Source organism: Solea solea, chromosome 12 (assembly GCF_958295425.1).
Source record: "Solea solea chromosome 12, fSolSol10.1, whole genome shotgun sequence".
Taxonomy (NCBI): Eukaryota; Metazoa; Chordata; class Actinopteri; order Pleuronectiformes; family Soleidae; genus Solea; species Solea solea.
In genome coordinates, this window is record NC_081145.1 from 9,948,829 (window position 1) to 10,086,411 (window position 137,583).

Genomic DNA, 137,583 nt, shown 5'->3' on the forward strand with positions numbered 1-137,583 from the left:
TTCATTCATTCATTCACACTCATACAGAGCATCTATATGCAATGCCTTTTCTATCATACAAGGAGCCAGAGGTCAAACCCCAACCTTCCATTTAAAAGACGACCTGCCCCACCACTGAACCACAGTTGTCCCAAACAAGCAGGGGTGTAAAGCAGAAGGGAAACATTTTTCTTTTTTGCATGAATTTCATTTTAGAAAATAGTTCATCATCGTTAGAAAAACTAAGGACAATTTATTCAAATATTAAATCATTTGCATTGTGTTTTAAGTGTTAGTTGTGGACAGAAAGAATAATTTAGCCTTTTACAGAAATAGTGACAAAACCTTAAATTTTAGTTTTCAAGAAAATAATCTGTGCTGATTTGTCTCCCAGTAAACTCTGCATACTCACGGCCTGTATTTTGCCCTATGTCAGCCGGGATTGGCACCAGCCACAATGGATGGATGACTCTTCTGCATCAGTTACCTTGTAAGAACAAGCTGCACATACACACAAGTAAACACGCTGTTGTAACAAGGTGAGCAGTCCTTTATTGGGCTTTTCAAGAGACATTAACAAGAAAAAAAGATGAGCATGTGTGTCTACATGAGACCTACATGAGATTACTGGGGACAACTGAACATTGACAGTCAATTTCCTGATTCATGACACAAGAGTTCATTATGATGCTAATTTTACACACAGTAAAGCTTTTAGTGTATTCAGAAGACAATGGGGAAAGTTTTATTTGTAATTAAAAAGAGAGTGAATCCTGAAGGAGTCCTCAAGTCTAAATCCCTTCTTCTTAATCAGAGTATTTTTCTTGGCAGGCTGTTAATGACACTAGAAGAACGTCCTGCGGGAGAAGAGAAAGGAAATAATCAATGCAAAGTAAATCCGTCAAATCCACTTGTTGAAACAACATCAATAGAGATGAAGTTAAGTGAGTGGAGCTGTGATTTATTAATTTGACTTTTATATAATGTATGCACTTTGTAATTTGCTTGAGCCACTGCACATGAAACACACATGCAAAAGAGAAACAGACAGAAATGAGATATGAACATGGTTTTAAATGAAGTTAAGTGTACAAAACCTGGGAATATATAAATATTTTAACGTAGCAAACTAGTGTCGCTTTGTAAGTCAGAACATGTCACAGTCCCATGGAACAACATCAATCAGAACAACTGCTGAAGGCTGGCAAGAGTCCGAGGCTGCTTTTTCTGAACGGCCGTGACCTGAGCCGGTGGGCAATACCACACAAGCCAAACACGTTTATGTGTGTGTTTATATATGGCTGAGTGGGTCAGGATTTGGCAGATATATAGTGGCATGGGTCACCGATCACATTACCTGTAAATATCTTGGCTTTAAATAGCCCGGCTCTTTCATTGTTTAAACACATGGCGCAGCAATAAAGAAACATTACCTTGAGGCAATTATCAACTGTGCACTGTATATATATATTCACTGTCACGCTAGCTCTTCAAGGAAACAGTCAAGTTTTGACAGTCGTACATAAACGTGTCAGTTTGACTTAAGGCTGAGGAGGAAACAAACACCAAAGTACTCTGCGGTTTTGCTTTCTTCTGATTGACAGGGAGACTGTCACATGTGCTCAAGAACAAAAACAAAATGTCACACCAACAATCCTCTCCAAGACGTGCAGGGAAAAACAGGAGGTTTGTAGACTCTGTCGATTACCAGGGTGAGGTAGGAGAAGAGGGAGGGGCTACTGCTGAAGCAGGTAGCCATGTCTGTACAGTGTCGCACTGCCTTCAAACACCTTTCTGTTCACAGTGGGACTGACTGATGCTGACTTAGGGCTGCATACACGTGCACATACAGAATTGTATTTTAAATGAGGAGCAAGGACGATAGAGATTATACACGTTTAGACAAAAACAAAACAAAAACTAAGGGGAACTTACACTTCATCTTCATAATCTTTCGGAGGGGAAACAGCGATCACCACATCGATCCAGTCCTGATGGTAAAAGCAATAAAGTAAAAAAAGCAAACAAACTAAGGCTTTGAGTGAAAAAAATGTGACAACAACAAACAAACAATAAATCTGGGTTGGGTTTAAAGGCATAGTTTCTAAAACCTAGTGCATTTATTGGTGAGGTTGCTCATTGCAGCTGGAAATCCCTTCCCCTCCTAGTGCATAGAACCTATGTAGCCTTCTTTTCATCATCAAAACTCAAAATATACTTAGTTTGTTCACTGATGGCTATTGTAAAAACATGGTGGTCCAAAATGGTGACCCTGATACAAATATAAAAAACCTAATTCTGGAGTGATGAAGAAATAACAATTCATACAAATCAGGTGATTGTACTCAATTGAGTAGTTATTTTAATTTCAGTTTCAGCCAAATAAAAACAAAAAAATTTCACTTACATTTACACTCTGGACCTTTAATTAAACTCAATACAACTCCATTTGCCACAGCAGCTAAAGTTAATGAGGGCTTTTTTAATTGTACTAATGTGAGTCTCACCCCTCCACTGTTCCAGGCTCGAGCCAGAGAGTTTTGTCCTTCAGTCAAAGTGGCACCGATGAGGATTTTCCCATTCACAGCCATAAGTTCATCCCCGGGGACAATACCACCTACACGTACAGATATCAAAGATACTCAGCTGCTGCCAAACACACACAAACACGAACACACAAACAACCAGCTGGAGAGATAAATGCAGCTTTGCATGAAGAGGCACTCATTAAGAGGCTTGGCTCTCTCAACTGAAACAAGCAAACATGTCGTCCCCAGCAGTGAGACAGAGAGAGAGAGAGAGAGAGCTGTATTGGAGCAACATGTGTGAACTGTATACACACATAGATGAGTCAATAAGCAGCTGTCATTCACTGGTACATCCTCATACTGTGCTCATGGTCTTCTCTACAGTTCACCATGGAGACAGTGCAATAATTCAGTAGAGATGCAAAAAATGATTGGATTTCTGTTTGTTTTGCACAAACAAAACTTTCTGTTATCGATATTACATGTTTTTTTCTGTGGCTGAGTTCTACAACTGGTTTATCAGTGCATTTATCAGGCATTGTGTACTTTGGTTCACTAATATAATATAATAAAATAGGCCTGCAATAAATCCTACACTCAGCGCTATGATGCTTTGGTTTTCGTTGAAATGTTTAAAGAGGTGGCCGTTCAGTTTTAAAGCTGCAGTGTGTAACTTCTGTTGTTGATGATGTTATTATTTTGCCTCTGTTTGGTCTTTGTGAATAGAAATAATACAATATTATATTTAAGCTTCATACCTCATCTGAAAACAGGCTCTTTAAAGCAATATTATCAGACCTGACTGAGGGAGCATTTAAGTGTATACATCAGCAGCACAGGGACGGGCAGGAACAAGACATTTATCCCATCACACTCCTGAACTTAGGTGTATATTTTAGCTGTCCACTTTTACTAGTGCATATGTTTAAAACTTAAAACATCTTTTTACTCTAGCCTTCAAACAAGCTTATTCCACCCTGTGTTGTGTTTTATTTACATTAATAGTTTAAGTTAAAACAAGGTTTTAACCTCTTGACTCGAGCCTTTTCCTATTTTATTCCACCCTGTATTGTTGTTTATTGTTGTATTTGCTGCAGTTTTAAAGGTCATCTTTCAAGCCATAGTGTTGCTTTATTGCATTAGACTGAGTGTTTTTTTTTCTTCTACTAAAGAAATAAACACCAGTTTAAATAAAGTTTAAATAAACACCAAACAGTTTATAATATACTGGCATTAACACATAGAGATAAACACACAGGCCTAAAAAACAACACTCTGGTTACTCTGGCAGTGTGGGTGGTTAATGTTAGAATTAAATTTGAATGGAGGCTGAAATCTCTCCTCAAGGAACTAACAAATCTAACAACAAAAATGCATTGACATGAACTTAAATGGACATAAGTTTAAAGCATGAATGTTGCAGGCCACACTGACCGTGCCTATCTGCAGCACCGCCCTCATACACGGACGACACCACCAACTTCGCCAACGGAGAGTCTGCTCCTCCCTCTAGAGCAAGGTCAAGCTGTCCAGTCTGAAGGACAATAAGACAAAACATCAACAACATCAATCACGCTTGAGAAAATCTGAAGAATGAGAACCTTCTTCCGTCAATAAAATGAGAAACGTTGGTGATCACCTTTTTGATTCTCAGCAGTCTCACATCTCGGTCGTCGATCTGGTCCGCGGAGAACTATTAACAAAGAGGAATAGGATGAAGCAGGGTAATAGTAGAATGTGAAATATCCCATAGAGATGCCAGCATGAAGAACTCTCTTAACACCTGAATGGTCATCAACAAAGCAACAATAAGGCATGATGCTTCTAGTAAACAATGCACTGGCAATTTAAAATGAATGAGAGATTCTATGAGTAGATTACTATTGCTGCTCTCAAGGGGAAAAAAAAACAGAGAACAAAACAATTATAGTTGAAATATTTTAACACATTTAATTGCTGTGATGATCGTATGGCTGCTATATTAATAAGTCAAAAACATATCATGTCACCTTGAAAACAAACAGATGCTGTTTGGCATTTAATGCTGCATATTTATCACATTTTCAACACTGTAGTGGTGGAAACAAGATCAAGTATACAATACCAAAGAGTAGGGATCAAAACCGTCCTCGTATTTCTGAAATCCCTGAAAGAGAATCCACGCAGACTTCATTAAAATTCAATACATCAAAATCTAATTTAAAAAAACATGGCACAAAAACAAATCCCTGCATCAACTGCTGGCTATATTTCCTTTGCCAACCACTTGTGTGTTTAAGTTGTAGTGCAATAAATGAGAACTGTGGAACTGTGGATTTGCAGTCTTTAACTAAAGATAGGAAAGTGGCTTTTAAATCCTGACACATTAACTGACTAACAGGGGAACAGACACACTGTTTAATCTTGGAAGGTAAAAGAAAAGAAAAAGCTCTCAGAGAGAGAAAACATGACTGAAATGACTTGCTCATTTGGAATCTAATGAGACCCTCCAGGCACACTCACCCCTCGAAATTGTCATCTTAAAACCTTCCTACCTCCCATAGAGATCCCCCACAAATGTAACAACTGCCAGACCAGTAGTTCAGCGGTCAACTTCTCCCACCTTAACAACAGTATGACCTACATACAAATGCTGCTCATTAACCTCATTTTAGGATTCAATACCATCATCAAACAGTCTCTACTGCTTTTTCAACTCAAGTCAATCTCAAGCCAAACAAAAAGACATATTCCAAAAGCTTCCACATCACTTTATCAGTACCAAACATCATTTGCCAATGAAGATCAAACTAATCACTGCAGTAAGAACAAAATGACCCACTTCAAGTTCACAGTACTGCTACACCGTGTGCTTCCAATCAATGAAAATGAGATCCTGGATACAGTCATTTTAGACCAAACTATGAAGCTGTTAACATCACATTTGTGCCATTTCAAGCTGTTTCAAAGAATTGTCCAACTCTGTAACATATTTTCTTCTCCCATAAAGAAGAAATAAACAGCACACACAATAACTCAGCTAAACTGCTGTTATTGATTTTTATTCACATTTTTACAGTCTGTGCATAGTGACGCATGCGATATATAGGATTTTTGGGATAACGAGGCTGTGTACCGTCTCAGCTCATCCCTAATGAAAATGCACATGTGTTTTACACCTGGACCTCAAGGCAGTGATGTAGCCAACAAAGATAGGACATAATGAATAATGCAATCACTGAGCCTGCAGTCATCCATAAGGAGACGTGATGTGAGAAAGATGGAAAGAGGTAGAACAGAGCCAAAGCACTCAAATGATAATACAGGGATGGTTATAGGTATGGATTACTTGTCGTTTGGTCTTTGATTTAAAAGACGAGTTGAAGGCCACCATCCGTTTCAGCATCTCTGGAGGCTAAAACACAAAACCAGGTAAAAAAAAAAAAAAACATAAAACAATGAATAAACCTCACTCCCAACATGTGTCTTCATTTTAAGACAATACACTGACAATATGGCGTTCCTGAGATCAGTTAATTGTCACTTTACGGGCTGATAAGGTGTTGGCCACATCCTGTCTAAATAAGACCCAATTATAGTCTTTGGGGAAAAAAAGTGACACAAAACAAAACTGCATTCAGGAACGATTTTCTCTGATCAATATTTTAACTTCAACTAATTAAATAAAGGCTCAACAATTGTTTCTCAAAATGTCAATAATGGTATAAAGGAGCCTTGAGCAGCAGCAATTTGTTATAAGTTTGTTTGCCAGCACATTCTCAACCTGGGTAAAAATAAGTTTTAGTGCACTCTCCTACACCTAAAATAGTCAAGGTGCCCTTCAGGAAATCATTTCACCTCCAGTGGCCTGTGGTGGAGGTCTGTGGTAGCACATGTTTGCTCTGATGTGTGATTGTGTGACTGTATCAGTTATCATGGTGAAGTGTGGCAGTTTCTAGAGAAGAGATTTAAATAATTAGCCAAGTTTCATTAGTGCTTTTCGACAGGAAACTCCCTGCGTGATCTAATAACCACAGACCGGGTCTCTGTGAAACAGCTGGAGAGTCTGTCACACTCACCAGGATTTGAAAAAGACACAGATTAAAACTTGAGCTAGATGAAGACATACTGCGGCAGGTGTCTGATTTTTTTTCTGGAACTATCAAACTGAATTAAGGTTTTGTATGATGAGCAGAACATTGAAGTGTGAGGTTTCATACCAGACCATCCGAACGGTGAGCAGCCTTGTGTGGCTCTGGTCGATGGGCCTGCGACTGTGGCAGCATGACAGGCTTAGACATGACGGGGGTCGTCTGACGCCTCTGGTTTGGTGGGCTGGGAGCTAGTTGCTATTAAGAAAAGACCATTTTTCCAAGCAACAGCTCAGTAAAGGTTTGTATTTAAATGGAGAGTTTAGGTTTTTAGAAGTGTGACATTTGACATGTCATGACACAACAAAGGCCTCTAGGCTCAAGACTCAAGCAAATACAAGCAAATATGACACTTTTCCATGAAGAGACTTACCAAACTCGATGTGGACACATGACTGGCATGTGATGTATTTCTCATTACCTGAACCACAGTGAAATAAAGAGAATCGTTTAGCCCCTGGCACAGGCAGCACAGGCAGCACACTGCAGGAATACTGAAATATATGCCGCTTTCATCACAACTACACAGCACACAAAAGGCTACACCCCACTGACACTAGCACATCACACAGCTACAAGAGAACATCAGCGCAAAAACATTAAATTGAATGAATTAATTTCCCGGAGCCAAAAGAAAATTGTATATCAATGGCCCAGTTCACTAATGCTAACACAATGTATTGCGCTCTTCATGCATTAAACATCCAAATATATAAACTCTTTAATCCATAAACCTGTGCAATGAAAAGAATTCAAATCCTGCAGCACTGTCGATGCATTAACTCAGAGATAATTCTTTGGAAATACTGATGCAACTTCCTTTCATAGACTCTAGGAAATACAAAAACAATCACCTTTCATCTAATTGTACCATACGCTCCAGAGCTGAATAAGTAATACATCACAAAATCACCAGACGCACACGTCACCCCCTCTCAAATAAGAAACTCTAACCTTTGGACTAGAGGGGTGGGACATTTCACTGGCGTTAGCCGAGTAAAGCCCTCCTCTGGGGAGATAGCCGCCTGTCTCCCACTCACTCCTGTGCTCTGGTGGACTGGGAGGGTGTTGGAGGTGATGGTGGTGATGATGGTGGTACATGCTGAGGGAGCCTTTTCTGTCTCCAGAGTGTTGTGGAGGTGGGGGCGGAGGAGGAGGTGGGGGCGGCGGAGGAGGTGGAGGTGGCGGCGGGGGAGGAGGTCGAGGAGCGGGTTGAGGGGAGGATGGAGGCCACGATGTTTGAGATGAGGGAGGAGTGAGATGGGGTTGAGTAGGGTGAGGCTGTGGGTGAGGTCTGCGGCCCTTGTTGGTCAAGGTAGAGGAGGCCGAGGGCAGTTTCCTTTTACTGGCTGGAGATGGAGGTCTGTGCTGAGGGAAAGCACGGGAGGGAGCAGGAGGGTAGTTGGGGACAGTGGGGTTGAGCCTCGGCGAAGGTGGAGGGAGGGGCAGAGGAGGAGGAGGCTGGCTATTGCTTGGCTGGGTGGGGGCCAGTCTCTTCAGAGGGCCTCTAAGGCTCTGATCAACGTTATCCAGGTTGATGTCGTCCAGATCAGTCGTGGCCAGATGGAGACCACCAGGGAAGCGCTTCACCTTGTGCTCGGAGGCGGGAGAGAGCGGCGGCGAGAGCTTTAAGTCACAGAGACATGAAAAACTTCTCATCTTGTGTTCATTCTTTTCACATACCTATTTCCATTTTTTTTTTGACTGACTGACATCACCACCTATCTTTTGTTGACGTAAGACTGGAGACACATGTGAAAGTGCTCTCACTACGAAAACTGAGCAACTTTCTCATTTCATGTGACTCATGTGACAGAACATGTGACAGTAGCCTAAAAATGGAAGCTACAGTGTGTGCACTTAACTTAACCCCTGACTCATGTGGTGCCGGACCTGATAATGACAGTTGCTAGGGAAAATCCACCATCACTCGATGTCCTGTATCAACATGTATCTCCATGCATGTGTATTTAAAATTCACCCTGCCGGAAGCTACTACATTGTGTGTATTATTCTATGTAGGGTATATGAAGGGTATGAAGGGTAGATTTGCTTAATAACAGGATAATGATAACATAATATATTGTTTGCACAAGTAACTATACACCACTTCCCAAGATATTAGAAGACAGGGTTTGAGTTCGTATTTGTACCTCAGGGGATTCATTCTCCACACAGGAGATCTGCTCCAACCGAGTCTGACAAAGCCGCTCCACCCAGTGCTGTACTTTCTCAGACTCTTCAAGGTCTTCTCTCTCCGTCTCTGACACCTGGTACCAGGGGAATGGTCCGAGCAGCATCAGACAACAACATCCATCAGTGCTACATGCAAATTCACTCCCATGCTCAGCTGTCAAATGTCCAAGAGATACGACTAGGCGGAACATGAGTTTAAGCAGTGGAAACGAATATAGTGTAACTTTGCTGTAAATTGCATCACAAATATGAATCAAATAACTTGGGTTTAATCCACGCTGCAATTCAGTTACCTCCTGAACCAGCCTATTGATCTTCAGCTGCTTCTCCCGTTCATGCATCTCTTCTTTCTCCTTGGCCAGTTTCAGCTCAAACTCCATCTCCTTCTTGTTTTTCCTCTGCTCCTGAAGCGTGTCCGTGTTTGACCCTTTCTTCTTTTTCTTCTTCTTTTCTCCCTTCTGAGGTGCCATCAGTGAGTCAAAATAAATTACACAGACAAATCTGCCACTGCAAACCACATGCCAAGACATGCAAAAACAGGCTCTGACCGCCACACAGTAAATGACTCCTCAAACCGTACAGCTTGACGTTTGAGAAACATTTCCTTTTGAAAAGCAAAGCTCTGGTCTGAAATCTATAAATGATGTGATCACTCTGACACCACACTAACAATCACACAACTGACAGTACCTTACGGATCGACGGCAGTTTCCCTTCATATCGATAAAACCAGCCAAAAGCTAAGGATGGAGATGAACACAGGTCATTCTCACAAGGATCAAGTTCACAAATATTCTCAGCAAACGAGCATCAATGTGTAAGCACGACACAGCACGGCAGTCAAAGAGAAAAAAAAACTCTTCTAATCTTAAATGAACCAAAAATCATCTTTCAGTTGGAATTTGGTTGCACATTTTTGGCAGTATTCAGCAACAGCAAAATACCACTACATTATTTAAACACAATGAAATGTTATTGCCAATGCTTACACTCTGGTTGGCAAAGGAAATATAGCTCTAGCCTGTGTGTTTGCTGGTTTGCACAAACACCCTCCGGAAAACACCTGTGACATGCAGTGGAGGCTCAGGACTTACTTGTCTGAGCAGCTCTTCCTCCTTGTCTTCCTCTGTGAAGTAGCTACCTTCATCCTCTGAGAGGGGAGGCCATAAAATGCAGCACATCACACAGCAGTGACAGAACAAGAGCATGCAAAGGGAGAGGGGGGAAAATGAGATACAGGACAGAGATACTTTCAGTTTCAGGAGAAGAGTAAATAAATCTATTCAGAAGTGGGTAAAAGATCCATGCATATGAAGGAAAAAAGTCAGTCAGGTGGCCTTACGAGAGCTCTTAGCCTTAGGAGTGGGGGTTGTTTTTCTTTCAGGTGGAGCTGGTGATGGGGATTTTGGAGGGCGTGGGCTCTTAGGCCTGTCTTTGGTGCCCCAGTCCTCCTCCCAGTCTCTGTTGTGCTTCTTCTCTATAGCTTCAATCCTACACAAAAAAACACAAGAGCAACTCATGTTTGATATCTTATTTTTACAAAACTGAATTGACACTTAAAGGCAAATATGTTTCATACTTATCCATCTCCTTTTTATAGCGATCCTCCTCCTCGGCAGCTTTCTGAGAAATCTCCATCTTTCTCCTGTTTAACACAACATCGAGACACAGGTTTAACAAATGAAACTGCACATCCATATATTTACAAAAAAAAAAACTTAAAACCTATATATTGATACTTATTCCAAATTATGAACAAAGAGAGATGTTAGAACATGGCACATATCCTACTATCAAAATAAATAGTATCCTAAAAATATACTACAAAATACCAGAGGAAAAAAATCTATTCTGTAAGGAAGAGACTCTTATGAACTTATGAATATATATACAGTATATGTATATGGTATTGTTTTCTTAATGTTTTACCACAGTTTGATTCTTGTAATTGACATATTTCTTTATTGGAGTCATTACATTATGGAGTTTCTGTTCTGATACAGTCTTCTTACATATGAATAGGTATATAAACTGTAAAATGTATGTACATATATGTCATTGTATATGCTGTGTATGTACTGTATACATCCATCCATCACAGCTTACATAGAATGCTTCATTGTGAATTATGGAGAACTTATTTGGCATTTGAAGAATTAGAATTCAGGATGACAGAGGAGGTTTCATCCACAGTGGAAAAGCAAAAAAAGCCCAAGAACTGGTCACAGACACAGAGATTATATTTGAGACTGAACACAAAAGAGGTCTGAAAAGGCAAACAACGCTGTCTCCTGTTCACTCACTGCCTCTCCTTCTCCTGCTGCTCTTTGATGATTTTGTTGGTCTCCAGTGCCACCCGTTTCTGGTGCATCAGCTCCTGCCGGTCCAACTCCCTGCGAGACTCCACAGCCAGGCGCTCCTCATCTGTCATAAACAGCTCGCTGCCCTGAGAGGGTAACAACAGCCATAGTGAATAATCAGGGAGAGACATCAGGCACAATGTCTTTGCTCTGGAGACCTGAGGCAGGTCCAAACCAGCCACTTAAGACAGAAGAGACAGGAGAAGTAGTATTTTGTCATGTCATATATTTGAAGCTTTGCTTACAGCCTCAGAATCACCGATCCATAGCAACAAAAACATATAAAGCACTATTACAAATAAAAAAAATTCTTTTTGTTGCACGTATGAAAAATACATAAACAAGGGCGATCATATCTCAAAAGGTACCCCATAATTTCAGTGAATGTATTGAATAAATCAAAAGGAGGACAGGCTAACACAATTAAATCCCAGCAGAGTGAAAACACAGTCAACAAGGCTGTAGGCAAACAATCTGCCGAGTGACATGAATGACGATAAATGTTATTCTTGCAGATGGCAGGCTCTGGATAGTAATGTGTCTTCAAAATTGATATCTGTGAAGTTCAGAAATTTCCCTTGCCATATTTCTTATACTTCCTGGGAGAATAACATGTGAATTCAAAGGCAAAGAAGTAAAGATTATTGTCAATACATCAGGTTTCTCATCATCAATCAGTATGTCTTTGTCATTTATAACATTTAATTGATTTAATTAAAGGTTCACTGTGTATAATTTATAATGTGTTTCTGCAGAAATTAAATGATATTATGGCTTTGATTCACATTTAGAAGTTGAATATTTCTGCTATACAAATGAAGAACGACATTCTTTCTGGTATGTAAAGGCCACCGTCCCCAACACATTTGGAGAAGGGAGCGGTGAGCAGAGGGGTACACTCTTTGTCTGCAGTCTCACCAGTAGATGTCACTAATTCTTACACAGTGGACCGTAAATTAAACACATTATTAATATCATATAACTTTAGAAGACACTCAACATGTGAGGAAAACAGATTCCATGTGCAGATAAGGTCATGTGATGCTGATGATTATGATTATTATTGGGTAAAAATGCACAGGTGTACTTACAGCTCCTGTCAGGACAGTGATCGTCAGACTCCTGCTGCTCTTCAAGACTCGCACAGCCTGGAAATATAATAACAGAATTAAATAAAAAGATTACAAATATTGTTATTCATTTCTAAAATGATATCTAATGAATAAGAATATAAGGAATATATTAACATGATATGTGGGTTGTGTTAAATGCATGCTTCATCGGAGGGATTGTGAAGCCATCACTTGCTTTAAGCAACCACCACTAAACATTAAAAAACACTTTGGAAAGTTGCGCACTGATTTCCCTGAAGCATCTGTGGATCAGCGACCAAAGAACAGAACAAAAAACTGCCAGTGATGCAGGATATCTCTTAAAACTGAAACACCATCGTGGAGCTTTGTATAAAAGAACAAAGCAAACAAGACTTTAAATATATGAAGCATAAAAGGGAAGAATAATAAGGAAAACCGCTACTAATAAGCCACTAGTTACTATTAATGCAAGTGCATAATTAATCTACCTCTGAGTGGTCCACGCTGGTAAAATCCACACCATTCACCTCCACAATCTGGTCGCCAACCTACATTTTGATTTAAGACATGGCTATGGTTAAAAGGTGGGAAAATGTGTGTTATTTGTTTTATAGAGGTGTTTGTTTTTTTGGCAATCACCTCAAGTCCAACTTCTGCAGAGAGAGAACCTGGCTTGACGTTACTAATGTAGATGCCAGGTTTCTGGGTGGGACCGCTGGTGATGCTGATACCCATTCCCTTTGAGCCCACGAGGCTGAGGAAAACCTTCTTCTCTTTTATCTCCTTCCCTCCGATGGACGCCAAGCCAGCAACACTGTTCTTTCTCTCCTGGAAATATGGTGACGTAAAATGAGTGTTTTGATGTGATACAATTTTAAAAACCTGCAGACTGTGTGAACAAAGTCTCTTACCCCAGACTCAGACACAAACTGGTCAACAAACTGCCATTTGAGGGGCTCGTCTGAGGAGCTGAAGAGACAAGAAAGGGAAATGAAAACACAGAAAAACAGATTTTAATAAAACTAAAACAAAATGAAACAAATGAATGATATATAACACTTTACCTTTTGGCTGGGATCAACCCTACATCTGCAAATATGGAGGGAAAAAACGTGAAAGGTTCAATTAATGTCAAACAGCTTTTATTATTAATTGATGAGGATGTAAAATGAGTCTGTGACGTACGTCTGACTTTGAGTGACACGGTCTTCTTTGTCTTGATGAGCGAGATGACTTCCTCATGGATGCAGGAGGAAATGGAGTATCCATTGATTCGCACAATCTCATCACCAACCTATAAATCAAGGCAGGGTGCGATGTGAAGAACGCAATCCATCACGTCACATCAGAGTTATTGCTTCTCTTGTAATGAACTGCACATCTCTGCTCGTATGTATAAACAGCTACTTTATAATCTATTTGTTTGTTTGATGTATTTACACTTGACAAGTGACATACAATCATTTGTTTTACTTTTTGTCATGTAATGTGTCACAGCATTTGTAGCTACTGCTAATTTCTAATGCCTGTCCACAATAACAGTTATACAAACAGTGTTTAACAAATGTATTAGACCTAAATTAACAGTATTGGTAATTATCAAAAAAAATGTATGTTTTTGTAACGGTTAAAACACAACTATGTAGAAGCTCTAATGCTAAAATATAATTAATAAAATGTAGAGTTTTACAAATGAACAGAAAAATAGTAAACACACTATTATTTCTTGATTAAGATGTCAAATTATAGTTATTTACTTACATTCCTGAACAGAAAAAAAAATGTTTTACTGGTTAAATGCTTTGTTTGATTAATTTCTGACTTCTCGGAGAAGCCCAGTGAGCCCACATTTGGGTATAAAAAGATGAATTCTCTTTTAGTTTTAAACTTTTTAAAAGGATTTCTAAAATATTTATGTTTTCTCGTGTTTATGACATAAATTTGTTAAGCGTGAAATATTCTTGAAATTTGGATTCATGTTTGGTTTTTATCAAAGAAACTGCTGCTACCGGATGCTGAAATGGATGTTTTCTTTGTCAAAATGTCATAAAAAAAAAAAAAAAAAGGAAATGAAATGTATGATGATAATGGGGGCGGGACTAGTTAAGCTTTGCTTCTCCCGCTTTCCCTTTCGGTTATGTATATTGTGTGAACTGCAATGTTATGTGATGAGTGATCTAAATGTCATGACCGAAATAAATAAATAAATAAATAAACAGGGTTTTCACCATTTCTTGAACAGTATATGTGTTACTGTGAGCAGTTGATTAAATATTACTAATAACTAATGTAATACCTTTTATAAAAACAAAAAAAACATTGCTTTAACTGTGAAAAAAAGGTACATACGGTTTTATTGTAGCTCTTAGTCAAGACACCATCCTCAAGATGATTTATAGAGCTTCCTGTAAGAGGATATTAACTTTTTCTTGCATAAAATGGGCTGTTTGTTTTGCTTAAGATCCACCTTTGTGAGACAGACACCTAAGCTCTGCTAACTTTAACAAACATGGTGCTTTGCTCCACCTAGTGGATCCTGGTATTATGACAGCCAATAACACAGTCACAGACAATTTGATAGACTTGATGGACAAAACATTATTATCTAATTCCACTGTACATACAGTGTCAGTCAAAAGAGTGGTACTGTAAATCTAAACTACGCAAACATGTTTTAGAAGAATTAAAAAGTAGCATTTAGTGTCAAAACAAAACCAAATCACAGTGAGTTCATACACAGTTACATAGAGCACCTGTAGGCCCACGTTTGCAGCCTGACCATCTTTGACAATCTGAGAGATATAGAGACCGCAGCCAAACTCCAACCCTCCTCGCACACTGAGGCCTAGTCCGTCACGATGAGTCCGATCCAAACGCACCTCTTTGAGTTTCCTGCATAAAGACATAAGAAGAAGAAGTTAACAAAGGACAGAAAGAGAATGTGGATGGTTGCAAAATGCAAACAAACGTCAGTACAAACGCCCTGCTGTACTCACCGTGACCTCTTGGGGGTAAGAAGGTCGTACTCCACCTGATGTTTGAGTGGGATGAGAGGCCTGATTGCGTCAAACAGCGGCAATCGCTTTGGTTCATTGATTACCAGCTTCAGGTCTCCCACCAGCACTGGCAAATCCATCGACCTGAGGAAATGAGAGGAGGAAAAGAAGTGCTGATTTCTATCAAGCAATTTATTTTCTAATTAAAGTGCAAGCATGTATTTCCACCTCCTCCAAGGACATCATGTTTTTGCAAGCATTTGTGTCAGTTTGTGTTTATTGTTTCTTGTCTTTTAAGAAAATGATTTGCCTATTTGCAGAAGAGCAATTTAATACAGTCTACTTTAGTCTAAAGTACAAAACAATGATTGACACCCTCCCTAATCATCTGTTTCTAATTTAAATGTATAGTATAACACATACAGTGTGTTCAAAGAAAGACTAAAGAAAACTACAAGAGCAATTAAAGCAGCACAGTCAAACCTACTGTATAAAACTTGTCCACCTGGCCTCCTCGCTGCATTATTAATAGGTGAAATTCAGCTCTGTTTGCAGGATGAACATAAAAAGAGCTTTTGTGAATAACTGGCCAGGCTTGTCAGAGCAGAGTGGAAACTGATCAGAGGCTTAACCTATGGAGCCACAGGCCTCTGCCTCTGTACAGGGATTAATTGAAACCCAGACCTGTACCCCCCACCGGCCTTGTTGTCAGAATCCACAACATATATACAGTATATAGTTTAAACTGAAGGTGTGTGTGCATTTAAACTGAGCGTTTTAAATAATTAAACATGAAAACGTTAGAGAGGAGTCAACAGATGTTAGAGAAGTCAACCAAGCATCATTTCACCCGCAGCTAAGACACAGTACTGGTAATGAAGGCACACATGAGCCAAATTGAAGTTTTTATTTAAATTCTATTGTATTAAAAGGTGGGTAGCGTGTAGCGAGTACTCACTGGTGATACATGCGGAGGACGTCGTACAGGTAATCCTTCTCTGCTTCATTCTCAATCAGCAACTCCACCTGCAAGAGAAGACAAACATCTGGTGTCATCCCTCTCCTCACTGCTGAATCACAGAATATGTCAATCCACTGCACTGACACACACACACAAACACTGTATCGCTTTCCTGTTGTCCTGTCAACACTCAGGGGGGTACACTGTGTGTGTGTGTGTGTGTGTGTGTGTGTAAGAGTCATACAAACCCGATGACGGCTCAGTTGCAGCAGGAGAATTTTGAGGAAACGCTTCGGCCAATCACTGATGTAACACATCTCCTTTTTTCCTTTTTAACTAAATCTAAGTCTCGAACAAACTTCTTAAATGAAATAAAAAAATCAGACTGAGAGATGAAGTTGAAGCTAAGCTGTGGGATGATGAAGCAGCTTAGAGTGAAGCAGGTGTAATGGGCTGCCCTTCCCTAACTATCAAACCACAGGCGGGGAATAATGGCACGGTGGCAGAACAGCTGAGGAGAGGCTACAGCGGGAAGGTCAGCAGTGTCATCTTACATTAGACACAAACAGAGGTCAACATTCACACCAAGCATTCACACACACATCGCACGCACGCACACACGCACACACACACGCACACACACGCACATACACACCTCATTTAGACTATCCAAACTTTAACAACATGGCTTACACACCCAGTCCACACACATTCACAAACTTCAGTATCACTGTATGAAGGTCCAGTGTGTAACATTTAGTACACATCCACAATATCTACTGTATGATTATGTTTGTATAAGTGTATTTAAGACAAAATTAAAAATTATTTCGAAATACAAACACTTTTTTGTTTTTGTTGCCTTAGAGGCAGGGAAAGAAATCTAATCGCAATATATCATGAAATTGATTGCAAATTGATTTGTGGGTTATTATGTTATGAAATCGAAAACTTCGATCCAAGAACAAAAAGAAAATTATTATGCTATTTATTGCAACACTACAGTAGAATTACAATTAATCAGAATCGCAATACAAAACAAACAAGTATTGTAATACAATGAATCATGACAAATGCATATCGTCCCAGCCCTACATAGGGCTGAACAATTAATCAATGTTATCAAAATTTTGGCTCGTTTTTAAGAACAAAAAGAAAAGAAAAATTGTCTATTTTGTGACTTCTGCACACTACTATACTATATTATACTAAAATATCACTTCCTTAAAATGCAATATAAAATGAATGAATTTGACTCGACAACACATAAGACAAAAAAAACTAATTTTTTAAAGCCTGAATATGTGAAAATGAGAATAGGCAGACTGGCAGGCTGTGTGAAGCAGAAGCCTACTACTCAGTTGACAAAGAACAAAACTTTTTCTGGAATGCCAAAGTCACTTTAGGTCTCTGATGTGCTTGGGGAAGTGAGGGGTGAAGACGAGACATTCATTGCATTGTTGCAGTCTGCCGTCTCACCATTAGATGTCACTACCTCTTACACCCTGGACCATTAAAGCAGACAAACTGGGTTTGATTAATGAGAAACTCCACTTCATGGGAGCAGCTGTGAGGTCATTGCGAGAGTACGTGTAACATGGGGTTTATGGCTGCCATTAAATTCTCTTGCTCAGTGAGACACAGTCAGTTAACACTGCAGTGGACTTTAGCACCACCACCCTATAAAACAGGAGACATTTAAAGTGTGCTTTTGAAAAGCGTGGTGTGGTTTGGAGATTTGGACTGTTTTCATACAACACAATCCTGTGTCACTTAGCTCTATTATAATGTACACAGACTGTGAATTATACATTAAACTCCTAATAAAAAAGAGTCAGCCTTTAAATGTGTTCATGTTTTCATTTAAGACGATTCTTCATTGTGAGGAACAGGAACACATTTTTATTTTTGTCTTTAAAGGGGGGACATTTCAAGACAGAAATATTAATTTTTAATTTGATAAACAGATACACATAACTGGTAGAGGCTAAAACACCATCCATGACAGTGCAAGACATTAAAGAATTTCAAAGAATTATATTTAAGTTGAGAAATACAGAAGAACTGGAACTGAAGAAACAGGGGGAAAGGAAGTGGAGTTATTGGAGTACAGGAAATGATGAAGTGATGAATGTGTAATGTGTAACATCAATGTGTAATGATGAAATGGTAAAATTAGGACTAGTGCTGGAATTTCTCCAATCTCTATTGTTTTATTATTAAAGATCATATATAAAAGTATAGCAGCAAAAATGAAACAACTGACAGTCACTTGTAATTACCCAGCGTTTAAGTATTTGAAGACAATTCATCAGTTTGGATAAGAATTGTTAAATTGACACACACTCAACCAAACATTTAGATTTTTTTTTATCATTCAAACAGAGATTTAGTGTTTGATAAACAAAGCTTGATTGTGCCGTACATGTTCTCCCCTCAGCCTCTAATTAAACACATAAATTGTCCCATTTCTTCCGCTCAGCCGATCATCTCTGGCACGGCCTGCATTATCTAATGCTGCGATGCCCTTTGTGAAGAGTCTACAGAACGGGACACTGCAGCCTGTTTATGCAGGACAGACAGATGGCTGAGTGAGTGGTGATCCTACCTGTTCAGGGGCTGAAAAACACTCTGAACATTCAGTATCATGTTTCCTTCTAATATCTTTTTACCTATTCCTCACATGTACTAACACCAACCAGAAAATATAATATAACCTCCACATAACATTCACTGTCATGTAATTGTTGCAGACCATACTGACATCAGTGATGTGTTATGTAAGGATAAAAATGTGCCAGTCTGCTAGTAAATACAGAAAACATTATACCAGGGTATACTTGTTGTTCTATGTTGTTGCATCTTCTGTTTCCTTGACCTCTCCATCCTTAATTAAACTACTTTGATTAGATTACCTATATATTTTTTTTTTTTATCTTTACAGGGGCTAAAGCCATAAAAGTTCTATTATTATAATATTTAGACCTGTCAGCCATGATACTGAAACCAGTTTTCAGTTTTAATATTGTGGTTAAACATTCAATACATACACAAAAATACTTTATACACATGACATGACAATAGTTACAGTACAGTATTGTACTAAACTGGTAACTTCTACCTAATCTCATTAGTTTTAGTTAGTTGGACTATGTATATGATTGTAATCTACTACAAATATAGAAAATGAATTAAGTAAAATTACCAAGAAACTGAAAATGTAGGGTAGACAGAATTCATTTGAATCCGTAATGTATGAAGACAAAGTAAATACACATTCACATCAGCCACAACATTAAAATAGATGACTGGTTTAATGTATGAATTAGTTATTAATGTGATTTTAATTTGTTTTTTATTTGGAAATAAATAATGAATCCTAAATAATTATTTGAGATGCTGCTTGTTTTTAAAGGCCTGTGTCTGCTGCGTAACATCCCGCCGGCTCTCGAGACACCTGAGACAGTGAAGTGACAACCAGGTAAATAAACAAACACACCGCTTTAAAAGAGAAAAAGGAAAAGGGAAAAAAGTCCTCAGTTTCCCTGAAGGAAATGATAGTTTCTTACCTTGTGCCTAAATTCCCGAGCAACTTTCCGCTCCATTGTTGCGAGACAAAGAGAAACGGGCCGACGAACAGTCTGTGTCGGTGAGTTTGACAGACGGGGCTGGACCGGGGTCACTGTCAAGCTGAGTGAACGTTACATTAAAGCTTCCTGCTTGAATTTTCAAACTAAAATAAGACTTCAGGAAGAGGGAAATTGTTTTGTGATATAAAATACGAACATGACTTTCAAACACAGATTCCACACACTGTAAGAATGTTATGTGTTCGTATTATGGAAATTAATGACATACCTGAATAAATTTGGACAAAAAGTCAAGTGTGTACTTCTTCAGAAAGAGTTTTTCAATTGTGTGTTTTAAATAATTGAAGAAATTCCCTGCTGATGTTCAAATATAAGGATATACTTCGGTCGTGTTGCAACATTTGGGGGATTATTTTAAACATGTGAGGTTTGGGAAGGTCTGGCATGAACTGTATGTTTAATGGTTGCCACTAGATGGCATAGTTCTGTTTTTTTACGCGTGTCCCACAAAGAAGACAACTTCCGCGTAAACTTCCGGGTTTCAAAAAGCTTGGTAGCAACGAACGACTCTCTCACACACACACACACACACACACACATACAAAGGCTGCAAGTTTGATGAAGTGTAACAGGTTAGTATTAAATTACTGTTTTTACTCATGTGTCTTGTACATGTTCGCTCACGGCAGATAGCATTTGCACTATCCTTTTAGGCACAGGTGAGATTCCAAAACCAGTAATTGGTGAAAGATTTATCTCCATGAACGCGAACAGGAGGATTTCTTCACCTCCTCATCCTCTTAATATCATAAATAACTCCAAGATAAATGCAAGCGTTGAACGTATGTTAAACACAGTTAAAAAATATTAATGAGTTCGTGTGAACAGTTATGTGATTTTAAACGTCCCGCTCCCCCTGGCGCCCAAATGATGTCAGCAAGAGAAACTACTCCATAAACCAACTGCCAACAACTTAATTAAACTCTCCCTTGTGGTCATTTTATGATACGCGCACTTGATTTATTGCGTCTTCAAAACAAGCAGCTTGTGCAATCATTTTTGCAGCGATGAGTTATACCTCTATATGATTTATTCCTGTTATATCCACTGGGGATCGCTACATGAATTATTGTTATGAATTGTAGCCTTACCCTGTACAAGCAGGTGTAAATATACAACAAATAATTCAATTAAATTGGCACCGTTCCAGATGGGCTGCAATGATTAATTGATTATGAATCTAATACTACATTAATCTCTATTTTGATAATTAATTAGTTGTTTGTTTATTTTTATGAAAACATTTCTCAGATTTTCTACTGCTTGAATGTGAATATTTTCTGGTTTCTTGGCTCCTCTATAACAAAGACACAAGAACAACTGAATGTTGTGAGTTTGGGAAGGTTCTCAGTCGTCATTCAGGTCATAGTCATCTTCAGAATTTATCTCAAGTTCAGTTGCTTACAACTAACCCCTGAATTTGAAGAAGTTGTCATTTTAAATTTTGGCATGGATAGTAATTTTACATTATTGTGGACATTTTAATGGCCAAACAACTAATGAACTAATCCAGATAATCAACAAATTAATCTTTTGTGAAAATAACCATTAGTTGCAGCCCTAATTTCCAGTATCAACATGTAAAGTCAAGTAAATAATGTGTCTCCTGTTTTCAGTGTTTTGTGGTGGAATGGGATCTCCAACAAAAAATGCAACACCACGCAGGTGAGATTGCTCACTCAACACACAGGAAGACAGTTATTTTGGGGGCTTTTTTGCAAGAGAGGAATGTTGCTACAGATGGATTTAATGCTTTTCCAACTGTGATTTTTATTTAATTTCTACAGAACCCCTGGAAGGGAGCCTGACTCTCCACTTCCCCCCATCCATGAGCGCCTGGCGTACCTCCGACCATCCAGGGAGCTACTCGAGTTCTACAGACAGAAGATCGCCCAGTTTGATGAGGAGCATGAGGAACTGCTGCAGATGCTGGAGAAGTATAGAGGCATCACGGAGGACCAGGTGTGGCACAGCAAGGAGCCACTGCCTCTGCTTTTGTGTTTCAACCTTGTCAGATTTCATTTGCCCATATTAACTGATCCTGTCTATCTTTGATATCATCTTAGCATAAGCTGCAGTGGGAGATACGACAGCGTGAGGGAGAGATTGCTGAGTTGCAAAATGCTCTTAGTGACATGCAGGTCTATCTTTTTCAAGAGAGGGAACAGTCTCTCCGGCTTTATGCAGAAAATGATCGACTAAAGATCAGGTGGGTGAAAAGAAGCCTTAAACACTCTCATGACGGTTATTGTTATTCCTGTGCTTTCACAACAATTCCCCTTTTGTAAAAAAGGCCTATTGGATGTTGATGTACTTATTTTTTTGAAGTCCCTACAAAATCATGATTAACCACAGAATTGTTTAGACTTGCATGACTAAACCGATGATAAATTATCTTCATTTAGTGTGGGTATTCAAAATCCGGTTTTGTTTCAGTATCACTATCATTATTATTCTTTGTTGACACATCTGCAGATACAATTGCTTCTTATCTATTCACTTTTATACAGAGAGCTAGAGGACAGGAAGAAAATCCAACACCTTCTTGCCCTGGTGGGTCCTGATGCAGGAGAGATCACATATTTCTACAGAGAACCTCCTCACAAGGTACACACTTCCTAACCAGCTTCTCTCACAGAGGAGGTTTTGATTTGTCAATGTCTAATACGTCACCTTCATGAACAACAAATAACAAAAATTTGACGCACTATAGATCAAGCCTGCTGGATATCTGAAAAAAATTTCAAGAACCATTATATATGTATATGTTTCAGGTTGCTATCACTCAGAAGAATATTGAGTCCAGATGTGAAGAAACTCTCAGTCTCAGGCCAACAAAGTTAAGACATTCTGTGAACAGAAAAGGTTTGAAAGATGGTTCTTTTACATATAATGTTTCACACGTGTCTAATTTCAGAAATACGCGTATGTAGTTGTTGCCAGTTGTCGTGTCTTGTAAAAGTCATCCGCTATCTTGCTGTGCATAGTCATAATGATAATAAAAATGTGGTCTTCTTTTTAATTTCCCTTCACTCAAGCACAGATAATTAGACTTTGCTGAGTGGGGAAAAAAAGAATAAAAATCCTACTGTGTCATGTAGATTTTCTTTCTGTTTATGAATGTAGAGAGTAACAGGAGAACAAAAACAGCAGATGGGATAAATGAAGACAGTCTGGAGCAATACAAGAATGACAACCAGACTCTGTTACTTCAGGTATAAGCCCACAAAAATAATTTTTACAGTTTAAAGGTGCTATAACTGCTTTTATTAAAATTATATTGTGGCTCATTTTTCTCAGGTGGAGGCGCTGCAGGCTCAGATGGGGGAACAGACACGTCTGGCCAAAGAACAAGTAGAATCTTTGCAGGAGGATAGACGGATTAAAACGGAGGAGGCACAGGCACAAATGCAGAGAGACCAGGAGCGAATCACAGCACTGACTAACAAGTGGGTCTATATGATGTCTGTCTTAATAATAATTGTTTAACATTCCTATTTTAGAATCATCATTTTTAGAATGATTCATATTCCATGCTCACCAAAAATTCTTATTAAAGCGATACTCTCAGTGATATTAAATCTTCCAAGTGACTTTAGTAACTGCGACTTTCTCACATTTGACACTTCAGGCTTCAGCAAACCCAGAAACTGTTGCATGAAAGCACCAGGGATTTCTTACAGCTGAAGTTTGAGACCCGGGATCATGAGAAGAGCTGGATGGTGGAGAAGGACCGGCTGCTAAGGGAACTGGACTCTCGCCACAACCGTTTGAGGAAGTCAGGCTCTGTAGGTACCGAGCCGGGCCGAACATGGCAGCCCGGCGGCAGCACGGCCATGCTCCTCCAGCGGACTCAACCAGAGACACAGCAGATGCACAAAGAGGAGATAAAGGTAACGTTACTTATCCGTATGTGGTATGAAGAGACTCCTGCTATCTATTTTATACAGAGATTACAGGACTAATAGTTTTAGTCCTTGATAAAGAATGTAAGTAACTTGCTTTTTGGATTTTGATGAAGTCCTTTCTCTCTAACTTGTGTTATTTAATCAGGCACTGCAGGAAGATCTGAAGCAAGCCCACCGTCTGGCTGACATGTTCAGGGAACAGTGTATCACTCTAGAGACAGAACTTGCCCAAATCCGAGAGGAGGGAGATGTTGGCAGGGAAATATTTAAGGTATTCTTGTTGGACTGATGCTGGCATCACAAAAATATCATGCACGTCTTTGATTAAATGGTCAGATTTGATCATTAAGTCTTTTCTGTTATTTTACACTTCCTATATTTATCTGTGCAGGACCGTTCAGGCAAAATGGCCAAACGTCTTCAGCTAATGACTCAGCGCTATGAGGCTCTGGAGAAGAGGAGGGTGATGGAGGCAGAGGGCTTCAAGACTGACCTGAAGCACCTTAGACAGAAATTGAAAGACGTTGAAAAGCAGCTCCTCAAGGTGAGCAGCAGTTTATCTCTTTCCCCTGGAGTTTTACAATGTTGAATTTCTTTCTCATTTGTCAACTAATTAAGTGCAAATAATAAAACTTCAACCCTCATGTGGAGGATAAAGTGATATACGATTATTGAATGAATGAATAATAAAAATGTAACTCCCCTTTACCCTACATACTGCTGAGATCAAAAACTTAACATTTAACTGCTAAACCATTAGTGTTCACTATGAAGATATTCTTCTTTTGTACTTCAGGTTACTCTGAATGTTGGACCCAACCAGGATTTAGCTATTCTGCATGAAGTACGGCAGACCAACCACAGGACAAAAAAGGCTCAGGATGAGCTGAAGACACTGAAGGCTAAAATATTTGGGCTGGAAAATGAGCTGCGATACGGTTGAAGTATGGACAGTGTGACAGAATGTCTTGTGTTTGCTTGTAGGGGAGAATTTCTATGAAGTTTTATTGTTTGTGTTTATTACTGAGACTAGGGCTGATTGTTTTTCTACATTGTATTGTGGACCAATAAAGATATTTAATTTTAATGACAAAAAACTCAGTTTTTATGTTGCAGAGGTTAATTTTACTGATAATAAGGAAACATCAAATGATTCATTAGTTGTGTAGTTTGCAGTGGATTTACATGAGTCAATTTATCACTAATTCATTTTCTAGAACATGAACATTATTGAAACAATGCTACTGTGCAAACATGTATCTAGTAATTCCAAGAAACTGGAATGAATGGTTACAACATGAATCGGAGTTGTGGATTATCCAGGCAAATAAACAAAAACAAATGTATAAAAATAAATTAGAAATATAAATTTACATTGTTGTATCAATGTGCAAGTTATCATTCAAAACGTATTCCTACACAATAAAACCAATGTTGTGGTCTCAAAGTAGGAGAGTAGAGAACATTCTAACATTCTTTGCATATTAACATTAATTTGACACAAAATATAATTTTCCAATCAAGCCCACACATTCATTGACAATATACAATGGTAAAAATATGTGTAGTGTTTTAATCCTTTTTACTAAAATTCATTAACATGTACAATGTTAAAGAAAGTACAGTTTTATAATAGTTTTATCTTGGAACTCTATCAAAAAACAATGACTTCAGGGGACATTTGTCATATAGAATCAAAATATTAACAAAAAAGTTCATTTCATTCATGCTTAAAGTATAAAATATGTACTGTTGTTAAATCGTTAGTGTTTCCGGTGGGATGTTTTTAACGCGACGTCATGTCCTGCCAGGAAGTTTTACGTCCCTGCTCTTCTGCGCATGCGCGGTCATGGTTCGTTGAAGCTTAAATAGTTGTAACCTAACAAACACCATAGAGGGGGAGCAAAATGAGGGACTGACCCTCACCCTGTGAGATATGAACTATTTCTGAGTGGACACACACTCACACACACACTGTCGGCTCAGCTCTGCTGTGTCTTTTTACTCACCGGTTCCTGGAGAAATGCAGAGACTGTGGTGTCTGAGAAGCGGCTTGCAGCTGCTGAAGTCCAGCTGTGAGGGAACATCAAAACAAACCAACAAATGGCTTTCGACCTCCAGACGTTACAGCCATGTGAGTGAAAGATACAATCAAACGTTAGTGACATTTTGGTGCATCTTCGAAGTAAGCGCATTTCTCCAAACAACACCACTCTGTGAAAGTGTGTCACTTTTGTCACAATCTCTCAAAGGCAAATAGTCCAAAATACAGTGCGTCATCAACGTTACTATAGAAGTACTGACTGAGATTTTATTAATCTAATCTGACTATTAATCCAAAAAATGTACACGGTTTGACTTTGTTGACAGACTGTCTGTCATTGGACAGAAAAATGATATTAGGACGTTAAACAGGTAGTTCTGACAAATTAATTTCTGATTTCACTAATTTACTAAATGTACTGAGTAAAACTGTAGAAGAAAGTTAAATGCAGACAAAGAGAAATGAATAACATGCATGGTTTGTGTTTTGGTGGCTACAGTGTGGAACCTCTGTCGCCCTTTATTACCTAGTTTCTCTCCATCACCAATATGTGCAGCCTATTTGTGTTGTATAGCATATCTAGTGTTATTTGTTCGGGATGCATCCAGAAAATTCAGTTGGAGTTGCATGGTGAAGGAAAGAGCAGCAGCTGTCATTGGCACATGCAGCTCTTCAGGGAGTGCTTGATTAGAAATCAGAAAATCAGAAATCAGAAACCTTTAATTGTCATTGCACATGGACAACGAAATTATAGCAGCAACCAAGTGTCAAGTACGTAAAAAAGTACAGGTAATAAAAAAAGGACCAATGTTCAGTGCAAAGGATATAAAATAGATAAATAGGTAGTATGTACAGTGTACAATGTCCTTGGGTGGTGTGTGTGCGTGTCAGTCAGTGTGTGTGTGTGTGTGTGTCAGTGTTTGTTTGTGTTCAGTGCAGTGATGGCTTGTGGGTAAAAGCTGTTTCTGATTCTGTTTGTTCTGGTTTTGATGGACCTGTAGCGTCTGCCAGAGGGTAACAGGTCGAAGAGGTGATGTGCGGGGTGGGAACTGTCTTCTGTGATTGCCTCAGCTCTGCTGAGGCAGCGGGAAGAGTCCATACTATCATGTTAGTGGGAAGCCATAATCACGATTGTGAGTAAAAGATGATTGTCCTGTCCTCTTAAACTTCTTCCACCCTACTCATCAGTAACCTATTCCAGCATACCTTTATAGACCCATGGAACAAATCTACTTGGTCCCCTGTGTCTGAGGTGATGAGATCATGAAAACAAATGCTCAGTCTGTAGTCACAACTCACTGCTCTTTGGCCCATCTCCATCCTCAGGCCTCCAGCTCCTTCGGGCTCCTCTTTGACATTGACGGGGTGCTGGTGCGAGGCAGGACGCCAATCCCTGCTGCCAAAGAGTGCTTCAAGAATCTGGTGGACCGCAATGGGCAATACAAGGTGCCTGTGGTGTTTGTCACTAATGCCGGGAACTGCATGAGGCAGACGAAAGCTGAACACCTGTCACAGCTCCTTGAGGTGGAGGTAATCTAAATCACCTTTTCGTTGGTGTCCTCAGCTTGCTTTGTTTTAATTTTATAAATTGCCTAACATTACTGTTCTTATCTCTCTTCTCTTTATCTCAGGTGTCTCCAGACCAGGTGATGCTCTCCCACAGTCCTTTGCGAATGTTCACCCAGTTCCACAAAAAGTGTGTGCTGGTGTCGGGCCAGGGTCCCGTGGAGGAAGTTGCTCACAAGTATCCTGTCTTAAATCAAGGACTCCTGACCCCTGCAATCTATCCGCTTGGTGACCCTAACAAAAGTTCTGTTTACTCAGTGCAGTTGCGTTCATGTTCAGCGTTGTGTTATCTGTGTGTTATTTATTCTTTGGTGCCCTTTGTTCCCTTTGACTGACGCAGTTGAGGTTTTCTCCATTTGAGATTAGGACCAATGACTGTCAGGTATTTGTCCATGTATTTGTCAGGTTTGTATTGTAGTAAGTGTCATCCTTTCATGTGCATTGTAGTCGTAAACTGTATACAAAATGGACACAATAGTCTGGTTGCTAAACAAACTCCTGTTTGGAGGCCTCATGATTTGCCCGGAGATTTTGCAAATGGAAGTTCTAGCTGTCAATCACAGTGATTTCTACTCACGTACACTGGTCTATTGTCTATATTCCTCTAAATGGGCTTTTGTGGATGTGACTTCATCTTCTGTGACAGGAGACCTGAAACTAGTCATTTAGACCATTTAATCCTCTGGAAAATGTGAGAAGTGAGAAGTAGGCTCATTTTCCTGAAGACTTCCATTCAAACAATTATTTTTGTCTCCACTTTTTATTTACGGTCTATAGCTGTAGCTTGTAACTCCTCCCCATCTTTGTATGTTTGACTTTAACCCACCAATATTCAGTCTGGGCTTTCAGGACATTGTGACTATAGAAATGCTGAGAGACGCATATCCTCTTCTAGATGTCGTGGATCACAACAGAAGGCCCAGAGGCAGTGTAAGCATGACCAGTGAAGACAACTCATGTTTAGTCCCAGATGAGTGTCTCACCAACTGCTTATTTTGTCTTATAGATTCCACCCACAAAAGGCTTAGGGCCAATCGACGGTATGTTTCCACAGACAGGCAACGCTGTAGCTACAAGTGAAGCAATTTCAAATGATAGCATTTATGACTGTATTTTGGTTGATCTTACAGCTGTTGTCTTATTTGGTGAGCCAATCAGATGGGAGACCAACCTCCAGCTTCTTACTGACGTGCTCCTGACAAATGGGAACCCAGGCAGTGACTGGAGTTCGGCACGGTACCCTCACATCCCGGTCCTGGCCTGTAACATGGACCTGCTGTGGATGGCAGAGGCGAAGAATCCGAGGTACATCAGATGAAATCCTGAAACATGATTAAATTATTTTTAAAAACTGCAGTGTATGGTCGAACTTAAAAGTCGAGCTTCAGTTCAATATTGAAACTGCATAACTTTAAAATACAATCTAACTGAAAGTCCATTACTTTAACCCATTGCCATTCAGTGCTGATCCACATTACTCTGTATCTAATTATGGCAGATTTGTTTTGTCAAAACATACGAAGGAAAGAGCAATATTGCACTATTAAAGTCGACTGCAAAGAGGTTGGAGTATGACTGAAAACACAAAATCATTTTAAGAAAAGTGGGGAAAAGAAGCGTTTTCCTGTCAAACTGCTGAACGACTGATTTTTCTGAGGAGTAGAAAGTTGCTGGTTTATACACACACAGTCGTGTCTTATAGTTTTGTTCTACAGTGCTCATTTTCAGATTGTGACAGAAAATTTTGTTTAATTACTCATATATTCTTATAAGCAGACCTGGTATACAATATTAACAGCCATAACATACAATATGATACAAACTATCCGCCTTTCAAGGTTCCCTCCCTAGAAACCAAGGCGCCAGGCATCTGGACCAGATACATTATTTCAAGTCTTATTAACTATATGTGTCAGAAATGGCACACTGCTCACCAGAATCTGCGATGATGCCTCACTGTTTAGCTGTCAGGCATTGTCTTCAACTTAACTCATCACTGACTCCAGGTTCCATCTTTTGTCACCTCACCTGATAATCAAAAAATCTCAGTAACACAGATAAAGCAGCATGTTACAACATGTTACATTGCTTTTGTTCATGAAGACCAAACAGAGGCAGAATAGTAACATCAACAACCAAAAAAAATCACCAAAGTTACTCACTGCAGCTTTAACTGGAATAGATTTTAAAAAAAAGGAATGCTTCTTACCACATGAGATACCATCAAAAACATTAACTACTATACTCTTATGGCAAGGATCAGAAACTAACGGTATTTATGTATTTCAATTTTAAATAAAACACAATCAAAAATAGAATAGTAAATTGCAGCGTTTGCGATTTGCTAATTGTGTTTCAAATTGCATTGTTGAGTTGTCTGTCTGCAATGCCATTATCCTGAATTTGTTATTATCACTGTATCACAGGTTTGGTCATGGTATGTTCCTGGTCTGCTTAGAAAGTCTTTACAAGAAGATCACGGGGTATGAGCTCAAGTACGAGGCTCTGATCGGTAAACCCAGTGTGGTGACGTACAATTATGCTGAGCTGCTGATCAGACAGCAGGCTGAGAAACTTGGCTGGACCACACCTGTGAAGAGGCTGTATGCTATAGGGTGAGACACACTGAATTTTTCATAAACACTTTGAATTCAAGTAAAGCTCCTATGATGTTGCTCACTCACAAAAGTGCTATATAAATAAAGCTTTACTTACTTACTTGTCTCTGTTTGTAGTGATAATCCCATGGCTGATATATACGGCGCCAACCTCTATGACCACTACCTCAATGCTTCTCGGTCTACCAAGGCCCAGAAACAGGCCCAGAGTGGTGGAGGAAGAGTAGATCCCCTCACAGAAGCTGATGCCCCTAAAATGCCTTCAGCAGAGCAAGGAGAGTTTGGAATTAACCCAGAAGAGGAAGAACTGCCTGACAGCTGCAGCTCCATCCTGGTGTGCACAGGAGTGTACAGCAGAGATCAGCAGGAGCTGCCCTCAGACACGACCCAGACCGTCACCAAGCAGCACATCTTCCATGGTCACCGGGACTTCGGCTTTGACCCCAGCCTCACGCAGCCGTCCTTCACGGTGCAGGATGTGAAGGAGGCGGTGGAGCTGGTGTTCCAGCAGGAGGGTTGGCCCCTGGAGTAACACACGCACTCCAGCCTTGTAGTAACCAGCTCACCCCATAGAAGCAAGTGTGTCACAGGGAAGATGTACTGTAGCTGTTACTGTGGCTAGGTCTTAAAGATTTTTTTAAATAAGTGCCATAGAATCAGCTGTAATAAGTAACAAATGCAGTTTTAACACCAACTACAGGAACGTTGCAGGCATAAAAGTCGGTTTTACAGGGTAGTGGGTCACAAACAGTCTTGTTTTATGCATATACACAGAAGTTTACAGATTTTCTAGCTGTTAACATTTATTTTAACTAAAGTCTGTAAGTTCACTTTACTTTAATGTTGAGACTGATCCAGGAAGACCCTTCATACATCTGCTGATAATATATATAAATATATATATATATATAACACACATTGTCCTGACAAAGATGGATTTTATTCTCTGCACAACAGTTTGCCTAACTCCACCATCTTGTCTTTCCAAAATATGCATCCATTAGCAGGTAACCCAGTTCTGCTTGTATTACTGTCATGTGCTTTAGCTTGATTTGTTTCATAAGCTATGAATAACATGTAACCACTAAGGCCGATGAGATTAAGTAGCCAGGTCTCAGTTTAGTACCTCATTAGATTTAATTTAATCAATTTTCAGTAGGATGGTAGATTTTATTTGACTTCTTTAAAGTTGTTACAGTTGTGAAAATCCTATGAATGGATCATGTGAACGTCTATTGTCCAATGTAAGACTTTTGAGAGAGAATATGGAATTACAGCACAAATGGTTCTAAACTAAAGCTGGAGTGCCTTTGTTTTATTTGAAACGGACACTATAAAAATGTACAGTTTAAACTGGTGGCGAGAAGAAGCCGTACTTTATGACCGAGCAATTCAAAATGCACCAAGTTGCACGTCAACTGTCTTGTGTGTACTCTGTCCTCTGGCTAAGGTGTGGTTCTTCATGCCGGAGTCATCATCTCATTCAGCAGCAGATATCCTCAGGTGAATATTGCAAAAAAAAAATACATGTAAAAAGCAGTTTGCATTAAATACTACTACTAAATCCTTGAACTGTATAAATATTAAAATTCAAAACAAAAAATATCTTCACACACGTAAAAGCAACTCATTACGTTTGTCTGATGAAAGTAACATATTCTGTTTTGGAGAAACTTTATGTGTCTTCGAGTCTGCTCAGCACCCGCACTTCTTATCTGAAGACATAATACCATGGACTGGGTGAGAACTGTTGCGCAGCATGAATTGAGATGGTTCTTGAGAAGACTCGTCCATGATGGTCATGCCATTGCGTGCCAGCAGCTCCCGGGCCATGAGGTTAAAGGCTGCCTCCACGTTCTGGGCCTCCTTAGCCGAGGTTTCTAGAGCAGCGAGGACACTTTTGTTTTCTGCCAGAGTGCACGCGTCCTCAAACAACACCTGCCTCTGATCATGGAGGTCTGACTTGTTCCCTGCAGCAAAGGACAGAACAGAAAAAACAGTGGATTCTGAAATATTATTGTTTTTTAGTTTTGGAGGGGCTAAGTGTTGGAATGAAAACAAAAAAACTTCAAGTCAATAACACAAACACACATTAACTTAAAAATGCAAAATAAACATTAAAAAAGAGATAACAGTACAAGTTTGAATGTAATATTACAGATATCATCAAATCAATTCCTCACATTTGAGAAAGTGGAACCAGACTGTGTGCAATGCTTAAAAATAAGCCAACTGAAATTCTATATTTTTTTATTGATGTTACTGTTAAAGGCTTGATTGCTTGTTTTTGAGGAAATGCAGGGAATTCCAACGACAAGATTGTAAAATATTTTAGCAAAAATATACACTTTTCAATTTGGCTACAAAGTATTTTCATGATTTCAATGTGAACTGTCAACATTAATGAATCAAAACTATTACTTTCTTGATTATTTGATCTATTTACATAGAAAACCTTGGAAAACAGCTAGATTTTATTCCTTAAATAAGATATTCTGTTTATAATGATATGGCAATAAAAGTATAGGAGTATAGGGAATTGGTCATTAAGTCTCAAAACAATTAATCATTTATCAAACATAGTCACAAACTGAATCAACATATTTGTTTCTGGGATAAAATTAAATGTACAAAATAATTCTAAGTTGGTGTAAGGCTAATCTTTCATCAGTGAGCTGTATTGCTGAAACAGCACCACCTGCTGGTGCTAAGACCTCTTAATTGACAGTGCAGCAGAGCTGAAGAAGAAGTATGAGGTATAGAAGTGAGGTTGAATGAGACTCCCAGCTTCAAATGTGTATCAATAGTACAAATGCAAACTATACAAAGAGAAACGGCCTTGATCATCATCATCATTTTGACGTACAAACTAAGTGATACTCTAGCTAAACATCTTCAACTAACTACACACTGTACCAGAGTTGTATTGATTGAACTTTTAGTTTTTTTTGGAGCCAAAGTAAATAAAAAATTATATTTTGGACAATACAGTTTAATCTAATCTAACATAGTAAATGTGTTGTGGGGGTTTGCTGACCACCCAACTTAACTTCTTCTTACCTATGAGTATCACAACAACACTGGCAGCTCCATACTGCTCCACCTCCTGTATCCAGTGGGTAACAGATTCAAATGTGGGGCGACGTGTGATGTCATAGGTGACCATCGCCCCATGAGCGCTGCGGTAGTAGCTCTGAGTTATGGTGCGGAAACGCTCCTGTCCAGCCGTGTCCCACACCTGCATCTGGAATATAACACGATATACACATCTTTATTATAATAAAGACTCAAATATAACAAAGGAATAACAACATACTTCAACATGAACTCTGTTCTTAAATGCTTATGTCCACAGGGCCCTGAATTATTTAGCCTAACAAGACATGTCAACACACCCAGAAAGCTAACACACACACGTTATCATTTCAAAGTAGCAGTCGGCCACTCCTCTTTAATGTGACAGGAAAAAAAAACTGATTACCTGAGCCGTCATTTACCCAAATGTTGTCATGTTTGTTTTCTGCATGATTTTTCAACATTTGACCAACATTTTAGTTCTAATAGTTATATAATAATAATATATAATAATAATAGTTATATAATAATAATATACATAATAGTTCTAACTAAAATGAGTATGTAAATGTAGAACATGGTAAGAATTACCTTCACTTTCTTGCCATCAATGTCTAGGGTACGAACAGTAAAGTCAACCCCGATGGTGTTTTGCTGCTTTTCAATGAAAATGCCAGATTTGAATCTCTGGACCACACACGTCTTCCCCACATCAGAGTCTCCGATCAGGATGATTTTAAAAAGAAAGTCAAAAGAGTCCTCAATCTCTGGTCCTGCAGACTGCATGGTGAAGGAAGGAATACACACACAAACACAAACTGAGGATGAAACCCTAGATCCAAGATCTGTAAGCCTGGACGCAAAGAACCGGTTTCTTCCAAGTTGTGTCAATATGAGCTGGGACTATTTACAGTCTCAGGAGTCATATTCTTATTAGTAACTCCTAGCAGCTGTAGCATAACATTCAATGTGGTTTTAAATTAATCTGCAATCCATCGGTGAATTTGCCCCAGTCAAACATAAAAAAACAAAAAATACTATGACAATTTAAACTACTGCTGTTAAAGTCAGTTCTACACAGCAAAAAACAGAAACGTCCTCCAAAAGCAACTGAGTTATTCCACGTAAGAGTACATCAAGGACAGCAAGTACAGATGAGCATCCAAAAGCTTTGTCTTGAGTCTCTTCTTGTCCATATTTACACTGTTAGCCACATTTTCAAAGCCTAATAAACAAGTGTAGTCTGTACTGCCCTTTAGACTGTCACTTGTTCTGCCCTCACACATTCATTCTGGGAGTATTTAAGTCACGCCTCCTACCTGTCTTGGTAGGTGTGATCTCCAACCGCCGGCCCACCTGCACCACTGCATCTTGGGATATGGATTTTCTATTAAGGCTCTGTCTGTAATGGGTCAAAATACCTGGAGGAGGCAGAAATAGAAAACAGTGATATCGACAGCACGGTACATTAGAGATGGATGCAGAACACAGACGTACAGTTACAATTAACTGGTTATTCTTGCAAATGATTGCACACTGAAGGCCAAAGTGCTGGAGGCTCACTTACTTTACGCACAGTTTTGCTTACAAGGCTCAATGTGTAAATACCCCAAAGCAAACAGCCTAAACCACTCCTTTACGATTTAAGTACTCCTCTGGATAAACACCTTTGTCTTTAACAGCTGTCCTTTCGACCCCGGGACGTTTTGGTGTGTTAAAAAGCAACAAACATAATCACTCGGCTCATTATTACCCCACACTCACGGAGTACTGTCAACACATTCCACAGCTGTCAACAGGACATGGTCAAACAGACATTAAAACACACAAACAATACAGTGATACGAAATAAAAGTCATTCAGAAATACGTTGAGATAGGAACCACTTTACCTCAGGCTTCATTTATTGACATCAGAGATGCTAAAACACGGAGTGAGCATGCTGTTCTCAATCTGATTCTCTCTCTCTCTCTCCCTCCCTCTCTCTCTCTCTCCACCCCCTCACTTGTTTCTGTCGTCATGTCAGCCCACAAAAGAACAAGGCACAGCTGGATGCAGAACAATGTGTGAGTGTGAGAAGCACTTGAACGAGCCGGGTCTATCTTAGGCTCCGACCACAAGCAGCCTTCTTTGTGCTGTGTGGTTTGTGCCTTCTTGAATACGGTGAAATGCCATTCTGCTGACCACGTAGTGACGGAACAAATAAAGACAAGAGGAAACATTTGATAAATATTATGAAAAAAATGTACATAATCAATTTACATAATACAAAAAATATCTGTGCTTGTAAATGAGCTAGACAAACTTATGGAAGGTAACTCAAGTATAAGGACAAATTACTAAAATCAAAAACTGGAAACGTTCATTACAAATCTCTCCAATGTATGAATGAAATCCACATGTACAGTGGGAGCATGTCTTTAGAAAAACAGAAATAACAGTAGGAATATAATAAATCTAGTTATTATAAGCCTTTTAAAAACAAGCAGATTTTTGCACAGTTTCAGGAAAAAGACCAAGAATGGAGGCATTTCAGTTCTCAGAATAAAACCTGACTGGAAGCCAATGATGATGAATGTCTGTGGGGGGTGATGTGATGAGCTGTGACTCTGAGTGTCTGTCAAAAAGCCACAGTGAATGAGTTGCGATGAGTCATTTTAAAACCTTGCAGGCTTTTTTCTTTGTTTCTGAGGTTTCTTGCCAGACGATTTCTTCTGTGATATTTCTGGAGGAGGGACATGAATGGGTTTCCATGGGACTGGATTGTAGTAGCTGGGTGCTGGGTAGGATTTGTCATATGGACCTAAAGAAATCAAACCAACACAACACTCAGTAAAATACACAAGAAATACAGTATCAACAAGGCCTAAATAGGGCCAAAGAAACTGATGAGCTGGGATCAGATTTAACGCAGCCTAAAAACCAACAAAACTAATTAAACAGACTTTTACAGATGTAAAACTTCAGATGATTGACATGAACTTACTTTTTGGGGAGCAAGGTGATTGTGAACCTGATCCGCCTTTTTCATTCGCTTTTGCCAGCCATTCCTTAAACGTTGCCTCTGCCACCTTGCGACGCTGCTTCTCCTGCTCTTCCTTCAGGGCAGCTTCCTCCTGTAATTCATATGTTATAATGTGTCTATTTTGTCCATAAAATCACATCATTTATTCAAAATAGGAAAATTAAAAAAATGGCTAAATCAAAGCTCCTCATTACCATGTACTTCTTTTCTTTTTCTATTTTTTCTTGATTCTTCCTCTGCAGCCAGACTTTGTACTTTTGTTGAGCTTTCTGTTCAATCTCCCTCTGTTTCTCCAGCCGCCTCCGTGTCTCCTCCTCCTCTTTTTCCTGCTTTACAAGCTGCTCACGCTTCTCCTGGCATTGTAAGAATCAAACAGATCAACTGAATGACACCCATGAACCAGTGTAGGATTGCTGTGTGGTTGTGCAACACTGTGAGAAAGTGGACATTTAAAGAAGTGAATTTTAACCTGTTCTCTTTTCATCTGCAGCCATTCCTGAATCTTCTCTTCCACGACAGTCTTTTTCTTTTCTTTCTCCATTTCTTGTTGTTGTTGTTTTTCTTTGAGTAATTGTTCCTATAAGTGTATACATTTTTGTCAGACACTGTGTGCAATACTAAAACACAGGAAGGGAAGAAAAGTTCATACCGCCGAGGCATTACAATATCAGTAACCAAATAAAACTGCTTGCCTCCTCTGCTGTCTTTTCGAGTTTGAGTCGTTGCTCTTTGGCTTTGTTCACCAGCCACTCTTCCCATGCACTCAGAGTGGGTGAGGCTGCAGGCGGCACGGCTGCACTGAACATCTGCTTTACAGGTGTTTTTGGTAGCTCACACCTATAAGCAAACCACAACCACAGTTTCACATATTATGCTCTCTGTCACAGACTGGATCATGCACTATTTTGTTCCGAGTATTTTAGGCCATATAAAGTGATCCGTACCTGACAGGTGAAATGCTGAGTTCTGAGTGGTCGCTCGGCCTGGGTGAAGTCAGCTCAGCCACACTGAGCTCCAGTTCTTCTTCATCACTGTCAAAACTGTCATGATAGATGGGAGAAAGCAGAGAAAATGTGTCTTCGTCATCAGACAGGACTCCATCTTCCAAGCCAGTGGGTGAGGGGATCTCTTTCCCCGAGCTGCTCTTGAGAGGCGTCGAGCTGAAACCTTTGGATGCAGAGGCAGGACAGTTCGGCATCCTCCCACCAGACATCATTGCTAGCTGATGTCTGCATGAAAACAATTAATCAAACATTGTACATACATACATACATACATACATACACACACATACATATATATATATATATATATATATATACATACATATATATATATTTATAACAATTTTTCACAAGGGGTACTATATATACATATTTAGTAGCCCATTGTGATACAGAATGCTTCACAAATAGTCACATACAATAACATACAAAAATGCAATATGATAAACAAACAAATGACTAAAAATAATTTAAAAAATAATAGAATGATTAAGACATTTCTCATGTAAAAAAGACTTTTTACCTTAGCTCCTCTTCATCCATTGTCAAACCATAAACATGAAATGCTGCAGTGCCAGCAAAGAACCTGAGTGACCTAGAGGGAGATTACTATACATTACAAATTTGTCCTGAGAGGTATTCATGCATCCATGTTCAACATGATTTCAGGTGCAAAAGAGTCAAGCCCTGGAGTGAGGGAGGAAATACATAAACATCTGGAAGAGAAATTGTTACACTTTGACAATGTTTCTTAGATGATAAAAGGACGTGTTGGCGAGAGAATGATTGTGCATGTTACAGTTGGAATTCTGGGTCTAAAATCACACCAGGATTTCATTTTATTCATTTAATTATTTGGCAGGAGGCCTTGCGTTTTGTGCCGGTGATCTAAGTTCACCGCACGGTGTCTCTCTGGACCTTTGCACCATGAAAACCTTTGTGTTGTGTTTATTTTGCTGTAAAGTTATGCGACATCCTCAAACCACACGTCGACACAAAACGAACAGTTACGATGACATATGAGGAACATTTGAATGACAATTACATCTAAATGAATATGTGGTGCAGAATATACAAACACAAGTGAGACATGACTGTTAAAAGCTCACGTGAACAACTTATTTTCAAAGTTAGCAAAGCGTGGCTAACGTTAGCTATTAGTTAGCTAACTAATGCTAACGTGAAACGAGATTTTAAAGCTGAGTACTGGCTAATTCCAGTGTGTATGTTAACCACAAAGTCCTCGGTTAACTTAGTGAGAACACGGAAGATTGAATAGCCTACCTTAGTGCGTCTACTTGGCGAAAAGTGTCTGAGACAGTTGTTTTTGTTTGTGCATCTACTCCCATGATACACCGCGCCCCCACGCTCCACGCGACTCTGTAACCATGGAGACGCGTAACGCTTTTTAAGCCACACACTTCACTTCCAGGCCTTTGTTTGTCTGTAGACCGACAACAATAATATATTATCATTATTATATAATATAATGAATATTTTCTTGTTCTTTTGTTCTTCAAAAAATGATGAAAAGTCACAATGACACACGTTGCAATACCCTCAGATATAAAGTGGAAAATGGTTAATATAAATGGGCTATGGGGATTATTTACATGCTTAAACATCTATTGGACTGCAAGTGCACATCTTATTAATATTAATAATGATATTAATTATAATAACAATAATTATTATTATAATAATAATAATAATAATAATGTCCAGGTTTGCTGTGTGAGGTGTATAATGCTGCCCTCCACAGTTCAAAGTTCTTTATCACAGTTCACCTTTAGGTTTCTGATTTAATTATATATGTGGTGTAGGTCATTGTGTATTTATGAAAACATATTATTATTATCATTAGTAGTAGCAATAGTAGTAGTAGAGTTACTATTATTCTTATTATTAGTGTTGTTGTTATTTAATTTCTACCAAATTATAACATTTTCACCTACATTTTACACACTCGATCTTTGAATATTGTCTCCTCCTTTTGGTAATAGATAGATATTTTGGGCACACTTAACAGTCCTGAATGAAAACTGGAAAATAAAGTGAACAATTCAAGGTGTGGTGAGCAAAGCCCCTGTTTCTCTGTTCAGTTCTGTGCCTTTCTGGTTGAGCATCAGGCTGTTTACTTCCTTCTGTATCAAACAGCAGTTGTTTTGTCTCTAGCAGCACTGGCCCAGTTGAAGTTAACCTGCCCATGCACACAGCTTCACTTAACATCACTGGTCTAATTACCAGCAGGCGAGCCAAAATGAGCTCGTACACTGAGGAGCTGCTGTCACACAGGGATGTTACATTTTGTGAGTGTCTGTAATAACCGGCAACACTAAATTATTATTGTTATTATTGTTGTGCTTTATGTTATTTATTATTTTTTTAAGGTCTACTACTAGCTATAACTATGTTCACTGTAAACTATGTTACTGTGAGATTAACTGATTCTTGAAAAATGAAATATCAAAGGAGATAATCATGTTCAGGTAATAAAACATCACGTATGTCACTGGTAATTATAGAAATATTTCTGGGCTGCTCTCTAAAAAGGTCCCATCAGTCACACCTCCTGGATTCAGCTTTGCATAATGTGTCAGATCCCTGTAAGGAGTCCACATTTCTGAGTAAGACCATGACACGGTATATCACACACCAGCACGTGCAGAATGGAGGTAGGTTGTCTCATCCTTCTGTCCTACGTGTCTCTACTCCAGCACCACAGTCACACCAAAGTGAGGGATTCCACCGTTACCCACAGCTGTTTCCATCCTCGACAAGAAAGTGTTCCCATTCAGAGCTCTACGTGGTCTAACACTGACAGCGTCCAGCCAATTCAGCAGCCCAGCAGCCAGCTTGCTGGTCAGGTGTTATGGTAGAAGGAGATCTTAGACTGCCAGAGGGCAGAGGCCAACTGCGACGAGTTTCCCAGCACGCTCTTCCTCCTCCGGGCCAGGGACAACCAAGGAAGTCCCGCAAGAAGCTCCAAGTGATCGTCTGTGTGCTACTTGTGGAGCTTTGTGAAAGATTTGCTTTCTTTGGGATTGTGTGTAACACGATTCTGTTCTGCACTGTGAAGTTGGGATATGATAACTACCTGGCAGCAACAGTCAACCTCTGCTTTGTCGGAGCCAGCACCCTGACGCCTGTTCTGGTCGGGTGGTTTGCAGAAACCTGCTTTGGAAGAACCAAAGTTCTCTACTTGTGTGCTGTCCTTCATTTCTTTGGTAAGATGAATTGGGTGTATGTTTCAGTTCAGTATCTACTTAGAAAGTGTATTTCTGTTATAATTTGAGAGAATGGTGTAAAAGTACAAGTACAATGGACAGCATTTAACTGTCTCTTTCATTTTTCTGTGTTTCTAGTTACTTTTAAACCAAGAAAGAAAGTAGTTTCAGGTTTTTTTTCAGTTTGTTCATTCTTACTGTCACATTCACTGTCACAGGAGAGCCTAAAGCTTAACAAAAAAATTATTTAAGGGATGTTCAGTTTACATTGTCATAGTTAAAGCAGAGTCAAAATGGCAGGCAAGAAGCTATGGTAAAAAAACAAAACACAACACGGCAATCAGAGATGGCAGACTTCACCCTATTCACGCAACAAGCCTGTGTCCGCCTCTGTTGGTCATATTGGCAAGTGCAAGTGCGGAAACACAGACAGACACACAGAGCCACTAAAAACAATACTTCACTCCCACTCCGCAATGCCTTATTTTCGGAGAATTGATCCAAGAGGAAGTAAATACAGGGAGAAGAAAAGAGGCCCAAGAATAGATGGACACAAAAACTTCTCTCTGTTAACTAAGACCTAAGCCACTCTAAAGCACCACCATGAAGGCCCACCCTGTTTCCCAGGTAAGACAGGAGGATCTGATGGTCCTCTGTATTGGTCCAACAGAACTAAAACAACACTGCGATCAGAGTCTGTGGCTAAAAGAACAACAGTTTTTAAAACCAGATTCTATTTCACTGATATTAGACTTGTGTATGAAATCATGCTGTAACTTCACCCGTCTTTGTACATCCAGGTACAGCCATGTTACCGGTGGTGGCATTTCCTTTCGAAGATTTCTACATTGACACTCATCACATGACACACCAGCTGGATCCTCGGGAGCAACAGATCTTGTTCTACACTGGACTCCTGGCTGCTGCGCTGGGTATAGGGGGCATCCGGGCAATCCTCTGCCCCATGGGAGCATACAGCCTGCAGGGCTACAACCAGCACCAGCTCCTCTCCTTCTCTAACTGGTGGGTGGGGTTGTCTCTTGAGTGCAGTCTGTTACCACTTTAGCCAATAATCACAATCCACTGATTTTCTTTATATTACTGTGATTATTTGTATTATCTTTAAAAAATATATATAATTCTAAGTTCAGTTCAGTCATATGGCATAGTCATACAAAATGTTTTTTTTGTAAAACGGGCCTTACTCCCTGACATTCACGAGTGGCGGAATTTGGTTTTAGCTGGTTTAGTTGGTTTAGCTTTGGATCATTAAAATCAGGTAAATAAATTAGTCTGATATTTTTATGAGATTAAGCATAGCTCTTTTCGTATTGCAATAATCCAATTGTCCATAAAGGAGTTAATCTTCTAGGCACCATGTGCAGGTCAAAGTTAATTGTATCCTGTGCTGGCATCAGATTAACAAAATCTTTGATAAAATTGATTAAATTAAATGAAAATATACCATGGTTGTGTGAAATCTTAAATTGCTAAAATTAAATCTAAATGTCAAATCTTAATTAATTTTCTACATATGTGCATAGATAATATTGATTCGACATGCTCTCAGGTGAATTCTGTCTCAAAGCACAGTGTTTGAAATTAGGATTTTATTTCAAGTTTTAATACTTTCTTATTACATTTAGGTTCTACTGGTTGGTGAACCTGAATTCCACTGTTGTGTTTCTGGGTATTGCTTACATCCAGCAGTCTGTGGCCAAAAATCTAGGTTTCCTCATCCCCTTCACCTCAGTGCTGCTGGCTCTCATTGCTATACACATGATGCGCAACAAACTCACCTACAAACCCAAGAGAGGTAATAGACATAAAATAAAAGGGCGAAAGAAACACATTATCAGACATTTAGCCAGTGCTTGTGTGCAGATGGACCAGATTTTTCCTCCATGTTTCCATCATAGGTGGCTCCTTACTGACGACACTGGGAGTCTTCTTGAACTCTCTGAAGATGTGCTGCCTCCACTATCGGCACCTGAGTGGAGATGTGGCATCCTGGTTGGACCGCGCCAAGGAGAACAATGGCGGTCGTTACAGTGAGACACACGTAGAGAACGTCAAAGTCCTGGCAAAACTCTTCCCTCTCTATGGGCTTCAGCTGCTGTACAGGGCCTGCATCACACAGGCAAGTGGCCATGTGTACATTATGATTTATATTACTGATCATTTCCATTAATGTTAAATAATATGTTCCCCACAGATTCCCTCAGGTTACTACATACAGACGATGAACTCCAACCTTCACCTGAATGACCTGCTGTTGCCCATCGGAGCGATGAATGTGATCAGCATCCTTCCTCTGCTGTTCTTAGCGCCGCTGATTGAGTTTGTCACGACCTGCTTCCTCTCTGTGGAGAAAACACCTCTGGCTCCTGCTAAAGCCATTAGTGAGTAATTTCACAGGCACAATATGTAGGAGCTATTTGTTTGTTATGGTATTTAGAAAATTGGTTTGATACTGTTATTGATTATTATAGATCATTCTTGTCTTATTACAATCAGATTTTTGATTTTCAGTTTTTGTTAGTAGTTTCTCAAGCTATATTTTTATGAATCAAATTGCTAGTTTTGTTTTTAACATGATTGGTTTCGGCATAGTGTGGGCATCATTTCTTTTGCACCTGGGTGAGCTTTTTTTTTTTTTTACCAGAGTTAAATATTCCACATAAAATGGCAATAACCTGGACTAAACATAACGCATCCTTCACTGCATAAGATTCATACCCATGGTAAATTTAAAATCCATGTGCATATTTCTTTCACACAATGTTGTCGCTCTACAGCAACAGCACAATGTCCATAGTCTTTCAAAAACTTTCCTTTTTCAGTGCCCATATTCTTATGTCTTTCCCCTAAACATCCGTATGTCTTTCTCGCTCTTTTACCTGTCTCATCCTCCCTCTTTCCTCCTGTAATCACAATCCCCCCCATTCTATAGCCCCTCTCATCCCACCCTGTCCATCCTCCCCCTCCAGCTTTGGGCCATGCGTGTGCCACTCTGTCAGTTCTGATGGCAGGCTTGTCAGAGCTGCTGAGGAAGACTTACCCTCTGGTGGAGCAGACTCTGTCAGGGAAGGTTCTGCAAGTGTCATCCATGCCGTGTTTCCAACTGGCACCGCAGTACATCCTGCTCGGGCTGGCAGAGGCACTCGTCACCCCTGCATGTGAGTGTGCCACTTTCCAGATTTTCAGGATTTCAGTATTGAAATTGGTACAAACCAATGGAGACATGGTCCACAAGAGTTGCTTACCTTTCCTCATCATCTGAAGTGTGATCAGACATGTTTACTATCACTTCCAGGTTCCCTGATATCTTTCCAGTTGACTCCGAGCCACATCAGAGGCATCTCTCTGCACTTCCTCACCCTGTCCTATGGAGGGGGCTGCTTTCTAGGCGCCTTTATCGTTCAACTAGCATACTTTTCCTCTGGAGGTAATTATTTCATTTTTCCTTACAAATAATAGAGACCCCGAAAATTAGATAGAAAAACTGTGATTTTTAGCATATGCTGTCACAAATGCTGATGTAGCGTGATCATGGGCCCAGAGGAAAAAAAACTGCCTTGTTACTGGGAGGTCGTTTGATCAAATCCCATGAAGGGCCAAAGGCAGATAAGTGCTAAAAATGACAAACTCTAATTCTTACAGGTAATTTCTATCCAAAGACACTGCATGATGGGAATCTGGAGAGATTCTTCTTCCTCCTGGCCACACTGATGGCGATAAACACCCTTGTGTTTTGGAGTGTATCTTACAGGTACAGTATTACTATAATAGCTTCAATATTAAAGCAGCAGTAAGTTTCCTGCAGGAACGTTACTTTATAAAGCAGATGTACAACAGATAACTTACCAAAGCACCAAACACAAGTGTAATGTTACTCAGAAGTCAACAGGAAGTGATAGAAGTTCCAGACTGGAGCCTTTAAAGCATCTCCGTGAGCGTGTCCTGTATGCTGCTTTATAAAAGCTGTACTTCACAGCACTGAGTGCATCTTTTTGTTTCCCTGATGTTGTGCAGATACATAGACCTGAGTGTGCAGGGCAAAGCACTGACCATCAGCCCTCTGACTGAGAAGCTGCTGCATTACAAGGCCTGTCTGCGTTTCTATGACACTGTGGATCGCTCCTTCACAAACAACTCCATTGATTCCATTTTATGACCTTTCTCTATGATGCTCTCACCACGTAGTGGCGCTGGCGCTGCATTTTACTGAGTCAAAAGCCGTAACTTGGGAAATTGTAGGCTGAACTGCATAATTGAAATACATTGATATTTCATGTACATATTTGTGTCGCTTTTGAATATGTCATAGATTTAATGAATGGCATAATTTCTTTGTTTTGGAGTTATTTTAATAGTCTGTATGAAATACAGTGAAACTTGCATTTTGCAAATTTACAAAAAACAAAGATACATTAAAGAAGATACTACTACTTACTAACAAAGTGTAGTGGTAAGGAGAGTGACCTGGGATCCAGTTTCTGACCAAGTTCTCAAGGCCATCGCTGAAGCCATCAGCACGAGTGTCAAGTGGGAGAAGAAGACCAGACCCACCAGGCAGAAGATCAACTTCATTAAGGCAGGGGAACAGCCAAAAGCTGCCAAGGCAGTAACAACAGCCACGTTCCCCATCCACATCACAGCTACCACCTTGCATCCTGACATAGTTATCTCTGAGTCCACCAAGCAGGTGGTGCTTGTTGGCAGCTGGCAGTACCATGGGAAACCGCCTAGAAGAGGCCGTTGAAAGAGCTGGTAAGCAGCTGCCAGAAGGCAGGATGTCTCCCAGTGGAGGATGTTGGGGCTTTACGGGGCAGTCTCTGACAAGAGCCTTTAGTAAGATGGGCACTGAAGGAGAAGGAGGAGAGCAATCCGCAGTTCCACCAAAGCAGCAGAGAGGGCCTCAAGATGGCTATGGTTGAAAAGAGGGGACTCACAGTCATTGTACCTAAGCTGATGACGATGATTCCAGGCACGTCACTGTATCCATAGGCATCAGCAGATGTGTCTTGTTTTTCAACATTGAAGAAAAATCTATTCAAACAACAACATTTTGTTTCTGTTGCTTGCCATTTTTACATTTACATGTACAGTATTTACTACACACATACTGTATGTATGCAAAACTGTAAATGGGCTTAGATTTTGCATATTTTCAGTGTTGCACCTAAATCAACAGAAAACCCAGGGTAGACCGGTTCAGTGAAGGTGTTCTGGATTTGGTGCAGCAGCGTCAGCCTGTCAGAGTCAGTGACACTGTAGAAAACCAGCACTCCTGCTTCACAATCAAGGTGTACACCGACTCTGCGACAATCAGCCGCAGAAATTCTGCCTTTATGGAGACTATTGTGCCAAAAGGTGCAGCCAGAAGAAGAGCAGGTTAATTTCCAGGACAGATGATTGTGGCCAAAACAGCAGTCTTTCCCTGACCCCTTTCTATTAATCCCTTTGTATGAAACAGCCACGTCAACAATGCCACCGTCCCACTCCACCTCCCAGTAGTGGTTCCCCTCGAGGCCCTTCCTACAAAGAGCCTGAGGATAGAACGTGAATCTGTTGACGTGATGAGGATGAGCTTGGTCCTTGTCACTCCACGATATCTCCCGGTTACTGTTAGACAAGCAGAGACGCGAAGCGACTGTGTCGGGATCCACCTCCACATCAGAGTCTGCGAGGAAAAGACAACATTTTAAAAGAAGTAAAATGAAACATATAACACATAAGATAAGGACATCGGAATAATGTTCAATAACTGGTTCAAATTTTCAACGTTTAATAATTTACCATGACTTATTGGCTTGACAATATGAAACCCGGTAAACTATTTTATTGTTGTGGCTAAATTGAGAATTTATTTATGTCTTATGCACAGAACCTCAACAACATGCTTACTCCTGTGTTTGGTCAAAAGATGTTTCCTTGACATCACGCTCTCTGGCAGCACGGGCTTTTTTAACACTGTGATGAAAAGAAATAAAAACACAGGTCATTCTCTTTACCCAGCAACACACTGGTGAGATGAATTATAAATTATACTTACACATTAATTCTTCAGAACGTGTGTATAATTGGTGCTTTTCATTGTTGGACATGTTTTTCAGTTTATCTTTCTGTGCTGTGACAAACTGTGTCAACGTGTTGAGACTTCCGTCTGAGTGATGAAATGTTGGCAGGTCACCCAAAGCCTGGAAATCCTTCACAGGGAAAACAAAATACGAATTGGTACACGTCCAGACACTAAATCTAGAGTGTTAAAAGCATGTAATCATCACCCGAATAAACTGGATGGGATCCTCAGTTAGAGACAGCTGGTTGAGTTTAACTTCTCGGCGCTTCAGTTCTGAAATTACACTCTGCAGTTGCCCGAACTGGCAGTCTGTCCAGTCCACTCCAGCTTTCTCTGCCTCTCCAAGTTTGTCTTTCATCTCAGAGCATTTCCTCACCACAGAGCTGACATATGAGCGGACGTGCTCCTCACACAGCCGCTCAAAGTCATCGCACGCCTCCCATGCAGCATCCTGGCGGCAAACAAGCACATTGTCACAGCTATATGATGAGTAAGGTGATTTCATACAGATTTAGTTTATGTTTTTTTTTTTTACGTTTTTTTCACTAGTCAATCAACAGGTGAAAGAGTCAAATCAAAATGTTGCATCAGAAACTTAAACATACCTGATACACAATATTAAATCAATTCTCTAAATTGATGTTATCATGTAACTGGAGGAAACAAATGTAGCTCAGTTTAGAAGTAGTCACATGCACTTTTTGTCAACATTTACAAACATGTTTTGTCGTGTGAATAGATGACGCTCACTCTGATAGAGTCTCCAGCATCTCGCAGTTGGGCCATTTTCATCTGTGAATGCAGCACTCGCTCGCCGATGTCCTGTTTCGTCTCCTCTAGTTTTATCTGTGAAAACATGAATACGGAAGCTTTGTGAGTTTCTATGGAATTAGATGTGTCAATAGTTTCAATTTTTTGTATTTTAAAATACTTATACACATACACACACATATACAAGAACAAGTGAGGAAGCGCAAATGCAATAGTGTGTTTTTTCATTTTGTAGTTCATTTTTGTTTGCTCAATTCAATTCATAAAGTGCTGTTTGCTTCTCAAAAGGTGTTGGTACCTGCATCTCACGCTGTTCTGCTTCAACTGTCACAGTGTCATGGTCTTTGTGGTCGTCCGCTGCACACGTCAGACATATGAACTGTTGATCAGTGAGGCAGTGAATCTCAAAAGGCCTGAAATGGCGCCTGCAGATGCTCTCCTGGATCCTGACTGAGGCTGGAATCAGACTGTGGTGTTTCAGGTCAGGTGCCTCATAGTGAGGTTGCACATGAGTGTCACAGTAAAAGGCAAAACACACACGACAGAACATGCATGCTTTCTGTTTCCTCCTGGTGCACACGTCACACTGCAAACTAGGTTCAACATCAACATCATCCTCAGCAGCAGCAGAACTACTGTGACCTGTTCTCCTCTTGTGCTCCTCCACCAGGTCAGACAGACGTGTGTTCTTCTCCAAAACAGGCCTCGAAAAGAAAGTCTGTCTACACTGAGGGCAGCTGTAACTACTCCCTCCATTACTGTTGCTATCCCAGATGGCATTGATGCACTTCAGACAGTAAGTGTGTCCACACTCAGTCATCACTGGATCCTCCAGCAACAGTAAACAGACGGAGCAGTCAAACAGTTCCTGTTTGTTGGCCATTTTCTCCTTGCAACACACACACATAGAGGAAGTATCAGTTTCTCAGAAGGAGGAGTGGCTCGATTGTGCTGAGTGGGAGGAACTCAAACTGACAGGACTGTGTGAGAGTGGAGGACACATTACACACATTACACACATCACCACGCATTATCCACAATAAACTGATATAAATACAATACATAGAACAGCATATATACATCTTCATCTGATCACATTTGTCTATACACCTATGTGTACTGTGTATATATATTTATGTGTCAATATGAATGTGGGTATGTGTCTACAATATACTGTATATTTACATATACATATAGAAACAATGCTTAAATGCTGCTTTGAAGTTTTTGTGAGATTAAGATCATTATTATTGTTATTGTTGTTATTTTTGTCATTAATAATGTTAATAATAATAAAAATAATAAAAAGGGAAGTTTTTTTTTTAGGGACAAAGTCTGAAACTTACATTATATTTCTATACACCCATTGGTTTGAAAATAAAACTCGTAAAACTTGAAACTGAAAAGAGATACGAAGGTCAAACTGTCAGATGTTTACAAAGCCTAATCTGTTTTACCTTACTGTTTGTATCATTACATTGTATATCTTCATAGACACCTTTCACACGGGATTTGAGCGGAACGCGAGATTTCTTTGGTCTCCATGGAGACGACGGCAGCGTTCAGAAGGCGGAGAGTGAGAAATGGGCGGCGGAGTGTGTTCTGTTGTTGTTGCAGGGAGACTTTTGGACGATGGAGCTGCCAGAAACGATCAGAAAACGCCTAGAAGGCTTCTCTCGAAATGTGCTATTTGACCCGACTCGCATGTGGAATGTAACAAACGAGAATGACGCGTTTTTGCCTCACGGTGAGACAAACGTTTAAACACAGCTAACGTTCAGGCGCAGCTAGCTTTCATGTTAACGGGGCTAACAAGCGTCACAGACGCGTATACGGGACTCGCTTCGTAAAAATACAGTGTTTTACTGCAGCCGTTAGTCAAGTGATATTGTCTGTGTGATTATCTCATCCAATGTTTTTCAGACAAGCGAGTTCTGTCCAGCCTCCCGCTCCAGATGTCTCTGTACTTTAACATGTGGTTCTTCCCCCTGTGGTGGATCAGTGAAACTGTCATGTTTCACCTCAAGGTAAAGCTCCTGGAACAATGTCACAGCTACAAATGGAGACATATTTCTTCATGTTGTCACAATGTTTTGAACTCAGTCAACTGCACACTATTTTACACATTTGATGTAAAGCTTTCAAGGCAATGATATGTGTTGTATCTCAAAGTGTATTTGCACAATGCATGAACACTTAGAGGGAATTCTATTGTGATAAATAGTTAGTTCCCAAGCCCTATACTGCATCTGAACTTCTGTTTCAACAACAAAGACAAAGTCTTTCACCATATTTAAACGTCCAGTGTGTAAATAGTAGTGTTTTTTTTTAAATAATTTTGAAGACTGAAAATGAAATAATTACACTATTTCTTCTATACTCAAAAGTGAACAATCACCTGATTGTATGAATAGTTATTTTTTAGATAGATAGATAGATAGATAGACATACCATAACAGAAAGAAGGTGTACGTTGATAATTAGAATATTAAAGCAGCAAGTGGATTAAATGATCTTACTGTATTTTGTAACAGCATTACTGTTTTTGAAGTTAGGGCGACGGTACATTCATGCCCCAAAATGAATCTTAATTGACTTAATTTACCTGTGATTGTCCTTCCTTACAGTATCCCTTCTTGCCAGACTACTACAAGTTCATCCTCGTGACTGTCCTCCTCCTGATGACTCTGTTTGAGGCCATTAGACTTTACCTTGGTTACACGGGGAACTTGCAAGAAAAGGTGATGCATAAAGTGAACGCACACCATGGTTGGTTTGGAAACGCAGCTCATACGATACAAGGGGACAGTCATTCCAGCGTGTTTTAGGCAGAGGGTGTAATTCATGTCCTGGTTGTGTTGTGTGTATGGAAGGTCCCAGAGTTGGCTGGATTCTGGCTGCTGAGCATCCTGCTGCAGTTTCCTCTCATCCTGTTTCAGCTCTTGAATGAAGCCATCCTCATACAACCCCTGGAGAGAGCCGTTCACATAGTTCTTGTTATATTCATTCTCACACAGGTATGATTATGTCTCTCTTAAAAACCCGACTATTGCACTGCCTCCATGTTCAAGATAGGCAATCCATATATATACAGTATACTGAGGTGTGATGCTAATTGCTGGTTTAATTGAAATGATATGTTCTCCATCCAGGCTGTCGCTGGGTTTGTGGCACTGCGGGACATGGTTAGACACACAGCAGACCAGTTTCATCTTAGACAGTTTGATTGAAGTCTGCACTAACCTCGGCTACATTTGGACCCACCAGGTTACTCAACTTTCTGTGTAACAGTAGTGACATCTAATGGTGAGACTGCAGATTGTAACTCACAGAAGACTCATCCACTCACCTGTTTTCCCAAGAGGGTCAAGGATCTACAGTGGCTTCCACATATCAGAAAGGATGTTCATTTTGTCTTTGTTGTAAGCTTCCACGTGCTTCCACTGGTTCGTTCATTTCAGCTGCTGTAGAAACTTTGCAGCACTAGACGACTCTGTGAAGCAAGACCATAGCCTATTATAAAAGGCTTATTCTAAGGCTGTAAAAACCAAGTGCTTTTTATTTGAAGGAGATTCTGCTTTTATACAAAGGTCCTTATGGGTTGTAGATCAGATTTCTTCCAGTAAACCTTCCTAAACGTTGCACACTGGAACTTAAACACCACCCAGACTTTTTGTATTCAGCTTTTGTATGTGTTTTATATTGTTCAAGAGGGAGGAAAAATGCTATATTTTTTACTTGTATTCACATCGTATTTGTAAAGATTGCACTGTTGGTGTAGTTGCAATAAATAAATAAATCTATCCAACACATTGTCTGCTCATCATTTGTACAGTATGTAGTGTAGTGTAGTTTTTGAGGTGCTGTAAATCCTATTGATTGTGCAAGGTCAAGTTGCAACTCTCTTCGCAGGACCCCATCTATTTTCACTGCTACTGTAGCAGCGGTAAGTTCCATCCGTGGAATGGCGGGCGATCTGAGAGGTGCCACTCTGGACTTGCCCATCAAGAATGCACAATGCATTTTGTTACTTGTATTCCGCATGAAAAGGTAACTCACTGATCCGTATGCATACTTGCTTGCATCAGCAAAGTGATGCAATTGTGCAAACTCACAATCTTCAAATCCTTCTGGCTTCAGACATCTGGGCTGTAAATCCAAGAATAAAAGTTTATGGTCACTTTATCATCAGTAAGTTAGTATTGGGTTTGTAATTAACATTCAATGCAACTTAAATGAAGTAAATATCACTTACAGTATCACAATTTAATGTAGAAAATAAATGATTGTACAATTGTCATTGCATATAACTATTTTACTTCTCCCTTCAAACAAGTGTCTTGGTAAGTGTATAAATGAGGGGAGAAACAGACCATTCTTATTACAATATACTGCATATCTGTGGAAATGGATTTGAGCCCAGATCACTGGGACTTGGCCCACGAGGAGTCAGCTCTAAGTAAGTTTTCCAGCATGTATCTGTTATTTAACACACCCATTAGATCATATCATAACGTATACTCCATAGAGTAGAGGTTCACGTCAGGCCACAAATAAGAAGAATAAGAAAATCAATCTGACATTCTCAGATTATAACGTTATAGCCCTAAAGTGGAGCAGACTGTGACGGCCTTGTGATGGCGACCACCGCCTCTTGTGGATCTGTCCTTTTTTGGCTTTGTCTTCTGTTGTCATAATGTCTGAGGCCTTCTGTCTGAAGTTTACTGAGAGTGTCACTCTGTGGATGTGGAAGTTTCATCTTCAAGAGGCCGGAAGGCTTTGACACAGGAGTCTCTTTACAGAGTCTGAAGAAGGGGAGGAAAAAAAGGAAGAGAGCACATCTCAAAAGATCTTATTATTGAATTATTGTAAAATGAATGAGGTGAGGAATAAAGTAAAATGTACCTTTTTCCTCTGAGATCTGAGGTCTTCATCACAGGCTCAAATAAACTGCTGTGTGCTTCAGTTTCTCCGCACGAGGGATCAGGTGTGATGTTTCCCTGCTTCTGCTCTCCAAATGGTAAACATCCAAACACAGACAAACCCACTGAATAAATTTAAAAAAGAGACAAGAGCCTAGTCACACATTGTTGTGTATATACTCAAAGAAACGCACAAAGTCATTCAGTACAAACTTAATCAGTGTGGTTTCTGTGTGCATCAAAAGAACAACCTTTGGGGGGATCGTCCTCCTGCTCCTCAGTCTTGGTGACATCTGTGTGTGAGGGGGAGGAATCATCAGGCACATAGTAACGTTCGGACGACCATAAAGATTTTCTGTCTCTGTAAATACAGCGGTTGTTGATCTTGTCACTGGTGAAAGTTGACAGCAGGCGCTTTGTTGTGTCCGGAGCCATCTTGACACACAGTGATGAGGGAGACCTGCCGCAGACATAACATTTCATGAAACGGATCACAGATTTTCATGTGAGAAGAATCACATTCCACTCATTCCACGCAGTTTACCTGTAGGACGTTGCCAGGGAAGGCAGCAGCCCTGCAAGACAGAAACATTTTTTTTTTTTACCTCATATGAGCTCCAAACTAAATAAAAAAAGTCTATCTGGAACGGTAGTGTACATGCAGACAAACAAACCTCTGCAGACGTTGTAGGAGACAAGCGATGGTCGAGAGCAGTGATACTGCCTCTGGCTGGGAAGCATGAGGTTTGGAGTCGGTAAAATGAGAGCACTCAGATGTAAGAGCTGAGAGGAGCATCGCCACTGTCCTGTATCCATCCGCTGGTCGTCTGTGAAAACAAGCCACATAAACGATGTTCAGTGTCACAAGACCAATGATTGAAAAATCTGTGCTTACAGAATACACTTGTATCAGATAATTAAATAATTCAACTGTTTTATGAGTCTTCACCAAAACTTCTTATAATTTAGATATGGAAAAGGCAACATTTATGAATAAGAGGCAGTATACATCCTGGACTGGTCGGCAGCATATATCACAGGGCGAATATGCAGAGAAAAAGAACTACTTACAATCACATTCACACATGTGCTCAATTCAGAGTTAGAGAGTCTGTGGACAGACGGAGGAAGCTAGAGTACTTTCATTCATTCATTCATTCATTCATTCATCATCTACCGCTTTATGTTGAGCATTGTGGTGACACTATGAAGACAAAGTTTAGAATTACAATTAAATGTTACCTGTTTGTCGTTGCAAGTATGAGGTCTTCATTTTGTCCAGGCAGTCGTCCTAAAGCACAGATTAATTGTGATCGAACACTGGTGAGGATAAGGTGATTTTATGGTTTTATTTCACCTCGATTATCCAGATCTATCCTTCTCAGAGACTGGATTGGGGTGAAGTTTTTATTTACTTATTTATTTATTTATGTTTGTCTATTAAAAAAAAAAAAGGAAGAATTTCATCTTTTGCATCTTCAACTTAAAATGTAATAAATAAGCTGTGATTCCTTCATCAACCTTATCTTGGAAATGCTTGTTTTTCGTTTTACAAAAATCAGAACCAAAGTCGTGAGGAAAAAAATAAATAACATTAGAACAAATTATATGAAACGTTTGTGAAAACACTCGTCCGTGTGACGTTTACCTTGGGCTCACATCCTTGCCACATATTCACCTGACTGACCTCAGGGTTAAGATTTGGAGGAATGATCACTGCTTTTTTGATCAAACCATTCACCTTCACAAAAGAAACAGACATTATTAGAAACAACTAAATGGTTTGTCTGCTCGGCTCCGTCTTCTGAACCCTTCCACCTTCTCCATTTCATACCTGCCATTTTGTCCTGTGCTGTCCAAAAGGTTTCTCTGGAACGATCTCTTTCACTGTGGTCTCCTGCAATGATCGTTCAAATAATTAGGCTTGTCAATAATTAGTAATACAACCCTGATTTCAGAACCAAAACATTGGAACACGGTTTAAAACATAATAAAACAGAACGCAATGATTTGCTAATCATATTAGACCCATGGATGTTTCCCACTGGTTTGGGGTTATTGTGTTACATCACACAGAAGCTTTTGAATCTTTTTTTTTTTTTCTCTACTTTTCTAAGTACATTTTTTTAAATGTGTAGCAGGCTTCAAGTTCAGAATAGACAGAATATTAAATATTCTATATTAATATTAAAACAACAATAACAAATATTTTTACTGTTCTGAATTCAATATGGGTCAAAAAGGATTTGCCAATCACTGCAATATGTATTTTTACTCATGTTCTACACAGTCTGTTGGGTTAAACATTAATCATACAATCATTAATTATCTTACAATATTTGTTGGGCTGCTTTGCGGGACTTTTTGCTCTGTGTTGATCTTCACTCTCTCTTGTCTCAGCCTGTTCCTCTCCTTATGACTCCTTAAACGCTTCTTCTTCTTCTTCTTCTTCTTCTTCTTCTTCACTGGAGTTCCCTGTGGAGGAGAGCAGAGGAGTTTGTGGTAAACTGGTACAAAGAGGAGACACAATTGAACCTGTCAAAGAGGACAAAGGTATAAATGTGTAACCTCTGGATGGACTGTCTGGTTCAGTAAATGCACTGGGAGTCCGTCTGAATCAGAACTATTTGAACCACTGGTGCTGTGAACGCAAACAAAAGAATATTCACATTTAAGATGAGTATGAGTGCCATATTAGAAGTAATAACAGGAAGAAATGACTGTTTCACCTGGTTTCCAGGTCAGACATGGAGATGTTAAAATCAGTTCTCAAATCTTTGCCCAGCCTCTCTTTGACCTGCTTTCTCAACAGCACTGCCAACTCTGCCAGGCAGTGAGTCGTCTGAAATAAAAAGCACAAAAATAATAATAATAAAAATAAACACTCTCACAAATGTCAAGCCTTACAATTCGGATGGGACTCAATGCTTTATCTCTCACCTTCGTTGCATCAGGGTCGCAGTAATCCAGCAGGGTGTCGCAAAAATAAAAGCCCATGGATTTCAGGTCTCGAGTAGAAAAGTGCGTTCCTCTCCTGTCACCTAACCGTTCAACGGATGAAACGCCTCGTAAAAAACTCCTCAACATGTTCAAGTTCACAAACACAAAGTCCCAACACCGTGTTACCCAGTGTGGAGCCTCCAAACGTGGCCTCCATGGTGTAGCTGTTTCTGATGCCAAGTCTCCACATGGCAATCCGTCCAGTTCCCTCTTTGCTCTTATGCACCCTGAATTTACAGCTCTTGAAGGAGAACTGTGGGACATGGTGTAGTTGGGTGTAATAGATTGGTAAGTGATGAATTAATATGGGAACTAACACGTCGGGAATTAAGACAAATAAAGATAACAATAATAATAATAAGAATAATAATAAATAATATATAACTGTACTTCTAACAAGCTTTTATAATGTTGATACTGAACTGTTTGTTTCAGTAACAGGGACTTCACCTTGTTGCTGGCATTCTTGCTCATCATGAGTGGAAAAACTCTTTCCTGAAGCTTCAGAGAAGCATCGCTACGGTTGCTACAACCGTACATGAAGACGTTGTTTTTGCGATTGTGGCCATGAAAGTCACAGTAGAGAACAACGTCCATCTCAGCCACCAACCTGAAGGAAATACACCAACCAGAAAAAAGGGTTTGTTTGTATTTCTCAACTTACCTAACAGACAGGAATATGAGTTTCCTGAGCTTCTCAGGACACACACAACGTCAGCTGACACTCAGGAAAGTACACATTTCCAAAATGACACACTTTGGATCTCTTCCAGTCCCTACCTTTTCACCATGTTTAGTGTGTGCAACACACAGGGGAAAGACTCCCTGAGCAGAGTCTTGTAGTTTCTGTTGAGGTCCCTTCCTGTCAGAGAGCAGCGGTAATTCCCCACCACCACACCATCGGGGTTCAGCATCGGCACAATCTGCAGCAGATTATAAAGAGACTGTGTTTAATACACACCATTACAACATACAATATAAAGCAACACCTTCATGATCATGATAGTACAAATGTAAGAACCTTAAAAACAAAAGTGTCCCTGAGTAGCTGAGCATCTTCTGAGTCTCCGAGCAGGAAGTCCAGCAACCCCTCCATCATCCAGGACCCATTGGTTTCTCCGGGATGCACTCGGGCCGTCACCACCACAGCTTTCTTCCTCCTGCTCTCCAGCTTGGCGTCCGCACGATTGGTTATTGTCATCACATACACCGTGTTCCCAGCAAGGCTGTGGCACAGCACTCGCATCGTACAGTAAGACACAACCTTTGGGTTGGAAGAAATTTGTCTAAGGTAGCGCTGCAGGCGTGAGTAGGTGTAGGGGTAGCAGTGGGACAGGTAGCAGGTATCTGAGTCATAAGGGAAGTGGAGCGTCCAGGTGAGTGAGTACAGGGGGATGGTGTCGCTGTTGTTGTCCTTCGTGTTCTAAACAGAGACGATAGAGACAATCGTTTTCAAGAGTTCTCCAAGGGTGACTTCAATTTTGTGAGGTCATGCTGCTCTGGGAGCTTTTGAAATCTGTGTTTTATTTAAACATTGCACTGCTTATCAAACAATTTTCACTTTGCGACAGAGGTCCAATAATAATAAGATTGGTAATATCCTTCAATCTTCTCACTTCATTTTCTGTTCATTTACAATGTTGCACAAAGTCAGCACAAGAAAAGTCCTACATTTCCAGGTTTGACATCCACTCGGAGTTTGATACAACAGTTTTTCATTCACTCAGATTATTTTTCTTTCACAAATTTTGTACAGCAATTTGAGGTTAAGTGTCTTAAGTGAGTAAGTGAGTAAGAGCACATTTACATGTAGACTAGCAGAGCCAGGGATTGAACTCTGATGGTATGAAAGTCACTGTATTGTATTTTCTTAAAATTCCTGGCCTTTGTCCACAATATAATCTAATTGATTTGGCCTAAAAATGTCATTTCTACTTTTCTACAGTACATTGAAACGTCGAAACGGTCTAACTAAAGATGATTAAATGATTTCTATTTAAAATACATGTATGGAAATTCTGCTCCGTTCAATATTCCTGTAGAATTCAGATAGACGTCTTGCCTTTTTCCAACTTGTGCCACAAAGTTCCCTTACCGGATTGCAGTTACGGTAATACTTGATGTTGGAGCCGGTGCGTTGCCATCCAACACCTTTCTCTTTGGCAGCTTTCTCAGAGTAGAGGAGAGGTTTCATCCCCAGAGAATACAGACTGCTGCTCTTCATCAAGTTCACAATAGTGAAGCGGTAGGTCACTCCCGCCTTCATGTTCCTGACTCTGAAGTAGAACCACTGCGTGTGCTTTCTAGTGTACATGTCTGTGCTTAAGGTCAGCTCATATTCATGGTCACCGCTGAACAGGAGACAGAGAGAGAGAGAGAGAGAGAGAGAGTGAGTGAGTGGAAAAAGAGAAGGGAACTTAACCTGGAGGGGAAATAAGTGTATCATGATGGATGTGCTGCAGCTGATTGATGAGCAGATTATGCTGTGGAGACTCACACTTGCACGGCTTTCTGAAGGTTCCCACTCTCAAAGCGTGACTCAAACTCAAGGGTGAAATCTGTCTGACTGACGTCAGGAGTGGCCCTTTTAACGGGTCCTCTGCTCCCTCCAACACGAGAGCAGGTGAAATATGGCTGTTTAGTGGCTGAACATAGAGAGGACGACAGGAAAAACAGTCAGTCAAGACATAGTTTTCAACATTTGCTAGTAGGGACTGTGATATAAATGTGAAATTCGCATTTTCAGGCATTAGTCAGGTTGGTGTGTGTGCACGAAGAGGCTAAATACTGTGCATTTATGGAGTAAAGTGTCTTTAAAGGTCCAGTGTGTGAAAATCTGTCTAGTGGTGAGACTGCAGACTGTAACCTACTAAGCAAGTGGTAATTGTGGTGTCACTCATAGGAATCTGAACGCCTTTATTGAAGCCTGCAGATTTGTAAATTGTCTGGCACCAAGTCCAGCTGTCAATCACACTGGGGTGCACTCAAATGCGCGGTATTACGTCATCTATTTTTCTCTAAATGGGAACATCATTCACAAAACTGAAATCATGCTCTGTTGAAGAGTACCTGAAACTAGTGATTGAGGAGATTAACTCCTCAGGAAAATATTTATTGATGTTATAAATCAATAAAGGCTTATTTTTTCCTCTAGACCAGCCATTACAAGAAAAAATGGCTTTTGTCTTTTCCCAAACCAAAGAGGTTTTTTTGGCGTTTCCATTCGGAATAGAAGGAAGGAAGAAATAAAGAAAGGAAGAAAGAAGACAATGCTACCAAACAACAGCCAGCCATGGTCCATACATACAAGCAGTGCTTTTCTAAACATGTCAGGGAACTACGGAGGCCTTCACACACCAGAAAAAATGTTGTTTTTCTTTTTTTATGCTATTTTGAAGCAATTATTCACTTATACAAACATACTAATGGGTATTTGGTTACCATGGTCAATGCAGAATACCACTTTCCCTCTTTCCTCTCCGAGTGGCAGTGGCGTCCTCTCGTGTCCCGTGGGCTGATAAAAAGGCTCTGGCTCTGGAGGGTCCCACTCTACAACACAACATCTCTCTGTGTCATTACTTGTTAACAGTAGCGGGAAAAACGGCACAGAATTGTTTAGCTAAAAGTGCAAATGACCTATGTGATGGACGATGTCGCTGATGACCTCGCACTCTGTGGGCCAGTGGGGGCGGGAGATCGATGGAAAGTTAACCAGGTCCCGCGGCGCCCTGAGACTAAAAACAGGTCTGCTGCCATCAAAATCTATGAGCAGCTGCCTGGTCCGCAGAGTCTGGTGTAGGTTTGCAGACACTGAGTGGGAACATGGATCACACCTTCCTCAGAAACAGTACAGATATGCATTTTTCATCAGGTCTGCCCCACCTCACCTCGACCAAACAAACTGGAGAGGGATTGAGCTGCACCCGATTACCTCACTTGTCTCATTCACAAAAGCGCTCTGGTTTAATAAATAATGATGTGGAATAAGAGATGATGAGATGCCACGTCTTCATTCATTGGTGATCAGATCTCCTTTACACCTGAGTGTTAGAGACAACCAATATGGGTTTGTCTTTGGCCGATGCTGATCTTAAGAAATGAAAATAGCCAATGGATGACAAACTGTATACTGTATACTGTACTGTGCCTTTTTTTGCTGAGATGTTTAGGCAGTTTCCTTTCTTCTTCCATCTGATAAAATATAACAGTTTAATTATGACAAATGTTACATAAATGAGCTCAAATTAATTAAACATATAACTTATAGTCTGTCTCTACAACCTGCAGTTTGTGTCTGCACTCTGCAGTGCAGTGCACAATTTATATTCTAATTTAAGAAATTAAATTGCATACATGAAAACACTTTTGCATGGTATAAAGTACCTCAAAGGGATACTTGAGTAAAAGTACCCTAAGTATCTTACCAGACAATGACTTTGATAGAAGTTGAAGTCACTTTTTCATAATATTACTTAAGTTAAAGTCTAAGAATATGTGACATTTACTGTGCTTAAGCATCAAAATAAAGTTCTGATATAAAATGTGCTTAGGTTTTAGAAGTAAAAGTATTTTAAAAAGTTACAAGTTAGGATGGCGCAATGGTAGCTCAGTGGTAGTTGTGGGAAAGTTGTGGGTTCAATTCCTGGCTCTGCTAGTCTATATGTGTCTTTGAGCAAGACACATGTTGCAGCGTGTAAATGGGTATGAAAGACAAAACTGTAGTGTAAAGCAGCTCATCAAGACTAGATAAATACAGACCATTACAAACTCTTCTGTAGAGGAAATGCAGAGGAGTAAAAGTTGCTAGAAACATAAATAACAAACTAAAGTACAGATTTGTGAATTTTGAAGTACATTAACAAAGTATTTGTACTTTGTTACATTACAACACTGCATCGTTGCTACTTGTGAGAATAGCTTACGCTGCCCTTTGTCGGATAATTTCTCCTCCTCTTCCTCTGTGCTGGAGTCGTCCGTGTCCGACTTGACCTGCAGGTAAGTATTCCACCAGTTCCTGATGGCAGAAACGGCCATAGCTGGTGTCTTCTCTACCTGGTAGAAAACACAAGCAGGTCATCATCAGTGTTGTATTCAAAGAATCAAACTGGATGACACGTGTATCAGCCCCATAACTGTGTCAGGATAAGCCAAAGAATGACACATAAACACAAGTTTACATATTTAATTGTGTTACTATCATGAACAATGATGTCTGGAACATTAATAGATGAACAGGTTTAGTAAAACTCACATGTGTGGTGCTCAGAGAGGAGTCTCTCACACAGGCATCTTTAGCTGCTGCTAACATAGAAACACCAGAGAAAGTCTAGTTTCCATCTGACATACAGCAAAGCTGTGACTGTGTGCAACTAGTATACATAATTAGTTCACGAGGAAACAATATATCCGCCAACTTACCTCGCTTACATTTGAATTACATGGCCTTGGGGGGGGGGGAAAGTGGAACAATCTTTCTCCAAGTGCTCGATGTCACAAAGCACAGGCTGTATCAACACCGCGGTTGCCATGGAAACGTAGCACTATGGAGCAGCGCCGTAAAAAAGAAAGTTACGACACTCCCATACGCGGAAAACAGATAGTTCCAAAATAAAAGTCTCTAACATTTAATAAATATTCATCCAAAGATACATGTGAGAAATTAAGAATGGACGTAAATAAAGTGAATTCTTCGTCCATTGCTACTATCCCTCCCATTCATCACAAATGTGTACTGGTGGTGCTGCTGCTGCAAGAAACCAGTCAAACCACCATATGATCTGAATAGCTTGAACTTTTCATTTTAAACTTCCTTTAAGGATTCAAATACTAAGACTTGCTGATCTCAGTGTCATAGATTCCTGCTTTGAATAGCGCAGTCAGAGGGTTAGTATTTTCTGAAATATAGTCACCACAATTCTGTCCTGCCCGAATGCAAATCAAAAAGACTGACAGCCATAGGCTTTTTGGATAACATCCAAGAATTAAATTATTTTATGTTCACAGCATGCAAAACCATAAAAACGAGTAATGACAAGACATTGCAAAAAACGTTTAATAACTTTTTACAAAATATACATGTTGAGTGACATTCATTCTTCTCCAAAAAACAGAGCATACTCATTTATACATTGTCTATGTACACAGCTGTAAAAAATGCTCAGTAAAATACACAATTCCTTACAAAGAAGACTGCCATCTACATGGAGTTGAAGAAATAAAATGAAGACACTTGGCACAACTGTGGTTACAGAAATAACATAAAAGGACATTCAAATGCCTTTCTGTGAATGGCCTGCCATGTTAGGGCCTTTAAATGTCTTTACGTGAACAAGAAACATGAGACGGAAGTGGGATATCATGACTTTATGGTAAAGGTGTGAGTGGATTTAAAAAAACAGAAAGAAAAAAAGTCCTGTTAATAGTGTATGAAAAAAGGCCAGGTGTTATGTGCTGTTCATCTTCCTTTTCTTGACTCGCTCCCGCCAGTCTTGAGGAAGTGCCTCAAAGTTGGCATTCTTTGATGCTTTTCCTCTGGAGACGATAAAAACAGAAAAACAGTTAGTGTGTGGTAAATAGAAGGAAATGGAGATTAGCTCAATAATGTGAATGTATGTCCACAACAAAATGTGTCATTTGGAAATAGCACAGAAACGTACGTCTGGAGCTGCTGTTGCTTCCAGTCTTCAATACTCTTTTTGTTGAGCTGATCTCTGTCTTCATCACTGGAGCTGCTCTTTTCTTCCTCATCCAACTCTTTTTGGATGCTCTGCCATTTCTTCACCAGAGAAGGCATTTTCGTCTTACTCTTCTTAGACTACAGAGAGGAAAAAGGAAAACATATATATTTGTAAGTGCAATTTTAGCATTAGAGTGCAAGGTTGGCTCTATTATACTATATTTTTCACATTTTGTGTCAAATATCAACTCGAAGGCTAACCTTGTCCTTTTTAACTTTTTTGGTCTTGTCTGTGGGAGGAGCTTTGGGCACCGGAGGTTCAAACGGGGGCTGGGGGGGTGGCAGAGGTGGTTGAGGAGACAGGATTGGAACAGGTGGAGCCGGAGGCTCACAAGAAACCAAGGGGGTAGAGACAGCTGGCATACTCCAGTAGGCTGCTGCTGACATAATAGCAGCTGAAGGAAAGAGAAATCACACTGTGATCAATAACACTTCTGTCACTGCCACTTCCAACTTAAGCAGTACTGCTGTACTCCGTAAATACACATATAAATGGAAGTGTAAGATCTTCAAATGTGGAACAATGATGTCCGTTTACCTGCACTGGCAGGAGCCTGGGTGTAGAGAATGGGACTGCTGCCAATAATAGCTTTATTTAGCTGACTAGCTTTACGTTTCTGACCCTTCCCCAAGGAGCCCGATGAATCCACAATCTGTGTGAGTGACAAGAAACAATTAAAGATTATAAACAGCTGTGTTTTACCACTCTAGAATTAAACATGAAACCTGAATGTGTACAGAAATACATATTCCCATTAAAATACTCAAAAAAAAACATGTGATTGCACCAATACCTTAATGTTAGCAGTGCCTGGAGGTAAAGGAGGCCTCCCACTGCCGTCTTCCTCAGTTCCAGGTGCTGGAGGTTCCCCGTCATTATCGTCATCATCATCCATCTCCATCTCCACCTCCATGATCTCGCCCTCACTGTCAGGAGGAGGAGGAGGTGGAGGAGGCGAGTCTGGTGGGAGAGGCGGCAGTGGGGGCAAGCTGGGAGGTGGGGGTGGGGGTGGGCTGTCGGGGAGAGGAGGTTGGGCTGGGGACCAGAATGTACAAGGCTGGGGGGGAACTGGCGGGGCAATGGCAGGACAAGCAAAAGATCCTGATTGTAAAAAAAGAGAACATGGAGTATTTGTGAAAGACTGTCACATTAGTGTTTAAGAAGATTAAAGTGTGAAATTTTCTTTTTTTCAAGTTATATAAGACTAAAGCCTGAGATACACTGCCGGGGTGGTACATGAGGCACTGTGTCATTGTCAGTATCCACATGAACCCTGCTGGAGCATTTACAGAAGACTGATGAGAGGCATCCATGTGACTCGATGTGTAGCACCAGCCAATCAGAAGAAATCATGACATGGTTAACTGGAGCAAGCATCTGTGTATGCACCGTCTGCTTGTTGGCTGTAAACAATAAGGTGTGTGGGAGTGCAACCTTTAACCCCAAAGCATGTCTACTGAGGCAGCATTGGCTCGTTTTTAGCCACCTGTATAAATCTTACACCCAAGCAAGGAGCAGCAGCAAGAAGCAGTGGTGTAAATCTAACCTGTGATCCCGCCAGTAGATGTGGAAGATGTTTTAGTGTCCCCTTGCATTGACGTCTGTGTCTCAGTACCCTGGGCGCCTTTTGGATCCTCCTCCTTGTCGTCCTCTGTTGGGAAATCCCACTGGGAGGCCCCGCTCCGGTCCTTCACATAGAAATACCGCCTGTGCTCTCTAAAGAGTGGGACAACAGAGATAGAAGGCAAGAGTTTTAATGACTGGTCTAGCAACTGCTTTAAGCGGCATGATACCCTGGCAGAGTGGGGTAAGGGAATGGGCATAATTGCCTCAGTAAAGGGTGGGAGTGATGTCATGGACAGCGTCTTTAGCAATCCATAAGAAGAGCCCAATTAGAGTGTTATTTTGAAAGTGGATAAGGGACCCACCTTGCTCTCTAAAACAAATTAAGCAAAACAAATCATCTCAAGGTCCTGAAAGTAGCATTCAGCAGCTGACACCATGGTTGTCATATTTGTTCCGTTTTAGATAACCATTCCCACCCAGACACAGGAAGACGCCAGGGAGGAAGAATCATCATTATCATCATCATCATCATTATATCATCAACAATCACCATAGGTCAGAAAATAACAAGCACACAATCAACTTCTTTCAAAGCAGAAAGAAAAACAAAAACAAAAACAGGAAGACATGAAATAGAGTTGGTCTGACCTGCTGGATTCCCGTCATTGCTCCATCTTCACCTTTTATTTGATGCGTGACACTGGTCGCTTCTTGGGCGTCACTCTGTCTGCATAGCATTCTGGGGGTTGCAGTCCTGTAAAGTGCAAAGCTTTCCCACGGAACCAACCTTCCTACCATACCCCCCCACCCAACCAATTTTCCACTGATTGGACACATAATCAGTCTACAACTGCCCTGACAAAGGGCTTAACAGTCTGTTATAAGGTCGGGGAGTCCTGTCTGAGGCTGGACCAGAGTGGATGCGCCTTTATCAGTGCGTGCAAGGCAGATTGCCAGGACTGTATCACAGAAACCTGGAGAGTCTGTTTCTGGTAAATATTTTAATCCACTCGAATTGGTTAAGCTTCTCCCCAAGTCATTTTACAAAGTCTGCAACTTCAGCAGTGAAGGGGGTGTAGTCACACGGTAAGACTTTTGGGAGACCAGGGAGTTTAGAGATGTGAAAGGTAAGGAGCGCGTACCTGTCCCAGTGGCAGGACCAGCCTTTAGGGGTGGCGTTAAGTTCGTAATATTTTATGTGTTCAGCAGCTTCCTGCAGCCTGCGGCGTAGATAGACTCCATTCAGAGCACCCTCCCTCCAGTCAGCGATTCGTGTCTGGAATAGATAAACAGCAAAGAGAAAGGACAAGAATACTTTTAAAACTGGAGAATAGAGGATGGGGATAAAGACAGGAGGGCAAAAAGATGAATAACACAGAGAAGTAATTACTCTGTTTCCAGAATGACACCTGTGATGGATTACTATGATGATTTTAAATATTTAGTACCACCGCACGGCTTTGTGCAAAAATGAAATTAAAATCTAAATATTTTACAAGTCACTGAGACAGCTTCAACTGAAAAGCTAATGCAATATTGCTCTGAAAATGTACAATTATTCTCTCACCTCAGTTTGCAGCAGGAGGAGCTGGAAGTTAGAGATTGCTTTTTTGTCTATTCCCAGGAACTCCATCTTGCTAGTTAAGGTGTTAGCCAGTTCTCCAATCTGAAACTATAATTTTTACAGAATTTAAATAAGGTTTGAACGGAAACTCACAATTATAATGTTTAGTAACAGCAACATTGTTACCTTCAGCTCAGGCGTTTCCACTTTGAGCTCAGCTGTTTCCCCTTCTTCTTTTACTGAAGGTTTTGAATCTGCTTTCTCCTCAGCGTTGTCTGTTTCCATGTCTTCTCCTGCTGCAACATTCTCTGGGACTTTAGGACATGCTACTGGAGAGAGAGGAATTTTATTCTTTCATTTTATAGACACTTTAACAGGGCAGATTGTGTCATGCATGCCACTCTTCAATAGCACATGCATAATAATTTGAACTCACCAGTCTCTGTACTGTCCTGTATATCTGAGCCTCTGCTGTTAGATTCAGGGCTGGCAGTAGAGGGGAAGGCGGTCTTCCACCGGTTTTTCTTCACTAAACCACCACGAGAACCGGAAGCTTCTTGGCTCGTCTCAGAACAAGGACTGGAAGCCCCCGTGCTCGCATCTCCCTCCTCCAGTGCCCGGAGCTCTGCCTAAGAGCCATATGTTCCAATCCGGTTAAAACAAGGCCATACTGACATGAGCATCATGCTGTGCACTAAAATACATCCTCCAAGTAAATCCTGCTAGCTATCAAAAACAAACACTGACATCCCAGCATTACACCCCCACCTTTTTTCTCTCCAGAGCCAGTTCCAGCTCCACCGTGTCTTCCTCCGTTTCCTCCTCAGCATCGGAGTTGTCACCTGTCTGCTTCTTTGAAATATCTTTCTGCACCGTGGGGACTGATTCTGTGTCACGCAGAGGGGTAGCTGGAGATCCAACAGGACGTCCGCCCTCTCCCTCAGAATCCTGACTGTTCTCAGTCTCGTCCAAACCCTTAATTACTCTTTTTCTCCATTTTTCTTCTGCTTCTTTCACTTCTGAGGGGATGAGAGGACCAAGAAGTGATGCAGCCACTCCGTGGCGCTCCTCCTCTTCACTTGTAAGTCCTACGACACTCTCCATTACCTCCTTTTACACAAAACAAGAGTACACCGTTAAACATAAAATAACAATTCTTTAACAACAAAGCATTTGAGCTGAACCTGAATGGAACTTGCCTTAGGTTTAGTCTCTTTCACTGATGTTGGAGCTGCAGCAGGTGCATAGTTTTCCTCTGTGTAATGACCTCCATGAGCTGTCCCATTTCCATTAACATTAGAGCTTCATATAAAGGAAACAACAAATCCTTTACTGAGGATAACCAATGCACTTCGTATTGTGCTGGTGCAGTCATTTTATGATAATCAAAGGTTTATGAGCCATTCTCAAAATGTGACACAGCACTCTGTGTCAGTCAATCCTACCTGTTTGACTTCCCCAGACTTTGCACCTGATCAGCAAGATAGTGCGGCAGCTCCCAGGACACCTCGTTAGTCACTGTGTTCCAGTAGTAATAGCAACCAGAGTTGTCATCCCACACCTCTTGCCAGTCTCCCATCTCTACATCCACTGCAAAAAAAAAGGATACACATGAATTGTTAAAAAAAAAAGGCTGACATATTTAAGGTAATATATTACGCACAATCTCTCTTGCAATAAGAAATAGAAACTTAATTTTGGCTACATCCTGACTGATATGGAAACTTCAATATAAAACATAACTCCATCCTTATGTTTATGATGGCATACTGTATATTGTTATGGACTTGCTCCACTAAAGAAGAATAACAGAGGAATCTGAAAAGAAGGCGAGACAAAGCAAATATGGAAAACTGATCTTGAGAGTGTTGAGCACTGACTGTTACCTCCAGCTAGTGAATATTGAGTATTGTACTCAAAATCTGTGGTTTGATTCTGTCCGTCACTGGCAGATGGCTGCTGATTATCCCCCTCAGGTCTGGGTGGGGTGGGAGTCGGGACTGAAGGTTGAGATGTTGTACCATCTGAACTTGGCTGAGTGGTAATAGCATCAATTTCCTGTGGTGGGAAAACATGATTTACTATAAACCAAATTGGAAACCTAGGAAAACTCCTTATAAATCAGGAAAACGAAAACGAAAACATGTGCCAACTTGTTACTCTAAATTACATGTCAACAATAATTTTGCAAAATGTGGCCATGTACAAATTAATTTAACGGGGCATGTTGAGTGTACTTTTCTTCAGTATTAACATTATAAACAGTATAAGACTGTTTCAGTATCCAGAGATCAAAACTGTTTATGAGGATATGCAGCAGGTGTATACTCACAGCCATGAAATTTGCCAGTGTACTGTCGATGTCAGCTGACTGGTTATGTTGAGAGTTTGAAGTTAAATGTTGAGACTCTCCAGCATCCTCCTCCTCACTGTCTTCATAGGCTCCAAGAAGAGACAGGCCCTCTACAAACAGAAGGGAAATTACTTTACTCAATTAAGGATGAGAATATACACAAAATATTGCAAACCACCATAAAGAATATGTTGATTGTGATGAATTCCCAATATTAAAATAATCATGAATTAAGAATCTGCTACACGTTTCCCTGTGTTTCTCACTATAGTGGAGTTAGATACTGTGTCACCCAATGAGATACCTGCATTGCCACAGGAAGTGATTTGCTTGACAGACTGGGACATCAGCAACATTGCACTAGTAAAGTGATACGTCTGCAAATAGGATGGAATGTGACTGAAAACAGAGAGCACCCAATGGCCATGTCAACGAGATATGCAGTGTGAGGACATAGAAACACTGATCACAAGGTAGTCATGGGTGGAGCTAGTCTAGCTCCTCCCGGACGTGCAATACCATTATTCTGGTAACCCAAGGGAAGTGGACTGAAAATAGAACGTTTGGAGCCAGGTCCTAATGGAAACGCAAAAAATGTGTACTGGTCCGAACGGTTCCACTCCATGGGAACGCTACTTTAGGCCTGATAGTATTGCTTGACTGTACTTTTTTTCCCCTGATTACAAGCATGGTATTATTTCTGTTCATGAAGTCTAAACAATGGCAGAGTAATAACATCAACAACAAAAATCAGCAAACGCTACACACTGCAGCTTTAATCCAAGTAACTTGGAGTGTAATAACTTCCTTTCTTTCGGCCAGGACACCCATGACAATGTTCAAATGGCAACCACTTTTGTTGTTATCAAAGCATTGAAAACAGAAAAACAGACTGTTATATATAAATTGACTTTACTTTACCTGTGGCCTTTACTGCAGGAGCCTTCATGTTTAAACGTTTCTCTCTTATGAATCGATGCCCATCACCCTCCTGCTCGTCTACAGATCAAAACGACCAAAAAATTACATTAAAAAGATGAACATATTACGACAGTGTTGAATACCTGGTACATCACGTGGCTTTACAGTCAGGTTTTGGGTCAACTGACCCAGTAATTTAGCATCAACCTTCTGGTTTCTCAGCAAGCCCGCAAATGTGCTAAGATGATAGCGCTTAGCTTGGCTAATTAGCCGATACCATGCATTGAGTGTAAACATTTGTAATTTTGAGTCTTATCGTTAATAAGTGTTAATCATGCTCGAAAGAAAAGGTTTTAATTTTCAAACGTGTCCATTCTTCACACGTAGAACGTTTAGCCTTTAGCTAGCTCGTCTATAGCTAACGTGACATGCCTCAGCGACTGACACACGTAAACGTGTTAAAATACCATCAGATCCAGACGGTGCTTCTTCCCTGTCTCCGGCATTCCCTGTGCGGAGCGGTGAAAGCTGTAATATTGTTCTACGACCGACCGCTCCTCCTGTGAGGCGAGTTTTCTTCCCCATCGTTGCTAATCAGGCCTGCTCCCTGTGCTGGCGTTGTCTCTGCTGCTCTGCTGCTCTTTCTGTGACAAAGGAGGCAACTTCCGGTCACGTGAATGAACCAGGAAGAAGAAGACGAAAGAAGGTTGTTTTTGTTGTTGTTTTTTGGTTTAGTTTTTTTTAACCATACACAAATTAAAAAAAAAAAAAAAACATTTCAACAAGACTAGTGTCTTATTCAAATGTTTTTTTTTTGTGGCTCTCAAACCTTTTATGCCAAGTACCACTTCAGAAAATATTGAGCCTTCAAAGTATCGTCAATTAAAAATCAATTAAAATACAGTGGTGTAAATAAACTGAGCAAAGTCAGCTACAGACTTCTCACAGGAGGCAGATTTATTCTTTTTCCTCACATATACTTCAGACACTGGTATAGTCAAATTAGATTAAGAGGAGTGAGAGATAAAGTGACTCTAGTTATTGTTATTTAACTTATTTATTTTATTGGTTATTTGTTTAATTTTCTATACACTCTAGTCAAAAATCCTCACCTCCACTTAGATTGCATTCTACACAAACTGCATACAGAGAGTGTTGGTGAACAATTAATCAATTAATCATTTATCAAAACAAACAAAAACACAGTTTAAAAGTTTCCTAAATTAAAATAAAAGTCCAAGGTCATTGAGTGAATTCAAAGGATGAAGGTCCAGTTTTGCCAAAGCAGTCCTTTGTTCTTCAATCAGATCATAGGTCTCTTGCAGCAACATTGATTTCCAGCTCACTGGCCCAGAGACAGAGACTAGCACTACTACACGTAGGGAATCAGATGGTTAGTGATGCTAGAAGCCCTATTGTTTTTATTCAGAATATGTTTTCTTATTATTAGTATTATTATGCATAAAGAGCCCTGTCATACCTAGCTCTACACTCAAGTCCAGTAGGTGACTGCAAACTTTGTGGGATTGTACAGAGTGGAGACGCTGGCAGCACTCTTGGTCCTGCAGTGGATAGAAGAAAAATAAGTCACAACATACAGTCTGAGATCATTCAACTCCAGCCATCAACATTTTCTGTTCAGAGTCTTTCAAGTTCATTCCACCTAGCTATGTCTTATATAAAATGAAGAGATGGACAAATGAGCAAAACAACCATTACAGAGACAACACATAGATTTGAATAATTAAAAAAAGAAAGAAAGAAAAAACAGTCAGAAATCAGCTCTATAATGTGGACAAAAGTAATAAGAAAGCGGAAAAATAAGTGGGTCAAGGAAGCAAGGGACAGATTTTCATATTGTTTAGTGAACGAAGATAACAAATCAATACAACATTTTAACAGCACACTCAGAATAATCTGAAAATATCTAACAGATCTATGTGAGCACTACAAATTTGGGTAAACTTAACACATGCAATAATTCTATGTCAGAAATATCATAGACAAATAATATGAAATGGAAGCAGAGCTGGGGACGTTTGGGGTGTGAGTATTAAGTATGAATACTGAATGAATTCATGTGCAGGCCATAATGTCTCATCCACTTTAATAAAAAGAAGTCCAATAGGTGGCGGCAATGCTCCTTTAAGCTCGTAGGCAACCGGCAATAAGCCCAGCAGAAGAAGAAGGATGACGGTCATGGCGTCTTGTTTATGTTAAGCTGTGTTCGGATGACAGCTGATTTTTTAACGACATTATAAACAGTCATCACGTTAACGAACTCATTATCCAGCGGTAAGAGGTCCGTTTTATTTATATCTATGTTTTTTGCCTCGAGTGAATAAGAGCGAGGACCAGCGCAGCGATTTAAACAGTGGGAGTCTTTAACGGGCGAGTCATGGAAGATAAACGATTAGCTACACGGAGAGGAGCGACCCACTGATGTATGAATGTGAGGAGCGTCCACAGATGCAGCAGTCTGCTGGACGCCAAGGAGGGACAAGGACCACAACCAGGAACACAGGAAGCCCAGACTCTTCCGGATCACACCAAATGAGAGCTGTGATGGGGTCCTTCCTACCCTGGCTGCACGATGTGGCAGCTGTGACTCTTCTAAAAGCCCGGCGGACTTTATTTCAGGCTGCCATCCTGTTTTGTGTCCTGGGTCTGCTGCTCTGGGTGTCCATATTTCTCTATGGAAGCTTCTACTATTCCTACATGCCCACTGTGAGCTTCTCCACCCCGGTTCACTTTTACTACACCTCAGATTGTGGTACCTCAGAGCCGGGGCTCTGTTCATTCCCCAAGGCCAACATCTCCTTCATGAAGAACGAGAGGGACCAGGTTATGGCTTATGACCAACCTTATCGTGTATCTTTGGAGTTAGAGATGCCAGAGTCACCAGTGAATGAGCATGTGGGCATGTTCATGGTCAGGATGTCTTCCTATACTAAGGGTGGGAGGATAGTCTCATCAGTGGGAAGATCTACTATGCTGCACTATCGCTCCAGCCTCCTGCAGACTGTCAGTACTTTAGTTTTCTCTCCTCTGCTCCTTACTGGGATTGCTGAGCAGAAGCAGCTCATCGAGGTCGAGCTCTACTTAGACTACAAGCAAAATGCGAATCAACCCACTATTGGCGCGGTCATCGAGATCCAGTCCAAACGAGTGCAGGTCTACTCATCCCAGCTGCGCATTCATGCATACTTCACCGGTATCCGTTACCTTCTGTACAACTTCCCCCTGACATCTGCAGTGATCGGCGTCGCCTCCAACTTTGCCTTTCTCAGTGCCATTGTGCTGTTCAGCTACTTGCAGTTCATATGGGGGGGAATCTGGCCTCCAGACCAAGTAAGAGTGAGGGTTGTGATGGGAGACAACACCCGCATACAGCAGAGGAGACAGGAGGCTCGCAAACGCATGGAGAGGGAGAACTCACAAATGGAACTTGCCTCCCCCAAAGTGATTGGTTCTGTGAATGAAGCATCTGATTTCCAGGGAAATGACACAAGGGCTGAGGAGTTGTCAAAGACGTCCTCAGTTATCCCAGATGTGCCCAATACTAAGAAGGAAGAGTCTCATGACTTGAAGGAGCCCGATGAGAAAGACGACTCAGGTGGATGCCCTCAGCCCCCTGAGGGAGGAGCGATACTCCGTCAGAGACCTGGACCCTGGATGAGCCTGTGAGCGATGCCACTGCACACAGTTAATGTTATCTATAGTATCCATATGACCTCTGACAAAGTTAAGGAAACCCAGTATTTATTATTACTTTTATTGTTTTAGCGACAAAACTTCAGTGTACTGTCTTGTCAGGATAAATTTACCTTATTCGATATTGTTGACCTCCTATTGCTGAGTGGGTACATTTTCCAAAAGAGACCAGCACTGTTACAGGTGTATGTTTGTGCCATTTGTGTTTTAGTTGTGGCCACAACAGGAGCTGCTGCATTCCAACAGTATTGTCAGCACCAATCTGGCATCAACACAAATGCAGCCTTTTAAAGTCAGGTGAACCTGCTTGTCTGTTTGTGTTCTGTAATCTACTCATACAGTCTACAGTAAATGAAATGCATATCCTGATTAGAGGTCAACAGATTTTAGTTTTTTCTATAGCGATTCCAGACATTATTATTATGGACCTATTCTGGGGTTTACTTGTTTTCCTCCATCTGATAAAATGCAACAGTTTAATTATAACAAATAACGCAAAATTGCTTAATTTGCATGAATATATAATCATAATTATGGTCTGGCTCTCCAATCTGCATTTTGTGTCAACACGTATATATTTTCAATTAGGAAAATGCATAAACTAAATATTGCGATTGTGTCAGCCAAACTGATAAATCGGTCTACCTCTAATCCTGATAACCCACTCATAAAAATAAAAGTACAGTAAGTCTGTTAAGTACTAGTTCAAAATTGCGAAATATATTGGATGTAGCTTCTTTGCAATTGAAACAAAGTGTTATTGTATATCTGGATTCTAAACTTCCAGAACTCCACACCCCTTTAGGACATGTACCGTACATGTGGCATCATCTTCTCAAAGCAATTTGATTTGGAAAATTTGCTCCCAAAAGTTTCTTTATATTGAATAACTTGCCATAGTGTGCTGATGCTCCAGCCGGAGGGATTTGTTATACCTTCCATCTTACAAATAGAGATTTGTTGTGTCTTTGTGTGATGTCTGAGTTCACTGCCATGACATACACATGACCCACATAATGAAGGTTTTCATTCCATTTCTTTGAATTCAGAATGTGTTACAGTAGAATTTTCACTGTTCATTGTGGTCAAAATGTTTTTCATCACGACAAAGAATTAACAGTATTTTAGAAGGATCTTTTAAGAAGTAAGTTGTTACTTAGAAACTGTCTTTATTTAACATGGGGGAAGCTATATTAGATGAAGGATTCATGAACTGTTCATGTATGATTTTGTAGCAAAGTTCTTGTTCTTCTTGGTTTCTGTCTTTCTGGATGCTCTGCTTGGTACTGCTGAAGTTAAATAAATCAGTTTTATTTATGCACTGATACTAAATTAAACAAATAAAGAATATTCACCTGTGTTGTTGTGTTGTCTTGGTGGTGAGATTATGGTCATTGTTTTTGGCAAAGTCTGAGATCCAGAGCATAAGAAATCTGGTTACCCTGCTCTCCTCATCATTATTAAAACAGTTCAGTCTTTCTTTCTTTTTCTTTTTTTTTTAAAAATCAGACCAGAGAATCTTGTTTGTGTTGTCTGAGAGTCAGAGCGACATTAGGTTCTTGGTCCGCTCTCTTATCAAGGCTTTTCCCCCACAACTGCTCAGTGTGGTCAGGCAGCCAGCCCCAGTAAAAGTTGTGGTTGTGCAACACTATGGAACCGCTGTGCCCACTCATCATGCCATGCTGATAATAAAGGATCGAATATTCCAAACAACAATAATGACAATCATAATAGTTGAGTAGTAAATTAGATCTGGACCCTGGACTAACAGCTGTGTGGATTTTTAACTGTGTCATAAGCATGGCAACCTTACCACTAGGTATATATGTATATGTATATATATATATATATACATATATATATATGTGTGTGTATATATATATATATATACGATACATATATATATATATATATATATATATATATATATAGCTACAAATTAATTTAGATAATGTAATGTAATGTAATAGGTAATGTGAAAGAGTTTGTCTTTGACATACATTATTTTTGACACTGAATGATAAAATGTCTTCTGAACCTGGAGAATTATAGCAAAATACTTTTGTCTTTAGAGGGGTGAATGATATTAGTTAGAAAATATATTAGTTCAGTGTGTGCATGCAAGAAACAATTACATTTCCAGTATGCAATCTTTTTAACATTTTCAAATGCTTTTGCAATATAATATACAGTGCATAGACATTGAGTCTTGTTCACAGAACATTTTCTTAGTACACAGCAGTATTTGAAAGCAGCATTTATTTTCTGCTTCAAACCAGAATTATATGGCAATGATATTAAGACCCAATACCAGCCTTAATTCAAAGCCATGGCCCCAATCTGTCAGATGAATTATGCATTGGTCTGGATAAGGAGTGCACTAATTGACTTAAACCATCAATCACTTGTATTAAAAAGCACACATTTAGCCTGAGCAGGTACATATATTATCTTACACTCTGCTTGAACAAAGAAATGCTCCTTTTCTGTTGATTTAAATGATTAAATTGTGCTTCTGAATCAGGTTTTTCTGGAACTGAGCAAATCCATTAATGACCCACCCAACAGCTCCCTGCAGCATTCAGTATGAATGCTGTTCTGTAATACTCTGCAAACACACCAGTACATGGATATGTAGTTCACTACTCCCTTACTACACGTAAATATGATTGCCTTGCACAGTTAGATGAAATAGTAAAATAAGAAACTGATGTGGTTTTTTTGTGAAGATTGAGAGCAATGTACCCTCAATGTAATATGTCACTAACCGCACATATTTAACATATTTTAATTTCAAGAATCAAATATCCTTTCACACAGGCAGCACACAGGACTGTTTATTACTTAACATCTCTTATCAAAGCTCATGTGACTGGTTTTACCAAATATGGAACTAAAACCATCAGCTTGATGTACAACACACTCATCGCCTTTAAGTGCTCCACTTGAATGCCATCCTGTGCTGGCAGTCCCCACCACAGCTGAAGGTCATGCTTCTTGACCCTGAATGTCGTTCTTCTCCTCGGGCTGTACCTCCATGCCCTCGGCCGTAGTCTCACTGGCGGCTTTTGACCCGTCCTCTTCCGGCTCGTCATTGGCGCAATCTGCCCAGCGTCCCACTCTTCTTACTCCCTCCCCTACAACAGGAGCGTTAATGCAGGGGTTGTGGTCATATATGACAAGTTTCAAGCCTTGCAAGTGAGACAGACCTGGGAAGTAACGTATTTTGTTACGATCCACATCAATAACAGCAAGAAAATGCATTTCCAGCAACACTGGTGGGAATTCTGCCAGCTGGTTCCCAGCAAGCCAGATGCTTCTGAGCTCCTCCAGTTGTCCTAGCTCACTTGGTAAACTCCGTATCTGGTTATATCCAAGGTGCAGTGTCTTGAGATTAGAGAGCTCGCACACCACCTCGGGAAAAGCAGTGAAGCAATTAGTCTCTAGCCAGAGAGTATTAAGTTCCTTGAGCTCACTCAGTTCATTGGGGAGTTGGTAAAGCTTGTTGTTGCCTAGGTAAAGGATGCTGAGCTGTGGCAATCTGCAGACAGCTGCAGGGAGCTCCTCGAAGCAGTTGAAGTCAAGGGCCAGCAGCTGCAACTTCCTTAACCCCTGGAGCTCAGCAGGTAAGGTGCTGAGGTTGTTATCACTCAGATAAAGCTTCACCAGTTCATCAAAGACACAGGCAGCAACAGGCAGCCGACGCAACTGACGGCTGCTCAGGTCCAGGGTCCGATCAAGAGGCATTTCCTTAAGGTCCCCCACTAAGAAGCGCTGACAACGCTCGGAGGGTATAAATGCAATGACACCTCGCATGGCATTCCCCATCTTCCTAACTGTGTCTCACTCACTATTGGTCCTTCACATCAGTATAATGCCATCCAAGGGTTGCACTCACCCAAGCTGTTTGCATCTTCAGGCAGATTTAATGGCATCCCATTAATGCTCCTCCACCACCGCTCTCAAGTTATTGATCTGAAAAATATGCCAAAACAAATGCACTCAGTAACAATGTAGAATGTATTTATATAGTATATCATTTATTTCTGAAAAAGGATAATCAAAAAGGAAACAGAAAACATAATAAGAATAAAGATGATCATAACATAAATTAAAAAGCACCTACTTTGCAGTGTTTTTCTGCGATGTCCATGACTCTTCACAGAAACCCATTTGTTTATTCAACTTAATGGACTGAAAACCAATTGTATTCCCTGGGCAGATATTCCCCAATGCTATCCTCTCACCATCTCTCAGTGGCTCTGAGCTTTGCCCTGACTTTCATAGTGATAGCAACCACAGGCTGCTCTCTCCTCCCCATTTGTGCCTAATGACTCCCCCCCCACCCTTCTCCAGGATGACAGAGGTGGTGGCGAAAGAGGCGGGGAGGAGCAGGATGCCATGGATAAGCATAAGAAGTGCTTTGTGATAAAAGGGCAGAAAAGGTCATTTACATTCTGTTTTAATCAGCCTGGATGCAGTCCTGGGTTTGTGCCGCCAGGCCAGAGTAGTGGACCTTCAGTGTGGAAAAATATCAGGAAAAGGAAAATGATGACATGATCATGTCATACTCAGACCTAAGATGTAGTTATTGATTGCATGTCTTTAAATATTTCTGTAAGGGAAAGGATATTAAGTTGGAGTCATGATGTGTTTGAGTCTGTACAGTGCATAATCTTGTTGTTGTTCATAAACAGAAATGATGTCATAATATATCTTAAAATGGGCTCTGTCAAGCAATACTATCAGACCCGACTGAGGGAATGTTTGTGTGTTTACACCTGTAACCTGGAGAAAGAAGCATTTATCTCATCAGAGTTCGGAATGTTTTTGTGCAGTAGAATTCACTCCTGAAACGTATAGTGGATGCTTCTTTGTTTCATTAGCACAACTATATCCAGCATGCAGCAAGAGGCAAGCGATAGGAGATCTAAATACCCCATAGTGAGAAGAGTCATGTGGAGCTGATGGGCTTCACCAGAATTAAATCAAGTCATTCGACAGTGGCTTAAATTAGATGGGTATTTGGTAACATTTAAAAGTTACGCATCACAGCTTTAACTGTGGGGTCCAAAAGGTCAGTTCCAAAAGTAATCACCCTAAAAATCCTTATAATCTAAGTTTTGGTTTATTTTATCTCAAGTAAAATGTACTGTAGTTTTCAAAGCATTATTTAGCCTTCCTTTCTCGAGGGAGTCCCAGTCCTGAACTAATAGACAATCACAGGTCACCTTGCCAACCAGAGGGCCGATTTGACAATGTTGCATTGCACTTGTTCAAAGGAATTTCATTTTTCTTATCACTGGGGGCAATGGTTGGCCCTCATCTGTTTTCACTCACCGACACATAGTTTTTAGCACTTGTCCTCCTTATCCATCGACTGCACTGGCACCTCAAACAGCCAGTAGCACACAGCCTGCACTGAGAACAGACAAAGAAATATGTAAGTGCTAAAATAGACACTGCTCGCTCCTGCTCACAGCAGGAAAAACTCAAGTATATTTATCCACCTTTTAAGTCTGGCTTTTTATTTATTTTCCCTTTTAGTCTGTTTTACTCTTGGACATTTCACACATTGTTTTTTGACCCTATTTATTTATTTTATCATTTGTCTCATTTTTATTTCTTTTATTAATTAATTTTTGATTCTAACTCTTCTTCTTATGATTATTATTATTATTGTCGGTATTTATTGAGATGTGTGATTTTCTAGAATAATCTAGTCTGGCCTTTCCATTCAATATGTTTGTGTGCATTACTGATATGTTTCTGTGTGTCCATGAAAAGTGCAATACAAAGTTTGATTGATTAATTAATTAATGACTTGATTAGCTGATTAATTGATTGACTGACATTCATAATATCAAATCATAATATTTTTTTGTTTTGGTTTTTATTAATTGTTGTGGGTTGTTGTTGTCTCTGCACGCTGCTCACACATTTTGGAGAGTGAACTGGGTTTTGTGTACGGAAGTGGTCAGCAGGTTGTAAGGTCAGAGAGCAAAGGCTATCCCTCTTTCGATTCAGAATACACACAGCCATCTTGGATGTAAAGAAAGAAAAGGGAATTTGATGCGGTGAGTGTGTTTAACTTTATTTTTCGTCGTGTTAAATGGGCTTAAAACAATTGTAAGTCTTCCGCGCGAGATCTTTATCCCACCGTTTCCTCTGGTTTCGATACGGGGCTGGTTGTTAGCCATTAGCTCCGGCAGAGTGCTACTACTGCTACAACTGCTACTGCTGCTGCTGCTGCATACGGAGCGTAAACTAAGCCGAGAAAACGGAGAGCTGACTGTGGATATATGAAGGCAGACTGGGTCCGTGGTCCCGCCTGCTACTGACAGCTGCTTTGTAGCCCACTCAGGCTGTTTTAGAGCTCAAATGTTACAGTATGTTGTTCTTATTCGGGAAGTCTTACCCGTCTAGCTAGCTAAGCTAACACTGTGATTACAGGTAGTCTGCTAATGGTAGCTAGGTTTAGCTAACTAGCATGTTAGCTCCTCTTCCTAACACTGTCATATTTGAAAAGTGTTCTATGGTGAACTGATTAAAACGTACACTAGAGTAAGTAAATTACCGATTAGCGCTGCTGTCATATGTGTTACTAGTTGCACTTAAAACAATAAAGTAATAGTTGATTTTGTTGTTGAAGTTCAGTATTCATCTTCTAGTTGAAGACATACTTCTCTGCACTTTTCTTTGCACAATTGTGATAGCAAAAATGTCAGTAAAATACAAATACATGAGAATTATACGTTTTATTTTATTCACAACCGGGCTGCAACAACAAATTGATTATCACTAAATAATTTCCAACTAATTTGTTGATCCTCAACATTTGAGGACATTTTCATTTTGAGATTTGGGAAAAACTGATTAACCATTGTCCATCTGAATTAAAGATGCACTTGTAGAAAATATTATACTGTGTATAGGAGTGAACTAAACACTGGGTTGATAGATTGTCAATGAGGTGTTGAAAAAAAATCAAATCAGAATGGATGGATGGAAGGCAGCTCAGTGAAATATTTTCACGTATGAGGTTATAATTCACTGAAAATACTAAATAAATAATTATTTACATATTTCCTGACTTATTTCTCCACACGTCTTCTCTGTTCTCTCTCTCTCTTCAGGTGACAAAAGGCATGTTTGGTGCTAGAAAGAAATTTGTTGAGTTCGTCGAGGTAGTCGATAATGACTTCACAGATGAAGGCATGTACTATAATCAGCCGTCGATGTTCCCACATCGGTCGGACAAAGATGTGAGTCATTACCCCATATCTAAACATTTTCTCATTTCTGTATACCAGGAGAGCATTTTCTCATCATCTCCGTCTGTCCTTTTCTTCTTTTCTTCAGATGCTCTCCTCTCCCTCACCATCATCGTCAGGTCAGCTGTCGCAGTTTGGTGCGAGTTTGTATGGTCCACAAAGTGAGTGTATTTTTCATGTGGCAGATTATGGCAGTTTTTATATGTAGTGTGTAATGTAATACATATCTAAGAGGAAATCCAATAGTTAACAGAAGACTATCTTTTGTTTGCTTATATTCCTGCCCTTCTGCCGTGTCTGTGTGCAGGTACACTGGGCTTCTCTGTCAGGGGCATGGGGAACAGTACGCCTCAGTTAAACCGAAATCTAACACAAGGCACACAGCTACCAAGTCATATCACTCCCACGACAGGAGTCCCCACCATGTCTCTTCACACCCCTCCTTCACCAAGCAGGTATGGCGATGTTATTTTGTTTGTGAGTCTGACAAAGCCTAAACTGATCTGGTTTAACAAAGAGAATAATAGGGCTATGCTATATGACACTATACCTATATACAGTACCAGTCAAATGTTTGGACACGCCTTCTCATTCAATGTTTTTTTTTTTATTATTATTACTTCCTACATTGTAGATTAGTACTAAATAAATCAGAGCTATGTAGGAACACATGGAAATGTTTCTTTCTTTCTGGTATTTCCTCCATATTAATGAAGATCTCACCTGGAATGGTTTTCAGTTGACAGGTGTTTCTTGTCAAGAGTTAATTTGTGAAGTTTTTAATGTGTTTGAGACCATCTGGTAGATTTGGTACAAAGTTCTGTACAATTAATAGCCCTGGTGAACCACTCAACTAAGTAAAGAGAAACAACAGGCCATCACCTTTAAAACTTGAAGGTCAGTCAATTCGCAAAATTTTAAGGACTTGAATGTATCCTCAACTGCAGTCGTGAAAACCATCAAACACAATGATGAAACCGGCTTTTATTAGGATTGTCCCTGGAAAGGAAGACAAAGAGTTAACTCTGCAGAGGATAAGTTCATTAGATTGCCAGCCTCAGAAATGAACAGCACCTCAGGTTAGAGCCCACGTAAATGCTTCACAGAGTTCAAGTAGCAGAGACATCTCAACATCAGCTGTTCAAAGGAGACTGCATGGATCAGGTATTCATGGTTACATTTCTGCAAAGAACCCACTACTGAGGAAGAACAAGAAGAAGAAGAGAATTGATTGGGCCAAAAACTACAAAGAATCTGGTTTGTGCTGAGTGGGACCATCATGTTTTTCAACAAAACAAAGACCCCAAACACACCTCCAGGCTATGTAAGGGCTATTTGACCAAGAACGAGAGAGTGATGGTGTGCTGTGTCACCCGACCTGAACCCACTTGAGAGGGTTTGGGATGAATCGGACTGCAGAGTGAAAAACAAGTGCTCAACACCTCTGGGAGCTCCATTAAGACCATTGAAAAACAATTCCAAGTTACTATCTCATGATCTGATTGAGGGAATGACAAGAGTGTGCAACACTCCCATCAAAACAAGGAGTGAAGAACGTTGAAGAATCACTTTTTTATTTACCACGTAGATCTATCCATAAGTGTTCCTTCATAGTTTAGATGTGTTTCATATTAATCTCATCTAAAACCTTTGAATGAGAAGGTGAGTCTGGTACTGTTTACACATTTTGATGATAGAAAAATGTTGTTCCTTATTTCGCAAATCAGTCTTTATAGATTTACATTGTGTTCTCCCACATATGGCCCAGATGCAGGGAGGGAATTTTGAATATGAGATGAACATACACAGAGGAAAGGGAATGTGACACAGAGTGATGTAATGTTGAACATGAAATGGCCAAAATAAATCAAGGCACTGACTCCTGGGAGAGGAGCTATGTCTGCCACATGGATGTGCTTTGCATATGGAAAGTTTAACTTGCAATAGCCTCCATAACAGTCTATTTACCCTACTATTTAACATTTTCCCAAGAGTCAGTATGAAAAGAGTACAGTGTAGTCGAGTGAATAAAATAAACTCTGAGCAAAAAAGTAAATCAGACCTGATCATATTTGAACAGGGGGACATTGCCGATCAACTCGAGGAACATGCTGAACCACTCTCAGGTAGGTCAAGGCATTGGGATGAGCAGCAGGACCAATAGTATGGGCAGCTCGGGGCTGGGCAGCCCCAACCGCAGCTCTCCCAGTATCATCTGTATGCCCAAACAGCAGCCAGCACGACAACCCTTCACCATAAACAGGTATATGGCTCTAATGCTTGGTTCTGTGTGTTTAAGAGCGTTAATGATTCAACACTGGCCTTACTGTTTCTGCTTTTGTTCTTTTCTCACTGCAGCATGTCAGGATTTGGTATGAACCGCAATCAGGCTTTTGGAATGAACAACTCACTATCAAGCAACATCTTCAATGGCACAGGTTAGACTGTTAAACTCGGGAGGGTTCATCTAGTTATCTTTATTTTTGGGGTTGATGTAAACATTGAAAAATAAGCAGCAGAGTCAAAATATTCTCCTGTAAAAGTAGTTTTTATGAGTGCCACTTGTTGCACAATATTTAATTACACATTGTTGCACAATTTTATGATTCGGTTTGCATTTTATTGTCTGCACTTTGTGTGACCAAACTCATTTACTGAGCTCTTAAACTATTGTGCAGATTATTACGCAGATGAAATAAGACACTGCATATTATCCTAACCTTCCTCTCGCTGCAGATGGGAGTGAAAACGTAACGGGACTGGATCTGTCAGACTTTCCTGCGTTAGCAGACAGGAGTCGAAGAGAAGGGACTGGAAATCCAACACCGGTGCTCAACCCACTGGCTGGAAGGGCTCCTTATGGTGAGCCATTAGACTGAATAAAGTGTCTTAATTAGTAGGTTTCCCTTGGCATGGGAATGGCTCTCATGCTTTTGGGTTCACAATCCAAATCAAAGCTGCCTTTCAGTGCACACCTGTGTTTTTTATAGAAACAACAGATATATTGTTATACTTTCTACTACTTTGTGTTCTCCATCATCCAGTTGGCATGGTGACAAAGCCATCGACTGAACAGACACAGGATTTCTCAATCCATAATGAGGACTTCCCCGCACTGCCTGGCCCGAACTATAAGGACCCTACGTTGAACAATGACGACAGCAAAACTGTAAGTGTGAGCGACTGATGACTTACACTCTGTTCTGTTCTGTACTGTACTGTACTGTTATATATAAATATGTATGTATGTTCTATTTTGACACGGTTTAGAACTTGAACTCTACAAGCAAGAGCACATCCAATGCAGACGGGCCCAAGTTTCCCGGAGACAAGACGGCCTCAGCACAGAACAACAACCTGAAGAAAGGGATCCAGGTGTTGCCCGATGGTGAGACCTCTCAGCCAATCGAATCTCTCCAATTCCTCTGAGACATCCCTTCTTAATCGCACAGCTTGGGTGAGGCAGTTGAGCTCTCTACCCTGCATTTGAGGTTAGATGATTATTGGATAGGCTTCATTGGGGAAACCAAAAGGATATGTTTACTATCATCATGTCTCCATTAGCTTGTCTCTGATGTAACCTGTAAAAAGAAATAATTGGTGTGGTCTCTGTTGCGTGCACTAAGTGTGGTTTATAAATATGGAGGTAATGTATTGACAATATTGACTGTAGATCAGAGCACAGTTCCGAGCTCTGTGTTGATCTCTGAGTGTATCCTGCTGCTGCAGGTCGGGTGACAAACATTCCCTCAGGAATGGTGACAGACCAATTTGGCATGATTGGCCTGCTGACGTTTATCCGGGCGGCAGAGACTGATCCTGGAATGGTCCATCTGGCACTTGGGAGTGACCTCACAACACTGGGACTCAACTTAAACTCACCAGAGTAAGATGCCACCTTTCTCCCATTTTCAGTCACCGACTTCTCAGCGTTAAGCCTAGAATGTATACAAAAATGGACGTCGTCCTCTGGTTTGAAAAGTGAAGCCCCAAAAAAGAATAATCCTGAGCCTCTCACTTGATTTATAACATCAGTAAATATATTCCTGAAGAGGTAACATGATGTCAGTTTTGTAAATTATGATGCCATGTAAAGGAGAATTTGGGATAAAGCAGGACACATATGACTGGACACCAGTGTGATTGACAGCTGGAATCATCCAGTAGCAGTCTGGTTGCAGGTGACGTCTGTGAACGTCTGGGTTATGAAATGGTGCCGGTTATACTGCAGTCAAAGTGGGGGTTTGTTTTACAACCAGAAGACTACATCCATCATTTGTAATGTACAGTCTGTGGTAAACTCTGCTTTTGGTTTTTACTATGGTGTATATGCAGACCAACTATTAAGCGTCAATAACTTACTGTAACACTCTTCTCTGACAGAAACCTGTACCCTAAGTTTGCCTCTCCTTGGGCCTCATCACCGTGTCGACCACAGGACATTGGTAAGACATCTACATAAAGTTTGAGGAGAATGTCTTTTCTAAATCTTTTTGTATTTACTCATTGTAATTGATCACTTCACGGTTCTGAGGAGTTCCCATGATTTAGGTCAGACTGCCAAAAACAGTTTTATGAAGAAAGACAGGAAGAGACATAGTGTCGCAATTAGTTGGAGCTTAAAATTAAGACTACATGTGTTTTGGACATGCTCACTTATATCTCTGAGCCCTTTGCCTTTTCAGACTTCCACGTTCCCTCCGAGTATTTAACCAATATCCACATAAGGGACAAGGTAATTCGAGGCTCCCGAGCAGTGCAGTCTTCAATTTGTCCACAGAGTGCGGCCGTCAACCTGATTGTCCTCATTCTTTTGCTGCCTTGCTTCTAGTTGGCTGCAATCAAACTGGCCCGGTATGGTGAAGACCTGTTGTTCTACCTGTACTACATGAATGGTGGAGACTTGCTACAGCTGTTGGCAGCTGTTGAGCTGTGAGTACTTCGCTTGAATTTAATGTCGATAAATATATAAATAAATCTGAGTCCGGACTCTTCTAGGTTACACTAGAACATGTTTACAGGCATTTGAGGTTGATGATGAGTTTGTATGTATGTGAGAAACAGGCTGTCTGCAGCTTTTCCAGAGTGAAATGTGATGATTGAGTTCAACGAGTGTCACAGGTCCATCACTGCGTATCTTCTGTCTTTCAGCTTTAACCGTGACTGGAGGTACCATAAAGAAGAGCGGGTTTGGATAACAAGGGCGCCTGGCATGGAGCCTACACTGAAGACCAACACCTATGAGAGGGGCACCTACTACTTTTTTGATTGTCTTAACTGGAGGAAAGTAGCCAAGGTGAGAGTTTGCCACCCTTCTTTCCACTTTCTACCAACCTTTTATTCTGAGGATAGGAGCTTTTCAAAATCCCGTTAAAATCATCTCTGCATCTCTAAGGAATTTCATCTGGAGTATGACAAGCTGGAAGAGAGGCCTCATGTGCCAACAACGTTCAACTACAACCCAGCCCAGCAGGCCTTCTAAGGCCAGTCCTAAGGCCGCAGCTGTTCCTGCACACAATGCTGTTGTCCAGGAGGAGGCGCTGTGGTTTACACAGCTTGGTTTTTATTCCTCAAGGATTTGGCTATTTGACTGCGGGGGTCATCGCCACCATCAAAACTGCCCTGCCTTTCCAAAATTACATGCTGCCCAACACACCAACACTTGTTCTGTTTTTATTCTTTATGTTCCTCCTGTTGTTTTTTTTGTCTTGTTTTGAGCAGGGTCTGTGTTACGTTTACGTCTTTGAATCTGAAGCCTGTTTTCTCCCAGAATGGAGGACTGACCTTGTGGCACAGGACAGTGACAGAACAAGGGTTACGCCTCACATTTCCAGCAAGTGTTACAAACAGGAAAAAAGTGGAGGAAGCAAAGTTAACCGTCAGACGCAAGTGAAAGGGTGAAAGAATCGCAATGTTTATTGTTGCACTATATTTAGTAATAAAAGAACACAAAATTTGTTTGTGCTTTTTTATGTGAACACTCCCTGATCATCTTTTTTCCCCTTCTCTGTTTTTGTTATGGATTTGGGGAGGGGGGGGTGGTTGTTTCATTCAACTTTTCCACATGCGTCACTTTTAAGCTCACCTTTTTTTTCTTCCTTTGAACCTCTGTATTTGTAACACCAAGCAATTTTCTGTCTCATACTTTGCCTCTCTGAGTTCCGCGTCACCTGGCGATGGACACAAATCTGGAAGACGCCAACGTGGACAAAAAACTTGCGGAGGCTCTAACACACAACATTGCTCCAGAGCAAATGAAACACTTTCCAGTCTTTGTTACAATTTTGTAATAAATGTGTAGATTTTTTTGTTTCTTTGCATCACATAAATTAGAGTATGTATGTACGAATTTGTATATATGATTGCTATATATATATATACATATATATGTGTATGTATATATGACATCTATTTTGAGAGAAATTTGCCCTGCCTCGTTTTTATGAGGTGAGTATAGATGCAATATGTGGACGCAACAGGACATTTCTGGATCTGCTGGACAGGGTGTCTCATGGCGCTGTGGGCACTTAACAAAATGATTCAAAACAAAGAAAAAAAATCATGTTATTCAAAGGAAAGGCCTGATTCTCACCACACAAAAAAAGTCGACAAGGAGATCATTCCCGCATTTCAAGTCCAAAGCAAAAGGAGGGATGTGATTCAATTAAAGCTGTTTGAACAGCAGCATTTCATAGCAAAAGGAAAAAAGACAATTTGAGGAGAAAAAAAATTCAGACCAATCTTGTATTTTCTGAAGTGAAAAACTTCTTTGTATTAAAGCAGAAAAGGCTTTCCTGAACCACTGTGTGTGTGTGTTTCTTAAAATAATCTTACAACATAAAATGTATTGTAATCAAATTTAAAGATAAAAGACGCTCACATATTCTTTGTTTGAAACATTGTACAGTTTTAATGTTCAACAGCAAACATTAAGCTTGTAATCTGTATTTAAGGATATTTTGCAACGCCTTAACAGAACATGCTTCTCATTGAGATATCTAATGAAAGTGCAAATTTATTAAAAGACTTTTGAAGCAAATGAATTCATGGAATGTAACTTTGACCAAACCATGGCCTGATTATCACGTTGTCCACAAAAAAATGAAAATATCAATGTGCCGCAGAGACATCATAAAAGCCCAGACAGACTTCCACGGGTTGAGATCTGGCTTCTAATTAGGCAGTCAAAACATCCACAGTATATAAAAGTGCATACACACCTTTTAGTTAGTAATGTAATAGACAAACATGGCACACAAACAGGGCGACTGAACCCTGAAAACATTCTCAGAAGTCATGTGTGATAGCAAACAGTGCTGCCAACAAAGGCTTTAAACAATCACCGTTCATTACAATGACATTCAGCACATTAACAAAGCTGCAGTCATAAAATGGCACTGAAATCAAAACGTGAACACAAGTCAATGACTGAACTCCGAAGAAATTAACTGCTGAGGATTCCACCGCAGAAAAATAATCACGTCCATCCAGACTGAATGTGTGACGATTAAAAGGCAGCCAAGGTCATGATCAAAAGATCCGCTTGAATTGTATGCTTGTTACATCACACTGACAGCAAAGGCAACACTTTCTGTCAGAGCACTGAAAACATTCATTTTGTGATGAAGATAATCACTTTGTCATTGGGGGGAAGACTCCTTTAAACCGTGTATACATAATGTGTGTTGTTTCGTCCAGTTTCAAGGCTCTTATCCCTGATTCACACACACATTTCAGTGTGTCCAGGTACGTGCTCAGGTCAATTTTTTTCTTTTCTTTTTTTTACAGTTGTGATCCATCATGAGAATGCTGTCTGCTGGCTTTACTTTGAGGCCGAGTCAGATGGGATGGAGCCGTCTAAAGTTCCTCCTGCTTTAACGGCTTCTTCTGGGGAGAAAATGGTAAAGATGACATATAAAGAATGATGAAGGCAGAGACCTCATCATTGATTAATCACACTGCCTTTTTACTCATTTATTTCTCACGAATAGCTACAAAAGGCCTGTGCAACAGGATGGGTTTGCCAGCGCCTGTGCATAATTAAAGACTTCATTAATCATCACAACACCATCGGACCTTTATCCTTCTTCTCCTGAGTCTCCTCTGCTGCAGTCTTGTCTGCTCTGAAGAAGATTCTGGCACTACTTAAGGAGAAGTGGAGCAGCTCAAACTCCTGCAAGGAGAGAAAAACATACGAGTTCAGCAGAGAACAACGTCTACGTCCAGATCAACACTGCAGTTTCTAAATGGATGACCCTGATACAATAGACTGTAGCTTCACATCTGACAGGACAGGTCATAGACACCTGGACACAAACTGCTTTCCCCAGAGTTCACATGAAAATCGACAGATACAAAGACAGAGAGCTTAAGACTTCACCTGAAGGTAGATGTCCAGTCTCTTTTGGGTCAAGTTCATGGTTTGAAGCAATTTCTCATCCTGACTGGCAGACTGGACATTCTGCTCCTTCAACACAGCGTTCATTTCTTTCTTGTACTTGTCTCTGACGGCCTGGAACCAGTGCAGGGAGTCAAACTCCAGATATTGATCCAGCAGCTTCAGGATGTACGCCACGCCTGAGAGAAGAAGAGACAGGAAAGATTAAAAGGTTCAGTGTGTAATGTAACATCTAGAAGGTTTTTTTTTTGTTGGCAGGATTTGAATGTACTACTCATGTGTTTTTTTTTGGCAAGAATTGAATGTACTACTCATGTGTTTTTTTTGTAGTTTTATAATAAAACTTTTCTATGCACTTAAAGGCCTTGCTTTACGGAGGCTGCCGTCAAACAAAAAAAACTACTTTGACTCTCTCTGGAATGCAAAGACCACTGTGGTGAGTAGAAGAGTCCTGTGCTTGTGGCAGTATGCAGTCTCACCATTAGATGTCACTCATTCTTAAACAGTCAATAGCCAAGAGAGAAGCAAATCAACACAAAGCTGTGAGGATGTTTTTAAGTTAACTGCTTTAAGATTCATCATTTTTGTCCACGTACCCATAGCAAAACCATCGTCTGTGAAAGCAGCTCCACTTTTGTTTTTCTTGTTGAGTTTCTCTTTGCAGCTGATGGAGTGCTCCACAAAATTCACCGTCTACAAGAGAGATTTGTTGTCACAAATAAAATCACAAAGTGATTTAACAATAAAAGTGCAGCGTGGCATAAGACAAAACAAGGGGCAAATAAAAATAACGCAACAATTAAAAGTACATCACATAAAAACAGACCATTCAAATATTAAAAACCAAGCCACCAGAGAACTAAAAACTTGTATAAATAATAGTGTCTTCAGCTGAGGTAGAGCGACGAGGAGTGACAGATTGGAACGAAAGGTCTCGATATAAAAGTGAGAATTTTTAGAGCAATTCAAAGGTTAACGAGAGTTTTTGATCAATTATTTTGTAATTCAAAATAATCACAGAAGAGGTTTTGGACCTCTTCGGCATGACTTTGGTCCAAACTGGTTGTTTGTTTTAAAAATTAGCACAAATTTGCCTGGTAGTCAGTGTAGAGTAGATAAAGGTGGGGTTATGTGGTCCCGTTTTCGAGCTCCCTGTTACCAAAAGAGCCTCCAGCAGAAGAACATTCAGTCAAAAGAGCAAACATGAGACTTGAACACTGACCAGTGGGGGCACAATCATGTAGAAGTTCCTCAGGTGCATGTTTTTGACACTGCGAAACTCGGGTGCAAACACTGCAACCAGCATCTTGAAGTACTCCGTGCCCTCTGCAGAGTTGCTGGTCAGATCTCCCAGCACTGAGTCTAGGACACTGGGAACAACAGCAGTAGTGATGAACGGTTTATTTTTTTACATTATTTGAGCTATGGTGCCACATGTGGCTGCATAAACTGAACAGAGAAAATATTTTATCATTTACTCAGTCTGTGTACACAAGGTTGAACACCGAATCCCACCAGTTAAACATCTACTGGATGTGTAACAATCATTACAATAATGTAAGAAAAATGATTAGTATGCTGGACAGTATAGGACATGATTCTTAAATTTCACTCACCTAGCAGCTCTTTGAGTTTCCTCTGAAAGTCCCTCCTCCTTCACCAGCTCCTCAAAGTTGACAATATCCTCCAGGTCAGGGACAAACCTTGAGAGTCATAAATACTTTAATAATGAGCAAATTCCTCTGAATGGTGGACGTGTTTTGTATGAAACTGACCTCAAGAAAACCTCAACATTACTTCAAGTATTTCTGATACATTTTCAGTCCTTTGTGTTCAATCAGGAGGAGCACATACAGTGTCTTTACCTGATAGCACTGCTGCAGCAGTGGAGGCCTCCAGAACGGATCATACGCACGTACCCCATGGCATTTCCTGAAAGGAAACAACGTAAGAACGGTGTTGGCTTTGCAAAGAGATTTCTACAATTACATTCAAAGACGAGCTCAAAGGCATTTTCTCACCTATCTGGCTGATGAGCTGTCTGAACTGGTCCAGGTAGCTCTGTCCGTCGGGGGTGATGCCCAGCTTCCTGATACCACGGTTAAACTTCTCTGCTCTCTCAAACGGATACTACAACAAAACAACAAGAACACAAACAACTTCAGATGAACAAACAGGTGAGAGGGAGCAGAGTTACTGCTCCTGGTGATGAAGATTAAAAAAAAACCCCAGCAAGATTATCCATCTAACAGGACAGGAAATATAGAAAAGCTTCTTTAAGAGAGTCAATTTACAATAAGTCAGTTAAAGTTTTTTTACTCATTTTCGGAGACAAATGTGTCATGTGATCATCAAACGGCCACTCTGAGACACGTCTCATTCCCAAAACAATAGAGAAGGTTGAGATTGAAACAAATTTGAACAAAATTGACTATTTTCCACTTGTGACTAAGTGGAAAACAGCCCTTTAATATGATAACGGCACTCATTGTGCATGCATTACAATGCTTCTTGTGACTGGATCTTGAATCTGTTATTTCTGTTTGGAAGGACAAAAATGTTGCATTGTTGTGTCTCTGTGTGAATCACAGGTAGAGAGACCAAAATAAAAAGTCTGGACTGTCCACTTGTGTAAGATCAGTCAGGACGGATATTAACACCTGGTCTGAACTGGGTAAAGGATCACAGTATTTGTTTCCAACTCTTCCAACACGGTGTTTCATTGGTGATACAACTTGTTTTGATGTATCTGTAACTACAAATGAGTATTTCCTCACCTTCTGATCCGACTGGTCCTTTGTTTCTCTGAAGAAGCGGATGTCCTTGATGAGTCTGGACTTGATGTGTTCGTCATACATAAACTGGCTGAAGATGTAAAACTTCTTGCGCAGGAACTGGTAGGTGAAGTTCACCTGATGAAGGAGATGTGCAACAGATGAGACAATGAAAGCTGAAGCGTAGACGCTGAAATTAAAATTCAGGAAAAGATCACCCCCACTGTCTCTCCTGTAAACTAACCGTGGTGTTCATGATGCCTGTGCCGTGGGTCCGGATGGAGTTGGCAATGTGACGGATGTTGATGGTGTTCAAGTGCTTGTTGTTACTTGCCTTTTCTATGAAGATCTATTGAAAAACAACAAGATTTATGTAAGACTATACTATAAGACATCTGCTCAGTTGAAAATACAGACGGTGAACACGGACGTCTTACCTGGTTGTTGAGGTTGTAGAGGTAGCGCGAGACAAAAACATGAATGTTCCTCATTATTTCCAGAACATCCAAACCCTGATGGGAACACATAGAGGATTATCACCCAGTTATTATGCTCACTTGTTTAATTAAAGCACCAATGTCTATTAGCCACCAGCACACAAACCTGCTCCAGTGTCTGGCTGGGAAGATGTGCCTCTGTCATCGTGAGGCCATATCGCTGCGTGGCGAGATTTCTCATCTCGCTGTAAGTGGCCCAGTCATGCAGAGCAACCGTGGTCAGGTTGTAGAAGGTTTTGTCCAGGTAGTGGGTTACGTAGGCTGTAAGGAAATTAAATGTACTGTAGGATCAATAATTGAGTAGTTATCTTAAATGTCCAGTAAGTGTCAGTATTACACAGCAAACACTACACTCTTAACAGACATAATAAGGTTTTACTTTGTTCTTCTTGTGTACACACTTTTAATGGCTATATGAATTAGAGATCTAATTGTTTTAGGCATCACGGCCAAACACCACCATATTTATGAACAGTTTTTCAACACCTTTGATATGAATGAAGCGGTTGAAGAATCTGATTGGTTTGAGGGAGAAGAAGTGGGCCAGATCCTTCATGCCAACTTTAAAAGGGTTCCTGTCGTCCAGTTTGAGGTGTGTGTGAACAGAGAGGCGCAGGTCCTTCTCAATCTCTTTACACAGCTTGTCCAGCAGGTGCTACATGAGAACATTAACCAAAACTAGAATTAACAGACTGTCAGTATGATTCTTCACTAAACATCATCACAACTGTCCCTTCTGTTCCTGAATTGTGTTTAAAAATGACCAGATTATGAACAGAACATTATGATGCACAGTGAAGTTCACCTTCATCCATTTAGATATTTGTGTTTATATTTTACTACAGTATACATACTCTACATACTGCCCACTGGTCCTCATTCTGGTTCAAACATGTCATCTGCTCTCACCTCATTGAACACATCCATGATCTCTTTGTCATAGCTCTCCAGTAGCTGGTCACATGACTCCATATGTTTGGCATGCAGCATGGACGGCACACTGTCCCTCAGTGCACTGAACATGTACTGCTCCGGCCAATCAGAAATGCCACCCAGGATGACAGGTCAGCAGGAAACCAATTCAATAAAAACAGAAGATGAGAAGGTGGTAACAATAAAATAAAAGTCAACATTAGTGTGTAGTTAGAACATCAGAAGTTAAGAAAAACCTACGTGTATTCTTGCAGCGTCCACAGCATTGTCGTACACATCATCTAGGTAGATGGGAAACACGGCTCGATGCCAGTAAAGGAAACTACAGTCACACTGAATCCTGACCCTGAGGCACAAAGGACAATAAGTATGCATTATGTAACAAACCATGTCAAAAGACAATTTAATCAAGTAAAATATCAAATTATAATCATAATTACAAAGAAATTATATTCCAGATGTCAGCATTCATGAAGAGCCAGATGACTTTGACAGATAACTGTTGACAGTCACCTGCCAAAATGAGTAACTGCCATTTAAATGCTCTAGATTTAAAAAGTGTTTTTTAACCTTCAGCGCAATCTCTTGTGTCCAGTTACACAAGATGTTGAAAGCTGCTTCTTCCAAATCAAACAGCGGCCTATAAACTCTTCCAAGCTTTCGTCACTGTTAGTATTTAACATTTTAACACAGAGAATGACAGATGGAGTAACAACTGGATTGTGTAATGCACTGACTACAGAAATATTGCACATAAAATGTTGCAGTTAATCAAGAGACAAGACAAATACCTCTCCCGCAGCTCACTTATCAGATCCAACTTCTTCAGGACAAGCTGCAGCGGAAGCAGCTCCTCATCTTTGAATGTTTTCTACAAGAAGGAAGAACAATTTCAAATGTCAAACTAAGATTAAGTCAACTAAAAGGAAACAGAAGAGTCACATCAAGCACTGACTTTTCCTAACATACCAGCTGAGTGCCGACACACAGAGCCAGAGACACCACGAGGCGTCGCTCTTTGGTGCCGGGTCCACTGAGGGCATTTTCTGCCAGCACCAAAGACGAGAGCACATCCAGCCGCTGCTCGCTGTATTTCTTATCAGAGATCACCCTTTTCTTTAAGAAGATAAAAAAAAAAAACATCAAGCATCAAAATTTTTTACATAAACCCATACTCACTAATGTCACAACTCCGATATTTTTGTTTACCTTGGCTGTGCCGATGGCATTCAGGGCCTGTGACTGCAGATGCTGCGTGATGTGAGACACAGAGTCGGCGACAACCATGGAACGCCTGTGAAACGTGTGCTCCACAGCCTGAGGAGGTCACATAGTCTGACCTTGTTACTTAGCCACAAACTATATACGATAATGTCGTATACAGCATAACTACTAACGATAATAAATGTAGTGGAAATTAAATAAGACACAAACCTTAAGCAGTTCCACCAGACGACACAATGCTTTGACAGACGTCTTGGTCATGGGCCTCTGCATTGACATGTACATGTTCATGGTGGTCTTGATAATAGTGCTGATGCTGTACGCGTACAAGATGCCCTGTGAGGGACAGGAAAAAATGAGGGTGTATGATTTTTTTTTTTAAATGTTAAAAACAAGTTCATACATATTCATAAAAACAAGTTCATACATATACATGTTTTTTTTTAACAATTAACACTTACAGAAAACATGTTAAAGAAGCAGTTTGTAACTTTTGATGATTTCTGTTGTTGCTTATGTTATTATTCTGTCTCTGTTTAGTCTTTATTTAGTGAACTGATGTGATGTAACATTTTTTTATGCTGTGTCCACCTGACAACAGGCTCCGTCAAGCAAAACTATTAGAACAGACTAAGAGAGCGTTTGTGTGTATACAGCAGCAGCACATGGGTGGGTGGGGACAAGAGGGTTAGGTTATCCCATCAAACTGCTGGACAACAAGTTTTTGAGTCGTAGAATTCAGTGTTTTCTGTCATACTACAACCTATTTGCAGCTGCCTAGCTTTACCAATGCCAAGTTGCTGTTGCCTCCATCTGTCTTGACATACAGCAAATCCTGTGTGCAGTGCAGGAATGTCGCTGGGCAACACTGAACTATACTTTTTAATTCTATGAACTAATTTGTTTATGGTTTGAATGTAATGGACATTTGTTTATATTCACACTATTCACTGTTGACACTGGTCACACTATTCAATTTTAAGTCATAACTTAAAACAATTGAGACATTTCTACTTTTATGGAGAATAATCAATGCCTCTAAACGGCATTGCTTAAATATGAAAGCTGTGTGATGTGCTGGCTGTTTTGCTCTGTTACGAGTGGATTATGTTGTCTTTTACCTGGACAAACACATTACACCTGCTGTTAAGGTCATCAGCCAGCTTGTTATTTTTATGGTCTTTGGACAAGATGGACTCCATCTTCATCATCCAAGAGGTTACAAACACATAGTAAGACTGCACATCCCTGGAAAGAACAGAAGATTCTCAATTAGATTCTCAATGTAAATTTCTACTTGAACCAGAAGTAATGTGACTCAGTTTTGGTCCAACTGACTTTGTCAGTGTCTGAGCTCTTTGCTGCAAGTAGGCGTCTCTCTGTGCTCTGATGGCCAGTAGACTCTTCTTATCCATCAGCTTGGCTGCAGCGGGAACCTTAGCAATTAGGAAGGTGTCAGGAAACCAGATGATGTTAGCAGTCAAAGTGACAGCTGGAACCTGGAGAAAAATTCAGACACACATGACTATAATGTGTTTGCTGCCTTGACATCAGGATCAGAGAAAGGTTGCACAACTCTGGAAATAAGACAAGTCACAAACACACAATTACCTTTTTACACACGTCCAGAAGTGCTTTGTAGAACTTCTTGTCGACACTCCTGAAAATGTGAAAGTGAAGCACAAAAAGACAACACACGGCGGCATATTTATCTCTCTGGTCGATTTCTGAAGGTTCACCTGAAAATAAACAAACAAATTTAAATTTGGAGATTTTTTTTAACCACCTGATAAAACCAAGTTTTCATGTGAGGAGGAACTTACCAATCTTTGACTCAACATTGGTGAATATGGTGCGAATGTTAAAGGCAAACTCTTCAGCAAAGACACTGCTTTTGGCAACAGCTACATCTCCAGGATCATCAAATCTCTGGTCCACACACGTCTGTCACACAGTTAACATTATAAGGTCAATGATGGTGATATGAACAGAATATAGTCAACCATCTACTTTTTAAATGATTAATGGTTACTGAAGAACATCGTGTACAGCAAAAAAATGTGGTAGGAAATGGGCCAAGCTCCAACTATGAGTGTTCTAAACTATAAATTACAGTATTGGCTAACAGTTCAGGGGTGGTGCCAAAGTTTTGAATAGAGCCAAACTAGGGGTTTCGGAAACTGGATATATGATCTCAACAGTTCAAGGACATTTTAAGGACAAAAAACAAACAAACAAACACACACTCTCACACACGGAGTTGACAACATGCACACACAAGGTTGTGTGTTCATTGCAGTATGACAAATGGGCAAAATCTCTGCTTGAGAGAGGCTGAATTGAAATGCATCTATGGTCCATTTATGTTAACTTTGTAACTTTGTAACTCAAAATAAAGCTTTGCCTTGGCAGGATGAAAGACTTCATAACTGCCTTCATCATCTTTATTTTCTCCACATTAAATAAAGATGTGAAAAAAAACGAGGTTACCTGCAGTATCATGCCATCCAGCAGCTGTCCCTCCAACTTCAATAGCAGCTTCTCAAATGGTTTCAATTTCTCTTCAGGAATGGAAAATTTCCCAGGGTTATGGTGCACTGATTTTAATAACCTATGAGTTATAATGATGACAACACGGTAAATTATTACAAAATTAATCTACAAAAAGATTAATTAATGCACTGTGATGGGTGGAAAATAGCAGACTTTTTTTTCTACACTAAGAAAACTATGATGCAAAAAAAAGTTAACCTTTTATACATCTTCCAGTGATCTTTTAGAGTACCATGATTTTCCAAAATCTCATCGAGTGTGAGCAGTACCACCAACAATTCCCCAAGGTGTTCATACACTATCTGTAATTGGAAATCCAAACACAGGATAAGAAACATTTAGAGACCAAAAATACACACACACACACACACACTTAAAATCATTAAATCTTCAACTAACCTGGAAATGAACTCCTGAAGACTCTATGATTTTTGTTGCACCCCTACAACATAAAAACAAAAATTTGGTCTTGAATTGTAACTTGACAGGCACATTCAATAAACACTCAAACCACAACTGCATCAGTATGTTCTGCTTTCTGCACACACAGTACATTAAAACTAAAGGATATTCTAGATATATCTAAACCAAACCAGCCTTCTGCTCATCTGTCTTACTTGTTGCTGTTATAAAGGGCCGCCAGCTGATGAACAATGTTGACCACCACTTCATGACATCTTGACACGAAGCAAGACAGTTCCTATCCACAGAACAGAGTGAAGCCATCAGTGTTTCTGAATCCCAGGTAAAACCCAGGACAAATGTGCTCATCAGAAATGATCAACTTCTCACCTGAAGGAACGAGATGAATCTACCCATCTGAATCTGGGACTCTCCTTCAACAACACCAGTTTCTGACACTGTAACACAAAAGCAAATATACAAAATATGTATACATATTAAAAAAATTAAATACATATATCCTATGTTCATGTAAGGAAAACCCCAGGATAACAGGAAGCAATCGATTACCTCCTTCTCCATAGTACAATAAGCCATTGTAGAACTTGTTTTCTGCCTGCAAGTGGATGTAAATATCAAACATGAATTCATCACACATAATCTGGATGTGAATTGTACAACAATGTAATGGCAACTAACAAAAATATACATGCTGGGAAATGCTGCGTGAACAAATATACATGCAGGGTTCACTGATAATGCATACCTCATACTTGAGCTTCTTTACTTCACTGCAGAGTGCAGCATAAACTGTGATGACTTTATTGAGAACCTACACACCATAGACAAAAGACTGGTCATTAAAAAGAAAAACAAAGCACTGGTAAAATGAGATTTGGTATCTTTACTTACCTTGTTGTCTGTTTTAATTAAATCCAGTAAAGAGGACTGCTCATATGGGAGAAGCTGAAATACAGTTCATTGGTATGAAATAAGATTTAGGTGTTGTCTATGTAAACCTATTTGCGTAAATGGTCGGGGTGTACAGTACAGTCAATGGTGTTCTACCTTGAGGGCAATGGGGTCCAGAGTGAAGTCCCACACGTCTCCAATGGAATCATCAAGAGCCTCTTCTATACCTCTCAGCTGAGAAGTGTACTCCTCTAGAAACTTGCTGTAGTTCTTCAGCTGGACCTCTGTGTGTATTTCTGTTCAATGAAAAGACAGATCAAGGACAGTTCAGAGATCATATTTACTATTGTCAGTCATGAGACGTTCTCATTTTAAACTTCCACTACAACAACTACAAAAAGTTGCTTACATTTCGATGAATCTGTCTTTTAAAACACATTAATTGCAATGCATGTTTAAACTTTAAAAACATATATTACACAGTTAATAACACAAGGTCCTGCATTGAACATTTTACTCAAAATCATTTACGAAAGTATCACGTTATAAATCAATTTGGGAAGTGTGCACATGATGATAATTACACACAAATAAAAAACTTATTTTGAAAAAAGCCTGATTACCTCTGTCCAGGAGGTTATGTTGTTTTCAGTATTAACATGTCTGTCTGTTTGACAGCAGCATAACTCAAAATTTAATCTAAATCTAGAGCATTACATTTTCAAGAGAATAACAGCATAGTCTAATTAAGAACACTGAGAGGTCCATTATGATTCCATAATATGAATAATAATAAAAAATTATTTGACCGAGATTTGAATACTCCTTATTTTATTCTGAGTCGGAATATCGATGTCCATATTTACAGTTAAAGCACGACAAATGCTGAGCCTTTGTCATTAACCACAACAGTTTGAACGATTGACACGATTGAAGAAAAGGAAAAGTACATTTACTTTGTTATGATCCAGGAAAAGGAAGCATCATAGACACAGGAATTAATGATATAACCAACGTTAACTAAAGTATCTACTGCTAATCAACACACTATTAACCTTTAACACATGTTCTTGTTGTCAATACAAGTAACAAGCAGTTATTTATTACTGTTTGTATGCAGCAGTCACACTGACCAGCTGTTTTTGACAGTGTACGGCGACTGACGGCAGCTAACGCGTCCCTGACGTTATGTTACTGTCGTGTTTACACTTTACATTAGAGCCATTCTCTGAGCGCTGCGAATTCACGCTCAGTAAACATTAACGCCAGAGCATTTCAAATATATTTCTTTAGCCAGTACGTAGACGGAGCCCGGTGTTGCTAGCAGCGTAAGCTAACACGGGAGGTTTCGTGTAGCTAAGTGTAATGTTTCGCTGTGTTGTAGCTTCACTTTCTGCGCGTCAGAGCTAAACGCAGCACTTACTTTGAGAACCGTCGTCAAAACGGTCAAACTCCCAGTCAGGCGCGATGGTTTCTACCGCCATAACTGACTGTACAGGTAACAGAAGAGAGTGTAGTTAAAAAGTGGAGCTACGAAGTCCCATGATAGGTCTCATGATTCTGTGAATGGCCGCAAGTGTTTATGGGAAATGGAGTCAACAGTCGTTAGAACTTCTATGTTTGCATTACCTTTTCTGGCATAAACACTGACCATGTCAGGACCAGTAGTCCCCATGGAGACGAAAACCTTTTCCTAATGAGGCAGGGCATAATTTCTCAGGAACTGGTTAAATTTAGGGATAAGATTTGGATTGTAGTTAGGTTAAGGTTATTAACTGGTTATGGCTAAGGTTAGAGTCTATATGGAAGTCAATGCAGTGTCATGTGCACTGTGTTCTGTGTGTCTGTAGTAGGTTGTGAGGACAAAATCTGATTTAAACCTATTTTGTGAGGACATTTTAGCTGGTTGTTACAACTTAAAAGGGCTTTTTGAGGATCAAGACTTAGTTTTAAGGATAGCGTTATATTTGAGTTTAGGTTAGGTTTAGGGTTACCATTCAGTTGTGATGGTAGGATTAGAATACATTATGCCTATGAGTGTCGGCACTGAGAATGCTGCACAAGAATGTGCGTGTGTGTGTAGAGGTGGTCAGGGTGCTGCCACAGTGAAGACTCATGCAGACCAGGGATAGTAACAGAGGCCATGAGGACGAGTCAGGGTCAGCAGCAGCAGACTGTGGGAATAGAAGTGTCACATTGAGGTAAAGCACTTTGTTTATTATTCTATTCTACTCATAACCATAGTCACTAATGTGACATTATATGGTATAATGTGCTTTTAGATTTTTTTTAAAGACTGTAGAAATCCTCTCAGTATACAATAATGTGCCCTGCTTTTTCTTATCGTATTTCTAAGTATCATTCAATGCTGACACTCTTGATGAGAGAAGTTTGCAGTGTCAGATTCATAACATTAGGCACTGATCCTTGAATAACTTTGTTTTTTCTCTCACAGTGTGGAGTTTGTAATTTTGGGACCTCTTTGATTTTACACAGTGTAAGGCTTGGATTATAATTTCAGTGCATATTTGATATAATGTGAATTTATTTCCACCAAAGTTGACTTGAAATCATGATTGTTTTGAGACCATTTCTGACACATTTGGACCCACTGTTGACAACAGTTTAGCAGATTCTGTTTTTAACTAGCTGGACAATTTCTTTACAATACCTCTCTTTAACTCGGGAATCAGCTTTTCCATACCCGTTCACCCGTTACGAATTACAAATGAAGTGCATTGTCTTGGTCAGACAAGATAGCCTCAGTGTTGCTGATGGGAAACAGGCATGAGGAATGATAATGCTGGTAATTTCTACCATCAGATGACTCTGAAACAGCTTCATGCAGCAACAGCTACACTTTCTGCACGCCAAAGTAGCTCACCTGATTTTTCATAGCGGTGGAGAATGCTGAGAACCCCCTTTATATTGCAGATAACTTACAAGATAGTCCTACTGCTTCATTTCTTGAGTGTGGTGGAATAGAATTGATTATTTCTGCCTTGTGTTGTTTTGGTTACAGGTGCTGTCAAGTTCATTTTGACAATTGGTTTTCACTGTCAAGTTAAATATGAAACTGATTTTCACTCAAATACAGACATCTCAATTTCTCACTGTACTGATTGCAGAACGCTAACAGTAATTTGCTCTCAAATAGCTCAGCTTTTCTTGCCAATTACTTATCATGGCCTTTGTTTTTCTTCTTCTTTTAATAATTCTTGGCAGGCTGTACATCAAGATGTGTAAAGCTGCCCTCATTCACTCATCATTCATCTTCTACCGCTTTATCCTTCACATTACAATTATTTACAAGATTATTATTACAAGTATTCTGATTCTGATTCTGATTCTGACATGAGGGTCACAGGGGCACTGGTGCCAATGAAAGGCGGGACTTTATGTATCTGCTATGACGCCTTCTTCAAGCATGCAAGGCCACATCAAAGGAAAGTACCAAAATATGCTGATGCAAAAATACATTTATTTTTTGGTGCGTTCCAGGTTTTATTCTAGGCCACACAGTTATAAATCAAGGACTTTCAACTTTGATTAAGAGCTTTTAACTGTGGAGGGCAGCCTTCCACCTCTCAGTGTACAGTCTGCTAGAAATTATTATTATTATTGTTGTCAGAAGAAAAGAAGAGACAAAGCGTAGACCAAGCATATATAAAAAACAAAAAACAACACATTTAACTTCACTGATGCTGTTATATAACAGTTGTATCAATGTTGATCAAGATCTGTATTCAAAAAATGTCTTCAAGGTTACTGTGTCTGTCCAGAGGAGGGTCTTCTCATGATCCAGGCTAGCAGCAGCAGCAGCAGCAGCAGCAGCAGCAGCAGCAGCAGCAGCATACTGCCAAAGCCCAACTTTACACCATGGTTGTCCCAGGGTCAGAAAAACCCTCGAGCATCTCTGACCAAGGACGCCCCAACCAACTGCACAAATCAAATCCATCCTCATCCCAACACTCTGAAAGTCGACAAAGTATCAGCTATAATGAGGATATTTCACCACTCCACACCAGCCTCCAATCCAAGCCACAGGAGTTAACCGAGAGAGATTATCTCCTTCCTGATAAACTCTATGGCCAGTCAAGAGTTAGTGAACATATCACTGCAAATGATGCAGGTGGATGTGCACGTAGAGAGTCAGTCTGTTCTATGGTGATGCAGATTCTGGTGCCATTTCTACTGGCTGGGCTTGGTACAGTCTGTGCTGGGATGCTGCTGGATGTGATTAAGGTGAGGAAACAGAAGCAGAACATAGTACAGTGAGTGCCAACTCAGCTGAGTTTTTATTATGTGCTTGTGGTGTTGGCAGAACTGGGATGTGTTCGAGGAAACCACAGAGCTTCTCATCCTGGTCCCTGCACTACTAGGCATGAAGGGGAACCTGGAAATGACTCTAGCCTCTAGACTCTCCACTGCTGTGAGTGTGTGCCGTCTTACACACACACAGACACACACAAATTCACACACATGGCTGAAATCTCATTTGTACCATGAAAGGTACAGTACACACTGAGAGTAACACCTTGTCACATGCATAAGTGACATGAAGTCCTAACGTTTGAGTGAACCATCACAAGAAAATGTACTATATTGCTTATGTAAGGTGCAGAGTTGGCATGAAAGTGAACAATGCGAAACACATGTGACATGGTAATTATTTTACCCAGAATTATATTCAGGCTCTGTTGAATGATTCATGTGAAACTCCTCACAGACCTGTGAAGTCCACAGCAGCACCGTGACATACAGTACACACTACTCTGCAGGACACATTTGATTACCAACGGCAAACCAACAATTCAGACAAACTTTAGTCTAATCTGGAATAGGAGGATATACTGATCAAATATTATGATAATTATTAAATCATAATTCACATGTCCAGTGTCTAATAAAGCTTTTTTAATTTGTGCCACAGACCTTGACGACACATCCCTGTTATATAATACTTCTAGACCTGTGTTAGTTCAATTTGTGCCTTCACTGACTATACTGTGACATCTTCTCTTATTCAATTAAATTCTATTAAATTCAATAAAACTTTATTTGTCCCTGAGGGGCAATTTAAAAGGCACAGTGAAGTAGGCACACATATGTATAGTTATCTCAGTAGACACAACAATCCACACACAATGAGATAAAAACATTTTTAAAACAGAAAACAGGACATTGAACCAAAGAAACAGTATATCTGTGTAAGGTGCAACCGGAATAGAATATTTAAATGAACTGTATATGTATATTATCTGTACTTAAGTATACAATAGATGAATGATTCATTTATTTTGAAATGTATTTTTATTGGTTGTTGTTAGGTGAATGCAGGGAAAATGGGATCTGCCAGGGAAAAGTGGATGTTGATTGTTGGAAACCTGGCACTCAAGCAGGTAAACTCATTTTTTTACATCATTAGTTTGTCTGTTCAAAAGAATTCCAACCACCTGAAAACTGTTGTCATTTCGTTGTTGTTTTACAGCTGCAAGCCACAGTACTAGGATTCTTAGCCTCCATCATGGCAGTTGTCTTGGGCTGGATGGCAGAGGGAAAGATTGCCTTTAACCATGTTGTGCTTTTGTGTTCCACAAGTGTTTCTACTGCATTTGTGGCTTCATTGCTTCAAGGTACCAATAGATATCTCTTTCTGCTTTGTCTATGACCTCAAGAATGTTCTTTGTTTTGCATCAGTGACAGTAAAAACTGACGCATGGGAATGTAGGGGTAAAAAAAAACAACACATGGTAGAACAACCACTAGGGAATGGTGTTAATAATTTTTAGAAGCTTCACCTGGATTAAGAAAAAAGCTAATTTCACTGTGAAGGAGGCTATATTCTGTGTATATACATTTGAATGTATTTATTTGGTTGCAATATGTAACTGCATCATTTGATGCCAGTTTATTGTACTCACTGGTATTTTAAAATGGAATGTATCATTTCTATCTAAAGGCATGTAACGTGCATGATGGAATATGTGGCATATTTAGAACTGTAATATAAATCCTGCATGTTTGTTGTGTGTGTTTGGTTGCATCACATTCATCAGTGATAAACCTGCTGTTTAAATTCCACCATAAGGTGATCATGGAAATCTTAGCACTACAGAGTGAGGTGGGACAACTAGTCCCCCAATTAATTTCCCATTTGTCACCAAACCACATTTATTCTTTTAACAAGGAAAACCAAAAAAACATACACCTGAATGAAAAAGGACAGTTTTATTATTGGATTTTGTCTTGTCTTTAAAACTCTCAAGGTATCATCTTGGTGGCACTGATCATAGGCTCCAAGCGAATGGGAATCAACCCTGACAATGTTGCGACACCCATCGCTGCCAGCTTTGGGGATCTCATCACTCTTTCCCTGCTGGCCTGCTGCAGTCAGTGGTTCTACTCTTTCTCAGGTAAGAGCAATCAGTCAGCATTCGGCCCACAAAGACAGTTTGATTCTGGAACACACAGTGAGGGGATGGTGTATGGTATTATTCCAGATGTCATGCAGTTTTCACTGTTGGCCAACAGATGGCACTAGCCCTCTAAGATCAGAGAGCTGTCATGGTTTGAGAGTACGTAAGTCCTGGTATGTAATTAAAGTATAAATAATGACTTTTTCTCTCATCAGACCTGTATCCATATGTACTATATCTGGTGGATCTGTTATTCTTGTGCATGATCCCTCTCTGGATTGTCATCTCCTCCAAACACCCAGCCAGTCACATCCTGCTCCGCACAGGTTGGGAACCAATCGTCACAGCAATGGCCATCAGCAGGTACTCACTCACCTCAGCGTAGTAGCTCTCCAACTCTCTCCACTGTGTAGTCAAGTGAATGGAATGATCCAAAATTATAAATACTCACAAACCTATGGTCACTATCAACATACCAGTATTTACTGGAGTAAATTTCTGTTTAAAGACATGTTTTATAAACAAACTAGAGTAATAGGTACCACTAAATGTCAAAAACAGATGTATTGCCATGACCTTCATTCTGATTATATAGGATATCTTCCTTCTATTATTATGGCATTAATTGTCTGATCTGAGAAATCCACTCAAACTTACTTCATCAGGGAACTACTCAATTCAATTATTTACACCATTTCGACTCAACAACATAAAATCAGTAAAGGAGACATACAGCTTAAGTTATTTTATTTAATATAATTAAAGGTCCAGATGAAGCCAGCCTTGCCGCTAATACTGCAGCCCTTGATATTGCATGCAACCTGTAATATATTAGCAGGTTGCATGTTATTATGCAACCTGTTATTGCTGTGTAAGGTTTAAATGTTGATCAAATTTAAGTCAATTTTTGAAAAAAAAAAAGAAAGGCTTGGCAGTAAACAGACACCTTATACTGTCTAACAAGAGAATAATGGAAGTTAAGTTGATGTATACTATACTATCCAATCAGTGTTGCATTTGTATTATCAATAGGTTTCATATACAACTGAGCAAACATTGAAAAAGGTCTGAACCTTTTTACATCTAAGGTGTAGAAAACCAAACAAGAAAAATAAGCTTGTCAATGAAAGACCAGCAATAGTTTCAAAGCTTCAAATCATCCTTTAATACACATACAATGGAAAACACAATACAATGTATACTTGATTAATATGTCCAGCATAGTAAGGGATGTAAAGCTCAAAAAAGGAGAATTCATCACAAAAGTTTTGAATATCAATATCATATCTCTTAAACTGTGTAAGTACCAATAATATGTAGATTTTCTAACAACGTATTTTGACTTGCTTCTTTCAGTATTGGAGGACTAATTCTGGAGTTGTCTGAGTCAGATCCAAACCTGTCGGGAATCATAGCGTATGCTCCAGTCATAAATGGTGAGTTATGTTGTTAATGTTATTTGGTTCTGAAAGTGCATTTAAAAATGTTGTTCTATGAGAACACAGGTCACAGGACAACTCGCCCACCTGTTCCACTTCCTCTGTTCCTTTCCACTCGATGAAACACACTGGCTGCTCATTTGAACATTTAACCTCACTGCAGTGGATCCACAGAAATGCCAATATGCTACACTTCAAGCCCTTAAATAACATTTGGCGATTTCAAAAGTAGTCCCAACAAAAGGGGAACATCTTGTCATGGTCGTCTTGAGAGAATAAACTAGGTTTTCTATCTTGATACATCAGCTATCAAAGAAGCAAAAATCACTCTGCAAAAATAATACAGAGTACAGAAGTACACTGAAACATTGTTTGTGAAGCGTCCCTATTTGTGCTCTAGGTTAGGGCCCAGCTCCTGTGTCTAGCTATCTCGTTTTCCCTTTATTTAAACATTTTAAAAAACTCTAAGCGGAGGGTTTACACACCTTTCTCTGATTGGTTGCATGATCTTCTAGCTCCCTTCATTTTGGGTACTTTCCATCTTATCCCATAATTAATGGTGCAGTAACTTCAGGTGATTTCTTCATATTCGCCCTTTACACTAACACTCGTGTGGAGCGGAGTTTATTTACAACCTCCACATGTTCTGCCCTGGGGCTTTAAGGGGTTTTCAAAGTAACCTCAATGGTGTTCACTGTTTAAGGCTGTGTGAGTGGTTTTCCAATGGATTAATCCACACACTGCAAACACGACTTCACTGCTAACTGTTGACCCTGCGCCTACCTTTTCTTGTATTTTCAGGAATTGGAGGAAACCTTGTGTCCATTCAGGCAAGTCGTTTGTCCACAAATCTGCATTTGAATTTCTCACCAGGAGTAGTTCCAGAGGAGCGCAGGGGCTGCTACAACCCTTGTCGCACTTTTTTTGGTACAGGTGAGCATCTGATGGTCACACTGCACACAATTTGAATAAAATAGATGTCTTATTTTGCACACACAGGCACACACAGGCTGATGTGTAGCTTTATTATGGCAGGTGCAAACCATCGTTCGGCCCAGACTCTGCTTCTTTTAGTCATCCCAGGGCAGTTCATCTTCTTATATGCCATCTACCTGATGAAAGGTGGCCAAACATTGCCCAGCCCTCTCTTAACTGTCACCTTCTTGTCCGCCTCCTTTATTCAGGTAAGTCATATATAGTGACTAATATTTCCCACTACAATTATCATCACTGCCCTACAATAAATCTCATATGTCTGTCTCTTAGGTCTGTGTTCTATTGTGTATAGCTGACTGTTTGGTCCACTGTCTATGGCTGAGGCGTAAGGATCCTGATAGTTACTCAATACCTTACCTCACAGCCCTTGGAGATCTTCTAGGGACTGCTCTCCTCGCTCTTGGCTTTCTCTTGCTGTGGTGTGTTGGGGACTCAGGCAGTGTATAGGCATAAATGAACACATTCAGGAAAGTCATAAGCTAAATACATGGAATACTTTAAGAAGTTCACTTTCAGAGACAGCCTGTCCAAATATGCAATTATGTGTGCACAGAGCATACATGACACACACACACACACACACACACACTATGTGATTTTTTTGTTGTTGCAATAAAATACTTAATTTTTTCGTCATTTTGTCCACCATTTGCTCGGTTTTGCACACATTTAAGAGGAGATGATTCTCTTAGGTTTAACAAATACACAATCTCCATCTAGCAGTATTTATATCAAATATAACACACTGTCAGGTTTTCGGGATAAACCGGATGCAAATACAGGTAAACAACACAAAGGTTTTAATAAATAAATAGGCACAAATTAAACATGAGTTCTGCCTGAAAGCAGGATGTTACCAGGTCTTATAGTAGAGTGCACAGGAAACAGATGTTCAGCCTCCGCTTACGCTCCTTTGCTCATGCCCTTTGCATATGCGCCATAGGTGTGAGTTTGTTGCGAGTTTGTTTGGGTTTCTGAAGAAGCAATCATGAATTGTTTAAGCTGTGTCACTGACATAATGTTGTAAGTGTGTGTTAATGCTTTTCCCATCACAGACGGAATTCCCATCGAGTTCTTCAACAGTGGATGGCTCTGTAATAAATACAATGATTGAATGAGCTTTTTCTCTTTTCTATCACAAGATTTTTTTTCAAATTATTGAATCATACAATTCATATGGAAGAAAGGAATACTATTTAACATAAACAACAAGATGAAACAAAACAGGCTTGCATTACATGTCATTTAGCAGACGCTTTTATCCAAAGCGACTTACAGTGGAATCAAGTACAATTTAGCCAGGGGTGGAATCGAACTTGCGACCATGATGTCTTTGGTACACAAGGTAGGGTCTTAACCACTGAGCCACTCCACCCTTTTGCGTGTTGCTTGTTGTTGGTGAATAATGAAATAGAGACTTCTGCTGGATGACAAGTTTTTATTGCCATCCTTGGTTGTGAAGAAAGACCCTAAAGCATGTGGCATTGCGCGTGGGATTTGCATTGCGTGTCAGGGTCCTGTAGTATCCCACTCACCATCAGGTGGCGGTACAAGTCTGAACGCAGGGCATAGTTTGCATTCCTATCAAAGAAGAAGAAATTCACGGGTCCACATGAACGGAGAGAGAACTCAGTAGCGTAACATCATGGTGATAGGCCCTGGTAAAAATATTTGTTTTGTGCCCCCCACGCCTGCCCTTAACACAACACGTGGAACACCTTGCTAGGTTCACGCATGGAAATGAACCTCTGAAACTCTTATTTTTATTCCTTCATGTACCCTGTCGACTCCTGGGCCCCGGTGCAGCCTATATGAGTATGGTCGCATCATATAGGACAAATCTAAAAAGACCCTACATAGGATGCTTAAAGAGTATGCATACTGATGTAGAGATGTAGAGCTGTCTCATGTGAATGTATTTCTTATTGCTTACCCTTATATTGTGTTTTTGCTACTTCTCGAACTTGGAGTGGTTATAAGTCACTCTTCCTCCTTCCATCTTGACATCTCCATTCAAACGATAAAACATTATAGAAGCCCAAGATATAATCTTCCCTTAACCTGACAGACATGCTGGCACCTTCTATAAAATTGTCAAAGCTACAGTATAATATTTCTTGTTGGACAACTGTTAGCTGAAAAACAACTTGCACTGTCCAGAGAAAATGGAAGGAGAAAGAGTTATATCTCAAAACCTGGTGACCACACAAGTTGTACAAAGTTGACGTAATCTCACATGATGTGGGAGGTAACGAAAAACTTGAAAAGCAATTTTGAGAATTTTTGACCTCCTTTTTTCTTTTTACTTTTTTTTTTTTGAACTTTCTAATTTAGCTTCATTCTTTTCATATGCATCACATGTACCAGTAACCCTCCTTTCTCCTGTTTTTCTGGGGCCTCGTGTACTGAAATAGAAAGTTGTGTCCAGATATTCCATACAGTCTTGTGATCGTAAACATTGGATACACAACAACAAGTTTGACAATGGTGCCAGTTAGTCAAACAAGAGACATCTGTACTTCCTTGACACGCCATGTCCAGAACGGACCCTCAGGCTTCTGTTGTAAATAGGGTCCTGTTGTATGCGGTTGTCATGCGTCTAACCCCAAAATGACCCTCTCCCGAGGGATCTCATGTCTGCTTCTTATTGCCCATCTTTAACACATTCGGAACAAAAACTAACTGTTCTAATGTGTTCATCTAAGTCGGACACTTCACTAGAGTTCTCAACGGGTCGGATATCGACGGGGGCACATGTTCCAGGCGCACAGCGACAAGTGTATTTTCACCCAATCAAATACAATATTTTTGAATGATTAAATCAATATGTTATTTGCTTTTAAAAAAGTGTTGTTTGAAAATATTGACACAAATCTAATTCCATAGCCATGCCAATTTGTTTACAATTGCTTTTATCCAAAGCGACTTACAAGGGAATTGAGTACAACCTGCCAGAGGTGGGGTGAACTTGCGACCATGAAATCTTTGCACACAAGGTACCGGTCTTAAACACTGAGCTACCACACCCCATTTTTTATATAACTGATTATCAGAATCAGAATACTTTATTGATCCCCAAGGGGGAATTCTTGTATTTCAGCTGCTACTATTCAAAGAACATGAAACAAGGATAAAATATATAAGAATAATAAGAAGAAATGAACAAGAGTAAATGTAAAGCTAAGTAAACATAAACATAAACATAAACATAAACATATGCACTCTAATAAAAAATATGTACACTATATACAGTATTGAATGGATGAGACAATGTCCACATTGCCCCCCTGGATGGAAACAGAGGTCACCAGTGCCTTGTTCCTCCTCAGATCCACAACCAGTTCCTTTGTCTTAGCCATGTTGAACTACAGATGGTTCTACTCACACCATGTGACAAAGTTATCGACAGCCGCCCTGTACTCATCCTCATCACCCTTGCTGATACATCCAACTATGGCCAAGTCATCAGAAAACTTGACGGTAATTGACGGTAGCCGGTCTCTGTGCAATAGTTGAAGTCTGTGGTGTAAAGGGTGAAGAGGAAAGGAGAGAGGACAGTTCCTTGCGGGGCCCCGGTGTTGCTGACCCCTCTGTCAGACACACAGTGATGCAGGCTCACGTACTGTGGTCTGCCAGTCAGGTAGTCCATAATCCAGGACACGAGGGGAGCATATACCATGCATATATATGCATTGCTGTCAGCTTCTCACCCAGAAACGCTGGACGGATGGTGTTAAATGCACTGGAGAAGTCAAAGAACATGACTCTCACAGTGCTTGCCGGCTTATCCAGGTGGGCATAGATCCGGTTGAGCAGCTAGATGATGGCGTCCTCCACACCATGTCGGGGCTGATAGGCGAACTGGAGGGGGTACAGAAATGGCTTGACCCTGGGTCTAAGCTGATCCAGGACCAGTCTCTCCATGGTCTTCATGATATGGGAGGTCAATGCCACAGCTCTGTAATCCTTGACATCACTGGGCGTCTTTGGTACAGGAACCAGGCGTGATGTCTTCCACATCACAGGGACCCTCTGAAGACTCAGGTACTCCACATAGCTAGGGGCACAGGCCTTGAGCACCCCGGGGCTGATTACATCAGGGCCTGCAGCCTTGTTTGAGTGGAGCATGAATGGTGCAGCTAGGTGAGAAGGAGGAGGAGGGGGAGGTGGGTGGAGCTCGAGTGGGTTGTAGAGAACGCAGAGGAGCAAATTAATCTCATTGGCTCTGTCCATGCTGCCTTCTACTCCTCTGTTGTTGTTATTATTAAAGCCTGTGATTGTCTTCATTATTCGTATTCTTTTAACTTTGTAATTTTATTCTTAGGTTTATTCTTACTTATTCTTATAGTTTTTAACTTTGTCATTTTTAAAAAAATTGCTGCTATAATATTCGTTTGCTGCGATAATATTCGTTACCTTTGTACACTGGAGCGCTGTGACGAAATAATTTCCCGCAAGGGATTAATAAAGTATATTCTATTCTATTCTATTCTATTCCACTCCAGACCTCCCTCATGTTGTTCTGCTGGAGTTTCCACTCCAGCTTCTTCCTATATTCCTCCTTAGCCTCTTTGATCTTCACCTTCAGTTCCCCCTGGATTGTTCTCACCTCCTCCCTGTTTCCAGCATTGAAGGCCCTCTTCTTGTTGTTGAGGATTGCTTTAATGTCCTTTGTCACCCAAGGTTTGTTGTTTGGGTAACAATAAACCGTCCTGGTTGGAACAATGGAGTCCACATAGAAGGTGATATAGTCTGTGATGCTCTCTGTGAGACCATCAATGTCCTCTCCATGTGGCTCACAGAGTACCAGCCAGTCCGTCGCCTCAAAGCAGCCCTGTAGTGTCTCATAACTCTCCTCTGACCATCTCCTGACTGTCTTCATGGTTGCAGGCTGACTTTTCACCAGAGGCAGATAACAGGGGCTGAGGAGCACCAGGTTGTGGTCTGACCTACCCAGAGGGGGGAGGGGAGCAGCTGTATACATTCTTAACATTAGCATACAGCAAGTCCAGTGTTCTTTCTTCTCTGGTAGGACAGTCCACATACTGTTTGAAGCTGGGGAGTGACTTGTCCATAGTGACGTGATTGAAATCACCCGAGATGATGATGAATGTATTCGAGTGATCACAACAACAGGTTTTGACATCTGTGCCATTTGGTCAACACAGAATGCATCTGTGCTTCTTTGACAAGCAGGACTGGCATACAGGCTTCTGTTGTAACCAGATTGTAGGTGATGCGTTTAAACCCAAAGTCAACCCTCTCATGAGGAAGTTCCTGTTTGCTTCTCAATGCACATTTTAACACAGTCAAGTCAGCTGAGTCGGACACTTCATTTCCCCCCTTCGGAACTTCATAGAGTCCCAAAATGCAAATTGATAACACAGCTAATTTTATGTCACGTTACGTTGACATGCTTGCTTGCTTGCTTCAACAAAGTACCCTTCATTCCGTCCTATATCTAATTTAAATTAAATTTAAAACTTCAATTTGGGATCAGCTCATTAAGTAATTTCCTATTTAACGTCCTATTAGCACGTTATTTTAACTATTTTAGACTAGGTAAACTAATCACCTATCACCTATCACCTATCAGAAAAGTGGATGAAGCTGCGAAGATAGCAGCAAGTCAGAGCACAACAGATGATTATAAACAAGATAAACAAGAGTATATGTTACACGTCGGCAAATTTGTTAATTATGTTTGTTTTGGGAGTCACGTTTTTGCCATTTCTTGTTTTATTTTCTAGTTATAGGTTTGTGTTTGCGCCTTTTTCTCTTGCCTGTGGCATTCTTTTATTTTCGTGTTTTTGAATAGCATTTTTGCTCTTGCCTTTGGCATTCTTTTTTGTTCATGTTTTTTGAGAGAGCAATAAAGCCTCATTTTGATTTAACATATCTGACTGAGTCTCGTGCATATTGAATCCAGGCTCTGTGGTACAAATCCTGACAGTATATTAACCATGACAATCTAAAAGATATACAGAACGATCTACCAGAGACTGAGACGACCTTGTGGCAAAATAAAGGAGATGACGGAATTCGGCAATGACAGATAGTAAAGTAAAACAATACTTCCTACATCTTTGTTTATATTCACTGCTATTTTGGAGGGATGGTATCAATGGTAAAGTATTTACAACATATAGTTTCCAAAATTACTCAAAAAATGTTTGTGCTTCATGTTCAGTGTGCGCGAAATATAATATTCAAGGAAGAATAAGACCACAAAGAGGACAATTTCCTAAACCAGAGTACCCTTTTAAGGTCATTTGGATGGATTTCATTGAACTAAACAAATGTCAAGGGAGGAGATATTGTTTAGTAATTACGGTAGAAATTACGCCAACCTCCAGTAAGGATGTAATTCCAGTAGCCAAAATATATCATTGAAAAAATATATTGTGACAATGGCCCACAATTTAGGATGCAGATGATAACCCATTTAACAACTGTATATACAAATAAAAGATAAAGCTGTAAGAGAACTTGGAATAGAGATTGGAGTTGAGACAAACAAAGGATCAAGGATGGTAGGTTGGAGTGCAGCTTTTTTTGCAGCAGCGTCAGCTCTTGCGTTCCCTAGAGAGACAGAATTTGAGTTCTTAGTATGGGCAAGGCATTTACAAACAGCAATTGAGGTTGGGAGCAAAATGGCATCTAGGAGAGCTGCGACCTTGTCATGATGGAGAATGGGTTTTCCGTCAGATTTGAAGAATTGTCTGTGTTTCCGCAGAGTACTGTTAAGGTCAGTCTTCGCTACCTCACCCCAATTCTTTGAATCAATTCACGGTTCAAGTGATGAGACTTAAATGATGAAGAACATGCTCAGACATAGCTCCTGCAAGAGCTCAGTCAGAACAACAACAAAGTGAGATTTTCACAGAAATGTATACAATGTGCATGACCTCCTCCTATTGTCATTCTAACAGATGTAATCAATATTAATCAAGATTAGACTAGAAGTATGCATCTAAACAAGTTAAAAAGGAACTGTGTCAGCATTTAGATAAAGAACAACAATCACCATTTGAGTTCATCAGGTAAATGTCCAGATGAGGCTATATCTGATACTCTATCCAGTTCTTATAATACATCAATGAGCTTATCTAATTGTGCCTAGTTTCTTGTTTCTTCTTTTCTTTTCTATCTGTGTGTGTGTGTGTGGGGGGGGGGGGGTGGGGGGGGTTGCCCCCTCTTACTTTGATTGGTTACTTTTTTGGGACTCAGTATCCTCAGCCACATTTGGGTGACTTCAGAACACGCATAAACATGTCCTCTAAATGAACTCTTCAGATGCACACGAACATGTAGGTAGGATCAGGTAGACCCAAAGACTCAGAGACTGGTGTTATGCCATCTATGGCTGTGGATATCTTGCAAGATCTAAAGTCTGATTTTGGAGTAATGCCAACAGGTTCACAGTCTTTGATGAGGCCAACATCGTACTTACTAATAGCCCACAGTGTGTTAGGGACCTGCTGTAGTGCTGTAATAGCTGTTGCTTGCTCTTCGCTCGTTCCCAATTATCTGATGTGTGTTTTGCAAGTGTGATGTGTAGGACTGAATGGTAGATGGTGTACACATCACATTGAGCTGGTGTGAGAGAGACTGATATAGCACATTTTTGTTGTGTCCAATAAATGTGTGTCAGTGTGAGTTTATCGAATCTCTCTCTCAACCAACCTCCCTCATATGGCTCATCAGGTCCTGGTGACACATGAGAGGTTCAATGCAAACCCTCTGGTGTCATGAAATCGAATTGATATGCACATTAGGTAGGTCTGGGGTGTAGTTAACAAAAGAGTGTGAAAACCTGGCTCCAGATCGGATAGTCTGTGAACGTTGACACCTTCTGGTGTTGAGATCAGACAAAGGCCTAATTTGCACATCAAGTCCCTGCCATCATCATAGACTTTTGAGAGCAAGAATGCATGTATGAAGCTGTGAAGAGTACACTTAATCTCCACTCATTTTTGGTTTCGTAGTGAGTTCTAAAGTTTTTATCACAGAATGTGTGGCTCCTGAGTCAACTAAGAATACAACTGTTAATTTAGATCTGGAGGAAGGAGATTGGAGTCTGCTCAAAATCCAAACAAGGGTTTAATCTTGTACAAGAGGAGCATTCACAAAGCAGCACACGAGCCTGTTACAAAGTGAAGACTCACTGTCTTGGAGGAAACACATGGTATTTATCTGTCTCTGTAGGAATGTTATCACACTGCCATAAAGTGAAGTCTCACCTTGTAGGAAGTGATAACATTGAGTATATATGTCCTAAAACAGGGTCTCTGGTCACAAATCACATCAAACAGTCACATTGAACATTCCTAAAACAGTACATGAGGTACATAATTTCCATCACAACAACATTGTGTTCTCCAATGGTCAATGTATGTTGTGGAAACTTCTTGAAATAATCAGATGTGCACTGAACATATGTTAAAGCAATTGCATATCAGTTGAAGTATCTGTCTTTTAAGTTCATTTATGGTGGGTTTGAATTCTTGGCAAAATGTGGAGAATTGCTCAGCAAACATTCTACCTGGTTGTTGGGTTGGGCAAATGTTGTGCGGCTGCTGTGATGTCAGCAGAAGTCCATGGGCGGAAAACCAACGTTGCACCTTCTGGTCCAGATACTTCAACCATGGGCATGTTGAAGGCTGCATTTTGATTTGGATGATGCAGTCTATGTGCTATTGGAGAAGGGGGGTTGGTTGTAGGGTTCTGTTGTGGAACGGATACATCAGGGGCACATTGAGCTGCTCCTGAACTTGTTTTTTGTTGTGGCATGGTGGAGTCTGCTTCCCTTCTTTTGCTGGGTGTCACTGTGTTGTATTCAAGATTCAAGATTCAAGATTCAAGATTCAAGATTCAAGATTCTTTATTGTTAGTATGCAAGCATAACAAAATTTCCTCCCAAGACTCTCAGCACACATTGAAATGAAAAGAAAATAACAAATAGAAAAATAGAAATGAACAAAACAGAAAACAAGATAGGGTATTGCAGGTGAAGTGTGCAAATTGCAAGTGAACAGTGCAGGGAAATGTATGGCGGTGGAGCTGAAGGATGAAAAGGTGGGTTGCCGTCAAGGTCTGGATTTCTTATGTCGTTTTTGTCAGGCTTCCTTCTTCTTACGAACGATAGGTGATGAGTTGATGGTGCAGAAAGAACCCCTCAGACACAAGACTCGTACCAAACAAAAGGGATTTTATTTGGTTAAGTCAAGCATCAGACCGAGCGCTGCAGCATATCGGGAGAATGTGTTCCTGCTGAATCTCTGAACAATTCTGCCTGCCCACAAGCAGGTTCTTACATTTAAAGGTTATCTGACATCATCATCCTATACTTCACATTTGTCCATTTTAGGTATTCTATCTTCAGTCTAGAAGCCCCCCCTAGTGATGGACAGAGAAGACAAAGGACAGCTGCTCAATGTAAACATATCGTAAATGTTAGAGAATCAACAACAGATTTGACCTCGGGACCCCTTACTGGCCCCTAAGTGTGTCGTAAAAAATGTCCTGGGTCATGCTTGTGACCCCCATGAGGAATTTCCTGGTAACTTTACAACTGCAATGGAATGCACATCTTTAACTTATTCAAGACAGAATGTAACTGTGTGAATGTGGGTTAGGGTTACTAAGTCAGATACTTCACTTATGAATAAAGTCAAACTCAAATCGGGGCATCACTCCTCTCAAACAGAGGAGAACAATCGGTTCTGAATGAACCATTAATTCATAACCCCCAAAACAGTCTCATGAATTAAGCCGATTACCAATTTGGATTATGATGAATAACTAACTTAATAATTGATAAATCACAATACTATATCAATAGTTAGCTCGAATTGAAGGATTGGAGTTCTACAGGGAAAAAGTTGGCAATATACACATGTGTGCAATATTAATCAGACCAGACTCTATTTTAGAAAAGACATCAAAGACTTCCAAAAGCATGCTGAGTGGGTACTGTGCAATGATTGGTCAGACTGCCGGGCCACTGACTGGCCAGAATGCCGTCACTGGAAAAGATGTCCGACACAGAAATCAAGCCGAACAGCGCCAAACTGTAGATCAGTTAAAACAACTTAACAATCCCGAAAATGTGGGTTAATCTCAAACAACTACCAGGAGTCTCTTTACAAGTCACTAGTCATTTGCGTGTGTGAAAACCGTGCAGTGATGACTTCCCCCGCATTGAGTAGGTACTTGTTTTGTAGTGGAGATGCAACCTAAACCGTGCCACGTCATGCCGTGCTGAGGTTCAAAGACATGCAGATTGGGGATTAGGCTGCCTAGACACTTTTAAATTGACCATAGGTGTGAATGCACTGTATGAAGAAGCGGAAAACTTAACACTGTAGTTCAAGAATCTCTGGAGGTTTTGAGTGAAAAACAACCTTATGGGAATCGTCTCTGGTGTGATAAACTATGTGAAGACGCAGTACACGATGTATAAGTTGAGGATTTCGTTGTGTGACGCTGTTGATAATTCATGGCATTGGTGAGGAACACCAGTCTAAAAATAATGACAATCAAGTTAATAATAATCTATATTCTTATAAATGTACTCTGTTTTGTATATCTTTATAAATGTGAACTGCTTTTGTATTTCTCCACATTAAGTTGGTGTGCTGCAGAGGTCACAGAGGTCTGCTAACTCAGCAATAAAAGTAGCCAATTAGAGGGAGAGGAAACACCCCCCTCACAGTGATAAAAACAAGGAAGAGAACAGAAGCTGAGACACCTTTAAATCAACTTGACATGGGCTAATGAGGGACAACATGATATAAGATCAATAAAAGAAAGGCGGGGAAGTGAGGGGGATGACCAACTTTTACTGTATAAATAAGGGATACTCAGCGACTGTCAGACGTTGTCCCTGAGACGTTCCAAAAATCAAACACCAAGGTGAGAATACAGAAGTACACTCAAAAACTGTTCATGGAGCACCTCTATTTATCCTCTGGGAATCCCTCCCTGACCCTTAGTTTTATTATTACAAATGAGGTGTTTTCCACTATTAGCTTTCGTTTAACAGTTCTAATCTTTCTAGCTGCCTTGTCTTTCTTTGTTTTTAAAACCTTTAAGGGGAGGGTTTACACCCCCTTTCTCTGATTGGTTACATTGTTGTTTTATAAGATATTTTTCTTTCCACCTTTCATGTATCATTTTGGGTGCTTTCCAGTCAGTTGCATAAGCTCAGTCAGCAGGACAGGAAACAGAAATGATTAGTTCAGGACTCACTCAACTGAGTGGTTCGTTCGTTCATTGTCATGCAGTACCTTCAATTGCCACATGATGGCAGGGAGCTGTATAAGCTCAGCAGGACAGGAAACAGAAATGATTAGTTCAGGACTCACTCAACTGAGTGGTTCGTTCGTTCGTTCATTGTCATGCAGTACCTTCAATTGCCACATGATGGCAGGCAGATGCATAAACTCAGTAAAAAGAGTCGAACTTCTCATCACTAATCAGGTGAGACGAGTAGAGCCGATGGATGAAAATGCTTCTGTGGCCCCTCCTCCTGCAGGCTCCCGATGACGTCACCGTGAGAACTTGCGTTGGCTCGTGGGGAGTTTCAACCTGGACGGCAGGGCTAGGAGGAGACGACTCTGTGCGCATTGAGTTGCAAGACAGCCTGGTGTGATGCCTCGCAGAATAACAGTTACTTCCCTCACATAAGCTCAAAACGGATTTAACGCAGGAAGAGGAAATAATTTTTACGACATATTCTCCATACAAGGAAGGAGCTCATCTTGACGCGGTAAGTTCGCTTGCGCGCAGCCGAGGAGAAATTAAAATAGTTTTCTATCTACTTGCATGCAGTGGTCAAGCAAGTTATCCTTGGAGCATAATATGTGAACCACACCAACACAATAAGTGCACGCTTACATGGTTATTGTACATAATGGAAAACACTTTAAACTTTTATAAATAAATAAATAAATAGTAGACTGCCTTCAAATTTATCAAAAATGGTACACATGCATGAAAACTCAGCATGATAATAGTCAGAGTCAGCATGAACAATACTATATTGGGAATATGATGCAACCTATGAAGGATTTTGTTTAAATAAAAATCAAACATCGATTTAAAAGTAAATACGGAGATCATTTGAGCAGAAATTCCCTTTCATTTTCTCAAAAACGGTACAACAACAAGACTGCACGGGACATTTTATATAACCTACACGGAAGTTTCTGTTATATCATACCTAACATCATATAATGCTATTCTATAGCCTGTTGTTTAACACTCTTTCATGGCCAAGATAATGAAATCAATTTGACACAATTTATCACCAACAGTGCATTTTACTTGTGTCTTTAAAATAATAATAATGTCTTACATAAAGTTTATACATCTCTGTCGACTCTACCTCGATTATAGTTTGGCTTACTTGAAGCACTTACTTACTTCTAGTGCTTGCTTGTACCCAAATGCTTCAAATGCATGTAATGTAATATACATTGGATTACATGTAATGTATATTACATTACATGTCATTTTTTTTCCAAAGCGACTTACAATGCAGCTGATGCGGTGCACAGAATACATATTGATTTGAGTATACATTTTGGATTTTGCGGTCTGAAAGGGCGAGGGCAACAAGCAGCGCTCATGTGGGTTTCCTGGAACAAGTACATTTGTACAGATTCTATGAACTGAAAAACAAGAGGGTGAACAATAGGTGTATATACGGTAGCTAGAAGTTGTGCAAGCTGCAAGATTTGCACACTATGCAACAACTGGAAAAGCAACCATAACATGTTTAAGCTGTATAGCTGAAATGTTATAATGTTCTAAGTGTGTGTAAATGATTTTCCCATTACACCATGCACATCATATTTTATTCAGAGCTGCAGGGCATCCGTCATCACTCACATCAGCAGTGGAACTCTCTCCACTGTATCAAGAGAGATGGAGATGTTTTTATTGATAAGTGAAATAAAGGCATTTTATGGACCATCATGAAAGAAACATGCTTTGTTTCCATAACCTCTATAATGGGTTTGGATTAAGGATCTTGTTGGTATGGCCTGTATACTTGTGCACTTAACTTTATTATAGCTCTTTTTTTTTAAACTACTACCTTTTTACTTTTATATATACTGTTGTGAGTTTTATATCTGAAATTGTCTCGTTCATGTAACCATTTGTGCTATTTATGCTGCTATCTTGAGCAGATATCTTTCTGGCTAAATTAAGGATACATACAATAAAATGAGCTTTAAGAAAAATCAAGACATTAGCATGAAAAAAACATCAATACATAACAAATGACATGTTAGGCCTAGTTTCACAAGTGGTTGTGGTCACCAAGGTTAAACCCAACTGTCTTCCAGGAGGGGTGTCACAAATGTAAATAAAAGAAAATGGTCAACCACTTTTTTTCACCACAGTAGGGCGAATAAATCAGTAACACCTGAGAACTGAGGAGTGGAGGGAAACAAACAAAAGAAGCTGGAAGGTGTGATAAATGACGAGACACACAAAAGAATGCAGATTTTTCTGGAACGCTCCTGGCTCCTCCTGACTTCCAGCCTTTATTATCATATCACATATACAGAGTGGACAAAGAACAGTTCAGCCTGCTATTAAGAAATTTAAAAACATTTTCCTTGTTGATGAGTTTTCTCTTATTAAGGTTTTGGTAGTTGGTAGTTTTGGAATTAGGCTCTTGAGTCCATGATGAGTTACATTAGATGAAATTATATAGGACATGTAGCATCTGAAAAACTCATATTTTTCATCTCTGGTGTGTGTGTGTGTGTGAGAGAGAGGGGATGCATTTAGGGAAGTTAGGGGTCAGGGGTCATCGGTTTCTTCAGGGGCCCTGTTTAGGTCAGTTTGAGTGGTTGTCTCGCGCATAAGGAATCTTCAGGAGTCACGTCAGTCTCAGTATTTTGACATTAGGATGTTTAGCAATTCTCTTTCAATATAGTGAAAAAGATTGTTATGCAGCTGCTTAGTTGGCTTATGCTTTTGACCGGCTTTAATCGGTCAAAACATACAGCACTGGATTAGTGATACAGTGATACAGCACATCACTAATCCAGAAATCTCTAAATTCCATTCCTAAATTTTACAACCTTCTATCCAAATATCTATACCGACCAACTGTGTTAACCTCTCAGTCCATTATGCAGTATGTTAGACAGGAATGTACAGTCTGGTTAGCGAACATTTGTAAAATCAGAGGCGTATTACTTATTACATTTTCACATAATAAAGAAATCTAAATATATTTAGATCATGCATGTATATTTAGATATCTAAATATAATAATACTACAAATAATAATAATAATGATAATAATAATAATAATCATATACTTTATTTGACAAATGTCACAAAGTGCTTCAATCCTCTTACAAGGCATTTAACCTGGTGAGGTAAATAAAAGAAAGTAACCCAATAGTTCACACAATGAGCACACACAGAGAGGAGTGGGAGGACAGAGGGTCCAGAAGCAGGACGAGCTGTCCTTATCTCATGACAGGTCTGAAGTATCCCTGCACCAGATGTGGTGGAGGAAAATAATTTATTCACACAATGTGGGAAACTTAAACAAGGTTAAATGAAAATGTACAAAAGGTATGAAAAAATATGGCAGAAAAATATGAGAAACAAATGTTTTTCCATCACTGTTCACCTTTGTTGGTTTTTTCCTTCACAACAAATCAGCACGATTAGCCTGGTTTGTGAATGACCTGGGGCGACAGCAAGCTGTTTCCACACAATGCTGTATTGAAAACACTTCTCAATAGCAATCTCACTATTGCTCATCACAAAGTTAATTAATCAACCCAAAATATTCTGTAAAAATAATTAATTCATATTATATAACTATATTAACATTGTCTTTTCTCTTTTTGTAGGGTGCTGATGAATGGACAGCCCCTAACAGTCGGACCATCTTTACAAACTTCACAAGTCACCACTCAGCCTGTCACACTGTGACATTTCCAGCAGAAAATAACCCGTGTAAATACAGGATCACTAACATGGAATTTCAAAAAGCAAACTCTCTTCAAGATGAAGCTTTCTGGATGTCCTGTTTACAAATCGCAGCAGTTCCTAATTCAGTGAGATATAGAGAAAATAATGACCTTTTAAAAACTATACTCTCTAAAAACTTAATTTGTGCCCCTCAGAATCCTGCCCAGAATTCAGGAGCTGACATTCCAACCAACTTGAGTTTACAACCCAAGCAAGGTCCCTACAACCAACCAGCACATCCAGTACAGACACATCATGGTAGTGCATCATCTGGCGTCCAATATCAAAGAGTCCAGGAACCATTTTATCAAAATTTAAATGCATCACAATCTAAACCCTACCCTACAGCTACCTCACCGTCACGTGAACAGATGGTTTGCAGTCGAACATTTGTGTCTCCCACTGCGCACCACCAACAGACTGGTAATATCCAGAATTACAGACCAAATGTCACACAGCAAAGTTTCTCTCCTGTCCTCCCATCTTACAATGAGGCTGTGTCACAGCCTTTCACCACAAGATCCGCGGCAAATCGTCACATTTCGTGTAATTCAAGTGTGAGTCCGCAAAATCAGCAATACCTCTCTCATCAGCTCAACTCTGCTCCTCACCGTGGAGGAGAGGCCAACTACTCCGTCAATTCAAACTCCTACACCTGCTACTATGTACCCAACAGTGTTCAGAAGGAAACTAACACGCAACACTTAAAAGAGACCGCAGGTCCTCCACAGAAGCGATATGACTACCATGATGAGAACGCGATTGCAAGAATCGAGAATTATCTGTATGAATCGTACCCTACAAGTTCACCTCCGACAGGGAGGCAGTTTCGCAGTGAGGACAAAATGATGTCTAAACAAATGGTGCAACCTACGACATTAAATTATGCCGGACGTAGTAACTCAAATCCCACCCCACCCGTACAATATGTGCATATGTCAACACTACAGCACATGAAAAACATGGTTCCTCAGAAACACGCTATACCACGTATCACAAAAACGGGTCAAAATGGAACTCAAAATCACATCGTCTCAAAGGCAGATTTTGGAAGCGATGCATCTCAGTCGATGCAGCTGCATCCACATAGAGCTGTGACTTTATCGACTGGAGTGAACAATCAAAATGACAGCTCCACTCATTCATCTCCTGGCTGTGTGAGCATGCGAGCTGTTGCTGTTGTTCAGCCACTGTCACAGGAAAGCTCCCAGGCTGGCAATCACCAAAACTTAAGGCAACTGGATGAGAGCACTGCAACTGATAAATCATTGATTCACGGTGAAAACGTGATTTCACCAGCTATTGCAATAATAGCTGAATATTCCAATGGATTCAATACATACATGCAAAGCTCAAATCAAAAGTTGCCAAATATTCAGCATTCAGCAGCCTCCAATGATGGGTCTGTTGTGTCAGATTCAGCTGGTCCTCAAGAGATGTCACAGGAACAAGTGGCTGGGGAGCAGTGTAATCCATCAGTGCCTCAAATGTCGATAACCTCTGAGGTGCCACAAACACAAAATTGGGAGAAAAACAAAGGTGAGACGTCAACAGATCCAAAGGCCTGTGTTACTGACCTGTCCTCAGTCCAAACAACCCCGTGGACAGCTGCTAAATTAGCCAACTTAATACAGGAGCTTGGAAAAGCCCAGGTGGAGTTACAAGACTCAAATGTCACATCTCTGAGAGATAAACTAAAGACTCTATTTTGGAAACAAGGGAATCAATTCTATCGCATTATATCAAGCGTGATGAACTTTACTTATGTTGAAAATTTCTGCCATAAACACCTAACATCAGACACGGTCATACTGTCACAGGCTAAAGAAAACTCTTTAAAGCAACTCCAAAATTACTATGTCCTCGAAGATGGTGAAGTTTATCCTGAACCACCCTATATATCATCATGGTTGAATGTCAATGAGCAGGTAGATGACATTGATAAAGAGTTTGGCTTCTCATCGTCTTTATATGATCGTCTGCACACATGTAGCCAGTCAGATAAGGTTGAAGAAGCCTCGTTTGAGATGCCCAACAAAGACTTGTCCCAAACAGAGCTGGTACCTGCTGATTCAGGTGAAGAAAATCAAGATTCCATTGTGAAAAGTACTTCGACCTGTCCCGATGAGAAAGACAGCACTGATTCCAGTGACTCATATTACTCATTTAAAATTAAAGTTTTGCCCCCAGAGGAGGCCAAAAGTATATTTGAGCAAATACAAAAAGCAAGTGCACAAAGTATGGACATAGACAGTCAGCCAGAGAGAGTTACAGAAAGCTCTATGGAGGATCAGCTACCTAACAATGAAGAAGTCACAGGGAGGGAATTAGAACATGGAAACAAGGAAGTCTCCTCAATAGAAACATTTTGCTGCCTCGAATGGTGGATGGAAACAATTATTGGGTCAGAAAGTCCTGTGAAATGCAACTGCAAGAAAAAGCTAAGTGGTAAAGCTTGTACTGAAAAGAACCCTGATAAAGAAGAGATGATGGTTCAAGATGACTCTAACCTGTGTGTGATCAAGTTGGACAGAAAAGGAGGAGCACAGGAAAAGGCAGAGGAGAATGGCTGCAATCAAAACACGACATCGAGTCGTTCTGCTTTATCAGATGATCTCTGTAGTCACTTAACTGGAGATGGCGAGAAACCTCAGTCTCAGCCTGAAAAAGGCATAGATGCCAGCTGGTCAAGCATTTTAGTTGTAAGAGGAAGTGAAGATGAAGACCTCTCCAGCAGTCAAAGTGAAATACCCAGTCACAATCCTCACTCTGCCAGTGTGGTTTCAGTTCCTGAGGAAGCATGTGTACAAGAACTCTGTGAATCAGCAGGTGTTGGACTGGCAAGAAATACAGACTGTTGCAACCAAGAATTCAAAAAGGTCTTCAGTGAACAAGTGGCAGTTAGAAAAAAAAGAAAGAAAAAACACAGTCATAAATTTTTTTATCCATTCCCAAAGAAACCAAAGACAAGCAGAGATTCAGAGACTGTCCTCAGACACGTTGAATGTAAGAAGGTTTCTGCTGATGGTACCGATGAACCTTCAGACTCAAATGTCAAAAATGCTGAGCTGATGCTGTTTGGCTCAAAACATCAATTGGAAATCATTTCATTTGGCGGCAGAACGAGTGATGTTTTGCCTCCCAAAACGCTCAGTGTGAATCTCAGCAAACCCTTGAGGCACAAGTCCAGTGTTGCTACACCTGAATATTCAGCAAAACAAATGGTTCATGATACATGGAGGAGAAGTTATCTCCCAATTACAATGAAACTCAATGGGAAACTGAAATTAATGACGCCTGCTTCTTATCCTCGATCTGAGGTGATTTGCAACACCAAGGAGTCCTCTAAAAGAAAAACCAAGCACCGACGGAGTCTAAAGAAGAGGCAACGTCTCACTAAGAAAGTCAAGCTTGTGGAGGAGAAGATGACTGAGGATGTGGTTCCACGCAAACAACCTGATCAACAGAGAAGTGGCGATGAAAATCGAAGCAATTGCAGCATTCCTCTTAAGAACAGTGTGTCACCCCGACTCGTTCAACTTCACGGATGAATCCAACATTGTAGGAGAAAGGACGCCACAATTAACACATCAGGTAAAGCATACATCAGACCTATAGAGGTTTAGCAGTGTTAAGCTATATCCATACATATCCATACGCCTGCTGTTCACGCTAACAGAGTATTTTAGTTTAAAAACGCTGCTGCCTCCATTTTTACTTTGAAAACTCTTTGAGGCTGGGTTTGGAAATGATGAAGCAGTTAGGCTACTGAGAATAACTTTTAAATGTAAACAAATGTCTTTGACATTCATTTTTAACAATTAGTTAACACAACGCTGATTAATCCAATCAGATCCACATGACTCTTGTGTTTCTTTGGTCTCTTTGGTAATACATTGTTAAATAATGGAGAACTGTTTATCTGGGATCCTGTGACACTATGAAACGATGCTATATTCAAGGTTGCCTCTAGCTTTTGTGTTCATTCTTTGCCAGGAATGCCAATCAGAGCCTGATAAGATAACAGTGAATCATTCCAGAGACAGTTTGTGTTTGGGTTGTAATGAAATATGTTAAGGTCATGAGACAGACGACTATTATGTTGCTTCAGTACTGAGCTGTTTTCAATAAGTTCTTCACCCATTCCCAAAGCCTTAGTGACAGAAAACACCCCAACAGATTATAATCAACCACAACTTGACTCTCAACTTTGATCCATATGCTTTTTTATCAATTATTTTCATCATTGTTGTTCTGCATTGGTAGTACTTTGTTAAACAAATCAACAACTGCAGAGGAGAGATTAACATGGACAGATGTAAGCCCAGTGTAGCTGAATGTGACTTTTTTAAAACCACTAACTAGATTTTTAGGGTGTCTTAGTATGGACACTGATATTTCTGATTCCGAGCTGAAATGCTTGAATTGACACTGATCATCTTTGCCCAGACCCGAATGAGAAATGCCAATTTCACATGAATTATGAATTATTCATAATTATTTATGTTATTTTTACCAACTGGTGACTCATCTTTCTTTTGCAAATCAGAGTCATACCTTTCAGTTAGAGTCAGTGGGTTAGTTCTTCTAGTCTAAATGACAATGTCGTTTTAGTCAGGCTTCCTTCTTCTTGCGAACGATAGGTGATTGATGGTGTAGAAAGAAACCCCTCTGACACAGGACTCGTACGGAACAAAGGGATTTGATTTGGTTACAAGTCAGGCATCAGACCAAGCTCTGCAGCAGCTCGGGAGAATGTGTTCCTGACAAATCTCTGAACAATTCTGCCCGCAGAAGAGCAGGTCCATACTTTTAAAGGTTTCTCTGGCATCCTCATCTTAAACCCCACTTTTGAGGGTCGCCCCTTTCTCCTGTTTTCTAGGGGCCCCGATTCCCTGGGAAACAAGTTGTGTCAGCCCGTTCTATACATTCTCAGAATCATACATCTTGGGTGCACAGGTTTTGACATCAGTGCCATTTAGTCAGCACAGGAAGCATCTGTGCTTCTTTGACAATTATCGTTTTTCAGGACCGGCATACAGGCGTCCGTTGTAACCAGATTGTAGGTGATGCAATGTCAACCCTCCGTTTACTTCTTCTTCTGCACATCTTTAACACACTACTACTTTTTTTCCTTCAGGACCCATGGCATGTGCATCCTGAGAACCCCGAGACCCTCATCATGTTTTTAAAAAAAAAGGACCGTGGGGAAGTACAGACACAGCAAGTGGTCAATGTGTCGACCGGTGTGTTTCAACGTGTTGACCTGTAGCTCTATGATAAACACCAGCAACCAGCAACTCTATGTGATATAGATTTTTCTATGTGAGTTATTGGATCATTGACAGCCTAAGTTCATACATAAGACGACTTTATTGTTTTGTCAAGTCTACGAAGACACTCTTCGGGTTGTTTCACAGTTTTGTTTGTGTACACCTTTGTTTTAAGCAGCCTGTAAGTCACTCCTGTATGACATGGCATTTTCTCTTTGCACTTTCATTTATTGACATTTACGCAAAGGGAACATTTTCTAAGAATGGGCCTGTTACCTATTTATTTTTATATAATACTAAGTCTTTTATATGTTGTTAAATAAATGTATATTTTTATGTATAGTCTATTTTTTTAATGTTCCTCAGCTTGTACATTTTAAATGTTAACTCTGTGTATGTTTTTACAAGACCCTTCTTTATTGAACTGTTTGTAGAGTGTTTAAAGAGGACTCTTTTAACTCTCTTTGGAGAGTTATCTGGTGTTACACTGTTGGAAGGGGTATAAGCAGACAATTGATGCCAAAAAGTTTTTTTTTTGCATGAAGAGTATAATAATCCACACATTCATGAATGGTTAAATGTCTTCTTGTCATTTTCTTGTACTCAAGACATTAAAGCACACACTGATTCACCTTTTTTAAATCCAGCTATGGCTCCTTGTGGTATTTAATTTTCCTTATGAAATTCACTGAAATGACAAGAACTTTCACATAATTAAATAAAGAAATAATAAGTTTATTGATGAAAGTGGGTGCAGGAGTTCAGAGTTCAGGATTGTAGGACCAGACACAGCTGAAAGTCAGACCATAATTTTCCTCTCTGACAGACTCAGGCAGCTCAAACTGAGCTTGCTGATGCAGGAGTCGTCGGATGTCGTGTCCCTCAAACTGGGCTCTCCCAGGATCTCCGATCAGGACTCGGGTGCCGTGGGTCTTGATGCAGCGATCCAACCAGCTGTGGAGGCTCGTGGCAAGGGCCTCGTCGTAGAACATGTCACCCAGGAGAATCAAGTCAAATCTCTCCGGCCCTGAACCAACCATGTTGTCAGTCACACAAATGGGAGGCTCCACACCCTTCAGCTCACAGTTCATGTGGGTTGCAATGGCAGCAACTGTCACACAAAATGCTAGAGTTAGTACGTTCTTCCCACCTCATCAAATAAAAGGTGATGTTGTGTGTGTGTTTTTAACCACAACACAAAATACAAGTGTGCATGCAGGTGTGAAATTCATCTAAATGTATATAATTAACACAGGAAACGTGTAATCTTTCATTTAATAATTCAATGCACAGTATGTAATATCTGCCACTAGACCTAGTTTTGTTTTTAAGAGAGCAGCATGGGATCATCTACGATTAATGATTCAAGGTCATGTACACAGTCAAAACACAGGGTTAACCCTAACCCCTTGTTACATCACTGTTCTCCCAAGTACCAACAAAAAACAATTCAACAAAGAATCAGACAGGCATGTATTAATTATTTTTTATTTTTTAAAGGAAGAATGAATGAAGAGTAGAGATTTTGCACACTTGGTAGTTGAAAAAACAGCTTTGAGCATTGTATGTGCTTGTGCAGACAGTCCAACAGATGGTGGAAGGTTGGTAGGGTTGGTGTTGAGTAACTTGATACAGTGGTTGTATATCGGCTCCTCTGTCTAGAGATACAATTGATTTGAATTTAATTGACAATTGAATTGTGTGGAGTTCAGGAATCTGAAGCTGCTTGTCAGCCTTTGTTATGGATTTCACACTCCTGATGTGTCTTTCTGATGTGGTTTAAGATGGTTAATCTTAAACCACTACAGAAAACAGAAAGAAAACTGGTTATTTCCCACACTGGAGAGCCTTCCTGTCCTGAACAATACAGTTTCCATACCAAACAGGGATAATGTTGGTGATGACACTTTCCACTGCACCTTTGTAGAAGTTACTGAGGATTTTGGATGATGTGCCAAACTTCCTCCTTAAGAGGAAGTACAGTCTCTGCTACGCTTTTTGGTAAAGTTGAGCGTTGTGTGTGAGATCAGGCGAACTCCTCACTGATGTAATTCCCGAGGAATGTTGGAGAAAATCAGGCTAAATAATAATGACAATCAAGTTAATAACAATGATATTTTTTTATAAATGTACTCTGTTTTGTATATTTTTATAATTGTAAACTGCTTTTGTATTGTTCCACAATGATAGTGTGTTACTGAAATATTTGTTTGGAGGTCATGTTCGTTTGCTACAAATAAGAGCATCTGAAGAGTTCTTTAAGAGGACATGTTCGTGTGTGTTTTACTATTTAACACCTGCATGTTCTTGGAAGTAACCCAAAAAAATATCAAGATGTCCCTGCACGAGTTTGCAAGTCACCCTAAGGTCAGGCTCAGAGAGCTGAGGAGTCCCAAAATAAAAAACAGGAAGAAACAAGAAGCTAGGCATGATCAGGTGAGCTTGACCAAAGCTACTCGTGGTGGACTCAGTGATGCTCAGCAGACTGTTGGTCAGTGTAACAGTGTCATGCTGTGCACTCACCTTGGTGTTTGATTGTGAATTCAGAATTAAATGCTTTTTGATCTGAAGGATAACTCTTTATTTTTTTTCTGCAACAATAGCTGATGTATCAAGATAAAAAAACAAAACTTAGTTGATTTTCTCAAGAAACCCCACCACGACAGGAATATGAAGGTTTTCACCCTCTCCACCTCAGTCTCACCTATCCCTGTGCTCACAGTTATGATTGCTGATTCCTATTCCCTACCCTGTCTGACTGTGGCCTGTTGCAGAGCAATAGTGACAGACAGTCCAGGTGCACAGAGAGTTTGTATGGAATGACCATATTGAACGCAGAGCTGTGGTCAATGAAGAGCATCCACACGTAAGTGTCCTTGCCCTGTGAGGGCATCCTCTGTGGACCGGTTTCTGTTGTTTGTTTAAAACTTTAAAGTTTAGGACTTAAACACTTTAGTCTAATATTAACAAAGGTAATTAAGTATTATGACCAAATGTTAAGGTCCTGCCTTGTAGTGGGGTTCTCTGTCACAGATCATGTTTACACTTCTGTGTATCTCTGATCAACAAGCTTGAACAATGACAATTTATACATTTTATGTCGTTGGATCAGAAACAAATCTTATAGTTTTTATTGTGTTTATTTCCGCAACTCAACGAGGGCCTCTGTAGAACACTGGGTCACTGTGGAGGGTTTTTTCCTTTCTTTTTTTGTAGATTTTTGGGTATTTCAATTATTTGAAGTTTTAGAAAGCATAATATCAAAAATGTGATATAACTGGTGACTTATGTGCTTAACCTGCTTATGCTGTCAAGCCAATTTTGGTTTGACATGTTTTACTGTTAATAACCTACTATTGTGACCAAATGGTTAATATTTATAAAACATACTATATGATACAACAACAATGTCAGGTTCAGTAAAAAAATCAAAAACTATAAAACTTCATGCATACCAGGGTCGATGTCATTGGCAACAACATGAGCTGCACCACATAGTTTTGCAACAATAGCTGAGGCTCCACAGCCGCTTCCCACATCCAGGACTTTCTTATCTTGACACACTTCAGGATTGTCCAGGAGAAACCTGCGGGGGAGGACCATGGTCAGTTTTATGAAGGTCAGGTCACATGCTCAACGAAGGAGCACCTGGCTGGTGCGATGGAGGTGGAACAATAAACATTTGGAAACATTAAGGTTGGTCTTCAAATAACAATTTGTTTCTTTTGGCGTATTTCATTCACGAAAGTCAGTTTTAAAGACTTTCTGAATCAATTAGTATTACATAAAAAAAAAAATGTTTAAATATTGTAAATTCAAAAAAGCCCAACTACTTATTCTTCTTTTTGTTTTCATATATTAATGCCCTGTATTAAAATGCAATTTTGTTTGCCATGAGAAATTATACAAAGCAGCTACGATGTTGTGTCTTGGCCACTGTTGAACATTGTCTCTTAGTATTCTGCACTTTAATCTTACTGTTATTGTTGTGTTGTGTGGCTGGCATTGACCTGTCAAGTGACTGAAGATGGAATTTAGCTTTTGCTATAAACTTGCATATTTACATGTATATGTGCATTAACATGCACGTCCCATTATAAAAAAATAAATAAATCTGACCTTACCTGGACAGTGCCTGTCCTCCCGGCCAGTATATGGCCCAGTATGGGTCATCAAAAGGCCACAGCTCTGGTCTTTCTCGCCAGAACCTGCAGTTTGGGGTGAAGAGTCTGAGTTTGAGCTCAGGAGTCAGACTGTTCTCTCCAGCTGTCTCAGTGTTCTCTGATATAAATGTGCGGACAGAGTCGTGAGGCCGACAGCTGCTGGAGAGACCGGTGTATCTGTCTGTTTGTCTGTGTAGTTGCGCTGAGTAATAGTTTAACATGACGAGCACATTTCAGACTCTTGACAAGTCCAACCATGATCATAACATGCTTTCCACACGAGCGCAAAATAAACGAGGGACGAGCGTCCCACGTTCCTCCTGAAACCGGAACACTCAATATAAGTTCCGCTAAAAAAGGTTCTGACTATCAGGGACGTACAAACTTCTTTTCGAGAGTGGGCACTGCTTATTTTAATTATCAAAGCTGTGAGTTCACAGTGCCTAACAATGAGAAGGGTTGTTATGAGGTGTCTGCCTAAATAAATAAATAAATATACATAATAATACATAAATAAACAAAACATATTGTCTACAGCGAACAGCCTTTCTCACAATCAAGACGTTTTGCAGGTATTATTTATGATGGCCAATCTCATACAATATGTGATTGATAATAATAAAAGTTTCTTTGTTGAAGAAAGCAAGTGTGTCTCCTTGCAGTGAATTATCTTGCTTGACAGAAGCTGGGATAACTAGCAATAAAGCTAAAAAATACTTAAATTATATATAATATATACATATTATACATATATATCATATATATATATATGTGTATATATATATATACATATAACATAGAAAAAAATATCCATAAATGTGGGAAATAACCAGTTTTCTTTCTGTTTTCTGTAAGATAACAATTAACCAATAGTCAAGCTGTGAACAAATGCTGGGGGGATTATAAAGTAGGGAGGGGTCAACATGAGGGTTGACCCCTATTGGTTACAAAACATCTGATAACATCTACTGGGGTCATAAACATTGGGTATCTTGTTTGTTCTGATGTGTTCTTGTTTTTGTAAGGTACTTTGATGTTGCTGTATAAATGGTGAAGCTATCTGGAAGAAAGGGAGAGTGAATATAATAGACCGTCTTGGTGACAGAGTCTCTCCTGCATGCATGTAGTAAAGACATGATTTACTCAACACTGATGACTCTAGAATGTCTTTCACAGAGGTCACTGACATTAAGTAACCTATATACTCGATGTAATTTATTTTACTACTAATACTTGGCCACTTTTTTTTTTTTTTTTTTTACTTTTAATAATTAATGCGATTTATATATATTTTTATTAACAATAGTTGCACACAGGCATGTCAGAGGTGGAAGGAGGAGGGGAGCTGCAATAAATATCAAGGACTCCATGAAGACTTGGGCCTGCACTGAGTCACATTACTTTGTTATAACTCCCTTTTTCTTACTTCCTCTCTGGTTTAGATAAGCAGACAAATGGCAGACATACAGCCTGAGAGCTCGTCTTCTCCTATAAATCCATGTAATCCTCCCTTTCTTATGTTGTGGTGTGGTTTCTTGAGAATTTTTTTTATCTTGATACTTCAGCTATTTGTTGCAGCAAAAATAATGAAGAGTTGAAGCTGTTTAAATTTCAGGTCAAAAAGGCATTTAATTCTGGATCCACAATCAAATGCCAAGGTGAGCGCAGAGCATGACACTGTGACAATGACTTTCAGTCCACTTGAGCATCTCTATTTATCAACTGAGAATCCCCCTTCATTTCCCCGCCATATTCGCTTTGATCTCACGTCACGTGTTTTCCACCATTAGCTCGTGCCAAGCTGTTCTAATGGTGTCTAGCTTCTGTTTTCTTCATTTTTTTAACATCTGTGAGGGAGGGTTTTTCCCCCTCTTACTCTGATTGGTTAGTTTTGTTACCAAGTAAGCAGTTTTGGGAAATTTTGGGCACTACCCAAGTACATGCAGGATCAGGCTGTCCTTGGGTAATTGCCAAATTGGTGAAAATTTTGCAGCTGGCTGTCTTATACAGTAACACACCAACATGGCCTCCCAGTGAACTTTTCAGATGCTCTTATCTGGAGCATACCAACATAGTGGAACAATACAAAAGCAGTTTACATTTATAAAGATATAAAAAAACAGTACATTTATAAGAATATTATTATTATTAACTTGATTATCATTATATATAGACTGATTTTCTCCAACACTTACCTGGAACTATGACAAAGTTAGAGTGAATATCTTAAACCCAGTTCTGATGTCGACTGTTACCCTTTTTCTAACATTATACTATACTGCCATCCTGTGGTGAAAATGTATAATGTTTTAAAATAATCCTAAGGCATAGCCAGATTTGGAAGATAATTAAAATTGATGAATGAAACGTTATCCTTGTTGATGTGATATTACATTTCAGCTGAACACTGTCATTATATCATTATAGTGAATCAGTAAAATATCTTTTCTGTTTCTTTGATTGTCGTGCAATGGTGTTATAAAAATATGATTTCATTTTAAATGCCAATATTTGACCATAGTGTGTGTGTGTGTTTGTGTGGTGGATACATATTCTTTAATAAAACAGGGTTCCTCTTTAGGGATCCACTACCCTGCATGTTTTTCACGTTTCCTTGCTCCAACACACCTGATTGAAATGAACGGATCGTTATCAGGCTTCTGCAGTGCTTGTTGATGAGCTGACCATTTCAATCAGGTGTGTTGGAGCAGGGCGACATCTAAAAAAAAAAAAAAGGGCAGTGGGTCCTTAAAGAGGAACTCTACTTTAAAGACCCTTTTAGAAATGTAAATCTGATTCATCAGGCCTTCTTATTCCACACTTGCGCCACTTCCAAGATTCATAAAGCTCAGTTCTCTTGCAGCTTGTGCTGTGCACCTATTACTCTAGCTTTTAAAATAAAAGTTATGACATTTGAGACAACTTGCATCAACGTCTAAGAAAAAATAATAATAATCATATTCAGATTTAGGCTACGATGGATGACAAAGCATGTCATTTTGGACTTACAGGTCATAAAAATGAAGTGTGAATGGACATGATGTGTTATTCACTAGGAATGTAATATTGATGTAAGTGATGCTATAATCAGGTTATTAACATAACTAGGAAACTATGGACGTCTAGACAAGAAAACAATTTTTTTTCTTACTATATAGTACACAGATTTCCTTTTGTGCCTCAGAGCCATCTTTGACTTGCCTCGGAGCAGTTGTTCATCTTGACTCTCTCTTTGCAAAGAATAACAACAACAATCAATTTTGATCCAACTTTATTTCTTCATCAGACACCTTACGACAAATTTTGCCACAACACAGCTTCAGTTGGTTTCTTAACATGTTTGGCTCTTTCAACAAATATTCACAGCAGGGTGACGGGAGGAAATACTGGCAGGAGAATTCAGTCAGCATTATTTATTTAGCGTGTTTGCTCTTTGATTATTAAGTCAAAACAAAGAGCTGTGCTCAATTGATTGCACGCGACTGGGGCAACAGTAAAATAATCACACTCCAGCTGGAATATGCATCCACGGGTGTTGACAAACGACTGATCATGTTGACAGAACAATATGCTCCAGTGTCAAAGGAAAGTGACAGGAAAAAAAGGAGTTACACAATGATATCTCTTAGCGATTCTTGTATTACAAGCCAGTCATTTCTGTAGTTATGCAAATAACCCAATTAAATTGCTTCTGAGGAACAAGACTGTGTGCCAGAGTGAGCTCAATAATATCCTCTGAAGAATGAGTGGTACTTGTGTTTTCATATGATTGAGAACAAAGAGGGGGAGGAACTCTATGGGCATGATTTCTCTCTCATGATTTTGTCCATCAAATGTTCAACAACAACAAAAAAACAAATTCACAGACTTTTACTCTATTTTCCTTCTTATTTTTCACATTTTTTAAATTTTGATGAGTTGTTAATTTGCGAGCAGGGGAAGGCTTGGGGTGAGAGACATGTATGTGTAAAAGATGTGTGAGTGTCATCTCACGTCTATATGACTAAGTAGCATATAAATAAGAAAAGAACACACAGATATTTGATTCATTCCATGGAAAGCTGGCATTATGCTATGTGCATTTTGCGCATTTGTTTTAATAGTAAAACCCTAGAGCGGTGTTTCTCAATCCCGGTCCTGTGAACCCAATGCCCTGCATGTTTTAGTTGAGCCCCTGCTCCAACACACCTGATTCAAATGCTCGCCTCGTCATCAAGCTCTGCAGACGCCTGATAGCGACCCATTCATTTGAATCAGGTGTGTTTGAGCAGGGACGCATCGGCTCCCCAGGACAAGGATTGTGCAAAAATTAGTGAAATGAAGTCCATGAATCAATGTTTCTCTAAATCAGTAAATGATATGCTATTCTCACATGTACAGTTTAAGTGTGTGCCTGTGTCATTGCAGCTTAATATGCAGCTGCCACACGAAGAGACGAGCAGTGCTCAGGATTAAGCGTCATATAAAGGATGTAAGCATCATTAAATCAGGGTCACACAAGTGCTGATTGACAGCTGTGCTGCTTCCAGACAAGAGACAGTCCTCAGCAGACAGACAATAGTCCTTTTTATCCACGCACTTGTCTTTAAAAATAGACAGAGCCCAGCGAGAAGAGGAACTAAAAGCCCCACTGTCTGTTTAATTAACTATCTTTGTAATATAAAAGGAATGAGCTGTTCTTTTGTAGATTGTCACTAAATAATTACTTAAACATTTTCTCTTTACACAAATGCAGTTTGTCATGTCTTTGATTTCGAGCTTTGCGCCGACATTAAAACCACATGTCAGATGGAGGCAGAGTCTCTGTGGAGTAGTGTATCAGTACTCACTGTATCAGCCCTTATTTAATGATTTTAAATGTATTATTAACCTGTTATTAATATGTATACATTTTACATTCTTCATTATTAATAATCATAATAATTTCGATTTCCCAAGGTTGCTGTACAAGAAAGGAAAAAAAGACAAACCCGAACAAAAACATGAACAAAAAACAATCAGGTGGCGAAAACCTGCAGGAGCAAGTGTTGCTTCAACAGTGATTTAAAAGACTCCAGAGTTGGTGCCTGGCGAATAGCCAGTGGGAGTGTGTTCCAGAGGGCAGGAGCAGCGACACTGAAAGCTCTGCTGCCAAAGTTTTGCCTGCAGGTGCGGGTGATGGAGAGGAGACAGAGGTCAGGGAGGGACAGTGCACATGGTGGAGGAGGTCAGAGATGAGTTCATTTGTAACAGCTCAGATCTCAGAACTGAGACAATGCCCGACACCTGAACCGTGAGGCACCATCACAGATTCTGGTGAGCAGCGTGCCAGGTCTGATACATATAGTTAGTAAGCCTTAAGATAGTGTATCCGGTCCAGATGCCTGACGCCTTGGTATCTGTATACTGTACACCAGGTCTGGTTATAAGAATATGTGAATAATTAAACTTAAAGTTGGTGAAAATCCTCCTTACACCAGACACACATGGAATAACAATGTACTTACACATGTCATCTTTCTTTACTGATTTATTCCTCCTGGCCTTGGTGGCAGTTTTCACAAAGGGCCAGTTGGGATCTCCACTCATTTTGAGAGCCTGGTTCAGGTGTTAATATTCCTCCTGTTGACCTATGTTGTCAGCTCGGTGCTGCAGACGTGAAGGATGTCGTGCGTATCGAGAAAGGCCAAGCTGTTGTTTTTGGCATTTTTCTTGTCATGTTCATTTCAGAGCTAAAACAATTCATCGATTATTAATCAATTACTAATTTAAATGTACAACTATCGATTAATCGGTTGGAAGCTGTTGTTCTCTGTGAACATTTTGCACTTCCTGGATTTTGACTCATGTGTCATTGTCCTTTGACTCACATCATCCACTGGAACACAAGTTGAAACAGAGCTGACAATGAATTAATGAACAGAATAATGTGCTGGGAGTCTTTGGTGCTTCAACATAATGGGAGAGGTGTCAAAGATAAGGACCTCACCTGTTCTGATCAAAGATCAGCCTGTTGAAATGGTGGAGGATTTTAAATATTTAGGGACCGCCTTTGATAGCACTAGTTTTAACAGTCAACACATGTTTAACAAGTCAATGCAATGCTCATATCTACTATTTTAGAGAAAGTGTTTTAACTTTCAACAAGGTTAAAAGCCAAGGTTATAACGTTCACTATATGTGCACATGTGGCCCCCTGAGGGCTAAGAACAAAAACAGAATGTCCAGAATTATAAATAATGTTACTGGGAGAGAGCAGAGGCGGCTGGGATGTTTATATAAAACACAGGTCAAATAAAAAGCCAGACACATTGTGTGTGATCCTGTTCGTCCTATTTTTATAGAATTTATTAAACCACCCTCAGGAAGGCGCTATTTACCTGCTACAGCAAACAAAAACAAAGCCAAGTTAAATTCCTGAAAACCATTCACACTGAAACGGTCTTTATTATGTCTATTGTGTGCCTTTTCTTTCATCTATTGATTTTATTGTTCATGTGACTTATGCGATGTGTTGTTGTGTTTTAATTAGCCTGTAAAGCCAAAGACAAATGTCCTCATTAGAGGACAATAAAGATTATTAAGGATCAGATGAGACCGATGGGCAGGTGGATAATGTGCATGACAGCAGAGCGAGAGGAATTAGGGAGAAAAAATATGTCAGTGAGATGATTGGCTAACAATACAGGTGTGTTGCAGCATTCACCTATTTGATACCAAACCCCATGCCTATTAGAAAGTTTTTGGTGCAATACCCATGATTGCTGCACACATAAAAATGTCACCACTAAACCGAACAAAATAAAAATAGGGCTGTTTCCCCTGACAGCACTGTTTCACAGGCAGTTGTTGGAGGAGACAGCAGGGCTCCCCAGTGGATAAGGCTTATAGGAGATCGGGGGGAAGGACACAGGCTGCTGGAGCACATGCCTTGCAGCAGATCCATCTCTCTAAATGCTCCCCGTGTCAACTAGTGTGAATCACCAGCAGGTGGCCATGTTTTGCACCCCAGGAGAGTGTTTGGAGAACAGCCCAGTGATCTGAAAGGATTGTATGTTCTGTGAGAGAAACTAGGTGGAACACAGCGGGGAGGAATTTCAATTTGTTCAAGGTTAAAGCAGCCCATCAACATTTAGCCTCATTTTGTTTGTTTATTTTTATGTCGTGAAGGTTTACACACCTGGCAATCTTATATAAACTCACAGAAGACACCTAATACAGTGGCCTGTGCTGCTGTAGTTAATCTGCTTCAAGGTTTGATGTGTTGTTGGTCTGGAGATGGTTCTTCTGCAGACCTTGGTTGTAAATGTGAGTTACTGTTGTGAGTTCCTGTTTCAA

The 137,583-nt window shown here is 40.0% G+C and overlaps 17 protein-coding genes across 26 annotated transcripts; 8 read left to right on the forward strand and 9 right to left on the reverse strand.

Annotated features, from left to right (window-relative positions):
- Positions 1-506: 506 nt before the first annotated feature.
- ush1c (Usher syndrome 1C) lies at positions 507-19,917 on the reverse strand. 5 transcript variants are annotated; one of them, XM_058646333.1, is made up of 20 exons: positions 19,814-19,917; positions 16,242-16,309; positions 15,284-15,427; positions 15,041-15,179; positions 13,473-13,581; positions 13,352-13,376; positions 13,199-13,256; positions 12,927-13,115; positions 12,776-12,835; positions 12,285-12,341; positions 11,137-11,279; positions 10,413-10,478; positions 10,176-10,324; positions 9,928-9,983; positions 4,612-4,653; positions 4,147-4,200; positions 3,942-4,041; positions 2,487-2,596; positions 1,915-1,970; positions 507-836 (listed from the first exon to the last, which is right to left on the reverse strand). In XM_058646333.1, the coding sequence occupies exons 1-20, from the start codon at positions 19,847-19,849 to the stop codon at positions 824-826; spliced, it is 1,674 nt and encodes a 557-aa protein (XP_058502316.1). In that variant the 5' UTR covers positions 19,850-19,917; the 3' UTR covers positions 507-823. The 5 variants fall into 5 exon arrangements, 4 of the variants coding, with proteins under 4 accessions (XP_058502316.1, XP_058502317.1, XP_058502315.1 ...); XR_009241891.1 differs by lacking the exons at positions 507-836; positions 1,915-1,970; positions 2,487-2,596; ... (1 more) ...; positions 4,147-4,200; positions 4,612-4,653 and adding exons at positions 8,791-8,907; positions 9,127-9,291; positions 9,524-9,573; XM_058646335.1 differs by lacking the exons at positions 507-836; positions 1,915-1,970; positions 2,487-2,596; ... (1 more) ...; positions 4,147-4,200; positions 4,612-4,653 and adding exons at positions 9,070-9,291; positions 9,524-9,573.
- Positions 19,918-20,353: 436 nt separating this feature from the next.
- ccdc77 (coiled-coil domain containing 77) lies at positions 20,354-24,921 on the forward strand. The gene is made up of 12 exons (XM_058646340.1): positions 20,354-20,466; positions 21,511-21,559; positions 21,682-21,856; positions 21,961-22,103; positions 22,405-22,501; positions 22,669-22,759; positions 23,021-23,109; positions 23,195-23,343; positions 23,526-23,787; positions 23,948-24,073; positions 24,194-24,346; positions 24,599-24,921. Exons 2-12 carry the CDS (start codon positions 21,525-21,527, stop codon positions 24,743-24,745), a joined length of 1,467 nt encoding a protein of 488 aa, XP_058502323.1. The 5' UTR covers positions 20,354-20,466; positions 21,511-21,524; the 3' UTR covers positions 24,746-24,921.
- A 709-nt stretch (positions 24,922-25,630) lies between these two features.
- Positions 25,631-31,329, forward strand: hdhd5 (haloacid dehalogenase like hydrolase domain containing 5). The gene is made up of 8 exons (XM_058646341.1): positions 25,631-25,936; positions 27,173-27,376; positions 27,478-27,590; positions 28,249-28,342; positions 28,419-28,452; positions 28,543-28,717; positions 29,839-30,027; positions 30,148-31,329. Exons 1-8 carry the CDS (start codon positions 25,826-25,828, stop codon positions 30,560-30,562), a joined length of 1,335 nt encoding a protein of 444 aa, XP_058502324.1. The 5' UTR covers positions 25,631-25,825; the 3' UTR covers positions 30,563-31,329.
- Positions 31,330-31,696: 367 nt separating this feature from the next.
- Positions 31,697-35,068, reverse strand: LOC131470489 (ras-related protein Rab-19). The gene is made up of 5 exons (XM_058646349.1): positions 34,997-35,068; positions 34,425-34,526; positions 33,697-33,885; positions 33,091-33,274; positions 31,697-32,000 (listed from the first exon to the last, which is right to left on the reverse strand). The coding sequence occupies exons 2-5, from the start codon at positions 34,473-34,475 to the stop codon at positions 31,726-31,728; spliced, it is 699 nt and encodes a 232-aa protein (XP_058502332.1). The 5' UTR covers positions 34,476-34,526; positions 34,997-35,068; the 3' UTR covers positions 31,697-31,725.
- Positions 34,976-38,501, reverse strand: ccdc34 (coiled-coil domain containing 34). Its single transcript, XM_058646343.1, has 8 exons — positions 38,419-38,501; positions 37,658-37,729; positions 37,075-37,359; positions 36,823-36,967; positions 36,600-36,707; positions 36,325-36,483; positions 36,092-36,221; positions 34,976-35,908 (listed from the first exon to the last, which is right to left on the reverse strand). The coding sequence occupies exons 1-8, from the start codon at positions 38,481-38,483 to the stop codon at positions 35,763-35,765; spliced, it is 1,110 nt and encodes a 369-aa protein (XP_058502326.1). The 5' UTR covers positions 38,484-38,501; the 3' UTR covers positions 34,976-35,762.
- Positions 38,502-39,881: 1,380 nt separating this feature from the next.
- slc15a5 (solute carrier family 15 member 5) lies at positions 39,882-44,660 on the forward strand. Of its 2 annotated transcripts, XM_058646337.1 has the most exons (9): positions 39,882-40,361; positions 41,162-41,384; positions 42,008-42,177; positions 42,281-42,501; positions 42,577-42,763; positions 43,352-43,540; positions 43,678-43,809; positions 44,025-44,133; positions 44,397-44,660. In XM_058646337.1, the coding sequence occupies exons 1-9, from the start codon at positions 40,007-40,009 to the stop codon at positions 44,536-44,538; spliced, it is 1,728 nt and encodes a 575-aa protein (XP_058502320.1). In that variant the 5' UTR covers positions 39,882-40,006; the 3' UTR covers positions 44,539-44,660. The 2 variants fall into 2 exon arrangements, with proteins under 2 accessions (XP_058502320.1, XP_058502321.1); XM_058646338.1 differs by lacking the exon at positions 44,397-44,660 and having other exon boundaries at positions 43,315-43,540; positions 44,025-44,113.
- Positions 44,661-44,721: 61 nt separating this feature from the next.
- Positions 44,722-48,135, reverse strand: LOC131470482 (E3 ubiquitin/ISG15 ligase TRIM25-like). Its single transcript, XM_058646339.1, has 6 exons — positions 47,516-48,135; positions 47,197-47,292; positions 46,652-46,897; positions 46,420-46,573; positions 46,272-46,337; positions 44,722-46,047 (listed from the first exon to the last, which is right to left on the reverse strand). The coding sequence occupies exons 1-6, from the start codon at positions 48,122-48,124 to the stop codon at positions 45,518-45,520; spliced, it is 1,701 nt and encodes a 566-aa protein (XP_058502322.1). The 5' UTR covers positions 48,125-48,135; the 3' UTR covers positions 44,722-45,517.
- A 630-nt stretch (positions 48,136-48,765) lies between these two features.
- Positions 48,766-51,030, forward strand: tmem17 (transmembrane protein 17). The gene is made up of 5 exons (XM_058646350.1): positions 48,766-48,964; positions 49,141-49,244; positions 49,845-49,958; positions 50,091-50,234; positions 50,370-51,030. The coding sequence occupies exons 1-5, from the start codon at positions 48,850-48,852 to the stop codon at positions 50,445-50,447; spliced, it is 555 nt and encodes a 184-aa protein (XP_058502333.1). The 5' UTR covers positions 48,766-48,849; the 3' UTR covers positions 50,448-51,030.
- Positions 51,031-51,104: 74 nt separating this feature from the next.
- agbl2 (AGBL carboxypeptidase 2) lies at positions 51,105-60,627 on the reverse strand. Of its 2 annotated transcripts, none has more exons than XM_058646325.1 (22): positions 60,558-60,627; positions 60,062-60,191; positions 58,776-58,949; positions 58,581-58,688; positions 57,637-57,784; positions 57,235-57,490; positions 56,161-56,562; positions 55,920-56,062; positions 55,590-55,749; positions 55,266-55,392; positions 55,080-55,180; positions 54,869-54,981; positions 54,708-54,780; positions 54,474-54,614; positions 53,974-54,036; positions 53,788-53,880; positions 53,382-53,430; positions 52,814-52,966; positions 52,684-52,714; positions 52,391-52,599; positions 52,123-52,264; positions 51,105-52,022 (listed from the first exon to the last, which is right to left on the reverse strand). In XM_058646325.1, the coding sequence occupies exons 2-22, from the start codon at positions 60,171-60,173 to the stop codon at positions 51,824-51,826; spliced, it is 2,997 nt and encodes a 998-aa protein (XP_058502308.1). In that variant the 5' UTR covers positions 60,174-60,191; positions 60,558-60,627; the 3' UTR covers positions 51,105-51,823. The 2 variants fall into 2 exon arrangements, with proteins under 2 accessions (XP_058502308.1, XP_058502307.1); XM_058646324.1 differs by lacking the exon at positions 60,558-60,627 and adding an exon at positions 60,391-60,436.
- A 550-nt stretch (positions 60,628-61,177) lies between these two features.
- fnbp4 (formin binding protein 4) lies at positions 61,178-68,937 on the reverse strand. Of its 2 annotated transcripts, none has more exons than XM_058646327.1 (17): positions 68,748-68,937; positions 68,281-68,358; positions 67,339-67,469; positions 66,893-67,064; positions 66,452-66,596; positions 66,206-66,308; positions 65,775-66,116; positions 65,443-65,635; positions 65,193-65,332; positions 65,010-65,114; positions 64,585-64,718; positions 63,423-63,592; positions 62,670-62,977; positions 62,414-62,528; positions 62,077-62,270; positions 61,796-61,953; positions 61,178-61,670 (listed from the first exon to the last, which is right to left on the reverse strand). In XM_058646327.1, exons 1-17 carry the CDS (start codon positions 68,863-68,865, stop codon positions 61,583-61,585), a joined length of 2,694 nt encoding a protein of 897 aa, XP_058502310.1. In that variant the 5' UTR covers positions 68,866-68,937; the 3' UTR covers positions 61,178-61,582. The 2 variants fall into 2 exon arrangements, with proteins under 2 accessions (XP_058502310.1, XP_058502309.1); XM_058646326.1 differs by having other exon boundaries at positions 65,193-65,335.
- Positions 68,938-70,421: 1,484 nt separating this feature from the next.
- On the forward strand, positions 70,422-73,344 carry LOC131470640 (seipin-like). The gene has a single exon (XM_058646606.1). It carries the CDS (start codon positions 70,723-70,725, stop codon positions 71,965-71,967), a length of 1,245 nt encoding a protein of 414 aa, XP_058502589.1. The 5' UTR covers positions 70,422-70,722; the 3' UTR covers positions 71,968-73,344.
- Positions 73,345-74,213: 869 nt separating this feature from the next.
- Positions 74,214-76,330, reverse strand: lrrc10 (leucine rich repeat containing 10). Its single transcript, XM_058646026.1, has 2 exons — positions 76,121-76,330; positions 74,214-75,969 (listed from the first exon to the last, which is right to left on the reverse strand). Exon 2 carries the CDS (start codon positions 75,820-75,822, stop codon positions 74,983-74,985), a length of 840 nt encoding a protein of 279 aa, XP_058502009.1. The 5' UTR covers positions 75,823-75,969; positions 76,121-76,330; the 3' UTR covers positions 74,214-74,982.
- A 1,615-nt stretch (positions 76,331-77,945) lies between these two features.
- On the forward strand, positions 77,946-86,067 carry cnot2 (CCR4-NOT transcription complex, subunit 2). Of its 2 annotated transcripts, none has more exons than XM_058644691.1 (15): positions 77,946-78,071; positions 79,131-79,259; positions 79,357-79,429; positions 79,576-79,723; positions 81,349-81,531; positions 81,627-81,706; positions 82,005-82,130; positions 82,313-82,437; positions 82,539-82,656; positions 82,998-83,154; positions 83,652-83,713; positions 83,954-84,003; positions 84,100-84,200; positions 84,420-84,564; positions 84,664-86,067. In XM_058644691.1, the coding sequence occupies exons 2-15, from the start codon at positions 79,143-79,145 to the stop codon at positions 84,748-84,750; spliced, it is 1,572 nt and encodes a 523-aa protein (XP_058500674.1). In that variant the 5' UTR covers positions 77,946-78,071; positions 79,131-79,142; the 3' UTR covers positions 84,751-86,067. The 2 variants fall into 2 exon arrangements, with proteins under 2 accessions (XP_058500674.1, XP_058500675.1); XM_058644692.1 differs by lacking the exon at positions 77,946-78,071 and adding an exon at positions 78,363-78,383.
- A 198-nt stretch (positions 86,068-86,265) lies between these two features.
- On the reverse strand, positions 86,266-98,522 carry washc4 (WASH complex subunit 4). 2 transcript variants are annotated; one of them, XM_058644690.1, is made up of 33 exons: positions 98,385-98,522; positions 97,118-97,257; positions 96,962-97,015; positions 96,816-96,881; positions 96,620-96,665; positions 96,440-96,507; positions 96,265-96,347; positions 96,047-96,089; positions 95,846-95,949; positions 95,585-95,705; positions 94,918-95,038; positions 94,706-94,833; positions 94,433-94,593; positions 94,216-94,342; positions 93,305-93,430; positions 93,080-93,187; positions 92,840-92,986; positions 92,662-92,741; positions 92,111-92,216; positions 91,847-91,963; positions 91,424-91,592; positions 91,044-91,198; positions 90,878-90,952; positions 90,685-90,789; positions 90,444-90,578; positions 89,688-89,796; positions 89,532-89,598; positions 89,283-89,369; positions 88,889-89,036; positions 88,263-88,359; positions 87,649-87,845; positions 87,345-87,441; positions 86,266-87,152 (listed from the first exon to the last, which is right to left on the reverse strand). In XM_058644690.1, exons 1-33 carry the CDS (start codon positions 98,443-98,445, stop codon positions 87,091-87,093), a joined length of 3,510 nt encoding a protein of 1,169 aa, XP_058500673.1. In that variant the 5' UTR covers positions 98,446-98,522; the 3' UTR covers positions 86,266-87,090. The 2 variants fall into 2 exon arrangements, with proteins under 2 accessions (XP_058500673.1, XP_058500672.1); XM_058644689.1 differs by having other exon boundaries at positions 86,266-87,155.
- A 2,274-nt stretch (positions 98,523-100,796) lies between these two features.
- On the forward strand, positions 100,797-107,055 carry slc41a2a (solute carrier family 41 member 2a). Its single transcript, XM_058644694.1, has 10 exons — positions 100,797-101,206; positions 101,286-101,393; positions 102,292-102,363; positions 102,453-102,597; positions 103,231-103,377; positions 103,596-103,743; positions 104,737-104,816; positions 105,621-105,752; positions 105,855-106,003; positions 106,086-107,055. The coding sequence occupies exons 1-10, from the start codon at positions 100,841-100,843 to the stop codon at positions 106,260-106,262; spliced, it is 1,524 nt and encodes a 507-aa protein (XP_058500677.1). The 5' UTR covers positions 100,797-100,840; the 3' UTR covers positions 106,263-107,055.
- A 10,318-nt stretch (positions 107,056-117,373) lies between these two features.
- Positions 117,374-126,749, forward strand: si:ch211-106e7.2 (uncharacterized). The gene is made up of 3 exons (XM_058646126.1): positions 117,374-117,588; positions 120,710-124,424; positions 125,971-126,749. The coding sequence occupies exon 2, from the start codon at positions 120,836-120,838 to the stop codon at positions 124,379-124,381; it is 3,546 nt and encodes a 1,181-aa protein (XP_058502109.1). The 5' UTR covers positions 117,374-117,588; positions 120,710-120,835; the 3' UTR covers positions 124,382-124,424; positions 125,971-126,749.
- Positions 126,750-126,817: 68 nt separating this feature from the next.
- On the reverse strand, positions 126,818-130,573 carry etfbkmt (electron transfer flavoprotein subunit beta lysine methyltransferase). Its single transcript, XM_058646127.1, has 3 exons — positions 130,228-130,573; positions 129,559-129,689; positions 126,818-127,214 (listed from the first exon to the last, which is right to left on the reverse strand). Exons 1-3 carry the CDS (start codon positions 130,485-130,487, stop codon positions 126,865-126,867), a joined length of 741 nt encoding a protein of 246 aa, XP_058502110.1. The 5' UTR covers positions 130,488-130,573; the 3' UTR covers positions 126,818-126,864.
- Between the last annotated feature and the right edge of the window lie 7,010 nt (positions 130,574-137,583).

Coding starts and splice junctions, on each gene's coding strand:
- LOC131470482 (XM_058646339.1), bottom strand. CDS start 48,124: ATGTGTGTGTGTTGCAAGGAGAAAATGGCCAACAAACAGGAACTGTTT. Junction 46,898..47,196: donor ATGCTGGAGACTCTATCAGA/GTGAGCGTCATC, acceptor GTTTGCCGCCAG/GATGCTGCATGGGAGGCGTG. Junction 46,574..46,651: donor ATCCCATCCAGTTTATTCGG/GTGATGATTACA, acceptor TTCCCTGTGAAG/GATTTCCAGGCTTTGGGTGA.
- si:ch211-106e7.2 (XM_058646126.1), top strand. CDS start 120,836: ATGGAATTTCAAAAAGCAAACTCTCTTCAAGATGAAGCTTTCTGGATG.
- LOC131470489 (XM_058646349.1), bottom strand. CDS start 34,475: ATGCAGTGGTGCAGGTGGGCCGGCGGTTGGAGATCACACCTACCAAGA. Junction 33,886..34,424: donor GATCACACCTACCAAGACAG/GTAGGAGGCGTG, acceptor TTCACCATGCAG/TCTGCAGGACCAGAGATTGA. Junction 33,275..33,696: donor TTGATGGCAAGAAAGTGAAG/GTAATTCTTACC, acceptor GTTATATTCCAG/ATGCAGGTGTGGGACACGGC.
- fnbp4 (XM_058646326.1), bottom strand. CDS start 68,865: ATGGGGAAGAAAACTCGCCTCACAGGAGGAGCGGTCGGTCGTAGAACA. Junction 62,529..62,669: donor CAGGCACTGCTAACATTAAG/GTATTGGTGCAA, acceptor TCACTCACACAG/ATTGTGGATTCATCGGGCTC. Junction 61,671..61,795: donor AAGCAACAGCAGCTCCAGAC/GTACGTTTCTGT, acceptor TATCGTCTCCAG/AGGAAAAGCATCAAAGAATG.
- LOC131470640 (XM_058646606.1), top strand. CDS start 70,723: ATGTATGAATGTGAGGAGCGTCCACAGATGCAGCAGTCTGCTGGACGC.
- lrrc10 (XM_058646026.1), bottom strand. CDS start 75,822: ATGGGGAATGCCATGCGAGGTGTCATTGCATTTATACCCTCCGAGCGT.
- agbl2 (XM_058646325.1), bottom strand. CDS start 60,173: ATGGCCGTTTCTGCCATCAGGAACTGGTGGAATACTTACCTGCAGGTC. Junction 58,950..60,061: donor ATTATCCGACAAAGGGCAGC/GTAAGCTATTCT, acceptor GTTCCCACTCAG/TGTCTGCAAACCTACACCAG. Junction 52,600..52,683: donor TCCCTGGCAACGTCCTACAG/GTAAACTGCGTG, acceptor TGTCTGCGGCAG/GTCTCCCTCATCACTGTGTG.
- tmem17 (XM_058646350.1), top strand. CDS start 48,850: ATGGAGCTGCCAGAAACGATCAGAAAACGCCTAGAAGGCTTCTCTCGA. Junction 48,965..49,140: donor TGACGCGTTTTTGCCTCACG/GTGAGACAAACG, acceptor AATGTTTTTCAG/ACAAGCGAGTTCTGTCCAGC. Junction 49,245..49,844: donor CTGTCATGTTTCACCTCAAG/GTAAAGCTCCTG, acceptor CCTTCCTTACAG/TATCCCTTCTTGCCAGACTA.
- slc41a2a (XM_058644694.1), top strand. CDS start 100,841: ATGGTTGTCCCAGGGTCAGAAAAACCCTCGAGCATCTCTGACCAAGGA. Junction 102,598..103,230: donor TGTGGCTTCATTGCTTCAAG/GTACCAATAGAT, acceptor AAAACTCTCAAG/GTATCATCTTGGTGGCACTG. Junction 103,744..104,736: donor ACAGCAATGGCCATCAGCAG/GTACTCACTCAC, acceptor TGCTTCTTTCAG/TATTGGAGGACTAATTCTGG.
- etfbkmt (XM_058646127.1), bottom strand. CDS start 130,487: ATGTTAAACTATTACTCAGCGCAACTACACAGACAAACAGACAGATAC. Junction 129,690..130,227: donor GGAGGACAGGCACTGTCCAG/GTAAGGTCAGAT, acceptor CCTCCCCCGCAG/GTTTCTCCTGGACAATCCTG. Junction 127,215..129,558: donor TGCCAATGACATCGACCCTG/GTATGCATGAAG, acceptor TTTGTGTGACAG/TTGCTGCCATTGCAACCCAC.
- slc15a5 (XM_058646337.1), top strand. CDS start 40,007: ATGGTAGAAGGAGATCTTAGACTGCCAGAGGGCAGAGGCCAACTGCGA. Junction 42,502..42,576: donor ACAGGGCCTGCATCACACAG/GCAAGTGGCCAT, acceptor TGTTCCCCACAG/ATTCCCTCAGGTTACTACAT. Junction 42,764..43,351: donor GGCTCCTGCTAAAGCCATTA/GTGAGTAATTTC, acceptor CTCCCCCTCCAG/CTTTGGGCCATGCGTGTGCC.
- ush1c (XM_058646332.1), bottom strand. CDS start 9,363: ATGTCTTGGCATGTGGTTTGCAGTGGCAGATTTGTCTGTGTAATTTAT. Junction 8,264..8,790: donor TGGAGAATGAATCCCCTGAG/GTACAAATACGA, acceptor TGTGACTTAAAG/CTCTCGCCGCCGCTCTCTCC. Junction 7,059..7,591: donor CCCACCCCTCTAGTCCAAAG/GTTAGAGTTTCT, acceptor ACTGTGGTTCAG/GTAATGAGAAATACATCACA.
- ccdc34 (XM_058646343.1), bottom strand. CDS start 38,483: ATGGGAGTAGATGCACAAACAAAAACAACTGTCTCAGACACTTTTCGC. Junction 37,360..37,657: donor ATGGATGAAGAGGAGCTAAG/GTAAAAAGTCTT, acceptor GTTTTCATGCAG/ACATCAGCTAGCAATGATGT. Junction 36,222..36,324: donor AAAAAGAAAAGAAGTACATG/GTAATGAGGAGC, acceptor TATGAATTACAG/GAGGAAGCTGCCCTGAAGGA.
- cnot2 (XM_058644691.1), top strand. CDS start 79,143: ATGTTTGGTGCTAGAAAGAAATTTGTTGAGTTCGTCGAGGTAGTCGAT. Junction 83,155..83,651: donor CTCAACTTAAACTCACCAGA/GTAAGATGCCAC, acceptor CTTCTCTGACAG/AAACCTGTACCCTAAGTTTG. Junction 83,714..83,953: donor GTGTCGACCACAGGACATTG/GTAAGACATCTA, acceptor TTGCCTTTTCAG/ACTTCCACGTTCCCTCCGAG.
- washc4 (XM_058644689.1), bottom strand. CDS start 98,445: ATGGCGGTAGAAACCATCGCGCCTGACTGGGAGTTTGACCGTTTTGAC. Junction 93,431..94,215: donor GGTGTAATGTGTTTGTCCAG/GTAAAAGACAAC, acceptor TGTCCCTCACAG/GGCATCTTGTACGCGTACAG. Junction 92,742..92,839: donor TGTGTGTCGGCACTCAGCTG/GTATGTTAGGAA, acceptor TCCTTCTTGTAG/AAAACATTCAAAGATGAGGA.
- ccdc77 (XM_058646340.1), top strand. CDS start 21,525: ATGGGATCTCCAACAAAAAATGCAACACCACGCAG. Junction 22,104..22,404: donor AATGATCGACTAAAGATCAG/GTGGGTGAAAAG, acceptor ACTTTTATACAG/AGAGCTAGAGGACAGGAAGA. Junction 23,788..23,947: donor TGCACAAAGAGGAGATAAAG/GTAACGTTACTT, acceptor TTATTTAATCAG/GCACTGCAGGAAGATCTGAA.
- hdhd5 (XM_058646341.1), top strand. CDS start 25,826: ATGCAGAGACTGTGGTGTCTGAGAAGCGGCTTGCAGCTGCTGAAGTCC. Junction 27,591..28,248: donor GTGGAGGAAGTTGCTCACAA/GTATCCTGTCTT, acceptor ACCAATATTCAG/TCTGGGCTTTCAGGACATTG. Junction 28,718..29,838: donor GCAGAGGCGAAGAATCCGAG/GTACATCAGATG, acceptor ACTGTATCACAG/GTTTGGTCATGGTATGTTCC.